Source organism: Calypte anna, chromosome 4 (genome assembly GCF_003957555.1).
Source record: "Calypte anna isolate BGI_N300 chromosome 4, bCalAnn1_v1.p, whole genome shotgun sequence".
Taxonomy (NCBI): Eukaryota; Metazoa; Chordata; class Aves; order Apodiformes; family Trochilidae; genus Calypte; species Calypte anna.
The window spans coordinates 15,056,336-15,183,330 of NC_044247.1; the positions used below are offsets into that span (position 1 = coordinate 15,056,336).

Consider the following 126,995-nt stretch of genomic DNA (forward strand, 5'->3'; position numbering starts at 1 on the left):
AGTAGCTCCACAAATATTTTTCTTGCTCTCAGTGGAAATACTTATGTAGGCAAATAGTGCAGGGTCCTGGCAAAAGTGGGAGAATCTGGGCTTCTATGATTCAAGGGTTTATTATTAACAAAACCTTCAGTTGCTCAAACCCCACAGAATAGTTTCAAGTGAGCAGTCAAACCACTACAGAAGGAGAAAAGCACACGTGATAAAGGAGAATGAATAAGCTTAATGACGTGTTGATACACAGCTGATAAGGAAACAAAAAACTACTTAGAAAAAAAACAAACAGTTGAGTTTTAGTCGAAGTCAGAAGCAGCACCTGCTCTCTTTTCTCTCCCAGCATCAAGATGAAGTTTGCAAGGATGCTGGAGATCTTCCCAGTTCTAGCCATCCTTACAGGTAAGAATAACAAACTACTCAAAATAGCACTGGAATAGAGGTACTTGTTGAAATAAGGGAGCAAGTGAACCTGACTGGCAAATTAGGAGAGCATTCAAGATTTATTACAGGATGAAATGAAAATCATGGCTATAATGCTGTAGCATTTTGTGGAAATCTGCAAGACCACTGACAGGTAGTCAAGAAAAGAATTTTAGCTTTGTTAAATTAATGCTTTACTCTAAGGCCAGGAAGAGACAAAGAGCTCTCACATCAAGATTTAAGGTTTTTCAAGCATTTCAAGGTTAGGTTTTCTCACATTCAGCTTTGCTCTCTTCTTAACAATAACCTTGGGAAATGCTGCTTTGGTCCTACCCCCATCCAAAACCTTTTTGGGAATGCTTAACTTTAAGCGTGCAAATAATACTTTGGATTTTCCTGAAGTTAAGTGAGGATGTAATTGTGGGATGAAAGATTAATGTTATTAATGTTTGAAGGACATTTAATTGTGCTGAGCTTTATTTTAATATACAGAGAGGCATTTTTTAAGTCTAATGGTCCATGGAGATGAGCAGCCTCTGTTCCCACTAAAGAAAATGGAAGTTAGTTTCCATGTTTTCTTTTCAAGATGGAATTATCTGGTTTGGATGCCAGGTGCTCTTGGTGTTTCAGTGTTATCTCTCTCACACACACATAAATGCCACAGATTTTTGGCTTAGAAATGAAAAGAAACTCACTGTTAGCACTAACACTTCTCAGAACAATGTCCTCTAATTTCAAAGCTATGAATTTAAGACTGATGTGTCCAAATGGATGGGTGCCACTGACAGGGGCAGAGGCAAGATCAGCAAACTTGGATTTTCTTCATCAGCATTAAATGGGATTTCCATGGAAGTGGAAGATTCCCATTTAACTGCAATGACTTCCTCTGTAGCAAGGCAGCTGTCTTACCATGATCTTGATGAGTAAAAGACATGGACTGCTTTGAACTGCTTTGAACAAGTTAAGGTGCTGTTCAGGGTAGTTTTTTCATGGAGTTACTTCTTGCTCATGCACTGTTTTTCACTGAAACCAGAAGAACTGTGTGGATCACATGGGATTAAGAGTTCGAAACCGTAAACACTGAATTAAATTCAGAGCAAAACTCCCTTTAACTTCCGAGGAGAGGAACAGGTTCTGCAGGTCCAGTTTGCCCCATCTGCAGTCAGAAGCTCCATCTTTGTTTTAGTGATGGCTTTAAATAGCCACCCTGACCAGTGGAAGTTTGGTAGGTCTGGGCTTTATATTTTCACTAGAGCAAAGTCTATTTCAGCTAAATGTGTTTCTTAAAATATACAGTGTCATGGAAACTAGAATGCTTTGTGGAGTTGTTTCTGCTAAAATTAATTTCTTCTGGAAAAACTTAAACCAGTCAGGCTCTGTGGCACTCCTGACTCCAAAACCAGAGGAGGGTAAAGGAAATATGCTGAGCAGATGACTGGAAAATGGATGTTTTCAGGAGAATGGAATTGTGTGGAAAGACTGCAGTTTTAATCCTGCAATGAGCAGAAATAAATACATGTAAACCTGGAAGTATTATTGTGGCAAGAAGCTGTCACCCTCTGGCCAACTCTAATTCTTACAGCTGAGAGCAGTGAGCTAAGACATCTAAAACAGTATTACACTGCTTTTACATTAGATCTCAGTAAGGTTTAAGGTCCTGTGAACTTAAAAGAGAAGCAGGACTTGCAGCCAGCTCTGGGATTTCCTCTTTGCCCAGGGCAAGTCTGACACATTTAGGTCAGTCTGTCTTCACATATCAGTTGATCTTGCTGTGGTTTAAAGCTACTGGTTCTCATCCTAGCCCACCACCAACACAAAAAGTTGATTATTTTTTTTCTCCCTTGCAGTGAGCTTCTACTACTGCTCTAAACTTACCTGAGGAAGTTTTACTAAAGTAAAACGCTTTTTTGCTATTTTGGTATTACTTGAGGTTCTGCTTAAAGTCTCAAAAGCAACACCCTAATGTGAGATGCACAGGTATTACACATCGGGGAGAATATTTTGTATGTTTTGCCTTCATACATGCAGTAAGCCTATGTGAAAATTGTTACTATAACATGCAGTTATCACCTTGCCAGTTTTGCAAAGAAAGCTCTGAAAGACTTGTTTTCCATCACATTCAAAAGAAATACATTCTCCTTCAGCATCTTTAAAGCAGCTTTAAAACTGGACTGAGGGATTTAACAAACCCCTCAAATTCAGATGTTTTTCTGACACCTCCAGTTTTGTTGCTGTGTCTCTCTCTCTATATATATTTACATTGCTAGTAACTTATACAGAGGAAAGAAATAGATGAATTCTGTAAGATGGTGTTTGATTCCATTCATCAACATGAAGCCAAGACTGATGGAAACATTATGGGCAAGGGTCACAAGTTTGGTTTGCTCCTATTCTGCTTTTCGAGACAAAGGGTTGGTCACAGAATTTGTCTGTGAATTAAGAAAGGTTATCACAGAATTTTTCACAACCCATGTAATAAAAAGCAGTCCCAAAATGCTCAGTTTGACATTTCCAGTGTAGAAGAAAAAGAACAGCTTCTGTATTTAAGTCATAAGAAATCTAAACAAAGCAAATCAGCAAAAGCAAAGTGGAGAAAGGCTGCTGGGGTCCAGGGTGGGAGAATCTGACAGTGCCACTGAGTCCAAGTCATAAGTAAGACTGAACGAAGAGACAGCACTGTGGGAGATGGTGATTCACAGTCATCTAAAAGAATAGCTGCAAGAAAAGAGGGCAAGAAGGGTGTGAAAGAGGACAAGACACACCTGCAAATGAAAGTGCAGGCTGCAGGAGAGCACTGCAAGTGCAGCAGTCAAGTCTCTGCAGGTGAGAGCAAGTATGTTTTGAGGAACCCTACTTCTTCAGAGTTTATTTGTTTTAAGGGCATGGATAATTCTGGGGGATTCCTTTTCTTGTTAGCTTTTACCCACTCCCAGCTTGCCATCACTTTGTCCACACAAAGCTCAAGGGAAACTGTGCTGATTAGCCATGTCCTGTGGGTTTCTTGGGTAAGGCAGGGAGCAAGGCACTTGTGCACAGCTCCTGGGGTTGGCCCTGCTGATCTCTCCTCCCCACACTTACTGTCCACAGGCCACATCAGCTGTGTTGTGGTGACCGTCCCTGAGAAGACAGTGAATGTCACCACGGGTGGAAACGCAACCCTGCTCTGTACATACACAAGTTCTGAACCACTGGAAAATTTCTTTATTCAGTGGAGCTTTTACAGTGCCAAAGAGAGCCAACTTCACACAGTAAGAGATTTCTTTATTATTAATATGAAGTTATATTTAAGATATCCGTAGGTCCCCTAAGAATCTTGTTATGTTTGATAGTGTTATCCTCACTCCAGACCAGGGAGGTAAGTAATGGCCTTCCCCCCCCAAAAGACAAACAACTGGGCTGCAATGAAATTTAGGGGTAGATGCACAAAGTTATCTAGGCTCCTAGCTCCTCCTGGCATGCCTAAACTCCTTTAGAAACTTATGAGGGGGTACAAAAAGGATTCAGCTGCTCAAACTTGCTCCAAGTCACGCAGGAGGCATGAGGCAGAGCAAAGACCAGGTGTCCAAAAATTACTTGAGTGCTCCAGCCCCTGGACCAGCTCCTTCCTCTCTTATCTGGCAGAGACTTCCTGCCATTGTGAAGGCAGCTTTCCTGGTGGGACACCCTTGCCTATGACAATGTGTCCCCACTGCAGGGGCAAACAATAGCACCGAGACTCACCCAGAGTCGCTGTCATGTGGGGACACACCCATGGGCTACTGGCACCAAAGGAGTGGCAGATATCTTGGCAGTTGTCACCTCAGGAAATCTGCCACAGCAAACTCGTGTTGGTGTTTGGTGGCATCTCACAGGTGGCAAGAGAACAATTACAGACCAAAAGCAAATGCTCCCTGCCCTTCCTGAGACCCCAAGAGGCAGCAGAGCCAAACACCAATCCTTTCCCCCTTGGGTGCTGGGTTGGGGTATCAGGAGAATAGGGAATGTGAAGGACACCAAGTACTAGAGATTTTGTGACCACTGCCAGAGCCATGGCTGTAAAGATGAGTCAGGGATGGGTAATGTCCTGTGCATCCTCTCACTACTGCCCCAGCTTCAAGAGCTACCCATGAATAGTAAGAATATCCATTTTCAGTGAGAAAATGAATCCCAGAATCTCACTCCCAGCACAACATGCAGGTATGAGTTCCCAGCAGCTCAGCCCTGACAGGTGCTAAGTCATCAACAACACCTTCCTTCATAAGAAGAAATGCTCAGAAATGCTCATTAGAAGTGTTACGCATCCCTGAAGGTGACTGATTTTTTTTCCCCATGCCCTGGTGTCAGGCTTGTCCTGTGAGACATCAGTCCCTTTTCTCTCCTATCATTTTTACCCTGGTGCTAACATATTTTTTCTAAAAGTTCAGTCTTTCTGCCTGGTGTTACACCTGGAAGTTGGTGTAAAGAGGTTTGACTTAGAAGAGTGTCACAGCTCACACTGATGATATTCCTGTCACGTTCACCAGGACGTACACATGTTCATCATGTTCCCAATAATATCATGTCAGGAGGTCTGCCATTGCTGGTAGAGTCATAACTTCTATTCAGTTTATCAATTATAGCAATATCAGACTGTAATTTTCAGAACATGCAATTTGTAAAGTCTTTGGCATTGAACAGCAACACCCAGTATGTAAGAAATAGCAATTTACCATCAGGCAGAAGTGCTGATGCACATCATAGCCACAGATAAAAGTACAAACACTGAGTCTGTCCCAAATTCTGCCTCTAGCTGAATGCCAGGCCAATACCTTGCCTGAAACTTTTAAACCAGTTGTTACTCACAATTTGCTTTTTTTCCAGTCAAAATTACTTTAATAAATGAAGAATTATTGATGGAAGGGTGGTAGCTGCAGGTTTCCTAAGTGAGTTGTATGAAGTTGTAAAATATATTATAATTTTGATCCAATATGTTACATCATCAATTCTAAGCTCAGGTGGGAAGCCCAGCACTGTGATAGGATCAAGCCCATCTTCTCCAGATTTGGTTGGTCTCTTCAATTCACATGTGCCAAAGTTTCCATATTGCAAGACAATAAATGCAACACATGTTCTGTCACAGCCAAGAGAAATAAACAGATTGTAGTTGCAAGTATTTTAGAGGGAGAATCAGACAGTTTCCAGAGATCCAGGAGAGGAAAACCATTTGTAAACCATGTCCAATGATGAGGTGGGGTTTGGTCTCTTTTGCCAGACGACTTTCAACAAGACAAGAGGGCATGGTCTTAAGTTGTGCCAGGGGAAGTTTAGGTTAGATATTAGAAAGAATTTCTTTACGGAGAGAGTGATCAGGCATTGGAATGGGCTGCCCAGGGAAGTAGTGGATTCTCCGACCCTGGAGATATTTAAAAGAGACTGGATGTGGCACTCAGTGCCATGGTCTAGCAACCGCAACGGTGGTTCAAGGGTTGAACTCGATGATCTCTGAGGTCCCTTCCAACCCAGCCAATTCTATGATTCTATGAAATACCCCCTGGGGATTATAATCAGAAAATACTATGGGTGGTTTAGGATATGCTCAACAAGAATTAACTGGTGTGAGACTAGCAAATGTCAGGGAAACATTATGGATCAATTCCTTGGGCACTCACCCCTGTCTTCTGCAGCTCCCACTGCAGGGTATGGGAAAGCCATGCCTGTGAGAACTGGAAGAAACACTACTGGGAAAAATTGCATTTGGTTTTCACCCTATCTGAAACTAATTTCACAGTAAAATCCCTTTCACACAGCAACACACATACATCTGTAATGGATGATTTGCATTTTCATTAAAGTCACTTCAATCTGGAAAAGGCCACAGGTTAGTGACTCACCCTGTTATCCCTTGAACACCAAGGTAAATTTCCCCCTCTGCTTATCCTTGGCTCCAGGATTCCCTTTGCTCCTCTGAGACTGCTGATGTTCCTGGAGGGTGCATGTGTGTGGAGAGCTGCAGGATCAGGGCACTACTCTCTTTAAAATGCTTTTAGCAACCTCTATTGCTTGACCCTGCATCCTTCTAGCACAACCTGGCAATTCCTTACCATTTGGGACCTATTCAGAATAAAATTAACTGGGTTAATGCAGACACCGAGAAGAAAAGATTGGGGCTGCTTGTGAAAAATAAGGTTTAAGAAATTACACAACACAGCTGAACATGAAATTGGATTTTTCAGCCTCCCTCTGAACCCTCAGCAGTATGTGGCTGCAATTTCTGTTTCAGGCTGGTGATTTTTCTGAGCTTCAGAAAGGGCTGAGGGTTTGAAAGTGTGGGTGGTTTTCTCCTACAACTTTAAACAAACAAAAGAAAATCTCTCTTTCTACACACCTGGCTCTGCCCTGCTTGTTTGGCACGTAGCTGAAGTTAAGCTTCATCTTTTGTTCCAAGCAGGAAACAAGTGCATGGCAGTGGAGGAGATTTCCAGGTTTGGCTTTCATTTTTTAGATTACAAAATATTAAAATGCAAGTCAGAAATTTATTTAATATGCTGGTACGGTGAGAAAAACAACTAAATTGACAAGGCTGGCACCATGCCTTCCTAAAATGAACACTAAACAGCAGCCTGCATTTTAAATGGCATAAAATTATTTCATTTTATGAGCTATTATTCTAAAATGTCAGTAATAAATAAACACTTCCTTATAAATAGCATATATTTTCCCTGAAAAAGTTTGTTGAAAACTCTGGGTCCATTCAAATTTTCCATTTTTTTCAGCAACTAAATTAATGCCATTTTCACATTCCATTTTTTAAAGTTCAAAATTTCTGCCAAATATTTGAAGACTGGAGACTTACAATAATAATAATTAAAAAAACCTGAAGAAAAAAAGTCTTCTTATCCCACCTGCTACAATTTTAAGTATTCTTGACCATCTTAGTAAGTGCTAGATCTCCTGATGCTCATTTTGTGATGACTCAGGTAGTATATTCACAATAAGATTAAGCAGATGGGACACATTTCATAACAATTTTTTGGGGGGAAAAAAAAATCTTGATTTTAGTAAATAATGTTCAGTGACATCATTGAAATTATGGCCCTTTCTCCAGGGGCAGCAAATTATAGAGCAAACTGTAGAATGTTAGAATGAATTAAGGCAAATTTTTGTCATTATGATGCCTTTGCCTGGAAGCATTTTAGATTACTAGATTTTAGGACATAATATATAGAGGTCACAGCCTTTTTAAAAAGGCCTTGGCTCCTGTCACACATTGCCCACTTTACAGGATGCTGGTGCAGGTGCTCACCAGGTAAAAGTCATGGCAGTTACAGGGGAGGGGGTGAAACACCACAGCCAGGAAGGTCACAGGGTGAGGAAAAGGGAGGCAGGTGGCCCTGGTGCTGTTTTGAAGTCAGAGTAGCTATAGATAGTGTGTGAATACAGATTTTGTTATTAATTTCCAGCCAAACTCTGCTCTGTTTCTGAGAGGATTCTCCAGTGGAAGTAATTCCCCTCATCTGAACTACATAATGCAAATACCAACCTATGGAAAATAGGATGCCATATGTATTTTTAGCTTTTTCTTCTTGCCATCTACCACTTAGCAACATGTCTTTTGAATGATAAATTTAATTTTTTAGAGAATAACTCCCAGCCAAGGATCTCGAGACCTTTCCAATACTGAACTATCTCTATTTTACCTGTAGAAAAACTGAGTAAACACTACTTATTCACCTCACCCAGGGTAACAGAGTACATCCCACCATGGTCTGGTTCAGAAGGTGAAATCTTGACTCCTTCTATGATCAACATCTGAGCTTCATTTCATGCTCTGAGTCACTTGGCTGGCCTCAGTGTACATAAAGCACCTCAGTAAATGTTTGAAAGATTGAAGCCTGCTGTTGACTCTGCACAGGCAAGGCTACAGCCTTGCAAAGCTCAGTACAACTCCTGAACCTCATCAGGGCCACACTTGGAGCCCCCAGCCCAGGCCACCCACAGGTTAAATAAGTGCAATTATCAGAGACACTGTGTGGCTACCCAGGAGAAGGCCAGGGAAGAACACTTGACTGAATTTTTCAGTTCACTAGGTGAATGAATGACTGTTAATTGTAAGAGAAACTGAAATATTGATAGATTTCTTGTGAAAATATTCTCTAAAAAAAACCCCAACAAACCAAGCTCAAAATATTTGCCAAACATAACATTGACACCTTGATAAAACTATTGATGGGCAAGTGAAGAGTGTCAGCAGCATATAGCAGCACAAATATATTCTATTTATTTTATATATTGGCTTTCACTCTGCCACAGCCTCTATTTTCCACTTAACTACGAAGAAAGAATAATTTTGTGAATAGGGGCAAGGAGGGTTTCACTTGCTGTAGACAATAAAGAGGAGATGGCATTGTCCCTTAGGAGAAGTCTTGTCCCCCAGCCTCAAAGCCTGATGAACCACTTTGCCCAGCAGTCCTAGGAGGGAGCAGGGACAGAGTGGCAGAGCCCAGGGAGGGAAAGAGATGCAAGAAGAGTGATTCAGGCACAACTATGTCTGTTCTTTTCCCCTCAAAAGCCCAGACTGAGATTACCAGCAGTGCCAGTGCCACAACTCTGTTTCCCAGCCCAAAGGAAGGCACAGTCATGGGCCCTGGGCCACCACTTGAAAGCCAGGGACCAGCCAGCCCTGTGAGGGTGGGGTTCCCATAAAAAACATTGAAAGAACCAGTTCCTCCCCATGTAGTAGCAGCATTTCCTGAGACCTCACCAGAAGCTTTCTGCCACAGGCAGCAGAGATGTGATGCAGAGGCTGTCAGGGCTGTGAGGGATGCTGGCTTGGGAGCAGAGCTGCCTGTTCCAGCCTACAAGCCAAGATGATCCTCTGCAAGGCACCTCCTGAAGCAATACAGGAAAACTTGCTGGAAAGGGCATCTCTGATACATGAGCATTTCTTTTTGCCTAGAGGTGATTAAAATGAAGCACTTGGATGATGGCACTGAGCAGGCATGGGAAAGGAACAGCTTCATGGAGAGCAGAGGCTACACCCCCAAGGCAGAGGAATGGAGATGGTGTTGTCATGTCATTACAGTCAGAGTGACTCCTGGGATGTCACCAGGCTTGCTATGGACTGTCTGTGGCTGGTTATCTCTGGCACTGGGGTGACAGTCTGCAGAGAGGAGATAAACTGATAACACTGAAGTAGACACTGCTGGGAACACAACTGAAAGTGGAGACAAGCAGAAAGTGAACAGGTTGTGTGTGTTTGGACAAGCTGGTGTGTTTGGAGCAAACATTAGCTTTCAATCTCAGGTTGCCTGACTTCAGTTAAAACTTAGAAATCTAAGATTTTGTCACATCCAATTGTTGAAAAGGCTTCAGACACTTTCTGCAAAAGCTACTGAGCACAAGGCACCCTGCCCTTGTGAGCAGCACTGATGGGACTGATGGGGAGCTGTGTGCAGTAGAGGCTCTTGGATATTGGGGGAACATTTAAAGTCTCATTTAACTCTTAGATCAGCACATTTTTGCTCAAATACAGCGTTCCCCGTGTCGTGGTATTCTGAGTATGGATGAAAAGTCAGTCAATGAGTGTCAAAAGATGGTGTATGTCACAGATGCACGGGGAAGATGTAGCTGGAGATACAAGGTAAGAAAAAAATCCCCACAGTCTTAAAAGTAAAAAAACCCAACTGAATAGCTTCTGCTATATTTATGCAACTGTAAGACCTCTGATCACATTCTGGATTAAAATCTTCAAACCAGCACAAGACTGATAAGCTGTATCAGATGCATCACTCAGGATTTTTAACTCAAATCTTTTATTGCATTTGTCTCTCTCAAAATGATTTTGGATGTAGTTGTTGGTTTCTTTGCCAGAGCTGTTATTCTAGGTGGCTGACTATCACCTTCAGAAATATTCTGCCTGAGCCTCTGGGCTGAATGTGAGCAAGTCTGGATAGCCCAGATTTGGGGTTACAAATTTACATAGCAAAAAAAAAACAACAAAAAAACCCTCCAACAAACACATCCTGGATCTCCTTTCTAGAATATAACAACATTTTGAGATGTGATGGGTAGAGAGGGACACTCAGCTGCCTGCTGAGCTGGTTTCCTCTCACCTGTCAGTTTAATGTCTCAGCCATCATCTAGTCCAAACTCTGCTGTGGGACTCCTGTCTCACCATGAAGGACAAGGTACCACCCAATGTAAACTGAGGTCTAGCAGTTGGTGAAGAGCAGCTACACCAAGAGAAAACATTGAGAAAGCAGGTTTGTGCTTGATGCACTGTAGAAATTATTCACCAATAGCTCAGCCACAAAAATGATGTGAGAACATGAAAGAACTGCTCCTCAAAAGCACTTTGTACCAGTTAAAGATGCTGCATGATTAATCCTCTAAAGGCTTCTGACTTCATCCCTTTCTTCTTCTACCAATGTGCAATTGTAAAAATGTTATTATTAACATCCTCAATTACCCACCCAAAAATCTCAGCAGGACATAAGGACCCCACCACAGTCTGGCAGATCAGAGTTTTGTCAGAAATGTGTAAGAAGAAGCTGTGGATAAAAAAAAAAAAGGTGTTTGGATCAAAGTAACCAGTGTATACATGAGATTTCTTATCTGGACAAGTTCAGAATCTGAGCCTTGGGCTTTAATTAACACTCTGACTGTGCAGAACATGCTCTCTAATTAGATGGTAAGATGCTTCAGGGAGTGATGAACACTTCTTTCCCTTGTTGTTATTTTATAAATTGCCTGTATTCCAAATTCAAAAAGAGATCATGATCTCAACCCAGCACAGTTGTTAATCTCCTCCTTTGCATTTATTGGTGAGAGTGAGACTTTAATGGTTCTTTTTCTAGTAGCTTCAGAAAACATCCCACAGAAAATGCTAAAACAACCCAATGATGGGACAACCTGAACACCTGAGCTTTACAGCTTCTCTGGGAAGGGCAGTGAATCAGATGCTGAACACATCAGCCTTGAGAAACATCATCAGGAGGGGTGGTGATAGCTTTGCATCTGCTTGGAGGGGGAAGTGAGAAGGGGCTGGAGGAGTGACAGGTACTGGTAAGGAAGTCATGTCCTGAAACTGCCCCCCAGTCGGGATGTTGAGACTGCTGTGGACATTTTGTCACACATCTTAAACTACATCTCATTTTACAGTTCTGAGAGCCTGATGTAGTAGGCATGGACAGCAATGTGATGCAATGAAACCAGGAGGTGGAGGGGGGGAGGAATTTTCACCTGGAAAATTTGAATGAGTTCATCCAAAGACATTTGAAAGACATGTATTTATGCAAATTCTAGTATGTATTTGTCCTGCCTCAAGAAGAAAGGAAGCAGATGGGTGCATGTTTCTTGTAATTTAACTGCTTGCTTTTTTACACACAGCCCCCACCTCCCATGGAAGATCTTTCTATAGAAGTTGCATAAAGAGAACCTGTGGGTGGGTTCCTCACTCTCTGCCTAACATGTCAGCCTTTAAAAATCTGCAGCTTGGCATCAACTTTGCTAACTCCTTCTTCTGCAGACAAACACTTTCCTCACCCTCACACTAGAAAAGGAGCAGCTTTCCCACAAGTGAGGCTAAAGGAAAAGAAAGGGCATGAAATTTCATGTATTGTATCCTTCAGGACAGGGGACACAATTCATCTCATCTCCAGGATCTGGAGTACACTGAAATTATCAAGATTTTTTTTGCAAACAAGTATGATCATTACCAATCCCCTGTTCTGTTTGTAACTCAGCTCCCACAAAGAGGCACATGAATAGTTGACTCAACTGCATCAGAAGTTCAGGAGCCCAAATCCTTCTCCTGGTTGCAGCAGAAACTGCCTTTGGAAATGCAGAGCAACTATGCCACTGTCTTAGAAAGCAGGGAAGGGTGGCTGCTGACATGAGTGGCTTTAGGATGAATAACCCAACTAACCTGTAAGGGCAGGGAGATGTTTTCTGGCCAACTTCACTGTTTTGCAGAAACTAGTTTTTCTGATTGTGGTGTCATCAGGGACAACATTTGTAGGAGTGAACATCTCTGCTCTTTTTTCCTGTCAGTTGTTTGATTAGTCATCCCAGGCAGCTGCTCCCTGTGGAACATGAAATGTGAAAAGGCACCATTCTATAAAAACTTGCATGAACAAACTAGCTGCTAATGAGAAGAAACGATCATTACTGCATCCTCAATTCTTTTCTTACTCTGGTAAATCATCAGGTTCACTAGAGCTGCTCATGATTTGCTTCAGGACATAAAAAGCTTTTTTTTTTTTTCAAGAGAAACACAGCAGATTTTGGGTTTTTGTTTGTTTTGTTTGGGTCTGTTTATGTTTATATATTCAACATGTTGTGCTTTAAATATATTTACCACCTCAAATTAAAAAGGCTTCCAGGCAAAGGCTACTATTGACTAAATTTATTTGACTAAATTTATTTTAGGGACACTCTAGGTAAACTGGAAAGAAATGTCAATGAGATGTATGTCTGTAGGAGGGAAGATTAGCTGTCAGTTGTCCTAAAATAGAAAGTCTTCTGTATCCTTAACAGAAAACAAGTTTTTTACTTTTGAAACAGAAGAGGGTAATTTTTGCAGATTTTCATTTCAGCTTTTTGAAAGGAAGCTTTTCAAAGACAGCATAAAAACACTTGCACCAAGTGTTTAAAATACCCATTTTGAGTGGATTGTTTAAAATGGGCTATGGCTTCACAGCCAGTTAACTGAAACATGTTCCTCTTAAATGAAATTTCCTGTGCACACAATCCAGTCACACCTCTGGGACAAGATTCACACTATTAATAACAACATCACTCAGCCTTTTTGGTATTTACCACCTTCCTTTGGGCAATAAACTCCCAAGCTAGTGAGGTACACATCATCCTCAGAAAGAGGATCAGAAGAGAGCAGGCAGGAGCCTGCAGAGGAATTGAATGCATTTCCCTAAGATGTTCACTGCATTTATGCTCACTGTTGGAAAAAAAACCCAAAACCCACAAAAATAAAAAATAAACAAAAAAACACAAACCCCACAAAAAACCAAACCAGAACAAGAAAAAAAAAAAACAAAACAAAAAATTGTGGAATACAAGGGCGTGCACCCAGACTCTAGTTTTGCAGTCCATCTCTAGACACAGGCAAAGCATACAATAATTTTTTAAACCTGAAGGCATTGCACACAACCAATGGGAACTGGGGGGGCTGCCCAGCTCTCCAGCAGACTCCCCAACCCTATCTGCTGCTGTTGAACCTCTCACTTCCTCCCATTCCCCACGTGCTGGCAGTTCCTGGGATTGGGAGCCCTGCATCAATTGTACCTGGTGTTTGTAATCCTGGGGCAGGGAAAGATAAAGCTTGGCTGGGAAGCAGGAAAAACTACTTGAGACAGGGCCCAAGCTGCAGTCCTGGGTGTGCAGGCTGGGTTCTGACCTTCACTTCAAAGCTTTATCACTGCACAAAGCAGCTGTGCTCTGGCAGTTCTGGGGTGTAGCTCGCCTTAAGCTAATAAAGGCTTTCTGATAATATTGCTTAAAGACCTCAGTCAACCCTGTATCAGGGTGGAGAAATAGAGTTAGAGAATAAATATTCTTAATTCAAAATGCAATCAGTTGATCTGCAAAGTAAAGCCAATTACACTTCTTGCCTAAGGACCTGCAGCATCCCTAAAGGCAGGGAACCTGGACTGAAAGGAAAATTTGAGACTAGCCAAGTGTGAATGGCATTTCACAGGAGTTTGTGGAGCTTTTTCCTACAAGCATTTTCCATCTATTTCCATTAAAAAACATGCTATCAGTCCAATTAATGGATTTACACTGCTGACTCTGGGACAATGTTAAATGTTGGGGTCTCAACCTGTAACTCTCCACTCTGTCACCCTTTACCAGCTGAAAAAAATGACTCAGTACACTGGAACTGTTCACTGTGCTTAGACAATAGAGTCTCTGCATGTAGACACTGGGGAACGTACTCCCTGTCCCAAGTACTAGCACTTTTACACAACACAATCATTAATGTGAGAAAAATAATTAAGATTCCATACTTTTCCACATTAGCTTTGTTCTTTCAGATCTTGGTTTCACAGCAGAGCTAGAATGTACAGAGAACTGTTCCTTGAGAACTATGACATTTACCCTGGAGCAGGTGAGATACAGCAGTTCCTAAGGACACTCAAGGCCCCAGGTCTCAGGCTGCCCACAGTGAACAATTCTACCTCTCATTTCAGGCAGCAGGCAACAGGTTTGAGCTTGTAAGGCCAATTCTACTCCTACAGTGCTGTTAAGTACTGTTGATGGTACTGAAGTCAGTGAGATCAATGTTAAGCAGCAAATTTTTCTTTGGGAGGAAATGTGACATTCCTCTGAAACATTTATTAAGTCTCTAATTCTGCTAAACCTTTTTTTTTACTGTTTTGTAAAAGGAGAACTTCTTGATCTCAAATAGGTGCCTCTCCAAACACTGAGGCCAACAAGTATTCTTGACTCCCATCTATGGTATTAATTCAAAAAATTAAGATGGTCCATGACACCAACTCTGACCCCAATCACACAAACAAGGAGAACAGCATGATTGCTCTGATTGCACATGTGATGATTCTGCTGGTGTTCTCATACTGCATTTTTATTGCTTCCAAATTTACTGCCAACAAACCATGTGGTTTGCTTAGACCTGTGTCTTCTGGATTAATCCAGTACTCTGTTTGCTAGCTTCTGTACCAGCAAAGCTCTGCAGCCACGACAGGTCCATTCTCATCACAATCTTCTACTGAGCTATTTACTATTTATTAACAGTACCACAAACTACTGGTGCTTCAAATAGCAGCACTGTTCTTTGTGCAGGACTTAACATCTTTTCACAGAATTGTCATATGATGGCCAATGGTCTCACCTTTGTTTTCACAAATGCATCAGTCTGCAACTGGAGTGCCCACAAAGAACTAGCTACTGCCCACTTGCAAAATTCAAACAATCCCATTTCTGAAAAACTTGTCTTTTAAGAACTATTGGAAATATATTTTCAAATGTAGCATGTTTTCATCTCTGCTTTCTTGGCATAGGGGATGGGAAGGGGTGACATCACTTGGCTTAACCAGAAATCATTCTGTGCACCAAACAAAGCAGCAGATCTCTTGTTATTAAACTAACAACTGATTCTTTATGACAGATATATTATTATTCAGAAGGCCAGTCTTACTCCTATGGAGAGTTTAAGAACAGGATAACAGCTGCAACGGGTCCAGGGAATGCCTCAATAACAATCTCCAACATGCAGCCCTCTGACACCGGGTCCTACACCTGTGAAGTTTTCAGCCCACAGGGTGATGCTGGACAGAGCCAAAAATCTGTGATTGTCAGTGTGCTGGGTAAGTTCCCTTCCCTCCTGCTGCTGGGTTATACTTTTCTTCCCTGATTATGAAACCCCAATTCACAGCTCAATATACACAGGAGCAGAGGGAATACCAGGATGGTGATAAACAAGGCCCATGATGCAGAGAAAGGGCTCACTGAGGCAGAGATGTTTGCCAAGGGCTCTGGAGCAGGCAGAGCCTGGGCTGCCCCCTGCCTTCCAGACAAAGCAGACCTGAGACCTACAGTAAAATCTTCTCCCTCTAGCAGCCTTCAGATGCACTCTCAAAAAGTTACCCAATGTAAGCAGGTAGCTGGAATTAACCAACTTCCTTCCATTTTTGATGTTGGAAAACAAAGTGATGCAAACTTTTATTAAAATAAAAAGCCCTTTCAGCTGGAAATGACAACTTCTCTCTGAAGACATTACATCCAGCCCCAGCAAAGACCAAAATGTTACTAATTTTACCTAATATTGGTCAGGGTGATTTGTGTAAATCCAGGAAGAGGCATAAGTACAGCCAAGGGTTCTGGTTCACCTCCATCCCCAGATACTCAATTTAGCATGTGTTGGATGGAAGTAGTATAAATTCTGTTATGGATGGAGGAAATCTATAGCTCAACCATGCAGGACAGAAAGGATGAAAAGCAGTGGAATGAGATCTTTTACTTTCTAACAAGATAAAAGTTTGTACCAACCCCACGTAATCACTGCTTTTCTACTGAGAACTTATACCTGGTCAGAGTGATAAGTGAAAGTCATATGAGGATGATTCCAACACCATCTGCCTGGTGTGGCAGGAATAAGAAAAAGACATATATAAACACAATCCCTGAAAAAACAAAGTACTGCTGTTAATTCTCATCTAAAATTTCCCAATCAAATAGTAAATCTTGGAGCATTTGTCTAAGAGCTTTTACTTTCCACATGAAAACCAGCAAAAGCTGTTCAGTTAAGCACAGGAAATTGAGCTGTGTTTGCTGCTGGTAGAGTTCCACTGACAGCACTGTAAAGAACCACAAAAGCATATCCACAGGTAGGAAATAAAAAAATAATAGGTGAAAGTGTGGACAGAATCTCCTCCTGTGTGCAAAGTGAGGAAATGGTATCACAACTGATATATTTTTTAACAGAACTGTAGTTCATTTATTTCTTCCACAACTACAATAGACTGAAGAATCAAGCCTTGACTTTTATGTGGAAAAACTCCTGCTGTGTCCCTAAAGAAAACAATGCTGCTGTGTGACAGAATGGTAGATTATAAAAATAGTGATTGGCCCCATTATAATTAAAGTAAGTGATGGTCTTCATCTAAACACCCTCGTAATAATATTTTGGGTGCAAATGCAAAAAAAAAAAAAAAGGTAATATAAATATTTCCTCAGCCACACACATATACTTAATATTACTCAGATCTTCATGGGAGAGCCTTTGATCAGATCCATAAACAAGAGTGTGCTCTCAGGTGGGAATCTGTAGCAGGGGTCCAATTTTCTACTCATAGCAGCACAGTACCAGAACTCAATTTGGATGCTTGCAGCCCCAGGAGTGTACTCACAGCGTATCTGTTCTCATTATTATTTTACAGTCAAACCCTCACAACCTTTCTGCAAAATAGAAGGCGTGCCTGAAAAAGGCCATCTGATCTACCTCTTATGCAGATGTGAAGAAGGACTGCCTCACCCTACCTACCACTGGTACAAAGTGGATGGGAACTCCCTCAAACCTGTGACTGAACAGCCAAGTACGTAAGCACAGGGCTACCATACCCTGCCCAGGATCTGGAATTCCATAGTGCCAGCCACCTCAAACACTATATCACACAGGGATGTTAAAACTTATCCTCCTCTTCTGACAGTCAGTGTCAAAAAAGTGTATTTTTAACTATTCAAATCTACTGGTAGCTGTCACAAACACACTTATTCCACTTATTCCACAATTTTAATAAAAATTGTGTGGCATGTTAAAATATTGCCTGTGCAATTACTATGAAATGTTCAAAAGGCAAAAATGTTTATACTGTTAGACCTCCCCCTCAGAATTTTGAGTGAACTTATACTCAGAATAAGTCAATTTCTAATTCAGGTGCTAAGACCTCCATCCCCAAAATCTTCAGTCCCCATTACATTTCTGTCTGTGAAGTCTGACTGACAACAGTACCAATGTGGGTTAATCACAGACTGATGTGCAGAGCAGGGGCCCACTGCTCGTGTTCAACTACATTCAGAACCCACTGTAGTAATTTTTAAGGAAGGTAAATGAGTTTTACTTAAATAATTAACCCCCCCCAAATGACTGAATAATCATAGAACCCCGTTTCTAATCTCAGTAGCTTCAGTATTACCAAGAAAACAAAACCAATTCCCTCTATGGGATGCAAAGGTAATGTGGACCTGCTCTGTTTGTCACAGATCCAGCCACGGGTGTTCTTTACCTTGGCAATCTCACCACCTTTGAAACTGGGTACTACAGGTGTGTAGCCAGCAACCTCCTGGGGAACAGCACCTGTGAGCTTGACCTGACTGCAAAACGTAAGTGTGATGCCTGAAATAATCACCTCTTTGATAGGCAGCTTGCACAGTTCAAGGGAAAATGCTGTAATAACTTTAAAACAGATTTTTTTTAAGTCAGAACAAGAGTAGGCTTTGGAGAGCTCCAGTTTGCATCCAGGAATGCCCAGAATTTAGCCTGACCTAGACAAGTCATTTAACACCTCCAGCTTCATTTCCCCCTAGGATCAGGAGCTGAAACTGGCTCTAACTGCAGATCCCTTAATGAGAACTGAAAAATGTGGAGTTTAGAGCAATTTCTTCCAGCTAACAGCCCCAGTGAGCCCCACAGAGGACAATCATGTGGTAGTACAAGGACTGGGGCACTGTAGATGTGACCACTAGCTAAAAATACAGCAATTACAGAAACATACCTTACCCTGACTGCCTCAAGCAGTGATCAACCTTATCCTGACTGTTCTCAGGCAGTGGTCAACCACAACTGCAGATCTGTCATGTAACCAGTAACATTTAGCAAGAGACAACACACACTGTACAGCCAGCCAGGAGAGATGTCCCTGACATGATCCCTTAGTTACTCAGTGATCTACACAATGAAAATCACAGTGCAGAGCCAGAGGCTGGACTGAAGTAGAATAGAAGGTTTGGGGGGCTCACAAATGATCAGAGCATGTATTTTACATCTGAAAGACAGAGATAAAGGCAATCTGAATTTCAGAGTTTGTTTACAAGGATAGAAGAGCAAAGGCTTTAGACTATTGCCAGTGTTGACAGCCTCATGTTTCCCTTAGCTGAGCACAAACAAGGGGTTTGTTGGGATGGGGAGCTAATTAACAAAAAGAGGCAGCAAAGGTAATAATAGCACAATTCTCTCTTTCCTAGAGAATCTTTGGTCTCCATCCTGGCATACAGCTGTCAGGAAGTTTTCCAGTTCTTTCAATCCAATGTCTTCTTTCTGCTGAAGGCTTCTCACCTAAATTTCTAAGGGATTTTGCTACAATACTTTTTAAAAAATTTCAAATAATCTTTTTTTCTTTCCAGATTCAGATGGTGGTATTATTGCTGCAGCATTAATTGGAGCAATTCTGGCAGCTGCTATAATTTGCATTATTGTCTGGGTCTTAACCAAGAAGGCAAAGAATAAGAAGTCATCGAGTAATGAGATGCAGTAAGAGTTTCTGTTTGCTTCATTTTAAGACAATTATTTATGCAAAGAACTGCTGATAATCCAGAACTAAAGCCAAATGTATTTAAGTGGTTCTGAAGAGTAAAAAATGCAGGTTTTGAGGAAGCTTCCAGAGTCAGAATATTTGCTTCTGTGTAACTTTTAAGTTGCTGCTCTTTGAACAGAAGTTGCCATGACCCTCCTCCTTATGTTTACAGGCAGCTGCCACTTAGCAGTACTGAAAATGGAATTTTTTTTAAACAACACAAAGTGGGAAGTCAGAAAAACAGTTTTTAATATTTAAAAGTTAATGATGACTGTTGATGGCATTTGGAGGAAGTGAAAAATAGGAAGAGCAGCTAAAGGTTGCCACAGCAGATTTACTGGGATTGTGTATCACTGGATTTAAAGTTGAAGGACACACACTTGGGATACTCTCAGGCATCTGAAATGGCAGAAGACAAAAAGTATGGGCAACAGAATGGAACCCAGAATGTCCATTTGGATCCCCCTCTGGAAATGTCTTTTCCTCTGTTGCTTGCTTTTTCCCTTAAATTGCCAAATCTTCAGAATAGGGATGACCTCAACTACTGCACAGCCTGTACTTAGTCCTATGGTGTTAAATACTAAATGAATACATGCAGCTGAGGCCAGCAAAAAACATTATGTCATCTGGGCACTTCCCTATAGCACAGGTACAGGGAATTCTGCTAATGCAGACTCATGCCCCTGATTTCTGCTTTCAACTGATGTAGCATTAAAATCTAATTTAGTGTTTGGATCCTAATAAACATCATTACATTGAAACAATCCACTAGCATCTGATATGTTTTACATATGAAAGTGCTTAAAAAAAATTGTTTACTATTGTTTTAATAAGATAAATGGACTCCATACTTGTTACTAAAAATATTTTTCAAGGTTTCATAGCTTTTTTGACTGCATTCTCTTTTTAATGCCCTTGAATGGGACACTGGACCTGCATGGAATTTCTCAGAAAGCTCACAGCAAGCTTAGTGTTGTGCTGCCCCTCCTGAAACACTGCTTGCCAGCACTCAGTTTCCACATCTGCTTTCCTAGCCTAGCATTTACAAACACTAAAATCTACCTTACTCTAGCAAGATCACTTAAAACAGCGATGCAGATCATTATCTAACACTCTGTGACTCTTCCTGGCTGAGCAGCAGTGATGCTGGAGCCTGTTCAGGTGCTCTTGGAACAGAGTGACTGTAATGAGGGGACTACTGTTCAGCTAACAAAACTACTGAGACATTCTTTTGAGTGTAGATGGGATTTGAAGATGTGAAATCACAATCCTCATCCTGTCTTCCTGCAGAGAAATGACTCAGAAACAGTCCAATGCAGAGTATGTTCAGGTACCTAATGAAGACAACATCCCTGTGACCACAGTTCCACCAAGCAATGCAACAGCTGAATACCCAAGTGGCGATGGAACTGCAGCCCCCGGGACACCTGACAGTGAGGAGAAGCAAGAATTGGGAAAAGAAGAAATAGCCTAGAGTTTTAATACAGTTTTCCTTGACAGCTTTGGACCCCTTTAAACAAAAATTGTTGTCATTGAACTAATATAGAAGCATGACTACATACATAGGCATTTGTATTGTGAACTACTGGGCTGGAGATGGAAACACATGAACTTTGTGAATAGCAGATTTGGCTTTTAAAGTTAAACACATTTCATTTATGTTCTAGTTATTATTATACATAAGTATAAAAAAGACTTTCATCCACATTTGTCCAACCTATTTTGCAAAGTTAGGAAGTGGGCTGAAACACTTAACAAAATAAGAGCTTTCCAGTCAATTATCTGTAAAGCTGTATGTGTCCATCCAGTTCTGAACCACAGCAGTCTTCTCCAGAAGCAGTTTTGGCCAACCTCATGTTCCCTGTGCACCCAGAACAACCATCGTGGCCAATACCCTGCAGTCTTTAAAGGAACTGATTTTGCATGTCAAAAGTAAAATGAAGTTTCATCAATGTTATTAGAATGGAGAATCAGATGTTAAGTAAGATGACATGCAGACACAGCTGCTTCCAAAACTTAGAATACTGCCTACCCTACAACAAGATTTCATTGATTCCTGTGCTGATTTAAATCTATTTCCAGGCAACTGTCCTATCCACTAAGCAACAACCTCATGCTATTTTTTTCTCCTGGTTTCTTTCACCCAGTGTAACTTGGACTATTTCTTGTATGTGAAAGTATCCAGGAAGGTAAGTGGTACCTGCATACTCATAGCCAGCAGCCAAGTAAATACACAAACACATCTTTAAATCCAGGTTTAGAAGGCTTGTGAATACTTGTGAAAACTCATCCAAAATTCATCCAAAGAAGCCCACAACTTGGCTGACAGTGGGATTCACTTCAAATACTTTCTTCTCTTACATTCCTAGGCATTATTTTACTCTTGCCCTTTGTGGGAAAATACAAGCAACTATCTTCAGAACATTGCTGTACTTGTGTTAGTTCTCTAAATTCCACAGCTTTCCAACTTCCACATCTCTGCAACTGTGATTGAAGAGGGGAATATATTATGTGGTCATCACTGTAATTTTTAAATCTTTCCTTAACCTCACCTCTACAAATTCCTCTGCATGTATTCCTTACCTAACTTGCTGCAGTAAGACAGGAGCTTGCAATTAACATCTAGAGCTAACACAGTCTTGCTAGAACACCACAGGTCTTACATGTGCTAAAAAAGGAGAAATTGCTCAAGTTACATTAACATCTTTATGTAACAAGAAAGAACAATTGAACACAAGTTCTAGATTGATGTCTTCTTAAACCTTTAACAACCAGTGTGTATTTAAAAAAAAAAATCAAACTAAAAAAAAAGCAAAATTAAGAAGCTAACTAGATTGCAGGGGGTGAGTAGAGAGGTAAGGAAAACATTTATTTGGAGCTTCTTAACATATTAAGGTATTATTATAAGCCTTTTGGCAGATGTTTGTACTTATTATGAAGATTCTCTTCTGTAAAAGTGTTTATTAAAAAAGATGGGCACTGTTCCTAGCTTTCCACTGATGCTCTGGGCAAAGCACAAGCCAAATGAGGTATTGATCCACGGTGTGTAGCTCAAAAACCCTGCAGGGCTATACAGGATGCAGCAGCATTTTTCAGAATTTGCTTCAGATGTTCTGCATGGCCCATTTATCTTCTGATGGAGCAGTGATCATTAACATGGAAACCAGACATTAAGCCAACATTCAAGCCACCATCTCCTAGGGAAGTGGGTTTACAAAGCTACAGAGCTGTGGTCAGGGGTTTGAGACAACCACAGAGGTTTTTTGCTATACAAACATCAAGGATGAATGCAGAATTCTAACTTCAGTTTTCCTCAGCTGAAGCTTTCAGCAGTGCCTGCACAACGTACAAGAAGCATTTACTCAGTCAGGTTCCTCCTTCAAGCAAGGTCTGCATGGGCAAGGAGTTATCCCCCTGCTCTCAATTGCTCCCCTCAGTGAAATTTAACCTGCTTTTTGCTTTCTAGGATAGACTTCAAGTGCTTGGTGAAGAGATCTGTTTGGCTCTAAGTTTCTTTCTTGCTTATCAAAATAAATTGCATTACCTTAATCCCTACAAGTCAAGCTGGAGAAACTGTCATCTTCCATTTCAACCTTCCCTTGCAGCTGAAGAACAAGAAGTTGTAATGGATGCTGGGTAATGGATGGCAGAGTTTCATCTGACTTCTTGTTCACACCCCAAGTGTAGAATGTTCATTGTGTTACATGCAAGTTTAATAAAGTTTTATAACACCAAAGAATGCTGTTTAGGAAAGTTCTTTACTTCACAGAATTTCATCAGCATTGTTTGTGCAGAAGGGTTTGTCAGAAGTGATCTTACCAACATCAGAACAGAAGGTCACTTTTCAGACTGATCAGTCTCATTAGCTCTGCCTTCTAATAACTTAATACCAGGACTTGCCATGGGTAAACAGAGATTAAGCCAGGCTTCTGTTACAAAATAAGATGGCAAACTGCAAGTTTAAGCTCCACATAATGGGAATCAAACAGAACAGAAGAAGAAATTCACAGGAAATAAAATCAGAGTCCAAGTACATCTCAGAGGAGGATCCAGAGACATCCACCAAATGATAGTGTGCTTGAAGAGGCAACCCTAAGCTGTGGCAGCATTCTGCAGGTACTTCAGTGCACTTACTCAAATACACATATTTAAAGATTCAAAGAAACAGGACAACAACAGAAGAGCTTTAAACACCCAGAGCTCACTTGAACAGACCAAGACTAAAACTGGATACAATTACCTAAGTAACTGAGCCAGCTCCACAAAGACAGAGGTGTAGTTCAGAATCTGAAGGGAAAGCATCAATACACACAAAAACCCCTAACATAAAAATCACACGCAAATCACAAAGGCTGTGGGGAAAAGCCCAAAAGACTCTAGAATCAGCTTCCAGAATAAAAGTGATTTTAAATTGCAAGAGCATTTTTGGTCCTGTTGTTTGCAAGAAATAATCCTTCTTTTAGGGTCTGAAATAGAAGGAATGACTGCATTTATACAGATCATACTGTAAACTGAAAGAAAACTGCAAGATACTTGAAAAATACCTTAAAAATCAGATAACTGTTTAATTAGCAGGAGGTAAAAATAGTTGTTTTGGCACTCCACTAGAAGGAAACCTAGAGATACAAACTTTATTACCATGCTGATGCCATACATGATATCCTAGTTGAACTACCACAACACAAACTTTTCAGTCTTAAACACAAGTGAAACAGTGAAGACAGTCAAGTCCAAGTCCCCACTAGCCTTCCACCATTCTTTTAAGTATGGCTCCCAAGCCACCTTTGGCCACTTTCAGTGGGGTCAGTTCTTCTTTATTCTCAATGTGAATACTTGCCCCGTGAGACACCAGCAGCTTTGCCTCCTCCACTCTCTCTTCATCGCAGGCTAAATGACTGAAATAAGAACAAGAAACCCAGGGCCACTATTAAACACTCCAAGCTTATCAAGAGCAGTAATTATGCCTTGTCAAAATGACAGGGGGAAGATATGCCCTAAAACCACAAAGTCACACACAACCAGCTACCTACACAGATTCCAAAGCTTGCTCTCCAGTCAATCTCTTGTCATTAAGCAACTCAAGAACGTTCCTCCTGTTACTGTCCTCACCACATTAAGACACTTCTTTAGATTAGGATTTGCCTCTACAGGCAGCAAAGATAAGGAGCACACAGTCCAGACTCAAACTGGCAAATGGTAACGTCTGTTTGAATGGAGAGAGAGAAACTAAATTGTATGATGCTTAAAAATAATCTCAAAAACTACTGCAAATGCAGCAAAAGATTTTCTTCCATTTGGCACACTACCTCGAGAACAAATCTTTGTGTTCCAGGGCAAGTATCATGTACAGTTAAAACATACTGCTTGATCATATTCACAGCAAAATCTGGATTCCACTGCAGAAAAGGTCGAGTTTTGCCATCAACTTCAAAGCAGTTAAGGTTTTACCTTTACAGATTCAAACTGATCTCTAAGGTAATATCAAACACTGAACCGACTGTACTTAAATTGCAACTTCTTTTCCTTAGAGAGATGAAGGACAGAGCAGACCAGCCTAGAGGTTTCCTCCGACTCTGATGTAATTAGCTCGCCTTCCACCCTCTAGTGGCAACCGAATGTATTGCAAATTATTACTAAAGGTATTTCACCCTTTTTAAGTAGATATAGTAGCAAAAAGTATGTGTGTACAGTGCAAAACACTAAGTGTGAGTTTCTGAAGTCCTTTTTAATTATATGTGTGAAGAAAGGGTGTATTTTGAGGCAATGATAAATTAAAAAAAATATAAAGACACTGAAGCACTGGTGTTTTATTTCATAGTGACTACACTATATTAAGCAAAATAAAAATTAAAAAAATTACTTACAGAGGGGTATTCCCTTCAGAGTCCTGTATGTCAACAGATGCCTTGTGCTGCAGAAGGATCTGAACCATTTTTAGGTTTCCTTTGGCTGCTGCTCTGTGTAAGGGGGAGGATTTGAAATTATCTGTGGCATCCGGATCAGCTCCGTTCTCCAAAAGCATGACTGCAATCTGAACATGGGGAAAGAGGAAGGTGGGGGTGGAAGATTAATATAACTAAACACTCCTTCCAGGAGCAACTGCACCTCCAGTCACACAGGCAGCCATACCTCCTGCTTATTTTTGGAGGCTGCATAATGCAGGGGTGTGCAGCCATTCTGATTGACAGCATTGACATGAGCCCCCTTGGCAATCAGGGCTTTCACAATCTCATCCCGGCCCGCTGAGGCAGCAATGTGTAAGGGAGTCCAACCAGCCTGCAGGGAAACAAACAAAAAAAAAACCCCAAAACATGTTAGGCAAACCAGGAGTTTCAGGCAAAAACCAGGTGTAACCCCAGTACCAACTGGGCTACTTGTTATTCAGACTGCACAGGTTCTTAATAGCTTAAAGGTAAATATTATTATCACCAGAGACAGATCTCACATCCTCTCCCATGGCTGTGTTCAGTACCTGACAAAAAGTTACTGTTAAAGGGCAGAAATCACTTCTGTTATGCACTTAGGGACCTTGCAGGGCACTTGGTGCCTGGAGAATCAACAGTAGCTCTTTTTTAAGACATGAGAAAAGTGGTAGAAAAGGGTGTCCAAAAGTTTATGCAGTCTTTTCCATAGCCTACTGCCACATTCCAAGGGATGGATATGTGAAGATTCTTGTTGGATCCCACCAGGACAAAATAAAGATAACACAGTATTGGGTACAACTACACAACTTTATTGAACAGAACTGGGAGGCATTAAAATGGTAACTATGAAGCCTAGTTCTGTAAAGAAAGAGAAGTCAGAGATAAAATTACTAGTTCTGGATCTAGTACTGGGCCAGCATACCAGGGGATGGCTGGTGTTGGTGGAAACCCCCCAAACCAAAGCCCACCATCACAGCTCCTTTTCTAGGACTGTTATAGGGAAGTCACCACCCAAAGTTTGCACCTGCAGACCAAGAATTGTTTCTTCTCAGCGAGTCAACAGACTCTGGCTTTGTGGCTTCCCCTCCTACCAAGGACCTGCCCCTTCTTAAGTCCTTCAGACTGCCTGAGGCAAATGCATACTGGATCCCCTCCATTATAATTACCCTCCAATTGAACTGAAGGGACAGAATTTCCTTCTTTAAGGACGCCCTCTAGGATGCTTCACAACAGATATAATTGTTTCTGCTGTTTCCTCTAGAACAGCAACAGCCCATCTTGCAACTGTGAAACCTTCAAGCCTTTCACCTGCCCTGTAATGCCTTCCCCAGTAATAAGAAATCTTCAGGGTAGTTCATGATTTGGCACAAGGTATTTAGGAGGCTCACACCGAGATAAAGATACCATGAACCCCACCGACCCCCCAGCAACCAAAACACCCCTGGTTTTGCTACCTCGATTGTAAGAACAGTGCTCCTGAAATTTCTTAACAATAATCAAGATTCAAGAGGTCTCACTGCCCCCTCTTCCACCTAAACACTGAAATACATCGGTTTGCCTCTCCTGTGCAGTTTTTAAAACCTCCCAGAAACCAGGCTGTATCCCCCAGCCGAGAGGAGGGAAGGCGGGAGGTGCTCAGGCGGGAGGTTGCTCAGCCCCCCCGCCGCCGGGCCCTGCCCTCAGGTGGCTCCTCACAGAGCGGGATAGTGGGGATGGGGATTGTCCCAGGAAAGCTGCGACACTCACATCGTCCTTGTCGCCCACAGGCACGCCGAGACCCAGGAGGAAGTCGGCGACGTCCGTGTGTCCCGCCGAGCAGGCCCAGTGCAGCGCGGTCCGGTTGTCCTGAGGGAAGGAGGGAGCGGGGCTGAGCGGGCGGCTGACAGGAACCGCCTCACCCGGGACCGGCCCCACAGGCCGCTCGCTCTCTCCCCGCCGCGCAGGGAAAGCCGCAGCCGGCTGACCTGATCTGCCTTGGTGGCCAAAGCCCTGTCACGCAGCAGCTGGTCCCGCAGCTCCTCCAGGCGCCCGGTGTAAGCCAGGTTGCAGACCCCCACGTTGGACACCGCATCCCCCATGCTGGCCGCCGCCTCACAGCCTCCCCTCAGAGGCAGGGGCGGTGCTTCGCCTGCTCGCCGGCCAATCAGAAGCACGCCAGGGCCAAGCCGGCCAATCGCGCTTACAGGCCTGCTCCTCTCCCTCCTCGGGACGCGGGGGTTGCTGGGATTTGTAGTCCAGCGGTGCGGAAGAGAGTGCGCCAAAGGGGGCCGGCGGGACTACACCTCCCAGGGTGCCCCGCGCGGCGGCCGTGTTGTGCCTCCGTGTCGGGGCGAGGAGGAGGATGGTGACAGCGGGAGGATGGAGTCCGGTGAGGGGCGGCGGCAGCGGCAGCGCGGGGGTTCGGGGCGAGCGGGAGGGCGGGACGGCATTTGGACCCTGTCGGTTAGAAGCCAGGCCGGCGGCCCGCCCGCCCCAGGGGCCGTCAGCGGGGCCAGAGCCTGCGGACTGAGGGGCCAGGCGGGAAAGGAGGTCGGGGGGGGGGATCGGTGGTTTCCGCGGCTCTGAGGGGTGCGGCGGGGAGAGGGTGCGGGGGAGAAGCGGGAGAGCCCGGGAGTCCTTCCCCGGGTGATGTGAGGTGTGACGGGGGAGCCATGGCCGCCAAGGGGGCCCGCGGCTCCGTGCGGTGCCTGGGGGGGGGCGAGGCCGCTCTGGAAGTGCTGGGGGAGAGGATTTCCTCTGTCAGTGAGGGGAGGACTCTGGTGGAGGTGCCGGAGCACAGAGTAGGAGGTTCTTTGGTCCTAAGGAATAACTTGATGGTGTTTTTTAACAAGTGCCGGGGCTGAGGTGCAGAGGCGGTGCCGGGGGGGGCCCTGGGGGCTCGAATTGGAGGGGGAGGGAAGGCTCAGCTTCACTTCTGATTGCTGCAATGTGTGTTTTTACATGAAACTGAGGGGTTTTGTATGTTTTCCTGATGATTATCCATTCCTTATACTCTACGTATGTGCACTCACTTGAAGAGTAAAATATAATTGTGTTTGCTTTCAACTTGTGAGTTTTTGGCAGTATATTCTTTAAGATTGTTACTTAACAGAAATTATTTTACATTCATTTTCACACTTGTTTTCTCCTTGAAACAAACCCTGCTTTAATTAGTTATCTAAAGATTGATCTTCTTTGAGTAGTATTAGTTATCACAGCCTGGTTTAGGGTTAGAAGGGACCTTTAGAGGTCAACTAGTCCAACCCCATGATCATTTGTTATTTCCAGCAGACAGGTCTGGCATTGAAAAGTTACATTAATACATCTTTTATTTTGCTGCGTTTCAAATCCCCAGTTAGGGAGGCAAAACCCAGCCTTGCTAACACTTTTCACATGCCTGCCATTAAGCAGGAGGCCATAATCTCCCTGAGTGGCAGTACCTGAACACTTGAGATGGAGCATGGGCATGGATGTTATGCTGTGATGCCTGGATTGCTTTTCCCTTCCCTCATCTCCTTGAATGAATTCTTGCTCTCCCTGCAGTCATCATGAACTTCAGCTGCTGGCTGCAGTCAGGCTGCTTATTACCAAGTGTCAGCCATGTTATTCTCTCAGCACTTGCTGAGGATCAAAATAAAAACCAGCCAAGACATTGGATATGTCAGCGTTGGGACAGCTTGTTAAAGGAAAAGAGTAAACACAGCTGGCAGCACTGTTCAGATGACCCAAAGGCCTTTAAGCTACAGCTAATTCAGTCTGAGAGCTTAAAAGCTGTGCAGAAAAGAACAAAGGGATGAAATGGGAGTTTTGAGTTTTTTGTGTTCCTCTTCAGTTTTATCTAGGTATGAAAACCAGATCACTATTTTGTCAGACTACTTAGAAGAATTTCCAGAAACTGATGAGCCTGTGTGGATTCTAGGAAGGCAACATCACCTCAACACAGGTATCTTTAGAATGAAAATTCATCTGAAACCCATGGAGCATTCACAGATTCACATGCAGCAGCAGCTCCTGCTTTCCTTATGCTCACTAAATATCTCATGAGAGAAGTTTATTTTTCTCTATCAGTAAGAAACCAGCTACAAGCAGCAGTATTCATGCTATAATGATGCTGGGTATTTACCACTGTGCTTTCCACCATAATTCATGCAAAAAAATTGTACTTGTAGCAAAGGCAGATGTGAGGCTGGTCACTTCCCAACATCAAAAGTCTCTGAAGTAGATAAATAAATAACTTTTGGGGAATGTCCAGTATTACTAATGTTGTTTTCTCTTGAGGGGTGGTATTTGCAGCCTGTTATTTGCAACTAAAATTATATTTCAAAATAATAATAATAAATTAATTTAGGGCACATACTGTATATGCATGAAAATAAATACATGACTTACAAGTCATAGCAGAGTGATTATATATCACATAAAAATAGGATTTCAGAAGTGAATTATGCTCCTTGAGGAGAAGACAAGGGCACCCTTCTCTGTGACATGTTACAGGCAGTGGCCATCAGCACTGGCAGGGTAATTAATTGGTACAGACTGTCCCATCAGGGACACAGCCTTGAGCACAGAAAGCTTCCTTGATCAGTCTGAGCCACAGCTCAGAGAATGCAGCAAATAAGACTCTTAAGAATTTTTCAGAGCCTTTGGGGTAATTCTGCAAGCACTAAAAACCCCAAATCTATATTTAATTAAATTTCATATTATTAACCTTTCTTAAAATGACTTTGTCCTGGGTTTGGAGGTGATGCATAATTCCATGTTTGTTGGCTTGTAGGAATTCCTCACCTTAACCTGCTTTACCAGTTCTTTCTTGAGGACATAGCTCTGCATAGTTGTTCCATCCAAGCTGGGCATAGTCATTCCAGACACCTGCTAAAACTTCATTGGCTAAGAAGTATTTTATCCTCAGTACTTTAGTTCACAATCTATAAAAACCTGTGCTCAAACAGCTAAAACGTGTTTTAAGTGTTAAGGGTCTTGTGTGTACAAGCTCAGACAAGTCCTTCATGGACTTTAGATACTGACTGCATGGGAAAAATGATAATTTTTGAGTTTTAAAAGTTTGTTTTAATAAATAATTTCTTCCCTCTTAATAATATTTCAGACAAATCTAAATTTTTGTTGGATATCAGTGCTCGTCTCTGGTTTACCTATAGAAGAAAGTTTTCCCCTATTGGTGAGTATGCAGCAGCCCAGCTGCCTTGTTATAAATGAGATGGCAGGATTAGTGATGTCATCATGGACTGAAGAATTATTTTTACAGTATTGGCACTCTTTGAGCATCATTGTAACTGTTTGTGCAAAGTATTAAAGCTGTTAAAGGTGGTGTTTACTTGTGCCTGCATGTAGTCATTGTGTTTGTAGAGCAAGCACTAAAGCTAGAGCAGCAATATGGGAAGAAAAGGTCTTGCTCAGTTCCTTTGATCCACGGGACAGTTGTTAGAGATTTTAACTGTAAATTTATTGGGTTTTTTTGGTGCTGCATTTAATTTAAAGCCCATAATGACTGCAAAGAACTTTTGTTAACAGGAGGCACTGGCCCTTCATCTGATGCTGGCTGGGGATGTATGCTGCGATGTGGGCAGATGATGCTGGCACAAGCACTGATCTGCAGACACTTAGGAAGAGGTGAGGGCTGTTGCTGAGGGAACTGCTCTGATGTTTAGAGACCATTTAGTTTTTGTTGTAGGTTTCCATAAAAAAGACAAAGCCTACATTTTTTAAGGAAACTTTCTTTGCTGCCCTGTTAGAAGTGACTAGTGAATGGTGCTTGTCTGAGGAGCTGAAACCAAGCCAGATTTCCCTGAAGCAGAGAAATAGAGAGAGGACCAATAGGGAATCCTATTTTATAAATCGTTTTGAGGAATACCCAAGGTGAGGCCAAGGGAAGACTGGTGGCCATGGGTCTGAGTTCTTACCCTTCTCTTCACTACTTACACAGCCACCAAATGCTCACACACAGTGAACAGTCACATAGTGACAGACAAAATACTTCACAGCCCACTCACCTGTCACCAGCCCAAGGTCCCCCCCCCAGCAGACCCCATTAGTGCAAGCTCTCAGGCCTGTATTGACACCTCATACCCTGGGACCAGAGGTTGGTACCAGAGGTCTGCTCTGTGTGTAGCTCCTGTATCAATTACATTATTACAATTGGGTCTGGGGTGCTTGTACTGTTGTGCTGTGGTTTCTATGGCAACCTGCTTTGTAGATTGATCTACTTTAATAACTGATAAACTATTTATCCACTTGAATAACTGAAGACAGAACAGAGGTGCAAAGGTGTAACTGAAGAAGTAGACAGACAAATCACCTTAAAAACCAGAGTATGAGCTCACAGTGTGTAGCTGCTTCACAGTGGCCCTGTGTGTGTGCTTCTCTGTCAGTAAATGGTAGGGAAACACCCAAAGCTGTGGTTTGGATTTTGTTGTGGGAGAGAGAGGGCCAGAGTTGTCTGGACTTGGCTTTAAGGATCTTATGTCATTATCTGACAAATGCTTGCAAATCTTGCAAAATCCAAACAGAGTGTTTAGTTTCAAACAATCTTGGAAGCTCACAGCAAGCAGTTGTGAGCAGTTCTCAGCAGTGATCACTCAGAATGTATTTGCAGCTGACATTTTGATTTTATTTTCCCAGTTGTCACAATCTAGCCTGTGATGGGAAAGGACAGCTTGATAATAAATGACAAGCTGAGACTCAGCACTCTAAACAAAATGCAAATATGATGAGATGAATTCTACTTTGAAATCTCAGTTTTTGGGTTTCTTCTATCTGGAAATTTGATCAGAATGATGAAAAAAAACATTGTCATTTTTTAACCTGTCTGACTTTTCCCCTGTAAGATTGGCAATGGGAAAAACACAAAAAACAACCAGAAGAATATCACAGAATCTTACGGTGCTTTCTAGATAGAAAGGATTGCTGTTACTCCATCCACCAAATGGGTAAGAACACACCTCAGCTTCTTGGTTTTCTACTGCAATTCCTGCTGTTTTGAAAGATTCTGATTTGAAATATGTGAATTCAGAGTTTTGAAAAGGTGATGATGAAGACAACATATATGCTTATATATAAATACAAACGCATATAATAATATATATGTTTATATATAAATTCAAATGCATGCAAACAGATGCAAAGTATAATAATGGAGAAATGTTATTCACCAAGACCCAAATAAATCTGTATCCTAGACAATAGCTCCTGATAAAGCATGTAAGCCTTGGGTACCAGAGTTATAAGATTAAAACAGTCACAAAGCTTATTGCTGTCATTTGTCAGAAAGGACACTAATATTTGTAATTCTTATTACAGCTCAGAACTTCCTGACTGCTTCAGGAATGAGCAGTCATTAATATTTTAGAAGATTGTAGATTGAGAAAGCAACTCTTGTTGCTAAAACAGTTTGCAGTTGCTTTAGAACGCCCATAAAAACATGAGCAGTCCATGCTGTTTAACATGCATTGTGATCAGATTCTCTGTGGCTTTTTTTTTTCCTTCTGTGTGTGCTTTACCTCATGAAAACAGCACAGATGGGTGTTGGAGAGGGGAAATCAATTGGAGAATGGTTTGGACCAAACACAGTTGCCCAAGTACTGAAGTAAGTGATGGCACCTGCTCATTTGGAGTGTCCTCCCCTGGGGCAGCTGAGCTCAGAGACCACAGCATGGCTCCAGACACAGCTTTTTAGCTTGAAAACTGGGGGTCTCAGGGTCTGGGATGTGTATCCTATGTGTTTGTCAGGGCAATGCATGATGTAGCCCAGTGGGTGGGTACCAAGTTTGAAATTTTAATTTACCAAGAGCATGGGGAAGACCTGAAAAAAGGTCCCTCCTGGTGCGTCATCTACGTGCCCTACCCAGTCAGCTCCAGAGCCACAGCTCCTTCCCCCAAAGCGGCACAGCTGTGACAGGACAGGAGTGCAGAGCAAAGGGGCCTCCAGCTCTTTTAATTTAAAAGTGTTTCATGGCTTAGTGTTCACATACAGGTTTTTCTGGCTTATTACAGGCAGCTGACTCTGCCTTTGAAGTGCAAGAGTGTAGCTCCCTTCCCCAGAGTTTTGGTTTTGACACGAGCAGACAAAAACCTGTGTGCTAGAAAGTCTCCCTCCTAACTTCTGAGTGCTGAAAACCTTCAGCTGACCTGGCTTTGAACACCCTGGGTCTGCTGCCCACATGTGCACAGAAATAGTTCCACTGAATTTAGTGGAACTTCTTGAGCAAAACGTGCTGTGCAGAACTGGCACAGGAGGTTTTTTCCTTCTCCATTGGTCAGGCTTAAAAAAAATTTAAAAAATCAACAAATACATTTTTCCAAAGAAACAATTTAAAATTTTTTACTCAAGAACCATCAGTTATCTGGAATGAAAAGCCACCCTTGTGGTCCTAATTAGTTTATATTAATTATTTCCTTAATTTTTTCTAGGAAGCTTGCTTTATTTGATGAATGGAACTCATTAGCAGTTTATGTATCAATGGACAATACAGTGGTCATTGAAGATATCAGTAAGTCAAAAATCAGTTCTCTGGTTTTTTATTTGACTTCACTTTCCTGAATGTATCTCAATAAATAAATATTTTGGGCCATCCTTACTTGTTCACAGGGTAAGAAAAGGAGTAAAGGAAACAGACTTGGGTTCTGGGTGTCCAAAACTAAAGTCAGCACAGAAAATGTAAGACTTTTGGTGGGCAGCTGTCAACCCATGCAGTCTGGGAGCAGATGGAGTTTGGTCTGTGCTGTCTGAACTCCTGCCCCAGAAGTGGCACGAAGCTGCAGTCTGTAGAAACACAGAGAATTGTTTTTAACACAGAGTTTGCCAAGGAAATGTGCTGCTGCCAGGCAAATGGGAAGCCAGGGGCAGATGCCAGAGAAAAACACATGGCCAGGCTCAGTGTCCAGTTGTAAGGAAGCTGGGTTACAAGTGGTATGCAGCCTATTGCTGATCTAGGCCCTACTTCTGCTTCTCTGTGCACATCACTGGAAGTGAAGAGCTCCCTGAAGGGTTTCTAACATGATCATCTCTGCTATTTCATTTCCCAGGCAAAGCTTGACAGCATTAATAATTCAAGTAACAAACACAACTTCAGTTTTAACTTTTCATTAATCTCACATCTCACTAATGTGCCAGCACAGCCCCTTCCTGCTAGAATTATGTCTACTAAATAGTTGCAATTTCCAGACCCTGCTCCTTTTGTCTATAAAGATGTCTGGCAAAGGGGCTTAACTGATGGCTGGGAGGCAGATCTGCTCTCTCCTCCTTGGTGTGCTCACTGATTGCTGGTTTTATTCCCCCAGAAAAGATGTGCTGGTGCCCTCCCCAGAGCAGCAGCGTGGCACACAGCAGTGCCCATTTCCACAGGAGTGCTCTGGGCCACAACAAGAACACAGCAGGATTCTGCACAGCCTGGAAGCCCCTCCTGCTCATCATACCTCTGAGGCTGGGGATAAATCACATCAATCCAGTCTATATCGATGCATTTAAGGTAAGGGTGGTTTGTTTGGTTTTGTTTTAGTGAGTTGCTTGTTACTGCAAACAAAGTTCAGGTGTTTTGGGTTAAGAAAGAAGTCAACCACAATTTCATTTTTCTCCCTTTGAACTCCTAGGAATGCTTTAAGATGCCACAGTCTTTGGGAGCATTAGGAGGGAAACCAAATAATGCCTATTATTTCATAGGATTTTTAGGTAAGGAGAAAAGAAATTTATTCCCAATTTTTATATATATGATAGGAAGTGAAAAGGTGTTGGGGTTTTTGGAAGGGAAAATAGTTTAAGCTTGAGAATAGAGTATAAGAAATGAAGAAACACACCTCAAACACTTCAGGGTCAGTGTGATATCATTCTTGCAGAATAAAAAAGTATCAGCAAAGCTTGACATACATTACTTAAATGTATATTACTTACATTACTTAAAAATAAGTAATGATATAAGCAAGAGCAACACACCAACAGTAATCGATGGCATTCAACAAGTGTCAGGTGTCACAACTGCTAAAATACTGTTTGTTTTTTTTCTTAATCACTGTTTTATTCTTTGACTTTGCAGTTTTCTTAAATTATTTTCTTGTATTTCATTTTTTTCCTGACAGTGGTATCTTTTTCACCTTCTTCCATATCTTCCTTTATTAATTAAAGCAATAGTTAATACTGGATTTAGTCTTCCAGATTGATAATTTAATGGATATTTTATTGGTCCTTCTGTAAAACCTGAATTGTTCTATCCAGGTGCCTTTGTTCCAATTTCTGAATTCATGCCTAGTGGGATTACAGATTGTGTTTATGGTTGTCCTGTACCTTTTGATGTGTGGAATGTCAGGGATTACAGCAGTTGAGATTTTTTTAAAAAGTGCTGGACCTCACATAGAACAGGAGAGTGTGTGATGAAGGTGGAACACACCAAGCAAAAACTTCCAGTAATAGGTCACAATAGAAAGTTATACTAAATATCCTGTGGGAAATGATCATGTCTAACCTTCTGATTTTCTTAAATATTCCCTCAGATAAAGTCTAGACATAGTTGACTGTGATGATAATCTAATTTCTGTTTTACTTAATAAAGTCTCTTGCTTATTATCAACATATGGATTTTACCCACACAGGCAATGAGCTGATCTATTTGGACCCTCACACCACTCAAAGTTTTGTAGATTCAGAAGAAAATGGCACAGTTGATGATGAGAGCTTCCACTGCCAACAAGCCCCACACAGAATGAAGATCATGAATTTGGACCCCTCAGTAGCTTTAGTAGGTGTTAGGAAAGCAGAGATGAGTGGACTTGATTTCTCAGCAGTATCTCTGTATATTCATACCTGCATGATTGCATTTCCCTGAGCAGAATCAGGATCCCAGGGCAGCTTTCTATGATCTGGAATTCAACACATGGTAGATGATAATAGTTTCTATATCAACTGTACAGGGTACATTCATTTTAGGTCAAGCTGGGAACTGGCTATTTGCATCTGAGGACACAAATTAATTTTCTGAGCAGACTTTATGTTTTGCACACAGTATTTTGAAGGTCAAAGCAAGGAGGGGAATCAGCTTTCCCTGTTTTGTTCCAGTGCTTCTGTATGTGCATGTTGCTTTGGACTTAAGATTATTTTATGTTATAATTTACAAATGGAGTTACTTGTAGGAATCATCCAGTATAGGTCACAAGGGTCCTGGGGCAGTTGAAGAAATTCTGTCTGACCCCAAGTCCATATCCTGTGGTTGGGTTGTGGGTGATTGTCACTTGGGATGAAAAGCTTGGAACTGTGTGAAGATAGCACAGCATCCTCCACTCCTGGACATGTTATTATTTATTACTACTCTTGTATGCTTTGTCCTCAGGGCTTCTTTTGCAAAGAAGAATGTGATTTTGATAACTGGTGTAGTCTTGTACAAAAGGTAACAGCACCATCTTTATTTGTACCTTTTTTTATAACAAAGGTAATTCCCATCTTTCTCTGCATGGAAATTAAATGAGCCCCAGAGGAGAATGCATTAATGAATCAGGGATAGCATTGCTGATCAGAGCTGGTTCAGCACTCTGACAGCCATAAACCCTGCCACTTGGAAAATGGGTGTAAAGAGATACCTTTTAAAAGCTTCTTTTTTTAGCAGTACTATGCTACAGGCTGAAATTTACTTTTAACATTTATTTCTCAGTTTTAACTGCTGTGTTGCAGCAATTGATTTGTTTTCTGATCCTTTTATATTGTTTAATGTAATATATGATTACAACTTCTAATCATGACTGTTAGTTCCTGGTACCACAAGAGATCTGATTCTGAGAGTGCTGAATCCCTCTGGCTCCTCCTGAACTGTGGGACACACAAAGGGCCCTCCCTGCCTCTGGAGAAGGACTTTGGGACATTCCTGCATGCCCTTGGTACACAAAGAGATAGGAATATGACTGTAAAGTAACATCAACCTCTAAAGGCATTTATTATAAAAAAATAAATCAGGCTAAAGCTGCTTGTAAGTAACTGAAATATGATGTAGCTTACCTGATAGGAGTGGAATTTGTCTTCAATAATAACTCCTGATCAAAATCTGTTGGGTTTTTTTTGAGCTGATATCTTGTCTTTTGTTGCCATTGATCAGCAGAAAAACGTGAACAGAGAGGTCCATCCACATAGTTTTCTTTTCAAAGGCAGGAAATACTGTACATTCTTGGTGTCTGTTTGCTACACACAAACAAAACTCTAGGTGTACAGATGTCACAGCTAAGTGTAACACACTGCTAACCTGTAGGACAGGCCAGGAGGTGGCTTTTAGGTGTGTCTTCAACTAGGAAAATATTAGAGATCTATGAAATAGTGATACCCCATGGCAGGTACTTGAAGTAACAGGTTTTCACTGTCTGTCTGCATAAAGCCTTTGGTTTTTTTTTAATAGACACATGTAATTAAAACCCTTTTTAATTAAGCAGGCATTTTTCATGTTTGAAGGTTCTCTTGAGGCATCTTTTAAAAGGAAACTATTCTGTCCTCAGGAGATTCTAAAGCAACAGAGTCTACGGATGTTTGAACTGGTCCAGAAGCATCCAGCACACTGGCCTCCTTTCATACCTCCATCAAAGCCAGAAGTGACCACCACAGGAGCAGGTGCAGTACCCACTGACACTCTGTTGTGCAGCAGAATGTTCCTTAGCAAACAGGAGAATAGTTACAGGTGGAATAATTCTGCTCTCCTAAGTGTCAAGCAGTCACCATGTGATGAAATGCTGGTTTCTTACAGAATTTCAGACAGTTATCCAAGCAGGTCACATAAAATTACAAGTAAATGTATATATAATATTTGAAGGGCATAATCCAGAAAAGTGGGACTTGTTTTTCTTTGGGGCATGTCTTTAGATTCTAACTTTTAAATTTGTTTTTTCAGAACTCATTGAATCTACAGACAAGCTATTTGAATTGGAAGAAGAATTTGAAATCCTGAGCGTATGAAGGAAACTGTGGTGACCCTTCTGAGTATTGAACACACTGCTAATATTATTGCATTGACTTAAATCAAACAGCCATGTTAGCCCCAAAGTGCCTGAAATTACAGACAGCAGAGCACAAAAACCTCACAGCATCCACAACTCCAGTGGTGGCAGTTCTGCTGTCAAAGAGCTTCCCCAGGTGGAAAGGAAGGAAAAGATCTTACAACAAGACCCTTATTAATGTGACAGTAAGACCTCTGTTTAATGGGTGTCTCTCCTGAAGACAAATGGACCTTTGAGATTAAGGCAAAAATAAGTGTATTGCTGGGCTGTATGTTTGGAGAAAGGGATAACCCCAAATGGATATTTCTTGCTCTCATATAATGCAATAGTTTAGTTCTTCAAGCAAAACAGTCTTCAGTTAAGGAGGATGTTTACTTCTCTTCCCTCCTGTGGGCTGCATCATAGAAAAAATACATTGTCTTGTTTTAAAAGATCGACTGGATCAGAAGAAAATTGTTTCCTTGTTAAATATTTTAACATGTATTTGAGCAACCACACTTTATTACAAAAATGTTTCTGTAAAAGGAACTATGCCTAATGTATACCTTTTTGCAATAGCCTTCCTGTTCCTGGGAAACCTCAAGAGGAACAGGAGACTCAAATAGTTGATACAGATCACAACCACTGTTATAGTTATGATATGTTTCACCTTGACCTTAAAATTCAGATCATTAAAACTTAGACTGACTTTTCTTTTGAAGCTAAAAATGAGTCAAAGGTGGTTTAACTGTACCTTATTTATTTAAAAAAAGATTTACACAAGTTTCTCTGTTACAGCACTTTATCTGTGCATCTAATAAATTTCTTAAGCTTTTCATAGGTTGTATGCTGCTATATTTTCTTAATTGGTTTGTGTGAACTGAATGTAAACCAGGTTATCTTAAAACTTAATCTACAGGTATATGCAAATTACTTAATTATTGTTTTTGGACTTGTTGCCTTTTGAGATTTGTTTTGGTGAAAGTGCCTTAATTCTACAGGTTTATGAGAACAGCCTGAGCAGCTTTGTTTCTAAGGCAGAGTATCTCTCCAGCAGCCACAAGAAAAACAGCTTAGAACAATTAAAGGCAAAGATCTTTTAATCCATTATCGAGTTCCTTATAACTATCAGACAGTCCCCACCATGGTCATTTTGTCATGGTAGTGTAATGGACATGAATCACACAGTTTCCTCTTCACCAATAAATGACAACATAGAGAAATCCTGAATGCTGTCTCTTCTCACTTGCAGTTCTGCATCAGGGCCACTGGGATTTATAAGAATCTAGTTAACCCAATTTTGTTTGCCTTCACTCTTTATTAACCACTGTTTGGAAACCAGTGCTTACAGAAACCAGCGTTTTCTTCCTTTCTCCATGGATTAGCTGCATTTTTTAAATCAAAGCTTTACTACTTAATACATGAAGTTACTATTTGTGTAACAGTAGCTGTAACCCCCTTCCCTGCACAGATGGAAATGAAGCCCTTGCTCTGAAATGTTTGGTCTCAAGTAGAAGTTGCTAGAAAAAGGGAAGCACCTAGGTTAAAAAAATAATAATAATTTAAAAATCAGTCAGTGGAGTACAACATACTTAGTCCCCACATGGCTCTTGGCTGGTATGTAAACATTGTTCTGAGAAGCAGTCCTGGCCCTGCAACTCAGGAGCATGCAAATGCCTTAAAGATATTTGCAAGTACATCCAAAGCAGATGTTGATCTTTCACAGTTGGGAATAAGGTAAATGAAAAGCTGAGTTGTCCTTGACAGACTCTCTGCTCATCTCCAGAACATGCAGAGCTCTCGGACCCTGACCTAGGAAGATAATATTATACTGTGCATGTAAATAATCAAAGGTAAAAATATCACCTGCTTAAAAGTGACCATCTTCCTAAGGATTTCACTGACTAGACCTAGAATTTAGTGAAGAACAAATGCTTCAAAATAATGTCTCAGTCTTGCATTAATAATAATTTTCTGAGCAATTTTTTCCTTTAAGATTTGTCAGCCAAGGTGACAGTGTATTTACAAGGCATTTCTTACAGATCTCCTGAAATGTCAATATTTAAGGATTTCATGTGCTTCACCCTAGAGGAACTGATAATAAGTTTAGCCCAACTAAATGCATTCATTATATATTAGCATACCTTTTTCTTGGCTTTCTCTCAAAATATACAAAGATAATACAATTAGTGGCACTTCTCTTTAATTATGCCCTGAAGGAAAGTGTGACTTGTTAACAGTGTATACACTCCAGAAACAGTTTTTTAAAAGTAACAGAAATAAAGCCCAGGGGAAGGAGTACACAACACTTTGTGGCTGTAGGAGTAAAAACTGTACATCCCATAATTGCTTAGTTCTGTGTTTGCATAAACCTGCCTGCTATCCAAAGAAAGCCTCTACTTTTCAGATACACACAGCTTGAATAATAGCAAAACAAGTGTGCCAAGGCTACCTCAGAAAGGAAATTCACCTTCATAGAAATGAAATGTTCTGGTGACTGCACATCATTTGACTGCAAGAAGAAAAGCACAGATCTCAGACTTTACCTGAAATATATTTCAATAGAAAGCTATGGCAAATGCTGGAGATGTTCTGGATTCATCTTCACATAAAAAATTGTGTTTGTTCACTGAGGTGGCTCTTTAAAGTGGATGGAAATCTGGATTAGAATGGATTACCTGTCTTTTCTGGAGGAAAGAATGTTCCATCTGTTTAATAAGCAAAGCAAATTAATCTTTGAGTTTCCCTAAGGAAGTCAGTTATCAATGCTTAGAAATACTAAGTCATCTACAATGCACTGATAAATTTTAGCTAACTCTGTATTTCATAGGAGAATGAATCTTCATCCCCTTACACTAAACCATATTCTGTCTGCAAAGACTCTAAAAAAGCAAAACTTCTGAGCAGGCTCTCCATGACTGGCACATGCCTTGGACAGATGAGTGGTGCCATCTGAGACACCAGTTACTCTTTGGTGTGAAGAGGAACTTGCAGAGACTTTTCTGAGGTAGCCATAAATGAGGGGGAAAGAACTCCATGGAAGTAAAAGCATAGCACCATGTTCTATTTAAAAAAAAAAAAAAAAAAAGGTTTCAAAGCACTGGGTTTTTTCCTCTGCGTGCAGTCGAACTGCTGGACACGACACTTGATTTTTGCAGAATTCGGACTCTGGATTCACCCACCAACCACACACAGAGCAAGTTTACAAACTGATCCTTCTTCACATCATTGATGCCTTGACTTCAGTGACCCAGACTTCAACAGCCACTGCATTTCTGTTGCTACAAGTTCTTCATGCACACCTGGCAGCGGCTGACCCTTGTCCGGAGCTGTCCTGCTTTCAGAGTTTCAGAAGGAGGAGCACTGACAAACTGCTGGGACTGTTCAACTGTTGTCAGCCAGAAGCTGTATTTGTTGGCAAAGTAGTGGCAGGTTCCCCTGGCACCGTTGCACTCGATGAACGGAGTGGCACGGAAATCCTCCAGGCAAGAGCCAGGTGAGACAAGGGACTGACCTCCACCCTCTGCACCAGCTGCAGTGTGCTGAAATAAAGAGGTGACTTATTTAATGAGTTCCCAGGAACAGAATGGGAGGTCACCAGGAGTCCTCCAGAGCAACTGGGAAAAGGAATAAAGCACCTTTGGCTATGACTGTCTGGTGGACTAGAGGTGAAGAAGCAAAGGCTGAATACATTGCCCTAGAAAACCAGCTTTTCACTTGCAGGCTGGGAAAATTTGGGAACAATAATGCTGATTTCATACTTTTCTAACAATTTTACACTAACGAGATCGTAGGGAAGTGCAATGGAAAACACTCTGCTTTTTTCCACTGAGAAAGGGGATTAAGACAATGCTGTAGCTTCATTAGCATTTCTGTTTGAAGAACAACAAGTACCTGTGGCAGTACAGATCCACTGCATCAATGTCACTGCTGAAGATGAGCAGGGCACGGGCAAAGGCCAGCTCAATGGGAACAAACTTGAGCAGCAGGCCAGCTGATAAAGATGGCCTTTGGGTGGATAAATGCACTAGGGCAAGAAGCTACCAGGGCTCTGGTTTCCTGTAAGTAACTCATATAGAGTCTCCATGATCTGATTAAAGAGGAGATCTAGAAATGGTTAAAGCTGCCTTTGCATTAGCCACAGTATCCTTACCATAAGGAAGGAGTATCCTATCCATAGGCTGCGCCAGCCAAGGGGACACTGTGGGATGGTGATGTCCTGGCTGTGCACAGCCACTGCCTGGGAAGGGGCCTCACAGACAGAGCAACGACTGATGTACTGTGGGATCTGGACACTGTCCACTGGCATCATGGGGATGGGAGCAGTGGTGGAGAGCCAGTAGGATTTGTCATTTCTGCTGGCGTAGTAGCACACTTCGTTGATGTTGCAGTAAATAAAAGGCATGGTGCTGAAACGAGGCAAACAGGAGCCAGCAAAACCTGGAAGAATTGGAGAAGGGGTCACACCAGGCAGCTGCCAAATGCTCCAAATCACAGACACCAGACACGAGTGGTGGAGGATGGCACAAGATCCTGGCCAAGCAGGTTTCCACCACCTCTGAGGTACCAGTGAAGACTTCTCCTTCAAAATATGATTTTGGCCAATGTTGCCTGAGAGAATTCTGTCAACTCACCAAGATCCTGGTTGTGTGACTTTTCCTGCCCCTCCACGTATAATAAGCTGTAGCCATCCCAGAGCTTATTCATTCCAATGGGACAAGGTGGGATTTGGTCTGACTGACTGTGCTTCACTAAAGTGTATCCAACCCCTACGCTCCGACCAGGCATTCCTGGCAAACCAAGTGAGCCTGGCTTCCCAGCAGCACCTGGAAGACAGAAAAGGAGTCACTAATCCACAGTGTGGACATCAGCTGGCTCTACACCAGGTTCAGGCATTGCTGTCATTGTGTTTATGTCAGTCTTGTACAGTAAGAAGCCCAACCTTGTTTTGATGGTTGTTGTATGAATAACTAGATTTACTGGTTCCAAAAGCAGTCATTTCACAGTAGCACCAATCTGTTACCTACCTCATTTCATTTTCTTTCTTTGCCCAACAACTCTGGTGCCAATGTGTTTGCATGTATCTCACAGAACAATAATTCTGAGGATCTCAAAGCATCAACCAAAATATAACAAATTCATTTTTGCTATAGTGCTCTTCATCATGATATTTCTTTGACACAGAAAGGCCTAAAGTCATACAACAGATCTGTTGCAGAGTCCAAATCTTCTGTCTCTCACCATGCCTTTCCTCAACCATCTAACCCTCACAGCTGTCTTCACTGTGATAACATTTCACTCTTTGAGATCTTCAAGATGACTCCCACATAACATTAAAACCAAGAGATCTTCAGAGTTCTTCCTAGGAAAAGCCAGCAGTGACAGACAACAATGACATGTGACAAAATCTTCCCCACTGAAGACTGAACTGAATTCATGGCAGACACAAGACACAAGATTCTGTACATCCCCTGGTCTTCCTGAGGCAATTTGGTATCTGGAGGATCCTTACAGAACCTGTAGAATTCTACTGATTGCTTCTTCCTCATTTGTGTTCCCCAGATCATAAAATTACCTTCATATCCTTGTGGTCCTGGGGCACCTGAGGGTCCTGGATCCCCAGCTACACCAGGTGATCCAGGTAAACCATCCCGTCCTTTCAAACCAAATCTTCCTGGCAGTCCTTTTGTACCTGAAATGAAATACAATTATTACTGTTATTTCTTCATACTAATGCCTTCAAGTCCTGCACTCATGTTCCAGAAGAGAAATACTTTGTCAGCAGCCATGCTGAGAGCTCACTAACAGCTGTGGTTACAAAGAACTAACCCCTTACAGGGATTCCACATGATCTGATTCACACATGGTCTGTTCAAGGATTAAGAAGCGCTGGTGAACATTACACAAGGCTGAAAACACAGCACTGAGATCTGGAGTAAGATACTTATTCTAGTCTGAAGCCACAAGAGCAACCTAAGGTTTTAACTTCATGGCTGTTGAAGTCTGTGAACTCATTCTCACCTCTGTCTTGCAAGATAACAGCCACTGTGAAAACCAGAATCCTCTGTTATAATGGTCCAGCTGTTATAATATATATATATATATGTTATATATATCCTCTGTTATAATGGTTGTAAGCTGAAGAAAGTTGAGCTACCTCACTGAAATTTTGTTTTAAGACTTAAAGTGATTTCTTTTGTTTGATTTCACTCTTTTTTATCAAACTAGAAAGTTGGCCTTAATGTTCAGGCCACTGAACATTATGTGTAAATATTATGTAAAACTAGAGCTACTGACCTGACCTAAACTCACCTTTCCAATCCTTCCTCCAATACCAGTTTGACAAGTCTTTAAAAAGTCTCAGGGTAGTGAGCATTTCAGTGATCTGAATGTACTTCTTACCTGGTTTTCCAGCTGGGCCCTGGAATCCAGGATCTCCATCAAAGCCAGGGACACCATCAATACCTGGCAGACCAGGTAACCCTGCAGGGGCTGTGATTTCTTCTGGCTGGGGGGTTATACCTGGAGCCCCTTGCTGGCCAGGGAGACCTACACACAATGCAAATGACAGGGTAAGCACTTCACAAAAAACCAACCAACCAACCAACCAAAAAACACCAGTTTTGATGCTAATACTGACATAAAGGAAAAGTATGCTAAATTAAGACTAGTACATCAGGATTCAGTGTCTTTGTAACAAGTGATGTGTCAAGCTCTTTTCTCATTTATTTCTCTAAGAAAATTAAAGAGTCCCCCAGATAAGACCATTAAGGGAGCTCTGAAATGTCTCCCAGCCCAAACCCAAGCACAGCTTTCCAAATCCTCCAGTACTCACCTCGACGACCCATTTCACCTTTCAGCCCAGGGTAACCAGGATCCCCTGGAGGTCCATCTTTTCCTGGCATCCCCATAAGGCCAGGCTCCCCTCTGATACCTGCAAAGATACCACAGCTAAAGCCCTGGTTCTGATCCACAGCTGAGAAACACACTGATGGCAGCAAAGACAAGAGCAGCATAGGGGACCACAAAAGACTTCTGTGTCCTTTTTGATGTCCAGACCATCTGTAGAGCCTCAAGATAAGAATTTCCACTGCTACATAATTACACTTTATTGGAAGCATTCTTCCTCCTCCTTGGGTAACCCAGGGGAAGTGTTTGGGGAGTACACATCTTTCCTGTGCACATCCATATCTATGCACAGCAGAGGGATGGGGATCTGCCAGCCTACAAAGTTAACATACAGATCTTCACCTGGAAATGGTTCTCCATCCTTTCCTGGCTTTTGAACTGTGTGGCTTTTTTGGAACCTTGCTACCTTGCAGCTGTCCTCTAGTCTCCTTTGGCAGAGACCAAAGAGAGAGCAGCCTGTTCCCTGCCTTAGCCCTGAACAAGACCTCTTAACTCCTACAATCCTCTTAGCCTCCTGTGGAGACCTAAATCCACCACACTTTGCCTCTGAGCACACATGACAGGTAGGATGAAACAGCATCCCCACTCTTTGCCTAGACAGCACATCCAAGTGGGTAAGTGTAGTCAACAAGCACAGCACCATTGCATCTACATCATCTAGTCAGAAAACCAAAAAAAAGAAAAAAAAAAAGAAAAAAATCATTAAGGACACACTGAAGAACACAGCACATGGAGCTGGCCTCACTTTGCTGCTTTTGGAGTCAGTAGGTAAAACCTGCATGGGCCAAAAGGGAAGGTTTAATCAATTCTGCTGTGGTTGCACCTGAATGAGGATGAGTTTCAAAGCAGTCACACTGACCACATGACAGCCATTCCTGCCAGCAAGGTGACAGCTGCCAAACCACACTCAGAGCCTTTCAAGGCAAGATTACCTTTGAATCCAGATGCTCCAGGGAGACCAATTGGACCAGTGGGTCCCACATCACCCTTAATGCCTCGCAAGCCAGGAACACCAGGGAAACCTGGATTGCCTGTGTCACCTTGGTCAGAAGCTGGGCCAGGGGGCCCTCGTGGCCCTGGAGGACCTGTAAGACCTAGAGAGAACAGGGGTAATGAGTACAGTCTGCTTCTCAGGCACAGTAAGCAATGGGACTATCCCCAGCATGTCTTTGTAGAAGACAGTCATTGTCTGGGTGTTTGTATTTCCAGGGTTGTCCTCCTCCTGAAGGAAAAGCAGCAGACTCCACCTGCTTTCATCCAGTTAGGTCACATAAGCTTTTAAATCCTTTTAAGCACAGTAATTTAGCTTCAAATTCTGGGCCCCAGCATAGCCCTTGCCTGCCCTGGTAGCTGGGCTGGTGACTCAGACATTCCCCAGGAGAAGCAGAGCAATGACTTCAAATCCTTGGCCAGGGAAAGGGCTGGAGATCCATCCCTCTCCAATAGGGCTGGGAAGTATTGAGTAGGTACCAGTGCCACCATGACACATCTCACACAGGAGAACTTCACACAGCTCACACAAGATACTTCTCAACTTTACCCAGAGCCTATGATTACAGCTCCAAAATGGAGTTGGTATCCAAATTTAAACATACTATGCTGTACCTACAACTTGGTGCCCAAGTCTGTCTTCAGTACCACAATAGATGGGATTAAGATGGACTAGAGAGCTTTGATATTAAATCAAATCAGGCTGCAACAGCAGGAACTGAAAACAGATCTTCTCATTCTCAATTCTTGATCTAAACCCCAGGTTATTCAAGTGATGGTACTTATCTAAGCCTTTTCCCCTGAGAGCTCTTCAAAGGACACACAAAAAGAAACAAATCCCTTTCGCTAGTCCCTAAGGGGCCTCTCATCATACCTGGACTCCCATCAGTTCCTGGGTGGCCAGCATCCCCAGGTCTCCCACGTATATCAGAAGGAAGAGAAGTTCCAGGTGTTCCTGGCAAGCCAGGCAGTCCCACAGGACCAGGGGGACCTAGAATAAGAAATACAAAGTGAGAGATTGTACCCAGAACTCTTCAGCCATCTTCTTGGACATGAACAGAAGTGGTGGCTGAGTAGTGTTTATACTGAGGAGAACAAAGAAACATCTCACTGTGTGAGGGGGAAAAAAATCACTATACTCTGCTGTTCAGGACAGGTATAGACACTATGAGAGCTATGTAACCAGCTGTTTCTCAAATACATAACCACACTGCAGGTTTAACTTCTGCCTGTCAAACTATTACACACCTCTGGGGCTTTAGGGGTTCTTTTTGGTTATTCTGCTCTCCATACAACCCATTAACAGGGGCCACATCACATCCTGATGGGCTTCCAGAACACTGATATTTACCCACGTCTCCTGATGAGCCTTTTGGTCCAGGGAATCCTAGAGCACCCCTACCCAAGCCTGGAGAACCTTCTTCACCCTTTGGACCTGGGAGACCTGCAGGGCCTTTCAGTCCAGCTTCACTCAGACCTAATTAAACATGGTAAACAAAGAAAAAAGAGCCTATTCCAATTGCCTAACAGCAGTTAAATTATTACACAAACCCATCTGTAATAAAAAAATTAGCCCATTACTACTGTCTCTGCTGTTTGCAGTAGGGCAACAGAAAGAGATTTGGTGGCTCATGTGCTACTCTGGTTGTGCACCTGTAAGATGCTGAGAGAGAAGTGTAAGACTGTTTTTTCTCTCTGATAGAGAATGTTTTAAAGAAAGAAAACCCAGGTGTTGTTTGAGTTGTCCACATCAGGACTGTTTGTCCATTTTCATGCATAAGATGTCTGCCATAAATCTTAAGTGCTGCTTGACAAGATGACTGCAACTAAACCAGTCTCTTTGGAAAGCTCTTTCTCCACCTCTTTACATTCTGTAAAACACTGCAAACAGAACCACAGTCTATATCATAAAGTTATAAATCTGAATAAATCTAGCAGAAGCTTCCCAAAACCAGAATCCAGAATCTAATCAAAGAAATTAGCTTCTGATTTTACTGATGTCTTTCCTGAGCTCCATCTAATGGAGGGCTATGGAAAGCAGTCAGGAAACATGGCATCACTAACACCAACTCAAAGCAAGCATTTGATGCAGCTCTGCTAAAATCAAGCAGCCATTAGAAATGGAAGAGTTTTATGATTTCATTCCATGAACTTTCCAGCAGTGACTCAGTCCTTCAGGAACTCAAGGACAACCATCACTAGAAAAAACTCTTTGCTCCACAAAGAGCTTCCACAGGCTTCATCCTGTTCATTCTGGAATCAAAGAAGAATTTGTTCATGCACATTCAGTATCCTGAACTTTAAGTTCAGGATATAATTAAATACAGAATTAGGTGACACAGGGCAATTTTGTGGGGAGCACTGCTCTTGTGATAGATCAGGATATTTATTTCCCCAGCTATGACACTTCTACTACCTGTTTCCTTTACCTGGTGTTCCAGGAGATCCTTTTGTGCCCGGCAAGCCATTCAAACCATTCAAACCTGGAAATCCATGAAACCCTGAAGAGACATTGAGAACACAAAAATAAGCAAATAAGCTGCTTGGGTAGAAATGCATTAGATGTTTCATGGAGACTACAATGTGTGAGAGAAACTTGACATGCAGAGGAACAGAGGATGTCAAGTTTCCCCTTCATGGAAACCCTTCCCACTGCTCTGACTGGCTTTATGCTCAATGTGCACCCATCAGTGATCCAAACCAAGTGAGAGCCTCTCCCTTTCCAGCCACTTCTCTGCTCATTTCTAGCAGCTGGTGCCTGCACCAACAGTGCCAAGAAATGAGCTGATTTCCCACGCACAGCTGGGAGTGCTGCCTGCCTGCTGTGAAACTTGGCTAAAACAATACTTTTCTGACTCAATTTCTGCCCCCATGTGCAGGCTCCAGATATACCTTTAGGTCCTGCTGCTCCACGAGCTCCAGGGAATCCGACAGCTCCTGGCTGTCCTGGAGGTCCTGGTGGCCCAGGGTTTCCTCTCAGCCCAGCATTTCCAGAGATTCCTAAAAACAAGCAGAAAAACATTCCTGTATTACACATCCAAAGCTCCATCTTACAGCTTCTGTTCCTACATTAACTCATAAGATGGGTGAATAAACTAGTATTTAGATAAAGCAAAACCAGATGCAAATCTCTGCTAAGACTCCTGGCACAACAGTATCAAGGGGTTTATTTGATTGCTTTTTTTGTTTTTTTTAAATCATAGCAGTGACATTCTTCATTATCAATAAGTGACACATTGGAACAGTTCATATACCAAATTACTCATTGTTTTTCAAATAAAATATTCCCACAAAAACTTTCACTTTTCTACCATCTTTAATCCCGATAGCAATTTGAGAATCTACCCAAAGGTACTTGTAGCCATCCTGGGTAGGTTTGTCTCAAGAGAGAAAATGGGCAGAAGTGCTGCAATGGAAGATTTTAGAGCAGTCTTGCCCAATAAGCAGCAGGAAAGAAGCTGATACTGCTTGTATCTAACTGAGCCCTTCTCTGTCTATCAAAGGAATTCCTTTAAGCTTAGGTGGTTGATCCACAGGATCAGTCACAACAGGACAAGGTGACAGCTTACACTGGTGTCAGAGAATTCCTACGTTCTTGTTGAAGCCTCTCAGGTGAGGACAGGCCATGACGATGAAGGAAACAACAAAGAGAGGTTGTTCCACAGTTACATCATGAACTGCAGAATTTAGATGTTTAGTCCAGTACCTGCTGGTCCTTCTTGGCCAAGATCTCCTGGGCTGCCTTTGAGTCCATTCATCCCAGTGCTTCCTGGGTAACCTGGTTCACCCTTAGGTCCTTCTCTCCCTCTCTCTCCTGAAAGGATAAAACCAGACACCATGCTACAGAACAAATCAAACTGGAGGAAGGGGTAAAGAGATTGAGAAACATGTTATGTTGAGGCTGCAGCACTTGTGTCTGCTTAGCAGTGCTCTGGGCCCTGGACTGGACTCCCTGGGTGCCAAATACAAGTGTAGATCCAAAAGTAAAGAGAGATCCATCATTGGAATTGGGCTCTTCTTGGATGCATTTATTATCATCTAGATTTGTGTCCTACCTGGAATTCCAGACTCCTCATATCTCACTTTCAGGAGAGGACTAAAGTATTAAAAATTTAGATATTACAAAAATACTCAAATTGGACAATGCTATCCTGTTTCATCTCTAGAATTCTGCATTCTTGAGGTGAATAATCAAAGGCTACTTTACCTGGGAACCCAGGATCCCCTCGCTCTCCCTTTGCTCCAGCAATGCCAGGAATTCCAACAGATTCTCCCGGGTCACCTGGAAAAGAAAGACATGGTGAAAAGGCCATTACCTGACTGCAGGGAGCAGTTTTGAGGCTTAACAGCCTTATTTATGAAAATAAACCTTGCCTACCCTCCAAGTCCATGGGGCAAACAAAGATAATCATAAGTGATGTACCTGATTTTGAAAATGCTTAAAACCAGCAATAGATGCAAACAGACTCATGCAAATGTGTGGTAAAACAAACATCCTGCCCTTGATACTTCTGACACAAGGAGGTGAGAAAGAAGGGGAGCTCTCCTACTGTCCAGCATGCTTCACACAGGGCAGTGGCCAAACTTTCAAAGGACCAGAACATTTGGGTTGGAACTGGTCTCATCTGAATGAAGCCCCTTACAAGGGGACATGTGCTTCAGAGCCAGTCACTGGAGAGCAACAGACACTTCTGGAACACTACTCTTTCGTTTTAGTTATAAATATTAGGACTGGTTGCACTGAAAGACCATGTGTACTATGAGAGATTTCTTACCCTTTGGACCAGGGAGGCCAGCAGGTCCTGGGAATCCAAGTATACCTGTGATACCATCTGAGCCCTAAAAAATAAAACAAAAAAAAACCCCAACCCCAAATTAGCCATTGCTTTTTATTCTTGCTGTTCCAAGTTTGGGGTCATGTGGGACAAGAGACCTCAGAGATATAGAAAGAAATACAATCAAAAGTGTCATTCAACAGAATGAACCAAACAAAAACAATCTAGAAGTTTTGTAAGGAAAAATTCCACCAACTTCTGCTGCTTTGCTACAGAAGTCCCCACTAGAACACAGGATTTTCTTAAGATCACTCAGAGAAGATGAAGAAACTTAGGAAGTTATTTACCCTCTCTCCTGGCATTCCTGGAAATCCTGTGATACCATGTGAACCCTTCTGTCCTGGAAGCCCAGGCTGTCCAGGTGGACCAGGGAAGCCTGGGTCACCTTGAAGACCTCTCTCTTTGTTTGCTGACCCAACTGGACCAGGGAGACCAGGCTGTCCACGGCTTCCTGGGATTCCTTTATCACCTAGGTTATATAATAAAGTGTAATTTCATTTCATAATACAGACATTCAGCTCATTTGGGTCAATTGACTTGTTACCAAAGCTCTCCCTAAGGAAGAGAAAGAGATGGCATTGTCTGTGTAGAACAGAGCTTCAAAAGATAATTGTTCTCTCAAAATTCTGTGACTTGCCACACAGAAATCTTACTAGAACATGAATGGTGGAACAGGAGGTAGTAATACTGCAGGTGCTGTCAAAAGGACAGAGCATACCTCACAGAGAATAAGTGCAGTGACTGAGCAGCAGATAATGGCAACTAACTACAGTGTTGTGTAATACCTCTAGGTCCAGGGAATCCTCCAAGTCCAGCTAACCCAGGATCTCCTTTGTCTCCTTTGAATTGCAGTGCCTGTTCTGGAAGCCCAAGGACAGGAGGACCAGGTGGACCTACATCACCTCTGTCACCTGAAGAAATAAGAAGACATGAAGTCTTGCAAACTAACTGAGAATGGGTATAACACTAGGAGCTGGCAGACAAAATCAGAGCTTCCATGTCTCCTGATGCAAATTCATCAGTAATTGCTCAGCACCTTTGGCAGCTGGGCCAAAGTACTCATGAGGAAGGAAAGAACACAATAGTTAGAAGAAAACAACAGAACTCTAAAGTTCCTCTGTTGCAGAGCCTTTCAGCTTTTTCTTACCTTTTTGACCTTGGAGTCCCACAGCTCCAGGGCTCCCTTTTCCTCCAGCTGTGCCAGGAGCTCCTTTAAAGCCATTCACCCCAGGGACACCAGGCAGGCCTGGCATGCCAGGGAAACCAAGCAGTCCAGGAGACCCTTTCTCACCTGTATAGAAAAATTGAGAAACAGAAATAGCAAAGGAGTCTCTTCTGACACACCACATAACCACCTTGCCAGTAGGTAGAGGCAGCTCCAAGACAGCAACATGCTACACAGCTCTACTGCTCTCCACCTAAACTAACACAGGACTTTCCAAGTAAGCAGATATTGTGTCAGTGCTTCATGACCACATAGGTTGTAAATTTTTACTTCCCATTTGGTTTGTGCTTCATTCTCTCCCTTCTATAAATTTAATGCACTATTCCCCATTTCTTCAATTTTCTTGTCTTTCTATGTTGATTTGCATGATACTTTTCCATAAGGGCTCAAGTCCTTCAAGATGGATCTTCTTATGGCTGTTATTTGATAATTAAATCCATCACTCATAATTTGTAACTCAGCAGCAAAATGGATTCTAACACCTCACTTGCTGGGAATTCATTCTCTTCTGACAAGTTGGGACTAAAATTAGTATTAGCAAGGTTATTGTTTTGTGGGCACAGTAATCTCAGACTGTTCCCCTGGTGGAACACATACCTTTTGTCCCTGAGAAACCTGGACGTCCATCTTGACCAAAAGGCCCAGGTGGCCCTAAGAATCCTCTTTCTCCAGGAGATCCTGGAGCACCATCAAGACCTGGGAAGCCTTTCATACCAGCAGGGCCTTGTGGACCTACATCCCCAGTCAAGCCTTTGACTCCAGGAAGTCCTGAATCAATATAAGAAGGAACTCAATATAATATGCCACACTAGGACAATTTGTGGACAGCTTCCCAAATTCTTTAAACACAGAATTGTTTTTAAGATGACAAATGGACCTTATGGCACATGCAGCCTACTAGAAGGCAAAAAGCTTAGAACTGCAAAAGCATTAGTCATCTACCAATAAAATACCTATGAAGAGGGTTACTGCCTACATCACTACACAGCTGGCAAGAGTGAAACCCCTTATGATGAATCCATGGTTGTATCCTTTAGCAGACACTAAGCTGTAGTGCACCAGTCTTACCTTTATCATCAAGATTCAGACATGCCAGCTTCTGCTACCTACCCCATCCTCTGGGGGAACCAGAGATCAATTGGAGAGGCTTTTTTTTACAAGTTTCTTTTTCACCTTGGTAGTTTAAAGTGTTACCTCTTGAGCAAATTGCTCACTAAGGGAACAAGCTTCTGATTGTGCTGTCACAACCCCAACATCATATGTCATGCCTCTAAATGTTTCAGGATGTTTCTAGCTGAAGTTTTGTAATGGTTTACAATTTTAAATAAAGGCTCAAACCATTGAAAACAGAATGCTCAGATCCAAGGAGGAAGAGAAGGAGAAAATCATGTGCCTTCTGAAAAATGGCATTTGCAGCAGTAGCACCCAACATATGAGCTTTGTTATACCCTGTTTAAACATTTTAAGTTACAATCCAATATTCTTTAAAAGAGAAGATTAATTGGCTGCTTGATTTAAGGATATAAAGAAAATAACCAGACTTAAAATCTGTACATACTAAGGATTTCCTTATAGACTTCAGGCTTTGTTACTATCTGAGCATTCTCACTGCAATGGTTCTTTGCCTTCTGGTTTGATTAGCAATAATAAGGGGTATCACCTACAGTCAATGCAATTCTTGTAGCATTAAAAGCTAGGCTGTTAGTCCATGAGCTTTTGTGCTACACTGCATTTTCTCACCTTGACAGCCTATGTGAAGAACCCATAACCAAACAGTGTGACATCAGAAATGGAGAGTTGATGATAAATGGAAAAGAAACATGGTGAAGGAAAAAACAGACAAAATATGTGAACAGAAAGAACAAGGGTACAAAAGAAATTAATGATTCAGAGAGACTACAGCTGCAAAAAACTTAATCATTTGGAGCTCATCCTCCTAGCAATGGGAGCTTTTTAAGAACAGTTGAAGGAAAGTCACCAATGGCATACAGTCCAAAAACATTAAAAAATGGAGAGGCAAAAGCAATGCTTATGTCAAAATCTTAAAAAAACAAAAACTGTATTAAAATGTGGTGATTTTTCATCTCCAATGATGCTATTGCTTTCACCCATTTGTTGTCACTGTACTCCAGGAATGTCATTCTGTGTGTCAGAACAGTTATATCACAGGCCAGCACCTGCTAATTCCCAGGTCACTGTCTGCTTGGTTCCCAAGTCTTGCATATTCTGTTATCATGAAACATTTTAGTGCAGCTTGAGAGATGCTGCTGTACTCAAGTGGTGTGGGTTTTTCTCCCCTACAGTGAGGGCAAATAAATTTCTCTTGCATCCCAGCAAACAGACAGAGAAGACTGAAGTGCTTGCTCTGAGAAAGCCAATGATTTTTCAGTCTATCAGTCATATTTCAAGCACCATTTTACACTGGGAATTAATTGTCATGAAAATGGGAAATGAAGATTAGTCAATTATACAGCCAGCATGTAAGAGCAGAGACATCAAGATGCTTTCTCCTGTATTTCTTACAGCCTTGTGATAAGAGAGTCCAGGATAGATGTCTTCTACCCAGACATCCAGCAGAGTCAGAGGCAAAAGGCTCAAATTCTGCACTCTTACCCCTAAGCAGAGGTAGAAGCTCACTTTGAGCAGATGCCAAATCACTCCCACACTTCCTCCACAGGAAGCATTCAGCTTAGCTACTTGTTTTCATTTGAAGACATTACATACCTGTGCTCCTGCAAGGCCAACAGGCCCCAAGGGTCCTGGTTTTCCCTTAATGCCAAAAAGACCTCCAGGACCAGGAGGTCCCCTCAATCCAGGGACACCTGAATATCCTGGATTACCCTGTTCTCCTTTAATGCCAAGGAGGCCTGGTCTTCCATCTAACCCTGGGAACAGAAGGGTGGGAGGTTACACAACTAATAAAATAAAAAAAATCACACCTTTCATTAAAAACGTAGTTCTAATAAAAGCCTTTGAGTTGCATGAGGCTGTAAGAGAAAACCATGAAATTGCCACCCGTGAGCAGCTCAGAGGACTGCTAAGACAGTACCTTAAAGAGACTGGAAAAGAGGAAAGATTCTTGAAAGAGAAACAGTTTGATACAAGCAGTATCAGTGCCTACCTTTCGGTCCTGGAAATCCAGGATCACCTGTAAGCCCTTTATCACCAGGGAGTCCAGGTCTGCCACGCTCTCCCAGGGCTCCACTCTCAGCACCAAAGACATCTCCAGGTGCTCCTTTTGTTCCAGCTAAGCCTGAAGCACCCATTTTTCCAGGCAAACCATCTGTTCCATCCAGTCCTGGAAGACCTGGTGAGCCTTGCTCTCCTCGAGGCCCAGGGAAGCCTCACAGAGAAAAACCAAACCAAACCAAACCAGTAAATGTCACTCAGCAGAAGTACAGAATATCTGCTTGCAATAAAATATACATTTTAAAAACTGCCGTGCAAGATGATGTTTGGAAAGTTGAAAACTGTTTAAATGTTTCACTACTGAATTAGAAACAATAACTGGAAACAGAAAGTAATGAAACTGCTGAAAGTGGTTAAAATATCCTTTCACTTTCTAAATTTTATGTTATATATTTTTAAAGAAAATAATACTTTAGGAGTATCTAGGAGCTGCAGCTAGTCAGAGCTTGGTTTCACTAGACTGAAGATTGGTCAAAAATGAGAAAAAAAGGAGAAAAGGAAAAAGATGGTCATTTCAGGCTACAGATGGGTAATACCTCACTGTCAACCACATAAGCTGCAGAGATGTGAGATGCATCACATCTTTCTTACTCTGTCCTCTATTTCAGATAACTTCTGGCACTGGGGAGCACTGCTTCATCTAGACTGAAACACAGCACATGATGATGGTGGATTCTTTTTTTCCAGCAGTGATACAATATTATATGCAGGTAATAAGTATCCTGAACATTCCTTTTTATCTTCCAAGCTGCAACCATTTGCTTTCAGAGGTTGCATTTGGAAGGAGCACAATGCAGCTCTCAATTGAGCATTATGAATGCACCAGGCAGAAAAGTAGCCTATAGGGTGGGATAATCTGTTGATAAAATATTGTACACATTAAGTAGACAATAAAAATATTTCCAGTAACTTCCTGCTTACCAGGTTCCCCTCGCAAGCCTATTATTCCTGCAGACCCTGGCTGTCCTTTTGATCCATGTAAACCAGGTTGGCCTGGAATGCCAGGAAAGCCTTTGCTGCCTTTGGGTCCTAAGGGTAGAAATATATTAATGAATAATATTAATGAACAAACAACAGAAGACAAAAGCACAGCATGAAAAAACAGGATCAGATCTTCTCTACAAAGCCAATGCTGAAAAGAGTTGTTGGATATGCAATGTAAAATAAAGAAAGACTCAAGGATATGTCTGCTTCATCAGCTACATAAACACAGGAGAGGGTCTGTGTCCAGAGGCTACTTGAAAGGAAAAAAACAGTACAGCCATGACCCTCCGTGGGATTTAAGCCTAGTCTCTGCTAAAAAACAAAAAAAACATTGTTCTGCTAGGTAAGTCTCTGGAATTATCACTCAGAGGAGATTAATTAGCAGGGACTATCTGCCTTGAGCAATAAGTGCTTCTTAGAAGTCAGGCAGTACATCACAACCAGCTTGTCTCCCTACCTGGCAATCCTGGAAAGCCAGGAGTCCCTGGGGGCCCATATGCTCCTGGAACTATGCAGGGCAAGGTGATACCTGAAACACAGAAACACTGAGGTTACACACAGCCCCCTTCATGGAGACAGCTTGAAGAGGTAGATTTAATATCCAGATATTTTTCAGGGAACACATCTTAAATGTCAGTGAGCAAACTTAATGCACATCAAATATCTCTTATGCTGACATCTTAATTACCTGATGGTAAAGAAAAGACATTAGGAGCTGGGTGATTGTCCAATCTTATCCCTACTATTAACTTAATGCATGACCAGTAAAAGGTACCAACTACTGCTGGGGACCACTTGCCAAATGCTTGCACTCAGCAACGGGTCCTCCAGTTAAGCAACAGGCACTGCCATAGCTAGAGGTACCACAGATGTTGCTGCCTGCACCTGGGTACACTCTGACAGGGCATTCTTCTGATAAAATAAAAGTTAAGTGGTAGTGACACAAAATAAAAACTCCAGTTCTGGTCTTCTGCAATCCAATGTGAGCCTGGTGCTGAGTGCTTTGCAAAATAAGAAGTGGGGGTCCATCCCTAAAACATTTCCTCCTCATGCACAGCACAATAAAGAATGACAGTTTTCAAAAAGCATTTGGGGCAGAACTGGCATGGAAAGGGAAGTTCAGTATTGTTGCATTCACATCACATGGCTCCAAGGGCTGGCTTATATGAGTTTTCCATAAACATACCTGTACAGTAGTAGTTTGTATTTTACATTACTAGCCAGTAGGAAAATATTTCAACAATGGATATTTCATGTGAGGGTAAATGAAATGCAAACAGGACTGTTTCCTTGGGTGTTTTGCAAAATGATTTGAGGCTTGTTGTAAAAATGATATAAGAAAACCCCAGGGTTCCCCAGCTACTGAATACCCTACATTATCATACAGACTAATAACCCAGTATCAAGGACCATCATGAAACCATCATGTCAGGCATAAAATTGAAATATGGGGAACTCCAACATTTTTGAGTAATCTCATAATAGCAGGTAAAATCAGTCTAGTTTTTTTGTAAAATACTGTTAGACTTTTCAAAAGCAAGACTGCTTCATCTGTTTCACTGCATGTGGTTTGACCTCCAGCAAAATTCCTCAGTGGTGTCTTTGACATAACTTCAATAGGTCACAGCCTCTCTTTCAATGTCTTTCCTCATTTTCATGATAAGGGCTTTCAGCTGAGGCAGTGTAAGACATGATTATTTCCTTCACCCACCCACATTTCTTTATATTAGATGAAATTTACTACATCAAAAGGGTCTTTTAATGTATGCAAATTATTTCCTAGTATGGAGGGAAGGATGCATTCACAAGTTTTCTTACACATCTCTATGGAGGTGCAAACTGAACTGGTTAATGACTTATTCACACTTTCCCACATATTTTGACTGTAGATACTCCTCTACACAGGAGCACTCATTGTTAGCAAAGCTTTGATGTAGCATTCATAATAAGCTGGCTTCTGGTGTGCTCTACAGAATATCTGGAGTTCACATCATCCATAGAGCACTTTACTTTTTACTTATCTTACCATGCAATTTTAATTTAGTGGATTTTGTGGGAGGCAATTTACCAAACAAAGATGTAAGCATTCATAGCCATGAATTAGTAAACCTATTAGCATTTAGCATGTGACTTGAATTGGAAAAAAAGCTTATGCAGCCTGTTCCAGGGGGACATTAATGCTAGCTGCCTCCTCACCCTGAAACAACAGCCCAGCATGACCCTGATGGGAGGTAACATGCCATCCAGCATGTCTGTGCAACCTTCCCAGTGTTATGCTGGCCTAGCTCTCACCTCCCCCTGGGTTTAAGATTGCTCTGCCCATTCCTCATCCTGCAGTGGCTTTACTGCCAAGGCTTTGGAACTCAGAACATCAGGCTATCAGGACAGAAAAAACATGCAACAATAATATGCCTGCAAACTGATTCTGCATGATGGGTGCTAACTGAGTTGTAAGCCTAGAAGCCTAATTATAGAAAGAATGAAAAATGCATTGAAAGGCAGCAGTGGCAAAACAAAAAAAAGCTTATCTTAAATTACACTGAAATGGCTGACAAGGAATCAAGACATTGGGACAAGCTCTTTGCAGGCATTTTCTCATGAAAACACAAAACAGAGGACTTTCCATCCAACTCACTATAAACTCTGAAAATGAACATAAAACAGAATATGTGACACTTCATCACACCCATATTTACTGGCTTTATCATTTGTCAATATAGTATGCTTTAGGTGCACACAATGACAGGTCAACTGAGCCAAACTTCAGTACCTCAGGGAAGCAAACAGTCCAATCTATCTGAGGATCTGTTGCCTATTATGTGTGTCCTCCTGAGCATGACAACTTGAGAAAGCTGTGATTGCTGTGTGAATGTCATGCATCTTACAGAAGCTTTGCACTTTTCCAAAATTAGAGCAGACTCAGCAACACCTACCTGGAGGGCCTGGAAGTCCTGCTTGCCCTGGAAATCCATCCATTCCTGGGTCACCTGGTGGCCCACGAAGTCCACTAGGACCTGGAAACCCAATGCCAGGAGAACCAGTCTCTCCACGATGGCCTTTAGGACCAGGTAATCCTGGTAATCCTTTTTCACCTGGGAAGCCTAGGCCACCATCACCCTGTGCACAGCAAAGACAATTAGAGCTGCAAATCAAAGAGATGAACATAGAGCAACCATCATTTGAACAAGTGTGTAGGAATTTGGTCAGCCCTGTGCAAGGTTTAGAACATGGAAACCACTGCAAATTATCCACCATTATTTCAAAATGCAGGAAAACTCAGTGGCTATTTAGATATAATATTTTAAGTTGGCTTTGCCAAAATGTAAATATTACATATGCTGAAAGACATGAAATTCCTTTTTAATTAAAAAGATTCTGGTGTGATTTTTCTATTCCAAGATTTGGCTCCTAATTATGCCTACAATGCCTTTTATCTTTCAGGACCCAACACAAAACAACATCAGGGTCTACCCCACTACTGCAAGTTTATCTTTTGCCCAGGTAGCCAGGAGCATAATGAGTGACATTTTGTAAACTCTGACCAAAACCAATTTGTGTTTAGGGACTGTGAGCTTTTTATGTGTCTGGAGACTTACCACAGGGCTAACCAGGATTTGTAAGCCAGACATTTCCACTGTTTCTGCTCCTTATTCCAAATCCCAAGAACTGCTGCTAAATTAGTCTGAACTTACTGGGGGGCCTGGTGGTCCTGGCAAGCCTGGGAGTCCATCCCTGCCAGGGCTTCCTGGGATGCCTGGGGGTCCTCTGGGTGCTGTGGTACCACGGTCCCCACGAGCACCTTTCCCTGTTGCAAAGGACGAATCCCCTTTTTCTCCCTTAAGACCTGGAGGACCTTGCTGACCAGCTGAAGCCTACAGACCAAAAGATAACAAAACCAGGAATATCAACATGCAGATAAAAGGCTTTGCTTCTTAAATATATCATGTGAAGCCAGGTCACAATGACTGGAGCTGGAAAGAATCTCTAAAGGGTTTTCTACTCTATAAATTACACTTCAAAAGTTTGATTATTCCCAAATGTTTTAATTGAGCCACTACAGCTTTACAGTGGCAATCCAAACCCTCATTTATAGCACTACAGTGACAGCAACCTTGGATAGTATTTGGGAACATTACATCACTTATGATATAACAGAGACTATTTAATCTTCTTCCCTACTACTTGGCGTGCTGCATTTACTGACACTGATAAAGACACTCTGGAGACAAAATACTGGTATTTTAATGACTGATTTTCAGAAGTAAATACTGCCAACAAGCAATGCTTATTATGATTGCTATTAAACAAAATACACAGCTCAAGTCTCACATATGTATTTAGCATGCAGCAGTTGAGAAAGAGACTGGATCTATGGCACACAGTTTTCATAGCTCTGAGCAATGATGTGGAAAGATCTCACCATTTATCTTTTCAAGTCTTCCCTCCATGCAGATGTATATCTGCTTTCCCAGCCAGCCCTCATTTAGGAAGAACCCTGGATCTAATCCAGGGTCTAATCCATGAATAATTATTACTGGTTTTTATCTTGACTGCTAAATGTGCAGATTACTTGATGATTTCTGTACTTTCAGCTTCTTTTCACAGATCAGTTTTTATGTTGCTTTTTTTTTTTTTAAATCTAAACAAGTAGAAGAAATTATACAAAAAACACATTCTGCTTTTACTACAATCAACACCAGCAATTGCACAGGGGCCCTTTTTCTCCCTTAATTCATGACACTCAATAAAAACTCCTGCCTTACCGGAGGGCCTTGCAGTCCTGGGGCACCCACAGTGCCTGGGTCTCCACCAATGCCCTTGATCCCAGGCAGACCAGGGCTTCCTGATGGACCTGGTGGGCCTGAGATGCCTTTTAGTCCAGTTCTTGTAACTCCTCCATCACAAGCACAATCACCTGCCTCTCCTGGAAAATAGTCAACACTTCTAACTCAGTTTCATTTGGATGAAGACCTTTTCCAGTTGCAAGAGCTGTGAAAGCAGTATTTGACTCAGTTAGGATGAAACCATTCTCATGTGGTTTGATTTTGTGCCTCCTCTGCTCTGGTGTCAATTATCAAGCAACTGGAGCTCAGTTTTTATCCAGGTCAATCTCTATGCAAGGCATCTCACCAAATCACCATGTGCAGAGTGAACCTTAGCACTTCTTGACCTCTTCCCAAAGGTTTAGACTCCTAAGCAGATGGTTTTAGGACAGAGGTCTGGTGGTTTTTAAAACAGATTGTATGTCAGAGAAAACAAATCCACACTCCCACTCACAGTAGGTTACAATGACCTTCAGCAGGATATCTTTCTATTTCCCTGCATTGGAACTGGCCATGAACCCAAATAGTCACAAAGCACAGCCATGTCTCTGTCATCCTGGCTTTTGCCACATTAGGACCCAAATTCTCATCATACTTAGCACAGAGGAGAATAAAATTTTCTCTGTAATTTTCAGCCTATATAGCAAAAAGCACTGAACAAGATTTTATTTCTAAGTCTCACTATGTCTTATGTCTTTAATGTATAACTAACTTAGCTAATTTTCTGGGTATGAGATGTTTATCTGCCTATCAGCCTCAGCAGAGCAGGAAAAAGGAATTTGCTGGCAGTGCTGGGCATAACTCTCTAAATTGTAAAAGCTGTTGGCTCCTTATTTCCATTTCAACTGCCTGCAATTTGTCATAAAGACACTTTACCTCATAACTTAGGATATTGACCATGTGTCAATATCTTCCTGAGGCCCAATGACCACTAAAAGACTCTCCCAAAACAAGAGTCAGTTACCTTTATACCCCTTTGGACCCAAAGCTCCTGGCAGCCCTCTCTGTCCAGGCTCCCCTGGGGCTCCAGTCCTTCCATCCAGGATTGTGTCTGGGCGGAATGAAGGGCCTATAAATGGAGAGAAGGGAAGCAAAAGCCATGGGAAGGTGGATTTCCAGCTCATTAACTACTCACAATGTCAGTCATGCAACTGATAGAGATAGGACCAGAGCAAACTGAAAGTGTGGAACTTCCCCAGGTAGATGGAACTTGGTTGAAATCACAGGCTCCAATCCTCTGCCATACATTTGCTTCTGGCTTCTCATACAGAAAAGGAGAAGCTCTCACAATGTGGATGCAACAGTTTTATTCCTCTGCTCTGCTACCACTGCACTTTTTCAAAGAGTTAACAGTTGGCCAAAGTACTAACCAAGTTCAGATGGATAGAAGAAGGGATGGGTAGAAGTTGAAGGGATAAATCAGAAGATATAGTATATACTATATACTATATTTAAGGTTGTGAGCTACAATCACAATGAGTCAACCAAACATTTAAGATTAACAGATGAATAATCCTCTCTGGCAAAGAAATAAAGATATAAATTATTTGCCTTGTTTCTCTCAGAGTCATATATAAAATTAAATATTAAAAATATACCTACGTGGTGAACCAGGCAATCCTGGTGCTCCTGGCAGGCCTGGCAAACCTTCTCTGCCTTGAGACCCTGGTAATCCAATTGTTGCTCTCCCTGGTTCTCCCAGTTCACCCTTCACACCTGGAATACCTGGAGACCCTCCAGGGCCCATTCCATCTAGACAACAACAATACAAGGAATACAGCAACAAACACATTTTGGTATTTTTAAGGTGAAAATTACTGTTGTTGCCTGAACTGCAAACATTTCAGCACAGAGCAATTTATAATTGTACACAAAGGAAAACTTAATAATCAGAGGCACTAAATGGCTTTCATTTACACAATTCTTCAGTCATCCAAAGAACCTCCCAGGGCAGTAAAGTCCTACTGATCACTTAGACAATTAACTATGTAAGACTGCAGTCTTTTTATTTTCTATAAGAATCATATAATAGAAATAGACAGAATTTGATTGAATAGAATATGATTTCCTTTGAGTCAGATAATTGCTCTAGTAGTTCCTTGTTTCTGGATCTTTGAAGACTTTACAGATCATATTCAAGTGAAACATAAATTTTCAAGTGACATCTCTGATGGGACAAACAGTGGGTTTATCAAGCCAGTCTGCTAGCTCTCTATTGCAAATATGAAAGGAAATATTTTTTCAAAACATTTGATATTTGAAATGTAGAAAAGGTTCTGCCCATCAGCTCATTTGAAATGAAAATCAAACAAGCAGCCTTCTGTGTACAGGGCTGCAGCAAATTTCCACACCTGAAGACTTACCTGGCTGCAATCACTGTGGGACTAATTCTGCTTCCCTGGAAGCCAATATATTGGTTTCCCTGTGTCTCATGCAGCAGCCTGGAAAGCAGCCAACTGGAGGAGCAAGCCACTACCCAGAGTGGCTCCAAGCCACTACCCAGAGTCTTCTCAGCATCAAACACAGAAACCATCCTGCTAAGGGCACTGGTACCAACTGCTTTACCTCTTTCCAGGCCTGGAAACCCTGGAGCTCCTGGTAGGCCTGGTAAACCACTGATCCCTTCATCTCCTGGAGGACCAGGTATTCCCGGGCTTCCAGGGTCACCCTGGGCACCTATTAGGCAAATACAGAAAAAGGAGGAAAATCTCATGAGAATTTTTGCTGAAAGCCTGTGTTCACTCAACAACCCTGGTGGCCACTGATCTCATGGACAGAAAAGGCTGCCAAGCCATTAGCAGTAAGTCTGTTGGTCAAAGTCAACAATAATGGGGAAAGAATCCCTCTGACCTTCTAGAGGCTTTTTCAAACCTGACTGCATGTGAAGGAGGAAGAACAGGAGAGATCATTCAGCTTGTCCCCTTCAGAGACTGCTCCCATTCAGTCATGGCATTAGTTAAGCTCTTTTTCTCAGCAATATTCTTACCACATCAAACAACAAATAATAGCAGAATATCCTTCAGAGTACCCATTTCCAAGCAACACAGGGATGTCATTTTTCCTTGGTAATTGAAGACAGACACACAGGTAGACACACAACACTCCCCTGTGCTCACACACAGAATTTCATTCTGACTTGAAACATATCACCCTGCAATGTGAGGATGAAAAGTTAATTGTAAACTCTGAGGCTATAAACAGGGGACTAAGCATATCTGTATGCCAAAAATACAGAAATTAAAGGAAACAATACCAAGGGAAGGGTTAGGCCCAACACAGACTGTGGAAAAGTGTTGAAACAGTAAGAGGAAAGAGAAAAAGCGTTTTAGATGAGTTCCAAAATAAAATGGAAATGTGTACCTGAAATGACAAGACCTTCCCTGTCAATAATAATAGGAGGGCCTGGGGAACCAATGTCACCTAATTCACCCTGTTGAAGAATAGAGATTCACATTACATTCAGATGGGTGAACATTGCAAAGGTATTAAAATACCTGAGTGTTCATAGTTCAGCAACCATTTGTTTTTATCCTTAACAATAAAGTAAATGAGGAAGTGAAACATACTTAAAATTAGAGTGATACAGATGCAAAGAGGAGATTTGGTTGGGGAAATTACACTTACTTATTCATAGAACTATCTTTTAAACAGCAATGAATTATTTTCATATGAGAAGTTACCTTCATGCCTTCAACTCCATCCAGTCCTGGGTAGCCTGGAACACCTGGATGACCCTGCGAAGAGGTCACACAAGGGGAACATCATTACACAGTGACACAGTGGGACAGTGCCAATATTTGTTAGCTAAGACTGTAACTGTAAGTACAGTAAAAAAAGAGATATTTCACCTTTCTCCCTGGAATCCCATCAGATCCATCCAGTCCCAAAAGACCCTAGAACAGCAAAAAGAAATATTAACCTCAGAGGCTTCACCTCTGTCTGGTCTTACTATATCAGGTTCCAAATATCTCAGCACCAAAGAATGAAAAGGTAAAACTTGCAATGAAACCAAATAGAATCATGACTTCCTACCTTCACAGTTTATTCTGCACATGCAAAATAAAATGCTGTGGAATTCCTGTTGTGTATAAGCACATCTCTGCAGGGACACAGTGGTTTGAAGAATCTGTGGCTGGTGTGTGACTGAGCATGCTGTTAACTCCCACATTCATTGCCCAGTTAGACAAACATCTATTGCCAGCTTGCTCATTTCTTCCCCAGATATCTGTGTTCTCTCATGGCTGGTTCTGGCACTGGTTAAGAGCTTTTACTGAGGAAGAATTATATATTGGCTCTGTTATTGTATGGAGTTGGCTACTATGGGACCCTATATGCTTCTGTTGATGAAAGATCCTTCATATGTTTGAGAACAGGCATTTAAGGTCTTTGTAAAGTTACCTACCCTACCACCAGGTAAGCCAGGCACACCTTTTTCTCCTTTTTCTCCAACACCTTCAAAACCCTGAGGAAAAATGACAACATTAAATCTGTGTTCTGGCTGGAACTGAATAGCACAGCCCTAAGGAAAAAATCAGCACAAATTCATCTATTAATATAAATATTAAAATTGAGAGACAAGGGGAACTGTGTCTGCCAGGACTCTGCTGCCTCAGAAAGAAAACCTGCATCACCCTGACTTATCTTTGTACATTATCTTTGTCATTTCCCATGACTTCTACCAATTTATATCACAGCACCTCTCAGGACCATGCTGAAGTAACACCATGCTATGAACACCAAAGTCCTGCCACTCCTACTCTGTATTGTGTTCTACATTTAGAAAATACTTCAGATCTCCTTTTTTCTTTAACAGCAGTAGCTCGAGGGAGTTCTCAGAGCACCTTTTATCATTTCTAAAGCCTAAGAATGACACAAAACAGGCATTTTCATGGTCAACATTTGGAAATATTTGGTGGTTTTCCCAGTCAGCAAGAAGTATCAAATCCAGAGATAGAACACCAGGATTTGATTTCAGCAAGAGTTACAGTAGTTAAGCAATTTTCAAGCTTCAGTCTTGAAATATCTTATGGCTGTGGTTAAGTTCACACAAATGTTCAACCCACCAGCTTCAATGGGCCTCCTGTGATGTATAAAGCCAACCATGCACATAATGGAACACATCCAGAAAGGCTAATAACAAACTGTGTGTTCCATGCACAGGTTTTTCTTGCACATCTTTTTAGCAACATCTCTCTGTAGAAGAAAGTGGCAAACAATTTATCTGCTTAGTCAGTAGGTCTACAAAATATTTATTCCCTAAATTTATCAAAATAACCTGTGTTTACAAGAGGTTATAAGCTGGGACATAGCTCTCTGGAATCCAGGGATATTGTTGTTGATTCACACAGAGAAGATGCAACCCATTCCTGAGTTTATGAGCACTTATGTTAAACAGCCCATTTTAAAACAGGATCTGTATAGACAGGCAGAAAGATACACATATGCTTTACAGCTTTAAAGTAAAGTAACAAAAAAATATGTCTAGATGGAACTAAAGGGGGGAAAAAGGGGTACTTTAAAATTAGGGCTGGCATTCTGTGAGTGCTCACGAAACACTGCCACCAAGTGGCCACGGGGAGGGAATGTCCACTTGGGGGTCTGCTGCAAACTGCAGATTCCAGGTACTGAAATGAAGGCTGCTTTGTAACGTCTGAAGCAGAACAGCATCAGCATCATCTTCGTACTCCCAGGACAAAAAACTCTATCAGATTACAGCTACACCCTTCAAAAAGTCTTGTGGGCATTTTAAACAGATTTTCAAAGAACTTGGGTGCCTAGAAACTCCTGTAGAGACCTTGTGAGCTATTTAGAGGGTGTTGAACCATCTATGCCATGTTAGGCATCTATTAAATCTCTTCTCTGTCCTCACCGGCAGCCCAGGCAATCCTTCCTCTCCAGGGAATCCTTGAGGGCCTGGCTCCCCCTGACAAGGGAAAGAGATGAACACAATAAATAATGCTTTTATTCTATTCTGGCAGATTAAACTAATATAGAAAACTATTTCGACTTGGAAATGTAAAAGCCCTCACTGTCCAGTAGTTTTATTCAGCCTTGAATGAAGGGGCATGGGGTAGGGGAGGGTTTGTAAACTGAATTTACAAACCTTTTCTCCTTGCTTTCCTTTTGGAAATCCCATGAATTCCAGTATTCCAGTGGATGGTGGGGGACCCGGAGGGCCAGGCAGCCCTACATCACCCTGTTGTCAAAAGAAGAAGCTATTAAGATAGATTGAGCATGTTTGATTTCCTATGGAAGAGGCTTCTGAATCAGAAAAAGCCACTCCTAATCATATTCCATGCAAATAATACCAATGTGCCTGAATGCTGGCACAGGGGTTGGGTCATGCAAGTCAAAAGATCAGACTAAAAACTAAGACTTCACCAACCTTTTCTCCTTTCTCTCCTTGAAATCCTAATCCCATGTTACCCTGGGAAAGAAAAAACAATAGCACCCTTTTCATCTAAGCTCATAGCACTGCTGAAAAAATCCAGCATGCAGGTGTAGAAAGAAGATAAAAAAGGTAGGTACTTACTTTTGGACCTGGTGGCCCAGGGGGACCCACTGGACCCTAAATGTGAACAAGATCAATATTTTATTGCTTTGTACTTAATTAGGATGCATACAATGGGAGCAATGCTGGCATCTACAGTGGTGCCTGAACTTTCACCTCTTGCCCCCACAACAAAGTAACTGATACACACAATCTTCAAGTCTTTACATCTGTAACAGACAGCATAGCCCTTTGGTACTGTGGGTGATTAAGAGCTCATTTCAATTTAAAAGCAACAAATATGTAGTTTGTTTTTAGCTCTGTCTAAAGTAAACTCTCTTCTAGTATTCTGAAAAAGCAACTTTTTAGCCTATTTCATGATGACAAAGGCTCCAAGCATACAGAGGTCAGTGTATTCCCTCTAGTCCCAAGAGGAGGAAGTGTTCAGAGCAGCAAAATGTCATTTTTGTAGAGAGCACTCTAGGACTTTGTTGAAGCCCTCATTTATGGTTGATGGTCAGAACACTGCTCCAGACAGGAGCCTTCCTTCTTGTGGTTACACTAAGTTCAGGTATTCCAGCTTTGAAGTCAGCTATGCTCAGTCCTTTTAGATGCAGACACACTTTTGCACATTGTTGTGACACAGACACAGCCAAGGAGAGAAAACTGCAAACATATTCAACTGTTCTATCAAAAAGTGCAGCAATCAAGGTCTGTTACCTGTAGACCTGGTAATCCTATAGGGCCTGCAGCACCTAATGGACCTGGAAAACCTTTTGGGCCCTGTAAGAACAACATCAGACAAACACAGTGTTAAACATATCCCATCAAACCCCAACCAAAGACAAAATGAGTCCTAGGCAACATTAAGCATGCCAATTCAAATGCTTTTAGAATGGATTTTAATGGATTGCTAGACCATCAATTTCATACTGTCAGATGTCTTTTGAAAATCAAAGTTAGAGAGTTCAATTGTAGAAGGGAGTTCTATTTGAAAAAAGAAAAATAGAACAGATGATAACAAAAATCTGACTTATTCTACTGTAATGCAGAGCCACTCGTGCCAGTACAAAGCTAGAATTGCTCAGGCTACTGGTATCACACATGTAAATACATAGCCCACTGATCTGAAGTGCCCTTGAGAATCAATAAAAGAAAAAATATCCCCTTAATATTTTTTAAACCATTATTCTCCAAATCAGATAACTTACAGAAATTCCATCCAATCCAGGAAGACCATTTTCGCCCTAAAAGTTATAAATGCATGAGTAAAATTACACTGTGTTATTGCAACAAACTGTAAGAAACATGAAGATTTGTATAAATAGAAATATTTGTTGCTAGCTAATATTAGATCAAGTGTAAATGGGAAAATATTTTGACATCTCTGTTTCCATATTTAAATTGAGTAATGGAGAGATTCCAAAATGGGGAAGAAATTGCAACCATTTCGTTTATGGATAGCAAGAGGAACTAAAGTGGCATGGAAAAAAAATGTACTAATTATAAAAACATTGGGAAACATAAAAATTTTCATTACAAAATCACTATAAAATATGTAAAAGGATAACATTTTTGTATCAAATTATCTGTATTGGCCATAAACAGTGAAGTAAATAAAAATCTATTTAACTTCTAGTAACTTAAAAGTGTATACAATGTGCATAGACGTTTAGAAGAGGTTTGAATTTTGACCAGCCAAGTCAGTGTGAGGGGCCTTACGTGGCAGAATAAATTTCCTTTTCCATATTTGTTGAAGCATGAGGATGCCAAAAATTGCTAAATTCAATATCACAAGAGTTACTGGTATAGTCAAGAACCTAATTACTGTTCTGAACAATAACCTGGAAGTACTATTTACAGTTTGTGTTTGCTGTACAGGAACTAAAATTACAGACATGTATGATAAAGACATTTCAGGGTGAGGTCCTAATTACACAGAGAGAGTAGGACCTGGAGCAGGTCCAAAGGAGGGCAACTAAGCTGGTGAACGAACTCCTAATTTTTGTACAACTGTTATTCATTAAGTTGAACTACAACATTAAGCCCTCACTGTGCTTTGGAAATCCTGCCACTTGTTCTGCATTTTGGAAAACCCCAATGAACAGTATCAGCGTGGCCAGCAGGTCCAGGGAAGGGATTCTGCCCCTGTACTCAGTGCTGGTGAGGCCACACCTCGAGTCCTGTGTCCGGTTCTGGGCCCCTCAGCTCAGGAAGGAGATTGAGGTGCTGGAGCAGGTCCAAAGGAGGGCAACCAGGCTGGTGAAGGGACTCGAGCACAGATCCTATGAGGAGAGGCTGAGGGAGCTGGGGGTGTTCAGCCTGGAGAAGAGGAGGCTCAGGGGAGACCTCATCACTCTCTACAACTCCCTGAAAGGAGGTTGGAGCCAGGGGGGGGTTGGGCTCTTTTCCCAGGCAACTCTCAGCAAGACAAGAGGGCAGGGTCTCAAGTTGTGCCAGGGGAGGTTTAGGTTGGATATTAGAAAGAATTTCTTTACTGAGAGGGTGATCAGGCATTGGAATGGGCTGCCCAGGGAAGTAGTGGATTCTCCGTGTCTGGAGATATTTCAAAAGAGCCTGGATGTGGCACTCAGTGCCATGGGTTGGGAACTGCAGCGGGAGTGGATCAAGGGTTGGACTTGATCTCTGAGGTCCCTTCCAACCCAGTCGATTCTATGATTCTATGAAAATCCTGACTTCACAGCAGTGAAGGATGGGATACTGTGAGTGTATCCATAGCTCTGCATTCAGCCATATCCAGGACATCCACCTCTAACACCATGAGCAATATAACCTGCAGCATCAGCCCTGAAAGCCATGGGACATCAAAGTGTTTCTCATACTACATTTACCCCTGTGTGATGATGAGTCTTACCTTCATTCCTTTGAGACTGCCCTGAGCAAAAACAGGTTCTCCTTTAAGGCCTTTTGGGCCAGGACGACCCTGATTAAGAAAAAAAAAATATTAAAAATCAAATACCCCATCCTTATACTCTGGCAAGTAAATTCTAACTCAGAGAGACTGAGCCTTCTGGCTGTCTTAAGACCTAAAGGAAGGCATCCAATATTTGATGGATGGACTTCGCACATGATAACATCCTCTCCTCAATCAGCATCTAACTTGAGACATACCAGGTGGGAGATATTTGATACTTCAGGGTTCTTAAAAACTTCATAATGTTTTTTTCTGAGTTAGCTTGAATACTTCCAGTTATAATGGTATCACTTAGTGTGGGAACACACTGGATTCACCGAGGTTTTATCCTCAGAGTAGGATTTCAATAAGAAAATGATACTGAGCTCTAACAATGCTAATAAACTTTGGGTTTTTAGGGTTCTTCCTAAGTCCTTGGGAGTTACTTTTCCAACAATGGCATGAAAAGCAAATCCTGCCTTAGTGACTACAAAACACCATACTGAAGTTGGGACCTACAGGCAGCCCAGGTAGGCCAGGAAACCCATCTGGTCCAGAAAGGCCAGGACTCCCTGTGGTACCATTGCAGCCATCGAGGCCAGGCAGACCTCTAGGTCCAGATTGTCCAGGATGACCCTGTGTAAAGGGAAATAAGATGTCAGGATGCATTATTTGCTTAGTAATACTGTCCCAGGAAAACAGATACCTTCAACAAAAGAAACACACAACTCCTACTCAAGTTCTGTGCACAGCAGACTGCAGCACAGACAGCTTTTCCAGCCAGAACACTGGCTGCATTAATTTAATTATCTTTTTCTCCAAGGGGTAATTTTCTAAGTACATAACTTGTGCATGAGTAGGTCCCAAAAGAGCAATGCTCATCCCATGGCAGTCTGAAATACACAGCTTATAACACATGCTGGTGGCACCCAAGGGTGCACCTGACACCAGGAATGGGAGTCACTCATGTAAAAACAAGGGCAGAGGCAGATTCTACAAGACTGAACATTTGTAATTCCAAACTGCTTAAAATTTCAGTGACTTCTCTTGCTCTCCAGTGTGGATTCTTTCTTTCAATAGTTTAACAGATGTTACAACTCCAGCATTAGGCCACTCAAGCAAAACAGCTTTTCTTGTTCTGTGAAACCTAAAACCTTAGGGAAAGCAACTGGGAGAAAGACCTAATTAAACAGAATTTAAAAGAAAGTATTTGTAATGGTCAATTATTAATCAAGCAGAATAGAATACAATTGTACCTAATTCTGATTTCACACCTCTTTTACCCTACTATAGCTCTATTAAATTCAGTGGGGTTTATTCAGCATGATGCTGGTGCAAAGGGGATCAAAGCTTGAGACTTCAATTACTTTTTCCTCAGTGTGACCTGGGTATATGTAGGCAAAACACAGAAATGCAGAACTGCCAGCCACACCACCTGGGTATTAAGCAGCTACCTTATTCTATGCTCCTTTTCACAGAAATGAATCCTGTGGCTCTCATAAGCAGTGTTTTATGGCAGGAAAAATTAAAGATAGCAGCAGTGATTGATAGTTCTCTCCCTCTCCTTTGTACAGCCTGATCTTGACTCATCCCAAGAGTACTTTTGTTTGATTCCAAAGATTCATCCTTAAGATATTAAGCAAGTTATGACTCACACTAGGAAAGCAAAAAAATAAACATGGATAAAATGGAGATAAAGCAGAACATTAACAATCCTTCATGCCTGACACTTGAAACAAAACACATTTGTGCTGCTAAAGGTCTTCCCAGTCCAAGCCAATAGCATATGCTCTGACAAGACTCAATGAGAACTATGCCATAATGTAAAGCCTTCTCTTTCTGGATCTTAAAAAGCCTTTCAAAAATGTGGGAATGCTATAATCTGCCTTCAATGGATGAGAAGCTACAGGCATAATGACTTTTTCTAAGGATGCAGAGCAATCTAGGCCATAATTAAGTAAATCCTTGAGCTGATCACCTGCCTCAGCTGCTACCAGGAGGGCACTTGGACACTCCTGCTCACTCACCCCAATCTCTTCCCTGTGCTGGATAAGCACAAGTGGAATAGGTGAGAAATAACTGTTCTGCTTTTTAACAGGGTTAATCTCCAGCCAGAGATTCTCAGTCCCTTGGCAACTGTATTGTGATTTGTGCCAACAAAATGGTGAGAAGCCCAGATCTGCTCCCTGACAGGCAATAAGGTTCAAACCGAATGAATATAAAGGGTGTTTCTGCTACAGGATTGAGGCAACTCAATCTGACAAGTACAAATTTGAGATTAATCAAGGCCTCAGGATGTGGAATGAAGTCACCCCAAAGCATCAGGCACCACTGTATACACAGCACCAGCACCCTGATGTCTGTTTGTCAAAGCACCCACAAGTGATGCACAAGCAGAGACTTGCCAGGCCTTGGTAAAGGGACAGGAGAAGGCTGAAGCACCAATTTTTTTCCACTTAGAAATTAATTTGGTTCCCAAAGCTGGCCCAAATTAATGGCAACCCACCTCTCTCCATCCACACAAGATGTCATAGCGAAGAGCAGCAAGTCTCTGAAGGGACAAGCTGTGACTACAGAGGGAGGCCAATGTCTATCAGGTCTTTCACTTTGTTTACAACTTCAACAAATCCAGAAGCTACATGGGACAAGTGCACATGTATCTGGTTACAACATAAGGTGACCAGCTGCTGGGTTTAGTGAAGTTGAACAGCCAACATCTGCCCCTCAGAGCTGGACAACAGGGAGCCAAGCTGCTGAGCCTTTAGTGCTGGCCAAGAGCCAGCCCATGGCAGCAGCTGACTGGTGGCCTCATGCCTTGGGAAACACTTTGGGTGAGATCTAACTCTTGTCCCAAAACAGCTTGTATTAGGCCCAAAAGATTTCAGTATTCTAATACATGAGAAGGGCTCCCACAAAGAGGATGTAAAGCATGCTGACCACAGTGATTTCTCAGGTCTGTTAAATAAAACTGTGGCCCTGTCACTTGATCCCATGCCATCCATGTCTGTGGTTCTCAGCCAAGACTGACACATCATACATATGCCTCCTCTTGTGCTCTAGGAATAATATCCATAGGAGTTCCTAATTTCCATTTCATCTGCTATCAGAGTTCCCAATGCTCTGTTTTAAGAACTGTATCTGAGAAGACACTGAGCACCCACAACTGACTTCCTTGAGAGCTGTAGAATTCTGGCTTAGAGGAACCTTTTCCCCCAGAGTTTTAAAATACTGTTTAAAAAAAGCTGTTTTAACCTGAAAAACTGATAGTTTCACTGCTCTCCCTGCTTCTGATCCCTGGTTTCTGCAGATGTGCCAGTTCAGCACAGACACCTCAACTAAGGCAGAAGACTTTTCCTGGCTTTACTTATACATGGCAGGGTAGTTCACAGACCTGAGTTGAAACACAGGCTGGAGAGATCACTTATGCCCTCTGTTCTCACAAAAGGAGACATTCTCTGTGAGACAGATAAGGAAATCTGAACTGTTCTTTATCTGACTCTTGCTCTCACACCAACACTGTGATCCCAAGCTGCCTCTTTACTAAATCAAACAGTGCAAAGGCGACCCCAGCAGGAGAGCTCAACAAATATTTAACAACAGGGAAACAAATGCAATTAAAGGGGAACACAAAACTAATTGAATGAGCAGTTTCATGGGTTGCTAGAGCAAAGTGGCCTTTTTACAGCCATCATGAACTGCTTTCATTTCCTCTAGGAAGGACACAAAACAGAACTTTGTGTGTGGCTCTATCTTTTGTGGTACAAGGGCTCATTTCTCATAGATGCATTTTCTTGGAAAGTCCATGAAAAGCTATCTACATCTGCCAGCTCCAGTTCCAGCCTTTGCCAGAGGTGTCCTTGAATCTTGTCTTATGGGAAAAAATAAACTTCCCGAGTAGGGCTAAGGAGTTGAGGGTTTCATCTGCAGTGTGACACAGAAAGGCTTGCAACAAACACATGGAAGCTGCTGTATTTACTAGGTTAAAGGGATTAGTCAGGCCAGCTGCAACAACATGATTTACTTGCCACCAGCATTCCTCAAGGGAACTCTGTGCAACACCACTTCCCTTGAGGTCAATAGTGGGATTCCCCTCTGGATCACTGCCTTGCAGCCCTTTGGCCATAACCCACCCACGCTAAGGTACCTGCACACTACAAAGAATCTCTCTTCTTCTTAGGATGTTAATCCTTGTGCAGAGATAGCAATGTAATTTTTGCTTCTCTCTTACATCTGTCAGCACACATAGGTCTCTCTCCTTTGCTCTGCATTTCTCCCATCCATACAGTGTGCATATGTTCATGTCCATTTCATAACAAACCAAATCTAATCCCTATCCTGAAATGCAACTGGCAAAAGCATAAGTATTTTCTCAAGCTGTGCTGGTTGCTATTTTCACCCTAGAATTATAGCCATTGATCTCAATGTAAACAGTGTGAATTAATTTTCCTTCCCTCTTTTTCTGTCCTGCAGTTGTGACACAGAAGAGCCACAGAGCTGAGCACTTTTCTGCTCATGAGCAGCAGAATCTCCCACCTGTACAATATTATAAAGCAGACAGAGCAGTTCTGCATAAGCTGGAGGCTTTGCATTCTCTCATCTACCTCCCCTACTCTCTCCTTGGAATGCTTGTTGCTGCCAACTACCTGGCAATGGCTGTTGCTGTATCTCTGCCTCCCCCCATTGCTGGGAATCCCCTTTCTCTGGAGCCTCATATGAAAAAATACCCTGAGAACAGCATGTTCCCACAGTGTGTTCAATTAAATTAAGTATTATGGGAACAGCTTGTTCTCTTCAGAACTAGAGAATTGGCTGATGGGAAAAGACAAAAAGAAAAGAAAAGAAAGAAAAGAAAAGAAAAGAAAAGAAAAGAAAAGAAAAGAAAAGAAAAGAAAAGAAAAGAAAAGAAAAGAAAGAAAGAAGGAAAAGAAGGAAAAGAAGGAAAAGAAGGAAAGAAGGAAAGAAGGAAAAGAAGGAAAAGAAGGAAAAGAAGGAAAAGAAGGAAAAGAAGGAAAAGAAGGAAAAGAAGGAAAAGAAGGAAAAGAAGGAAAAGAAGGAAAAGAAGGAAAAGAAGGAAAAGAAGGAAAAGAAGGAAAAGAAGGAAAAGAAGGAAAAGAAGGAAAAGAAGGAAAAGAAGGAAAAGAAGGAAAAGAAGGAAAAGAAGGAAAAGAAGGAAAAGAAGGAAAAGAAGGAAAGAAGGAAAGAAGGAAAGAAGGAAAGAAGGAAAGAAGGAAAGAGGAAAGAAGGAAAGAAGGAAAGAAAGAAAGAAAGAAAGAAAGAAAGAAAGAAAGAAAGAAAGAAAGAAAGAAAGAAAGAAAGAAAGAAAGAAAGAAAGAAAGAAAGAAAGAAAGAAAGAAAGAAAGAAAGAAAGAAAGAAAGAAAGAAAGAAAGAAAGAAAGAAAGAAAGAAAGAAAAGAAAGAAAGAAAGAAAGAAAGAAGAAAGAAAGAAAGAAAGAAAGAAAGAAGAAAGCAGCAAGGGAGTAGAGCAGGAGAGAAAACAGGCAAGGATGAGTGATGGGGGAGAGAAGGACCAGGGCCAGGAAGGAACTGGAATCAGCAAGGCCATTTGCACAGCCAACTGTGCATTTTCAGCCAATCTATCAAAACAATTCAGTTTTGATAGGAAGTAAGAAAACAAAGCTCAACTCTTGGAGCTCTGTTGACCAGCTGAGGAAGAAGGGAAGATGAGACAGCCTGAAGGTGCAAGGATAACGAAGACAGAAAAATGTGATCAAGAAAAGAATTCTGGTAGCAGAAAGGAAAAGCAGGATGAGCTGAATAATGCAGAGAGAGCAAGGAAGTTTGGGGCAACTTCTAAAGCAGGTCCAGAAAAAACTCCCCTGAGGTAGTGTTTGTAATACATATTTGAAAAAATCACTGGGGGAAACAAAAGCAAAAAAAAAAAATACTCCAAGCACATAGTTTTTTTGTACAGTAAAGGAAACAACAGTCACTAGAATGTTAAAGTTCTAAAGAATGGAAGAAACAAACAAGAAAATTCCTGATAGTCAGGGAAAGTGGTTATCTACCCTTATCACCAGAACATGCTGGAATATCTCTTTCCTGTCTTAGATTTCTGAAAGGCTCAAATCTAAATGAGAAACTAGCACCAAACAGAGAATCAAGGATTCTCTGGTTAGCCTCAGCTCTAATCACTGTTTTCATTCACATCATAGGAAAATAAGATTAAGGCAGATTTGATAATAGTTATCACATAGAAAAAGGCTACTAGTAAGTAAAAGGGAACAATTTGTTCTCTGTGATGAGAAAGATGAGAAGTAAGAGGTTTAAACTGCAGAAAGAAAGACTGAAGTTAGGCATTAGCAAAGCTTTTCTAACAGAGAAGTTCAAGTCTCCATCATTACTTGGTTTTAGGAATCTGTTAGTAAACACATACTAAAAATGGCCTGGGGCACAACTGATCATGCCTGTTTCACTAAGTTCCCTTTTCAGTTCAGTTTTATGATATGGTGTTTTCTAGACATGGTGCTGAGAGAAAAGCTTATCAATGATGCAGTGAATCCCCATGTAACTCAGGTTCACATCCTGATACATATCAACTTCCTATCATCCCATAATAGGATCCAAACCTCTTACAGACCAGCATGGCACCACCAGGATGACCAAAAACCACACCATTTCCCTTCAGAGAGAGGCAAGCACCTGGAAGATACACTATGGCTGTGCTGGGACAGCTTTATTGTGCTTACATGCTTTTGGTTCTGACTAAACATTCTGGTGATTCCTATTTACATGTGTAAACTTACTGGGATCCCGTTGATGCCTTGAAATCCTGGAACTCCCATTGGGCCCTGAAGAAGAAGAGTACACGTTATATTTCATGTCATCAATCCATATATTTCAGTTATCTGTGAAATACTTTTCACTCCATTATTTTCAGTCTTGGATTTCAGCTTGCAAAACCAAAAGCAGCAAACTACCTCATACAGATTCTCTCTGACCACAGAGGTCAATGAAGATAGGAAGTGAGCATCTGAGCTTGACTGGCTGCCAGAGGAGTGTTTCAGGAACGTTTTAATCAGGCAATTTAAAGTAAAAATATCATCTCCTACTGCACATCTGGGGGAAGCAAGATGCCAAGAAAATAAACAATCCAGTAAAAGCTTAACTCTCTGTGTCACTCTTGACCTCCCAGGAGTTTCAATAGGACTTGTGAGCTTTTCTATCTATGCTTGGATAGCAATACCCAGAGATATGCAGACAACTGTATTAACTTCAGACCACCCTGGCTGAGTTGCCAGTAATTATCACTCTGTTGGTTCTACTGCTCTGCTCTGGATAGGAGCAAAATAGACTGAATATTCAGCTGAAACTGCTCTTGTTTTGGGAAGGTAAAGCATATTGTTTCCATGAGAGTTAAGGAGAGAGAATGTTACTGTGTGTTGGTATTGCCTATGTATCCGTTTCAATGGACAGAATCAGTTTTCTGGAGCAAATAAGGGATTTTTTCAGAAATTGCTTCGAATCATTGCAATTCAGCTCCTATCCTGGGTTTCTGTGTGGGAAATTTGGGTTTAATGATTTCAGTGTTATCTACTAGAACAATGAAAATGCTCTCACTCATATCAGCAGTGAGTCCTTGTTTTGAATCCTCCATTGCCTTTCAGATGAATGCAACACTCATGCAATGACTTCCATTGCCATCATTTTCAGCAGACTTGGTTCTTTGTTTTATGAGAAAGGGTGGGAAGAACTCCAATGCATTGACCAATACTAAATGATTAAAATAATCTTCCTAGCTCAGTAGCTGTGAAAACATGGAAGAAAAACTCTGCTCTGCAGGTCCTGGTACCTAAACTATTTGTCTTTTTCTTTTCTGCACACATGACTTGAGCACCTTGCACCAAGTACACTGATAGGATGCTCTGGGATAGTCCCAGAATTTAAACCCTTGACCTGATGTCCCAGACCTCCTTCAGATTTTAGAAACTAGGCAAGCATGCAGGACTTCCTCTGCCTTTTAAGCTTTCAAGCTGTTGTCCTTGAAACATTCCTTTCCTGCAAACCCATAGGCAGGAGAGCAGGAATCTCACCCCAGTCCTCAGACAGTACCAGACCTCCCCATGTTAGGATCCATCAGTTGGCCTCTGTCAGGCTGTGTGGTGGGAGCATACATACTGTAAACTTTCTTTAAGGTGAACTATACCTGTGTGGATACAAGTGTATCCACTCATTAATGGAAGTATTTCTTCATACTTCCCTTCATTGTTCTGCCTAGCTCCAGAATCCCCTTTTGATACTCCCTCCCTAAAAAGAGATAGCAGAGCAAATCATCAGGCATTAAAACATTCCTGTTTGCTGTTCTACCCATTCTTCTACACTGCATTCATTGACACCCACACCTTATGAGTTATTCCATTTAATATGACATAGTTTATTACATTCCTTCTGTTATAAATAACTGCAAAACTGAATTGCAGGGTTTATTTAGAACCCATTCCTTTTGCTTTTCTAGACACCAAGTCAGGATCTACTACAGAGGAGCTAGCTCCAGGTCTGTCTGAATGTAGTGTGAGTAACACCCACCTATCCTTCAGCATGAGAAGTGAAAGACTACTTAAAACAGCAATCCTCACTTGGCTGTGGTTCATCTGCCAGGATAGCTACAGTGTTCAGCAGCTTTAGAAACTGTATTCTCATTCAAAAATAAAAGCAGGGGATTCTCTAAAGATACTGATGAAATGCTGTTGTCTTCTTACCTCATGACAGACAGTCCAAGATTATGTTTATTAATTCAAAAACATGTACAAAGCCATAGATGTACTGCAGGGGGGGAAAGAAAAGTCAGAGTTGAGCATACCTTGTCACCTTTCTGTCCAGCTGGTCCAGGAGGTCCTACTGCTCCTCTCCCACCTTTTGCTCCTGGCAAACCTTCTGGGCCCATAAATCCAGGTGCACCTATTGGTCCTTGAAGCCCAATTGGTCCTGGTCGACCCTAATATACAACAAAAATTAAGTCAATGCACCATGTTCACAAGCAATTACTCTATCCAGCTCAGTCTTCAATAGAATTTGATACCTCTCAAGGTAGTTAGGCCACCCTGAAGTTTTCTCTGTACATTCTCAGATAAAAGAGTGTTTAGAGGTTGTTTCACACGAGTCATGAGTAACAGTAAGTAATTCCCTCTGTTTCTTGGAAGGCTTATTACTACTCATATTGCTGTAGGAAGGATCAGGGGAAGACATGGGTGGTTTGAGATCAAACTGTCCGCTTCTTGAGTTTGCACCTCTAGTTCCAAGTGGCAAAGTACAAAAATGCTTTTGCTTTAGATGAAGCCCAACAAAAAGAAAACACAGGATGCAAGAAAGAGGATGGGCTACATCCAGTCAGAAAGCACACTGTGGAGTATTTGACACGTGTACACTGATGCAGCTGTGCTCTCCTGCTCACCTTGCATTCAGGGTGTGGAGTTTGACTTCTCGAGCAGAAAACGAAGGGTGCAATGACTGAGCATTGCCCGAAGATGGCACCCATTCCTACAGCTGCAGAGATCCATGCGGGACTGATGGGCTTGTATTGTCCCATCACTACATGGATACACAGAGCACTTGTTTCTGCAACAAGGGAATGCTTAAAAATTTTGCTAGAGCTGCTCTGATTTTTTCATTACCATATTTTATTACTTTATTCATATTCATTTACCATATACATATGATTTTATTCATAGCAGCTGAACACTTAACACAGAGTTTTGTATTAAGTTTTGTATTAACATTGTTGTGATTTCCATTTGGTTCACTTTGAGAGAATCTGAAAGAGAACAACAGAGTCTAAAGGCCCACAGCATCAGTAGAAAATAGCACTTTAGGGATGTGTTTTCTGTGGGCAAGACAGTCAGTGAGCTACATGAAATTACCCATGCAAAGAATCAGGCCTTACATTTAAAGGTAAAGAATGGAGGAGGAAGTTTAAAAAACAAAAATCCTCCCCAGCTCTCCTCTACACCCATGTCCATGGTGGTGTTTCTCATCTATTCCCTTACTCCTTCAAACAGCAGAACTGCAGTGCCCTGCTGCAAGTGTTTTAGTAATCCCAGCTGGAAGCATAGAAAGTCCTGACTCCATGCCTTGGTAGGTAAAAGACTTTACAGTCTTTTTTAATTTAATTTTAAAAAAGCATTTTTTACAGGTTAATAATCAAACAAGAGGAAACAAATTGTAATTGATTTTTTAAAATTCTTTTTCCAGGATAATTTTTAGTACCTGTTTAGTCAAAACCATTTCATCCCATATTCCATTTTTCTTTACTACTGGAGCAGCTTTCTTTTTAAGCACAGCAGTTCCCCTGTGTCACTCTTTCTGTTGTGATTGTTTCATCTTGGCCTTTTAACTGAGGTCAAGTGATGTTTTGTATTTCATACCTTTTCTGTCTAGACACTATCCATGCTTCTGCACTTCCAAGATCACAGACTGCCACCTAAAAAGTCTTTTCTGTTGATTATTTTTAGCTTTCTTCTGTGCTAATTACCATGGAATCTTTTATATTGGGAACCATATGATCCAAAATTAATGCCCAAATCTTCAGCAGTCCTGAGCTACCACATGCTGCAAGGAACATGTTCTATAAATCACATGCTTGCTTCTCACTTTCAATCTCAGCTTTAACTTTTTAATTCCCCATGCTCATGAGCTAATCAGAGTCTTCCAGGCAGCATCACTCCTGCAAGACATGGGTTATGGATTGTTGACCTTAACCCAGCAGAGCACTGGAGAGATGAACCCACAAAACAGGCATTTTACTATCACAGCCAACCACCACCCATAACAGCAACAGCATCCAAGTGTCCACCAAGGTGGACAAGAAAAACCCACCTGGTTAGTGTCAGTGTTTCCCAACGACTGGAACTGATAGGAGCTGAAATTTTAGGAGGCTTTTGTTTTACTTTGCTGCAGGGTACTTTGAGAAATAAATCTAGATGAGACAATAAAGATCAGTAACTGCATGTTCTGCTTGTGTTTGGTTCTGGACCCCAACAGAATTAAACATGTACTCTGTGTTTTCAGGGTCCACAGGTAAAAAGCTCTCTCTTGTCTTAGTGCCCCACAAATAAGATTTTAACAGCACTTGAAGATTTTGTCCAGTGCCTTAAAGTGTCACTAAACCATAAAGACACAGTAAAGTGCTTCTAATCTCTCTGATAATGTGATTATGCCATGATAATCAGGCTCTCAAGAATTCCTACTGCTTCTTTTGAAGTCTGTGCGGATGGAAATCATGTTTTCTATGCTGACACAAAGGGCTTGCCCCCAGTGCTAAAAAAGAAGCATTTTTCATCACTCCGTAGCACTCCCATGAACTGCCCCAAGATAAAAGCAAATATAAAGAGCAGGCACTCTGGTGTGCAGGAGCATTTCCAGGAGAAAAGCATAATGAAGACTGAGGTTTTAGCACAAGGTAAACTTCCAGCCTTTAACACCAGGTGGAAGTGCTGTTTGACCTCAGTAAGTTTACCTTGTGGTCAAAAGTTAAGTGACTCATTCTTACTGTGCTTTGGCATCAGGATTGCCCCTACTTACCCAAAGGATAAGAAAAATACAACAGCTCTTAGCAGTGAGGGCAAGCTTAAACATCAAATGTGGGTGACATCAAACAGAAACTACAGTGAATCAACAGAACTCTTTATTATTAATCTTTTTTGTTCAATCTATATAGCCCAGGAGCCTATAGAAAAGACGTAAGTAATTAACACAAAACAGTATAATTTTGGTTTCCTGGCTGAAGGACAACCATTTTTAAAAAGAGGAATATTATGGAATATATAAGGACAAAGTCTATGAAATTCCTGTGACTTGTGAATGCTCTCTCAAATGCCCACTACAATTCCATGTATTTGAAAACCATGACCTGCATTCTCAAACACATTTGCTGCACCAGGCTTTCACTACACAAGCACCAGTAAATGAGATGCCTGTCTCTGTAACAAATATGATTCTGGTAAAAAAAATGACACAATTTCTTAATATACCATGGTGTTTCCATAGATAATTGCAAGATTTTGACTAAGTTTGTTCTGCAATTTCAGTATAGATCATGTGTCTCTGTTACACACTTAGCCATTGCAAACTGTTAAAAATACAGAGATGTCTCAGACATTCAGGTTGCCATTCTCAATGTGTGGTAAGCAAGAGGAAAAAAGGGCTGGGATAGGAACCTCCCATTGCTTCTGAATCACCACACTGTAGAATGCAGTAAAACAAATTGGCCTGAAAATGTAATTTGATGGCAGCATCTTTCAACATGGAAAAAGATTCTGCAACATGTTCCTTCTTTGCTTCACCCTTTAAATTCATCTGCATCCCAGGACGTCCTGAGGAAAGACCAGGATGGTGGGAAATGATGGGGCCTCTCTCAGGAATTCTGCTACATGATCAAATCCATCACAGTTTCTCTATTGTCCCTGCCCCTTTTGCCAGCTCTAATACCCCACATGAATTTTCGCCCACTGAAGCAGAGCTGCTACACATAGCACTGCAAATTCCAAACGTTTGGGTTTTTTGTTTGGTTGTTGTTTTGGTTTTTTTTTCTCCATTGCCTCTGTAAGCTTGGAGAATAAAGTGTAAATCTCTTTGATTTGTTGCTGTGCAAAGGAACACACGTGGCAGTGATATGGAGTCACTGGACATGCCCCTTACTTCAGGGACAAAGATAATGCAAGTGCTTGCTTACCTGGGGGACAGTTCTGCTAACCTCACTTGCTATCAAGTAGTGGGTCATTGATTCATCACAAAAAAGCATCCTGGAACTCACAAAGTGAGACAAGTTTAGCAGGAGTGGTAACTCAGAATACTACTGATAAGCTAGGGCAGGACTGATCCCTACTTCAGTTGGTATTTTTGTAGACTGTTGTATTTCAAGCAGCAAAATTAAGATTCAGAGCATGAAAAGAGCAACAGAACTTAAAGGTGCTCATATTTTCTCAAACTAATGCATAGTTCCTCCTCTATGAGAACTTAGTGAACACTTTTAAAAGGGTTTATTCATGCTATTTCGTCGTCCATTATTTTCCCTGACACAAAAAAATTGCTAGTGACAAAGATTTACTTCATGAGCTAATGCTTTGTACTCTAAAGCATTTTATACTCAGTTGATTGCATTTAGGCAAAGCAAAGAGCCAACCATTATATCATTATGGCCCTAAACCTGTATGTTCTCATATACTGCACACAGTAAGAACAGTCTAGCCCAAATCTTTCAAGGAAGATCTTTGTACTCAACTCACAGAATCCCAGACTGATTTGGGCTGGAAGGGACCTTGAAGACCATCCAGTCCCAACCCCCTTGCCATGGGCAGGGACACCTCCCACCAGACTAGGTTGCTCCAAGCCCCATCCAACCTGGCCTTGAACACTTCCAGGGATGGGGAAGTCACAACATCCCAAGAAACCTGGACCAGTGTCTCCCTACCCTCAAACTAAAGAATTTTTTCCTAATGTCTCAGACTCCTGAGTTGCACATCCTGCACAAGGGACTGATCCTTCAAGATGCTCCTTCACACAAGCAAATGGCATTTTCCTTTTCAATCTCAGACATTCTCTTGGATCAGGGATGCCACATTACAAAAAAATGTAAGGAAAAAAGACTGGCACCTAACTCAGATGAATATCCATGAGTGACTTATTGGTGCAGAAGTGTTCACTGGTGACCCTGGCCTAACCACTTATTTCTACCTCCATTTCCTCCCTTCTCTTTGCTCAGCCCTTCCTTTGCTGTAAGATTCCTGTGGCAGGGGTTATCTCTTGCTAGCCAGATAGTGCCAAGCATGAGAGAGTCCTGGTCTCAACTGGGGCCCCACGGTTCTACTGTAATAATAATAATTACTGATGAAAAACCCTTCACTATTTTCCCAAATTACAGGTCAGGTATCCAGTGCCCTGCTCACATTCCAGACTAAGTAATTATTTTCCCCACTGAAAAATGCTTTGTACTTGTAAAGAAAATTATTCAAGTACTTCTTCCAAAAATCTTAGGGAAAGTCTTATTCAAAATGGCTTCTTTATTTCTGTTCCTCTACAGCTTCTTACCCACACAGCACGAGGTGAATGCCCCAAACTACATATACACACAGAAATATGGACCAGAAAAAAATCCCACAACCCAAGGAACAAGCCTACTTCATTCAGCACCTTCCCCTACTTCATTCAGCACCTTTTTTTTTTTTTTTAGTGTATTCTTTTTATTATTTTTTTTAATTCTTTTACAGGAAGGATACCAGGGTAACCATTTTTATTTATTAATTTGTAAGAGAAGAAACAAATTATTCCTATACCATGTGAAATTCCTTAATACTGTTGTTCTCAGTACATGTTGTTTCCTGAATCCTGTATTTAAGTAACATAAGCACATAAATAAATAAATTTGCAATGGGAGGTTTACTACATTATAAATATAGAACTGTGTATAAACCCTGGATATATATATTTTTTTTTTAAATTATTTTTAAATATAGTTCTCTTTGAATTGGATATTTAAATCTCTAAAAAGACTGTTCTTTAAAATGCTCTGTTGTCAGTTATAAACTTTCATGGAACAGCCTGATCTAATCAATTCCACATATTTGCTATTTCTATTTATACCACACAAAGAGAAAACATACTGTTGTCTTTTTCCCCACAACAGACAATGCCAGGAGTGACTCAGTGTAACATCTAAGTAATTATTCCATTTTACACTTCATAACCTTTAAAGAAACTCCTTTTCTTAAAGACATGTAAGAGACTGAAAAAGGATGACTAATTTGGGTTGCTTTTTTATTTGATGTACTGAAGTGTCCAAGTGAGATAAGAAATGGAGAGCATGTGGGAAGGCTCCAGGCCACAGAGAACACAGATAATGTGAAAATAAGTGAAAGCCTCTTGTGGGTTGTAACATCTGGATGAGAGGTGGCAGCGAGGTGACAGCCTTCCTGTGCTGCACTGCAGAGAGAGGGGGACCCATGAGGCAAACTGAGTACCATACAGAGTGTTGGCCACTACAGAATTAGGATCATAGAATGGGCTGGGTTGGAAGGGACCTCAGAGATCATCAAGTCCAACCCTTGATCCACTCCCACTGCAGTTCCCAGCCCATGGCACTGAGTGCCACATCCAGGCTCTTTTTAAATATCTCCAGACACGGAGAATCCACTACTTCCCTGGGCAGCCCATTCCAATGTCTGATCACCCTCTCCCTAAAGAAATTCTTTCTAATCTCCAACCTAAACCTCCCCTGGCACAACTTGAGACCCTGCCCTCTTGTCTTGCTGAGAGTTGCCTGGGAAAAGAGACCAACCCCCCCCGGGCTCCAACCTCCTTTCAGGTAGTTGTAGACAGCAATGAGGTCTCCCCTGAGCCTCCTCTTCTCCAGCCTCAACACCCCCAGCTCCCTCAGCCTCTCCTCATAGGATCTGTGCTCGAGTCCTTTCACCAGCCTGGCTGCCCTCCTTTGGACCTGCTCCAGCACCTCAATCTCCTTCCTAAACTGAGGGGCCCAGAACTGGACACAGGACTCGAGGTGTGGCCTCACCAGCGCTGAGTACAGGGGCAGAATCCCTTCCCTGGACCTGCTGGCCACACTGATACTGTTCATTGGGGTTTTTCAAAATGCAGAACAAGTGGCAGAATTTCCAAAGCACAGTGAGGGCTTAATGTTGTAGTTCAACTTAATGAATAACAGTTGTACAAAAATTAGGAGTTCATTCAAGCTGAATTTTAAGGAGCTACACTATATATGAATTACATTTACTTGTGCTTTTCACAATCATCACTCAGAACTATACTTCTATTTAGCAGAAACAGCACAAAACTGTGGTCTGCAGAGGCTGGAGACTGATGAATTGTATTCCAGAGCATCACCACAGCAGAGGTGATGACCCCAGAATCCCCAGCTTACCCACAGCTTGTTCATCAGCCAGGAGGCTCAGGTGATAGTCATCTGAGATGAACTTTTCACTACTTGCCAGGGCAAAAGGCTTTTTGCTAGCTTGGCTGCTATCTTTAGGGCCTTTGTTTTAAACTGGTAGGGCAGTACTAAGTTCAAACACTAATGGAAAGCAATTCCTCCAGACAGCACAGGAGACCAACCTGGCACCACTCTGAAATCACGCAGGTGTTTCAGCCTTAGAGGCAGTTGAGGAAATGAGGCAAGAAGGAGAAGAGCAGCAGTGGGCAGGAACTGCTCCCACACCTCCTGGGACTCTGGCATTACATCAACATTCAAAAAAAAAAAAAAAAAAAATAGGGCTTACACTGAAAGGATGGATTACACACTTATGAAATCTTAGCAGAAACATTGAAGCAAGTGAGGTCTAACTGCCTTCAATTCACTTATGAACTGACTATTTTTTTTATTTAACAAAAGAGCATAGTACAGCCAAAGGTTTGAATGGTTTATGGGATTTCGTGGTCTTTTGCAATCTCAGTTCATCTTCTCTCCCTCAGGTCTTTGGTGCCTAATCTCGAAAAAATGTTCTAGAAAGCCTTTACAGTTCCCTGACCTGTTCACATAGGACAGCAGCTGTCACAACATTTTCCTACCCTTTACTGAGGGAAGGGCACTTCTTAATATTGTGTACATCTCTTGATGGCAGTGCAAGTTCTGAGCAGAATTTTAGTACAAAAGAATTAGTTATTGCAGAAGAAAACACAGGGTTTCCCTAGGACTTCTTTTACAGGAAAGCAGACAAGGCAGCACATGAAAGCATCTTTCCTCAGAAGGCACACAAATTATGGTGCAGTACAAAATGACCCAGAGACAACTCCTCAGCAGTCAGCCCCCAAAACAGGGGATGGGTCAAATGAAAAGCAAGGATCAGAGCCCCTAATCCTACTGGTTGTTCTCTAACTAGACTGATCTGCAGATACCACTGGTCCTATTGCCAACTATTTTTCTATTTTTTGGCCCTTAGAGGCCAGGAAAGTCACAAAATCAAGCACGCTATTTTTCACAAGCCATTTTAAAGGGTTTAACTTATTACTGAGGAAGATACCACACTAATTGCAGATAGTAGACAAGCCCTCTGGGTAAAACTGATATCAAATCACAGTGATCTCACGGGATCTCCCATCAGGACTGCAGCCCAGGAAACCACAGCTCCTGACTCTCCTCAAGATCCACCCTAAAACACACAACATTTTTAGGGGTCTGTTGGGGGCTCCTGAGGAAAGAACAAGAAGTGTTGCATTATTTTCTCTTCCACTTATCCCTACCACCCTAAAGAACAAACCAGAAAAGCCCCAGAATGGTCTAAAAGTGAAGAGCTACAATGAACTTTCTGCTACCTCCCCCTCTGGCTGGCATTTCCAAGCTGCCTTCTTCATGGTCTCAAGCGACAGAAGATTCATTGTTGCAAAAAAATGTTGTCAGTAGAAAATTAGCTGTATTAAGTAGTGTACTGAACAAGTGAAATCTTGCCAGTATCAGGCCTGTTAAGACTATTAAAGGGACATTGTGTCTAGAAAGGCAGGGAGGGCTCAGCCACATGCTGAAGCAGAACAGACTCCAAACCTCCTCAGGGTCTGCTGTGTCCAGATCTGTTAATTTGCTTTGGGCCCCTCTCCAGTTCTTTCTTTTACAACCAATTCAATTTTTTATTTCTAATTCCTCTTGCAAGCAATGGCTGTGAAAAGTTAGTGTTTCCTTAGTGACAGGGCAGGGATGTGGGCAAGGAACAGATCTAGGAGGAAGAGAATGGCCTCTTCCAGAATGACCTGAATTTTCCCAGTACAATCATTCCTTAGAAGATAGGATGGTTTGGTCTTCCCTGTTGCACCAAGGCACAGAGGTACTGAAGGCACTGGCTGGGAGATTCCAGGCTGAGTGTTGTGACAGATCAACCCTCTAAGAAGCAGATATGAAAGGAACTCTATATCCCAATACATCTTGCTAGAGACAAGAATACAGTTCATGTGGCTTTTAGAGTAACTTCACTCACCAGAGATGTTTTTTGCAGTTTCAGCTACAGATAAGCTATTTATAACTTCAGTTTCCATCAGCAGATAAGTTCCCCCTCTATTTAAATCCTGGCAATTATCCTGGGGAACTCATTGTAGCAAGATGCATCTAATATCACCAGTTTAGGAGTATTTTTACAGTAACAGCCATACAGAAATATATGGAGATGTACAAGGGCAGCTGCAAAAATTTCAGTCAAAGACTTCTAGCAAAAATTTAATATCTCATGAACTTCTAGAGAGAAAATACCCACTAGTCAACAAGAGCTAGGAAGAAGTTAAATGATAACAGTCTTTAGAAGAATTATTTCATGCTCACCAGCTGGGTTCCCTGCTAAGCACTGGCAGTGTTTAGACAAGACCCTGCTCTAATTTTGGGGGGGTCTATCAAGAGAAATGTTCCCCTTTTAGGGGTAATTTAGACCCAGATCTAGAGTGTGCAGCCTGGACTAGGCTCATCCATTCCCAGGTTGCTGCTCTGTCAAATCAACCCATTTTTCAATTATATTAAAGAAATGGAGAGCGTTGGTTCAAAGAATATTCACTCAGTAAAGTACCTGATAACTTTGTATAGACTCAAAAACCTCCAAAATGTTTTCTGCCAGGCAAAGAACGGGATATTTGCATAGCTCAGAAATACTCAGCTCATCACAACTACAGAAAACAGTCTTGTCTTTGATGCCAAAGACTTTGTGAGTTTCCACTCAGTTTGCTCCTTCTCCTTTGAAGGTGGTTATCAATGGATCACATCAGTGAACTGATTACTGGAAATGTCATCAGACTGCAGTTTATCTGAACAGATTACAGTAAAAAAATGGCTAGACATAATCTGAGCAAAAATCAATAATGGAGGGTATGACAAACCTCAAGGGAGACTGATCACTTCTTTTCCATGGAAATTACTCTAGAGCAACAACTTCTCTCAAAAGATCATAACTGATGATCTGCATTTTAATGCAGATATCATAAAATCATATTAGTTTTTTAATTAGTAACTCTATAGCTTATAGATACTGAGGTTATTACTCCCTTGGCTGTCACACTTCTTATGGAGGTTTTCTATGTTGCTGTCAAGCTTTTCACTGTATTCCAGCTAAAGCAGAAAAACCTATCTTGGTTTAAATGCTGCAAAACAGCATTTGCTGTTTAACAGCTTGCTTTGAATCTTCAGAAATGTTGCTCTATCTTTTCTTATTACTCTTTGTCCCTCAGCAGATACTCTAGCTAGTAAAGTGGCTCTTTGTATTAGGGTGATAGTAGTTTGTCTTAATGCATTTTGTAATAATTTTTAGATTGAGGTATTTGCAGAAACACCTTAGTGCTAATTAATATAGCACAGATTTATTTTAATATTTTAAATAAAACATAACTGTGTTTTTTCAGGTGGCAACTAGTATAATAATTAAACAAAATGTTTCATTTTTTAATTTTTGTCATTGTGTGTTCTCTGTTCCTGCAGAATGTAGAGAGAATCATAGGAATATGAACAATGCAGACTTGCATCACAAGTGGAACACTGGAATTCCAAAAGCAGATTTAAATGCCTGTACACAGTTTTACTTTAGGAGTTTCTCTCAATTTGTCTCAAGTTGCTGAGAGAACAAGCTTGTAAGATGCCAAGACAGCTGGATTTAAATCTGAACCTTCCCTCCAACTTAGCTTGCAATTCAAGTCATAGCCTAACCTATTCTGGACCAGGATCTTAACACTGCTTTTTTTGGCTCACTTTTTATTATATCAGAGCATCTAATTATTCTATTAAATTTCACTGTTACACAGAAAATGTGTATCTGTAAATTGCCAAAAGTAAAGCAGTGCTTCAGAAAACCAATCTGTTCTTTTTTCCTTTGTTCTTAATACTGCATTACTTTTGTCCCTTCCCCTGTCCAATATCCACTCTTTGTGCTATGACAACCAAAATTTAGTGCTGATCCAATGTAATTCTGAAACCAAGTCTGAATCTATGCACCATGGAGCTACCTCTAAGCCTTATTACCATAGCATCTATTAGCATTATTCTTGTGGTGAATTAAGTAGCCTTTTTTGGAAAATAAAGAAAAAAAACACATACATTTTTTTAAAATATCAATTTTAGTCACCAGACCATGTTCCACATGCTAAACACTCTGTTTACAAGAGAGAAACATAGCAAAAATTCTCATTATCCACTAAGGTCATTCAGCCCCAAAGGATGCTTCTAGTTAGAAGGCAGGCTGTGAAAGTAGGGCATTCACAGATCTGTCCAGGAAGGGGTCACTGCAGAACAATAGCTTCTCTGCAAGCAGTTTCCCCTACATTTTGCCTCCCATAGCCTTCCCAGCATGTTCCTGGCACTTCAGAAAGGTCTGAGCAGCTTTCCTTGCACAGGGTTCTGCTCAAAACAAAACTATCTGTTGGAATAGATAATATTAGTCAAGATTCAAAACTCAGATGGGAACCATTTGCTTATTCAAGATAGCAAATTTAGAATAAAAACCCTTCCCAGAGACCTGTTACACAGCAGAGCCAAGGGGAGTTTTGCAAACATGTAAACAATTCACTTGAAAGGGGGAAAATGGAGTCTGGGAATTCTCATCTACACATTGCTTGGAAATGCACAGACCAAGGCAAAAGGAGTGGAGGGTAGTAGAAGCCTGCAAATCTACAAACATAACATTTGGCAAGATTCCAGTTATCTCCAGAGGCGTAAGCAGAGCAGGTCCAGGAGCTATTTTACTGCAGTGCCTGATAATAAGAAGCACCAGTCAGACAGTGGCTGATTTACTGGGTAGTGTCAGAGAATAAACCACAATTAGTAAAAATAACTTTAAACCGAAGTCAGGGAGGGAAAAAAATAGAGGATTTTACAGTTCTCCTAATAAGTGCTGCATATTGATCAAGATAAGGACGGAAATAAACTCTTCACCTACTTGAATTCCCACTGGCTAAGGTATATAGAATAAATGATTAATTCCAGTGTTGCTTGTCATCACATAAATTGTATGTTTAAGTCCTTGAACATTTACTACGTGGCTGTATTAACACTCCAAAAAGCTTCATTCATTTGTTGGTATAAACTACACTTCCAGTCTGCTTAATCTTTGACAGACAGGTCTCATTGTCCCCAAAATCCCTTGCTACACAATACAACAAAGACTTAAATGACTGTGTATGCCTGCCCTGCTACCCACACTGCCCTGCGCTTCCTGCCTCTGTATCCCTGGAATTCATGACCATGCAGATTACTAAATTACACACTAGGCCAGGGATTAAGTGTGGCTCTTTGTATGGGAGCATATGAGGTCTGGAAGAAGATTTTACCTGTCATGGTCTGTGCTCATTGGGCCTTGATGAGAGACAGAAGGAAGCAGTGCTGCAGAAGATCACAAACGCTGGTGTGTGATACCCATCGAGCTGTGGCTGATGCCAGGATAACCTGACTGCTGCTGTCCTGCACACAGCTCTGGGGAACTTGAGGCAGACAATAACCAGCCCACTGCTCCCAAAGCAGCTCAGCAGCTTCTTCCCTCTTAAAATAAAAGAAGAAAATGCTCCCTGTTCTGACAGACCACAAGGAAGATGATGGGCTTCACTGTAGCCAAGCGGAACCGAAATGTCTTCAGGGGATGGAACGCATCCTGCAGTTGGGCAAACACACCAGCAAGCCAAAGGGAGGGGAATGGTAGCTCATCAGTTGTTTTAAATTAGCTGCTCATCAAAGCTGGAATTGCTTTTGATTGCTTTCAGAGTGTTTAAGAGTTACATATCCAAAAGAAAGAAGAAAACCAAGAAAACTTGGCATAAATTTCATAAAACTTGGCAGCATAAATTCCAACAACCCAAAATGTCTTTTACCCATATGTAATAGAAAAGTCATATTGTTTCTCACTTGAAAAATCAGAATTCTTTAGTAAGCCTTAATCTTGATGTTTAGCTAGGACAGAGTAGACTTTTCATCTGTACCTTACAGATGGCAGGCAACTCCAAGTTCTCACTAAATCTGTTTAGAAGTTCAGCAGCTAAGAATTACTGCAGGCTTTACAGTATAGAGACAGAAATCAGGATAGGTCTGTAGACACAGCACATTTTACAAAACAAGTTTGGCTTTTTTTTTTTTTTTTATAGGGGAAAAAAAATAATAATTGTAGATATTACCATCTTTTTTGGCTCCTTTCCACTCAAACTCTACATTCCTAACACCAAATACTGACATCTTCCAGTGTTTACTAGTTATGTTGAAGTAGCCATACTGGTCTGAAAGGCAATATTGGATGTCTCTTTGTATTTTGCATACAGTGAATAACAGGAATTATCTAAGGCCTGACACATACAAAGTTCTCAGCACAGTCAGATTCAGGGGTTTGTTTCAGATGGCAAACTCTGCTAGCAAAACCAAAACAAAATGGGTACCAGGACACCACAAGGTACGATGCTCTGGTTCAGCATCATCAAAGAGCATTGTTAGTACATGCCAACATGATGACACATCATTTCAGAGGAACCAAAACTGCCTCAGATCTGTGAATAGCCTCCAAAGCAGCTCATAAAAAAAAACTGCAAACCCCCAGAAACCCTGGGAGGACAAGCACTGGAAGCAGATCTGGTCTGCACAGACTCAGCAGGACTCTTTGGAAGTTGCTGCCAGTGCTCCTTTTGCAGCCAGAACAGCAACTGTTGAGCTACACAAATTACTTTAAGCCCTTTCCCTAGAGCCATCAGCTCTCAGGGAACAATCATTAGACTGCTGTTTGAGAAAAATAAGCAAAGCATACTTTAAACGAATGGAGGAAAAAGAATCATCCATTGATCACTGCTATGAACTGGCTTTGTATTCCCCTTGCTCATGAAGTGACTTCAATTTCAGTTAAACCCCAGATTTCTGCAGCAATGTTTTTCCATAAGATCTTTCTTTAAAGCCTCACACCACCCTGTATTTGAACAGTGTGCAATAAACTGTGCCCCCAGCCACACACATACATACCAGCCCCCTTCAGACACAAGATTAAGTTGTTCATAATCCCTGGAGGTATTTATAATAGTCTAACTTCTAGACAGCCAGAACAGCAAAACAGTGAATATGTGTTAATGCATCCTCTTTATCTGGATCTCTGAATAAACATCCACTTCTCTGGACTTTTAGATCACAGGAAGACTCCAGTGTCTTCTCACCAACACCACCACAGACAAATAATGACTTCAGTGAAGTACAACCCTAATGTCAGAGACAGAAGAACCAGGACCAGTATTCTTTGCTCCTTCACCACCAGTGCTCTTGCCAACACAGCTGATCTTTGCTTGGCTGAATCAGCATCAGCAGAAATGTTGTCTTACATCTGCCACACTGCCTGGAAATGCCAGCTCTGCAAGTGCCTGCCAGCCAAAGCCTAAGAGGAAGCATGTCACTGAGAGAGGCTGAAGGGTCAAAGATTAAAAGCAGAGTAAAGGAAAAGGAACCTGAGAAATAAAAGAAAGGCACAGTTATACTGTTCATCTTCCATTTGCAGCACAGACTGAAGAGCACACACAAGGGAAGCTCCTAGAAGTCAATCAACCATGCAGAGTAAAAAGGCTCTCAACTTGTGGTAACAGAATGGGCCCTGCTCCCACTGTGAAATGAAGCACGGAGGATGCCCACAGGAGACTCTTGCTAGGTGGTTTTCATGTGACTCTGGTGGTCACCTCCCTACTTTTAATATTGCTCCAAATTATAAAGCCAAGAAACAGGCACAGGAATGCTGAACATGTTTCACAGGTGGTCCTGGGAAAGGCAGGCTGCAGAGCCTGGGATTCATTTTCCCAGTCCTCACAGAGGACTTAAATCCTAAACATAGGGATTTTACTTAAATCTAAAAAGCTCCATCATCTTTTTCCTTTACAGAAACAAGATTTTTCAAAAGCTCTAAACTCCCAACTGGCACAACAGTTATTTTCTCCCGGGGAAGTGAAATTTAACTATCCAGAAACTTTGTCTTTGCTAAACAAATAAAAGTATATTTCCCTTGTCATCGTATTACTGGATGCAACAGCAAGTGGGGACAACTTCTGTTCTTCAGTTTGTGACTTACTGCTATTAAATCAGCATTACTTAGTTTGATAGCAGGTTTTTTTTTTCTATCACTACACCACTCTACTGTTAACAGCTCATACTGTTAAAGAAACAGCTAACCATTACCACCAACTATTTTCTTTTCCTCTCTACTGAAGCAATGTGAAGTGCATAACCTTTGCAAAGTATCAGCAGCTTCAAGGCCATTTTTTCTGTATCTCCAAGTCCAGCAACCTTCTACAAAAACAAGAGAGATCAGATCCACACCTGTATTTAGCACTTAGCAGGCCAGCATTTACCTTGAAGATACCTTGCACCCCTGACTGCAACTATCTAAATAATGTGATCTGCACATATTCAGCCATCCAAAAAGGCTCAAATTAGTGATGTCCCTTTCTTTAAATTAAATTTAAAAATGCTATAACTTGATCCACGCTCTAATGATTAGATACAGGACATTCCACTGCTTTTTGTGGTATTTTTATGGCTCCTTAACTCTGCTGAGAGCCTGCATGCTCTGCAAGGACCTTCACCTGGCCACGTATGGACAGCTTCGTGCTGCCCCACTTCACTCCAAGTCAGCTCCAGGGCAGGAGCCATTTGAACTTCCACGCTTTCCTCAACCAGACTGCACCAACATACTCTGAGATTCCTTCACTGGCATTTGTTCCTTGAGTGTCTTATCCTTCAGGATTACTTGTGTGTATACTAGGCACATAGCACGTTATTTTCATGACATTGTGGATCCATTAAATGCATCTTTAAACATCCCCATTACGTTGGCAGTGAGCACTAATTCCAAATGTTCCACAGTTGGGAACAGATGGATGAAAATCCAGATCTGTCCTTGTGCTCAGCTACAGTCTGAGACAGTCCCATGGTTTTATCCCAGCTGTGTGGTGTTCTCCAATAATCAGTAAATTTCATGCTTTGAAGAGGGGTTCTTTGGTGCAGGGCTTTTTTTTTGTTGCTTATACAAAGCACAACTGATCCTGATGTGCAGCCCCAGGCCCTGCTGTACTATAAGTACTGAAAACAATCATCAGACCAAAGTAACTACAGACTTTGCAAAAACACTTCTTCTAAAATAAAAACTGTTTTGGATGGAGTCTTTGAATTCAGCTGGAAATCATGTTTTCCCTACATTATGAGAGCTGTTATAGGACATCTATTTCTGACTTATTGGAATAATCTGATTCTTCTACAGAGATGGTGCAAGAAATCTTGGTACTACTTGTAGAACTGTGCAAGTTCAATGAAAGGAAGAAGTAATCAAGTGATAATTAAATAAAAAATTACTGAGTTAAACAAAATATTCTCCACAATTCAATTTTCTAGTTAGGTTTAAACACAAAAGAATTGGGAAATTCTGATATTTTTACACTGCCATATTGAGAGAATAGTATCTCAGTGCATTGCGTGGCAAGAAAGTAAACTAAGCAGACAATTTGTAAATATACTTTTTGTTTAGACTGGAATTCAAATTTTATACAGCACATGCAGCTATTAAATCCTATCCAAACAAATATAGGGACAAATCAGATTTTAAGAGTACATACCTAGAACTGTAAGTTTTGTTTACTTCCAAAACTTTTGCAAAATATTTGGAAATTAATTTAAACATAGGAAGCATTAGCTCAGAAAGACTCACCAGAATAAAGCACAGCACATTATTAGTCATAACTGCCTTTAATCAGTTCTTCATCTCGCAGGCTCCTTCACTCTAGGAATACAGTGGTTAAAACATTTACTCTGTAAGGCTAAAATCAGATCAAATGCTGTATGTTAAGCAAAAAAGAGTAAACCCTACTAGTTCTGACAAGCAAGTGGTGCTTGCTATGGTTTTGGAAACCTTCCAAAGTTTGTAACTTGAATAGCCAGTTGTGCTTAGAAAGAATTAGGGGAGGGAGTTTCTGATATGCAGTGGCATTTAGGAGCAAGTAAAGGGCACTAGATCTTAGAAACACATGTAAATTTGTTCAGAGGCCATTTATACTCAAAGCTGCCTCAGACCCCAGGCCACTGCACTCAAGTGAACCAGTTCATGTTCCTTTATCTTCACATCTCATGAAGTGAGCAGATATTTGCTGGAGGTAGAGTGCTGGTCAGACAAGCTCTTGCTAGATTTGCAAAATAACTGCACAGCAACACTTCAAGTGTTGGATGGACTGAGCAAGGTTAGAAAGCACATTAACACTACTGGTGATGGTTTATAACTACTGCTCCCCAGTACAGTTCTAGCTAGGATAATATACAACCTAGCAAGATTACACATAAATAACTACCTTTCCCTTTAAACAGCTACAGCTTTTGTTTTATTGATCAGCAAGGCTTATCATTCACACTTGGGAGTTTAAAGAACATTAATTAAGGTTTTCACATGTTTCTTCAAGTGATCCAACTGTTAAACACAAAGGCACTCAGTGCTTCAACACCAAGGAACTATTATCTTCTGCAAAGTAAGTTCAGGCTTTTTTCTTCTTTTTGCCTGGTCAGAGAAACTGGTCTCACACTTATCTCTACTTCTGGATAGCAGATTACACAACATGTACAGTTACACCTAAAGATGGAAAGGAAGGCTAGAGCTACAGTCTCTCTTAAGAAAGAAGAATGATGCTTTACACAGCCAGCACATGAGTATATTCTGTAGTCCAGAACCTCCACTCATTTACCTTTTCTACATAAATCCAGAGCAGCATCACTGAGTCAGCCAAGGGATTTCTTAAAGCTAGCAACTGGTTTTCAGTACTGTAAAGAACAGACCTCCAACAAAGCTAAACCTGGGGAAACTCTGGTATTGCTCTGATATTATCTTCTCTCTCTGAGAACTGCAGGAATCTGGCAGAGTCAGACTGAAATCAAGATCTGGTACTCATCATTATTTTTGGCTAATCACAATATTAGAAATGTACTTCTAGAACTGATGCTTCTCCATTTAAAACTCTCCTGTGATGCACTCAGTAATTTAGTGAGCTCTTAATCTTTAATTGGGAAGACTGAAGCAAACTTTCCTTAAGACCTCACTAAAACCCAGGTGTTCTGGATCTTCCCAATACAACTATACTATGAGGTACACAGTAAACACAGTCTAGCCTGTGTGTAAATATTTAAAATAAGATTATTGCATCTGGAAGAAAATGGAGCTAACTTAGTGTTCCCTATTTATAACATAAACAGATTAGTCCCATGACACAGTGTTAGTACAAACTTTCTTTGACTATAAACATTTGCTGATGTATTTCACCAATAATGTAATGTATAGGCACAGAGGAAGGGTTTACTCCAAAGAGCACAAGTGGATAAGGTCCAATTGTCAACCTCCTGCCACCTAACAGTGCCTTTTCCTGAAAGCTCCTGAGACAAGTTTCTTGTGCAACATGCTCCTTTCTGCTGGCAAAGAGGAAAATTACCCCAGTTAAAAAACAGTAACAGACACCACGAGAAGATGCTGCTGTGCCTCATGTATCCCCACACAAACCACGCTCTCCCACACTCCTGGTCCTCTGCTTGCTAAAGGACTGCTCAGCACCCACTTCAAACTAAGACCTGCAAGTCAAATTTCTTAAAATTAAACAACTTCAAGCATGTTCCCTAGCTGCCTGGAAAAAAAAAAAGTTTGTTCTGAAGACCTAATCCTGCAATCTTCTGAGTGTCCTCAGTTTTTGTTCATGTTTCTCCATCCTCAGCGAGGCTGCCAGTGGTGTTACTGGTCTGACAGTGCCAACAAGCAATGGCAGGAACAGGAGGGTATTTTAGCTCCCTTCTTTTACAGTCTCCCTTTCTTTGTACTTACATTGGGAGCTTGAATGTCTCCCTGCAGATCTTCTGTTTACAACACTGAGAACTTGGATACCTGGAGGGTCACATTTCAGGACCTGAGTCAGAGCACAAGAGAACCCAGTAGCAGCAGTGCTGGAAAGCTTCTCCTCTGCAACCTGGCTGTGCTCAAGCTCTGCATGGACTCAGTGCTTTCTAGGTGAATCAATTCCACTCTTCAGAAGAGGTGGTTGACCACAGAGTGTGCTGTCCTCAGTGCTCCTGGTAACACAGAGAGTGCAAGCAGAAGCACACCTTGAATTGTCAGGGACATTCAACCATCAGAATGCAAGAAGTGATGAAGATCACCAACACAAGGGACACTCCTTGTTCACTGGTCCATCAAAAACCAAAAGAAATAGCTATGCTTCTCACAATAGTTCACCAGAAGACCAAGGATATTAAGAGATCCAAATCCTAGAGCTATGGGGAACAAGGAACTTAATTTTCTTCAACTTCATAACTCTTTATAGAGGGTTCTGAAAAATCTCAGCCTGAAGTCACATTTGCTAAAGACAATTCAGATGGGACTGAGAGCAGCCAAAATGTTTTGAGGTATTAAAAATGTTCTTTCCAGAAGGAACTTCTTGCTCTTTTTACTCTCCTTCAGGAGGAAAACACTAAAAGGTGGGTGGCCATACATTTCTTCTATAAAATCAGACCATTTTTGTGTGGCCTTGTCATTTGAGAAAGGATGAAAAGACAATAATTCCTTCAGAGCTTTTTGCATGCAAATTTTCATATGCCAGAAACAGTAACATCATAAAATCCCACTGGCCACAGTGCTCCTCAACTGAGCAAACACTAAAGAGAGGCAGCTTCTTTACAGCAGATATTTTTATTGCTAATCTGTTGAAGGGATGGAAAAGCAGGTAGGAGTCCTATGGAAACTCACAGTTTGCTTTACATCTCTCCTCAGATCAACATCTCCAGGTGTAAAATAAGTATGTGAGAAATGATTTAAACTCCTAGTTGAAGTGAATCAACTTACACTTAATATTTCAGATGATTATTTTAAGAAATAAGAAGTAGGAAACACAGAAAGTAAATTATTTACACTGCCACGTACCTTGGACAGAGCTAGCCAGCCTCCAGGGGATGGGAATTTGCCATTCAAAAAGCCAGTTTTTCACTTTATGTGCCCGTGATTCAACTTTGTTTCTTAAGTCAGGCCACAAACATAAATTACAGACTAATGAGGAACTCCAGCTCCCTTTTTATTAGCAGAATTACAGTCTTCAAACAGGACGAGCTCTCCTCTGAGCTAAACTCCATCCATGTTCTCTGCCATTTCAAGTGGCAAATCCATAAGACAGATCAACACCACATTTTGAGTAAAAACTCCAAGTTAAAGCCTGCACTTAGCTGGCACCCAGGCAGGAAGATGCATGTGTCTGCCTAGCTGAAGGCTTCAGGTAAGGTTGGGTAAACATCAAAAGAAAATACCATGCAGCTCAGAAGGCAGAGGTCCAAGTCCTGAGGTCCTGAACCACAGAACTCAAGATGCACTGACACGAGGAAGCAGTACCTGGTACAGGCCAGCTCTAAAAGATGACTTGCATGAAATGAGCACTGGTAGGACTTGTGAGCCACCTGTATTCTCCATGACCTTATCATAGGTGTTCCAGGTCACACAATGTTGCTTTAGGTAGTCCCTGGCCTATGCTTCTGAAGCTAATCCAGGCAGCCTGAGGATAAGCAGCTGAGAGGAGCAGTAAACAGAAATGGAAAGAATCAGAGAAACATGAAACAACTTCTCCAATGTAACTTTTGCCAAGTCCTCTAAGAATTTTATGGCCACAGTCTGAAACACTGGAAAAAACCTCTATTAAACACTGGAAGAAACCTCTATTAACATAGCTGGCTACCAAGATAAAAACTGCAGCTGTACTATTAACCATGTGAAAAATGGTAACTGAGGGTTTTTTTCAGTACCTTCACAATTATCAGAGAACTCTGATACTTGTTTGTGCTCACGTACTTACTAGGCAGAAACCAGTTGTACCATATGTTTCCCAACACACAACAGGAGTGTGATTTAAAAAAAAATAATCCTACAAACTTTAGGCTTAAAGTCAAATATTTTTAATCTATTAGGCTTTACCCATAAGTAACCCCAAAGAACAAAGAAGAAATGTGAACCAAATGCTGAGGTGGTTAGTAAAGCATAAGTGAAAAAAAATTAATTATGTATATGCCAGACGGTTCTTATCAGAGGTAAGTCAGTATTCCTCAAGAATCTTTATTTTTGTTTGTCACAGTTATTTGCTTCTATGTACAGTTAAAACAGAGGAAATTTAATTAAGTGCAGGATTATTTAACAAGGATGTTATTTTTTTAAATGAAATACACTCCCACTTCAATTTCCCTTGTGCCAGGAGGTGCATTTACTGAAAAGTCTAAGATGGAAGAAAAGAAAAAAAAAAAGACTCTGTGTAAACTGCATTTTCCTCTGCAGGTCTTTAAACACTGAAACATCATTAGAACAGATCCAACACAACTGCTCAGAGGTCATTAAGATATTTTACAAAATAACAATAAAAATCCCAAACCCATTTGCAAGGGGATGCAAATAAATGCTTTTAAATGCTTTTCCTGATGTGGCAGTGCAAGTCACAGCCTGGGAACATGGCAGAATTGTGCTGCTCATAGTGGAGGTCTGGAAAAAATCATATATTTGAAGGTTTCATAGAAACATATTGCACAAGATGGAAGGATCATCCAAGCTTCACCACCCTTGATGGATACACAGTTTACTTTTTTTCTCCTGGGCAAACTACTCTGTGATCCAGTAAGACAGGAAAAAAACATTGCTGCTTCCTTCTCCCTGCCTATTTCTGTTTGTCCATCTCCTGAAGGGAAAAATCTTCACTTCTTTGAAGGACCAAAAGTTCAACATTAGGAACTTGTGGATATTTCTAGTAGCAAGCTCACAGAGCTGTTCTTGAAACCTCCTTCAGGGTGAGGCCCTGCACTGGAACTCAGGGAGTATGGTGGATGCTGTTCCTAAGTGCCACATCTACTCAGCATGGTGACAAGTAGCTATCCTTTACAAAATAAATGAAGCCTTTCTTTTGAAAAGGAGATCAGGTTTACAAATGTGATTCCTTCAGATACAACATCCTGCCAACACTCTATGTAGCATTCACACAGTTTCTTTTAAACAAGCGTGAAGAAAAATGCATCAAGAGGTATTTTGTCTTGAAAACACTTCCCCCCTGCAAAATTCACATAAATGGCCTACATAAAATGGCAGTTTCAGGAGTCATTCTTAGAAGCAATCTGCCTTAAAGGTTTGAAAATTAAAATCCTGGCTTCATTACAGCTGAAGGGAAACTCCTCAATAACCCAGTTTTCCTCTACAGTATAGACTGAAGAGTTCATAATAGTGGTAACAACAAAAGCAGAGCCAAGGCACTGCTTACAGCAGATATTGTCTTATCAAATGAGACAAAATCAGAGATACCTAAATATGGCCCAGGTACACCATATTTCTCTTGCAAGAAAAAACATGGCAGCTACATGAACACTGAAGGAAACCCTGACTGCTTTCTCTTACCCAGAGCACAAAATAAAGCCACTGGAAGCAGAACTATTATTCATCCAGATGTTCTCAGGAGTTAACACACATTCCGGCTGATAAAAAAGAAAGGAATGGTTAGAATAGATTAGTTCAGGTTTTAGTGCTGATGCTAGAAAAACAAGTGAAGTTTGGTTACTTCATCACTCTGGAAAAAGTCTGGAGATAACACTTATGTCATTTATTGTTTCAAGACAAAACATTAAATCTTAGGAAAATTTCCTTTAATGTCCCAGGAACACTGATCCAAGCCTAGAAGGAAGGACTGAGTGTCCTGTTGCTAGTTCTGTAATGCTTTTGGATTTACAGCTCAAGTGCAGCTGGAGTTACACAGGGAATGACCACCTGCTGCCTTGATTTTGCATGCAGACTTTATTTATTTATTTTGACTTTACTATGAGACAAGCTGGACTATATTTCCACTGCTAAGGATATTCCAAAGGTTAATATCCTCCCAAAACATTTTGTACTGTTAGGAAGACATTTCCTAATTAAAATGAGACAAGAACAACCTCTTCTGCTGTATCTCCTCTTTGACATGTCACTAAGTTTGGAGAGAAAATATATTCCAGAATAATTTATCAACTATTTTCAGAGGTCTCCTATTAAGGAATAGAGTGTTAGCTTTTGAGTGGTTTATTTCAGAAGATTTTCTATTGTCACCTACTCTCCTGAAAATATCCTGGAGTAATAGATTTCTTAACTAAAACTTGAGAGAATGTATAACTAAAGTAATTCCCCCATAGTGAAAGCACTCTGGAGCACCAGCTGTCCCCTGTGGTATGTTTGTAGCTGCCCTGCACTGCATCTCAGCTGGGATCCTCAGTCATCAGTCATCAGAATAAAAGAAATGCCACAGCAGCACCATGTAGGTACTCATAATGGCCAACCCAGTCACTAAGTACCAAGGGGAATCAGGTTCTCACAAAGAAGGAACAAAACCTGTTAAAAAAATCTGCTAGAAAATACCAACTGCCTGTATTTCTGATGTAAGAATATCCTGACTGACAGCCCAGCTGTTCCCAACGTGTGATTCATGATGACAGGGTAAGCAGCCCTCAATATATTTGTAGAACTATGTTAAACAGTGTTTGCAATTAAAAGATCACTGAGGGTCAGCATCACTGCCCTGCTCCCAACCACTGGGAGCTCGTGTGCTGCACATGTCCTAGGAGGGATCTGTAAAGTATCTGAGCTGTGACTTCTGCACTTTGGAGGGGGATGTCATGGTGCATCAATCCAAATCAGCCCTCACTGCAGTTAAGGGTTCAAGTTACAAATAATAAGTTCATTATAAACAAACTTTCCTGAACAGGAATATTTACAAATCATGCCATTAGAGAGGGGCAGGATGCCCAGACTCCAGACTTTTCTTTGGGTCTATGACTTGCATTCACTGTGCCTAACACACAGCCTGAAAATGTGCTATATAAAGTGACTTTGCCTTCCACAGCTCAGACTCTACGTGTGTAAGTGCAGAGCTTACAGTTCTTTTCCACCAAAATGTATTCCCTAAGTGCAGCAGTTTGCAGCAAACATAGCTGTGGCAAGAATACACTGGCTGATGCATTTGTTCTTTGTTTTTTCCACATTCAGAAATTTTGATTGTGTTTTTGGAACCTGATGGGAAACAGAACTACCCAGACACACAATCAGGCAGATGTTTCTGCTCTGGCAACAGAGATGTGAGCAGAACAAATTTAGTGTTGAAGTGGATTTGGCACTGTGGTAACACATAGCCCAGGAGCAGGTGAGCAGGACACAGCTCAACTGTTCTGATCCAGAATATTGTGGATGTGAACACAAATCTGAGAGATCTCCCTTTTAAAAAAGAACAGCTTTACAGAGCTTTGAAAGACAAAATTAAGCACAGAACTGCATCACCCTTAGCACTAGGTACTAAAACTTTTCATTTACTGTACACTGAGAATTCAGCACACACTGAGTCATTTTATTACTTGCCTTTGATCTTTTTTTTTTTTAAGTACAAGAAGCTTTAAGAGACAATCAGATATTTCTTGTTAATAGTCCTTCAAAGTTGTGCATCGTTTGTAATGTATTTATTATGGATTAAAACCAGACAGTTTAAATAACTTTGACTTTTTGTTTGTTAGTTTTGGCAACACTGATGTTTTTTAAAAAAAGACTCCCCCAAAATTATTTTTTTTCCCCCCAAAAATTCACTCCTTATTAATAAGGACATTTGTATCCAGGTCACTTTCCAGACATAGACAAAAATGTTCTTTTTTCCAAAAAAACTAATTGAAGGACACCTGGTACAACTCCAGTATCCCTTTCATGTTGCTGTTCACACCATCCATCCAAGTATTCTATGTTGCAATTCCACAGGCAAAGAGTATGAAATATATCACCCATAAAATCAGCTTAACCTCAGACAGTTGTGAAAATATGCTTGTTCTACCTAAGGGATTTATTACTTATTGGAGAGCAACAACTAGAATGTCCCTGTTCAACAGCTGAAAAGGAGGAAGCCAGCAAACACCTGAGTTATTCCTTCTATTTTGGCAGAATTAGATGGAGGAAAAAGCTTTCATTTATTCTAATAACCCTTTCTAATGCTGGTGAAGCTTAGGCATGGGCTAAGATTTGCAGTAATTCTTTTTTATTTCCCAAAATCACTGACTTTTTTTCCACTTCTCAGATGATCAGCAAACCATTCCCTCTGGTTTTTCCATGACCCCAGAGTAACTTCCCACCTACTCACAGAAAAAAATAACCCATTGAAGAGCTGACCTTTAGTTCTACACTTACCAGACTCTCCTACAGAGGGATCAGGAAATAAATTCATAATCCACCAGATTACTCTAAGGAATAAAAATTAATTTTGGAATAAAATTTTCTGCACTGGTGATGCAAATACAGCATTTTGATTTAGATTCCCTCATTTATTTTTTAATTCTTTTTATTTCTTGCATTACCTTTTCCAAACTCAGAGAACACCTGGTTATTCCCATTACAGGCACAGGAGGTGTTATACACCAGACTCAAAAAGAAGCATTAATCTACAGTTACTACACAGGTCCTGCTCTTTTTTGCATGTCCTTTTCTCTTCTGAAGCAGGGAAACTATCTCCAAACAACTTTCCAGCCTCACTCAACACAAGAAACTGAGAAACCTCAGGATGTTCTCCTCCTACCTTCTGAAATCTATGATTTCCTATCAGGAAAAGCTGCAATTCACACACAAAACACTGCACAGCTTCCCCAGGGCACTGACAGCTATCCTGGGGGACCCATGCATTTGGCTTTACTTCCAACCAACTGGCACTACAGGCTCTTACCACTCCAAACAGAGTTTTGCCTGGTTAACCATCTTCATTGTGTGCTCCATCTGGCTGCAGGCTCCATGACTGGCATACTTCCTGCCTATCTGTTGCCTAATTAAGTTTGCTTTGTAATAATCCCTGCTGTCGGCTGTTTTCCTGGCTCAGGAATTGGTTCCTAACCTGACTGGCAGGCAAATTTCTTAGAACTGGGGCTTGATCACAGATTGGTTCTGTGATCCTTCTTTTTCCAAGAGGTTGACTTACTCAACAGATCCCACTGAAAATCCTTGTCACACCTTTCACTGAGTGCCAACAGAAACTCTCTTAAAAAGACTCTTGCTTCTGCAAAGGACACTTCTCATTTCAAGAAGCTTAAAGAAATATTTAGCAGCAGGAATATTCTGAAACAATCACACCTAATTAGAAGATGGGCAAGTTTGGGGAGGGAGTGAAAGGAGAGAGGTCCAAAGAAAAATGAGGCATTAAAAAGAACTTAATCTAGGGGGAAAATACTACTAAAACACAGTCTAGGTAGCAACAAATGTTACAGAATGCAATGGCAGAATTACCAACTGGGTAATTTCAAGGTAGGGTATAAATTATCACCTCTTGTCTGTTAACTGCTTGGAGAGGAAAGGCAAAGTCTTGTGCCTCTTCTCAGTTGTAAAAGGGCATTAGTAATCTCTCTTGAACTGGGACATCACTTCAGGAATCAGCAGATAAAATCCTACAGCTTTTGCTAAGCAGAAGCCCAATTAGACATTCACGTGCTCCAAGGACTCACATTAACATTCACTTTTCCTGTCCTGAGAAGGACACTGGAGAGTTTCTCTTCCTACAGGGGTTCTTAGTTGTCTTTCTAACTGTGAGGTGAAGGGGCTGCCAGAAAACATTTTAAAGAACATTTACAACTCTTCACCTACTATTAAAAAAGGAGAAACGGGATGATTTCATTCCTGCTCTAAGGAGTTGTATGGAAAGTAAAATGCAGATTCAAACACTCTTCTATAGTCAAGAAAGACTTCACAATTTTTATAAAGAAAAAAATCTGGGTATGGGGATGTTTTTACTCTCCAGTATTTAGGAAACAGGAGGGGTTACTAGGAAACTGCTGTTGAACTCTCTGGTTTGTCCATACGGATCAAATCCGCAGCAAGACTACAAAATTCTCATTTTGTAGTCTTGGAGAAAGTGCCACAGATCCAAAGCTAAAGTAAAAGGCCAGTCATGGCAAGGCTCCAAAGAGGGAGGGAGAAGGCAGGTCTGGATCTGCCTTCCCATCTGTCTACATACGTAAAATGAAATCAGTGGGAGTGATGGCATTGGCTTCAAGGGGAACAGCACTTCACCCACCCAGATTACCAATGGTACCTTGGCAGCTTGTATAAACATGAAATTATAAAGTATCTATTCCCAAGGCAACATGCCTGCACTCTCAGCTCCCAAAGCCAGCATGAGAACAGGGAGAGAGTCACAGTTTGCTATGTCTTCAAATGAGAAGGACATTTTCCAGCACATGGCAGAGCAATCTGACTCTGCCACCACCTGACTTTCAGTCACCACCTCAGCTAAAATCCACACCAGTGCCACCTCCCTTTTGAGAAGATCAATTTGAGACTCAAAAGGAGAAATAGAGGATATTCACTTGATATAATGAGGCTACACAACTTCTCAAGCTAAATCAACTCAAAGCATTGTACAAATTGCAGCAAAGAGCTTTTTAAATGCCCCATTTGCTCCAAAAACACTGGAAAGACTTAAAAATCCTGGGCTACAACTCACATGGAGCACAATTACGTGAACAGTGACAGAAACTTCTTTGCTGGGCTTTTCTAAGCCATCTGGAAGTGCTCTATGGAGAGCAGTCAGACCCCTGTTCTGGTTGATTTCAAAAGTAAACACAGGTCCCCACTGCAATTACAAAATCTGCTGCCCTTGCAGGCAGATTTAGAAACAGTTTCAGGTCAGAGAGTCCCCTCAGCCCCCCTGGTGATACAGCAGTGCTACAGATTCTGATTAGTTTTGAAAGCTGTGGATAATTTCTTTATGTGATACTTTTCCTAGAATATACTTAACCTCATGTAGTGCACTCAGCCTTTTGGCCAAACTGCAAACCAAATCACAGAAACATGATTTGCTACCTGAGACTCCTTGGTGAGCCTGCTTAAATAGAGTTGTTGTTCATTACTGAATTCTGTGCCCTGTCAGATGGGTGCCTGTCCCCCCAAGAAGTCTTCACAAATGAGAGAAGATGAGAGATGATGTAAGACTGTACATATGAACAGGTTTGGTCTTGATATCCCTTGCATAAAGGATATTTTTTTTAATGCAATGAGCTCTGTTTTATTTATGTTGTTGTAGTCAGTATATGGTGTGGTTCTCATTAAAGGGTTAGGCTCAGTGTATTTAGGTTGGGTCAGGAGGACATGTACAGTAATTGCTTAATGCTGCATTTGGCAATGTTTGTTTTATTATTAAAAAAAACAACTATCTTGGCAGTTGTTAAAAAAAGCAGCTGGCATGTAAGTTGTTTGACTTAACTATTACCTCATTTTCTCTCAAAATATAGCCAAAGCTTTTTAATGACAGAGAACAGATGGTCAAGATTTTTCAACATTATAGATAATCCTCTTCCCAAATCAAATTATGGCATCTTATTAGTTTAAACAGAGTAGGATTTGAACAAGAATTAGCCATTTACATATATGCCATGACTAGTATTTGCTAAGAGTAAAAGTACTCCAATACTGTCAAAACTGTAACACATAAAAATCATTGAAATAGAAGCACAGCATCTTGCATTCCCATTTGGAGGAGAAGGCTGTGACTGGTAGTGCTCAGAAGCTTGGCACACCCAGTAACACTGCAGTCCATCCACCCCAGAGTTCAGCCTGAGAGACTGCACAATCAACTGGAACAGAAAGAATGAGGGAAGGAAGGAAGCTGGACAGGCTGGTGAAGTGTCTTACGTGAGGCAGACGTGTGAAAGTCCAGGATTTTTCATCTTCAAATACAACCAAAAATAAAATAGAGACAAAATGAGATGAGACATAGAAAAGCAAGTCAGGACAGTAGTTTATAAGCAGGATTTCTAGACACCAATCAGAAAAGAGACTGTAGCTGCTTCTGCTGTAGCCAGGAGTGACATGAATTGTTGATATGCAGACAGGGAGGAAATGGAGTTAGAGACATTGTAGAGAATGTCAGAAATTGTTCATGACCTGGTGGAAAGTGACAAGTCAAGGGTGGTATCTAAGAGAGCTAAGTGACTGAAAAGATGCTGGTAACAGGAGGGAAAGGGGGACTTAGTTAAAAACAAGAGATTGTCTTCGGACACTGTTGCATCTAAGGTGACAGTGAGACATTTGTAAGGTCATGTGTACAGGTCCAGGGTGACACAGAGCTGATGGCAGAGAGGAAAGGCAAACAACTCACTATTGTTGAGCCAGTGAATGAATAAAAAGAAAAACAGAAGAGAGGAACTGTGAAAGACAAAGGAGGGAAAGTACTGAGCTCTCGTGTCTACCAGATTCAAGTCCCTGAGGTTCAGATACATGACATTAAAAAAGTATTTTCAGGCACCACAGGACAGTGGTTGGACTGGAGGTCATTGACAATGCAAGTGGAAAGAAAAAACTGTGGAAATAATAGGAGGTGGAATAAAAAAAATATGGCAAGACAGACATGTAGTCTAGCCCAAAACTTGGGTTCTTTTACAACAGGAAAAAATAATGAGCTGTACTTATTCAAAGAGGAAAGGTCCTGGAGAAAAACCTTTGGGTGTAGGTAACAAGGAGAGAGAGCCAGGAAGCATGGCTTCACAGGCTGTTTTGAACTGGAAGATGAAGAACTCATCCTAGAATTAAGCAACATTTCCTTCCCACATGAATTATTTAACCTCCTTCTCTAAGCTCACACAAACCAGAGAACTGATTCCATGTCCCTCTATGTGAATTTAGGGTATTTGGTGCTGTGTACTCTCTTGTTTGACCCAGATGAAGTAGTCTGAACCAACAGCTTAACAGAATTTTGTCTCCAGCAAGTATCTTTGTGTAAAACATTTCTGCAAAAAAAATTAATTTTGCTAGGTTGACACTTCCATAGAAATTGTGTTTCATCAGGTAATCTCTAAACTGCTCCAGTTAGTGCTTAACCTGCCAAAGCAGAATTCAGCATTGTTTTAAAAATACAAATAATTATGACAGTTTCAGAGCAGAGAAATGTCATCTTCAACTAATTATCACAAGAGAGGCACTTTGTACACCCAGTATTAAGTTGAGGGGTTTAGTTCCAGACAAAAGTTAACTAAGATCTCTTGCCAAGGCAGCATTAGTTTATGCTAGGTAACAATTAGATTAAATTACCCAAAGTTCTGAGCTCAGGTTGTGCTGCTCAGGATGTGGATGCTGGGGATCTGTCTATCTTTCTTAGCTTCTCTAATCTGCAGTAATTCTATCAAAAAATCTTTGATTGTCCACTGATAATTTACATTACACTTCCTATCATCACTGGCCGGGCCAGGAGATGGGCTCCACAGCAATACCTGATGCACATCAGTAGTCCTCTCTGTGTAGATTTCTTTTTGAGACAGGAAAGAGATTCTATAATATCATTAATACTTTTCTTACTGATCATATTGTAATTATTTAAAGAAGACATGATGTGTAAGAAATATGTATATTATTTGACATAATCACATACCACAGGAGAAAATGAACTGGCAGCACCAAGTTCTCCCAATTTACAGCAGTTCTAAGCTGTCAAAGCCACCTGGGACACAGTCTCTGCTGAGTAGTTTGTGGAGTCTTGGAAACAATTTCTACATTTCTTTTCTCCTTCCAATTATTTTTTTGGCTGGAGGAGGTGAGGACAGGACTTAGCATGAAAAAATGAAAGATTAGTATCAGCTGGAGAGCTCCAGCACATGTTGAGCAAAGTTTAAAACAAACCCTAATAGTGTTATAAATTCCAAGATAAGTAAGGAGGCATCAGGAGAAGGTACATATGCAACAAGGACTGTGTCTGCTAGTTTATCTTTGTGAGTGTTTGAAAGCAAGATGACAGCCTATAAAAACAAAAAAGCCAACACTATCATAAACAAATGCAAAACGAGCTGCAGAGATGAAATGGTGCAGGCCATGTACTATTCAGTGCTTCTTAAATCTCTGTAAATAGGGAAAATGCCCTCCTGGTTACTGCTGGCTTTATCTGCCACACAGTTCTTAGCAAGACAGCCATCAGTACAGCAGGCAATTTCCAAAGGTTGGTATCCGTGCTCAGACTGTGGATCAAACAGGGAGAAAGGGAAGTGAAAAACAATTGTTTAAACACAATTTCCTCTGACTGTCCCCAAAATGTTGTAGCTGTTGATCACTCCCCTTTACTGGAACCATACCTATTGGAAATCCACCCTTTCACTAGATAGAGATTAGCATCAGAATTTACATTCACTGCCTGACATTGTAATTCACTGCCATTGGTTTTTTCCACCTTCCCTCTTGTGTTTCATAGTTTAATTACAAAGTGGGATTTCTACCCATCAGTTGTAGTTCTGAGAAAGACTTGTGTGCAGAAGTGGATTCAATAAGTGTAAATTTGTGGTCAGACTGCATCCCTTCCCAAAAAGATCCCCCACACCAGGGTCCCTCCACATGCACAGCAGAAAATATCCCTGTTCTGGTGACAGCTGGCTTCTCAGCTGCCCAGATGAACAGGAGCAGAGACACAGTTTCAGAATTCCCACACATGACCTAGAAAATCCAGCTGTAGGCAGGGACTCTCATGTTCTCTGTGATGCTACCTGCTATTTTCTTTGCACAGCATTATGTTTGATTTCATGTTAATTTCAGTGTAAGTTCTAACAATGTTTAGGGGAACTGAAATATGCAAAATTCCTGGATTAATAACTGGCCAAAATGAGTTTGGTGGGCTTCTGCTATCACATTTGTTCTTAGATTGTCATAGGCAAGATTAACTAAGTATCTTCTGGGGCATCTAAGTATTAAGAGCATCAGATTTTTCACAGAGATCTAACTCACTTTATAGAGATTACATGTTTTTTAATAAATTTTTTAAATCCTACATGTCTACAAGAACATGGGGCTATGGGGGTTCTACATTCCCACATCCTAAGAAGTACCTTTCACAAATCAGCAGGCAGTGGGTCTCAGACACTTTTGACATTTTTATTGGCCAAAAAAATTTTTTAATAGAATCTGTTCAGAAACAACTTCATCACAGCTTGATCTGTTCAGAAGTGCACCCAGGGAGGAGGACATTTAAGGACACTGCCTGTATTAGTTTCATTGAGCTGTCAGCTTATTATAATTTTCCTTGTGCTTTTTAGTTCTCTCTTTCTTTTAAAAAGAAAGCTTAACTTTATTCTGATCTGGTTAATTGTGCAAAATTGATGGATGAAACATTTTTAAAACAAAATATAGGTTCAGGGCACTGGCATCTCTCATTTGCCTGTTCTGAACTTCAAGGTTTTTCAGCCATGGAGGAAAAGCTAGGCAGGAAGCCAAGGAATTTGCCTCAGGCTGTACAGTCTTCTCCAAGAAACAAGCTGTGCTGTAGGATATGTAATCACACCATCCCCTTTCCCAGTTCAGGCAGTCACCTCCTTATCCTCTGGCATGGCAGGACTCCAGACTGCAGATGTCCAAGAAGGTGTCAGTAGGGCTCAGCATGGCTTGATGGAAGCAGTGGTGTAAAAGGGAAAGATTACCACTTCCAGCAGCCAGGTTACTCCACAGACAGGTCTCAATAGGATGGAACACGTGTTTTTAAGGACTGCAAATGCCTACTGATACAGGTCACATAAGAAACAGGCTAAAAGCCAAATGAGTTCTCAGGTCAGTAATGAAAACAGCCTAAAATCTTTGTGACATCTTAACAAAAGAGATGCCAAGAGCTCAAACTGCAAGGTCAACAGAGTTGTGGCCAGTTCAAACAATCAAGTTGAACCCAGGGAATGTAAAGAGACAGAAGAATGATGCTCATTGCTATCTAAAGGTCAAAGCATTTACAGCATATTGTATTCCAGAACCAAACTAGGTCTGTCCCTTACCTAATCACAAAAGGTGTGGAGGAATTGGCTTTACTTCATACTCTAGGTAATGTTGAGAACTTCCTAAGTTCTTCTACTTCCTTGTTTAGACATGTTTTCACCCTGCCACATGAGGATCTGAAAGAATTTTTATGCTTCCAGAGCAAACACATCATCAGTTATCAATTAAGAGTTCATGCTTAAGTCTGTCTGCACTTAGGGTAACACTAAACCCATGCTGATGATTATTTCTAAATAGCAACATTTTCCTAATTCAGTCCTAGAAAGTGATGCTTTAAATTTACCCACACTGTGTCACTGAAATACACAGGGGAAAGAATCAGAACTGCTAGTGTTTAAATAAGGCTTCATTTCTTTTGTTTTCCCTCAGAGGATGACTTTACAATATGATCTCAGCAAGAATAATTGCTTTATTAAAAAATACAACTGGTGTTTTCCCCCATCTTGCTATGCCCATCTAAATCAATCCTTCAAGTACCTCCCATGCAGCTCTTTCCTCTTTTCCTCTCCATAAGCAAAATCTGTGATTCATTTTGATATGAGAAAAATACTTTACAGACCTTATAAGACAATATTAAGTAGATGGTGTCTAAACAAAAATTAACATTGTAATTGAAGCCAGAATTAAGTCAACAGCTCTACATTCATTACCCTAAGAGAGGAAGTGGCCAGCTGCATTAAGAAAATTCATGTGATCAGAAGAAATTTAAGATTTTTACAGAAAACTTGCTTAAACAATTGGTTACTTCAAATACAGACTTCAGACAGAGAGGCTTTAGCTAAACAAAAGACTTTCTCAAAGGGAAATGCTTAAATTCATTCAGAGTCATTGTTCCTTTACAAATACCAAAGTCAAAAACACTTCCACAAACAAACAGAAGCTATTACAGTAAGAACTGGGCAAAATCTGTACTAGAAGCCCACACTACTTTGATTTTCCTTTTTAATTGTTGTAATCTACTTAAAAGCCATCTGACTTTGAACTAGTGCTCAGATCATATAAAGAAATGAGATTCTATTGAAGACTCCTTGCAAAGCTGGCAATTTGTAAACCTTTAGAACAGCTTTTGAAATCTTGGCCAAGGACATTTGAAATGCAGCTGGTCTTCATCATTTCTTTTGTTTCATGAAGTCATTAGCTTGGGAATGAAACATATTAACTTGGAGGTTTTATTATTTATTTTACACAAGATTGATAAGAGACACAAGGACTAGTTGTACTAGTGAAAAACAAACAACTTACCCTGGCACCCTTCTCTGGAAAACATTTGCATCCAGCACTGCAGTCACGGCCCCCACAGGGCCCACTGTAAGACTTCTTTCCACCCTATTAAAAAAGAAAAGAAGAAATTTAGTATTATCACTATTTATCAGCTGAAGAGCATCTTTAATTAAAATACTTTGTTTCAGAACTTCTCACCTCTGTTACATTTGGCTTGTGAATTTGTAGTAAATTGGCAAAATATAGATTTTTATGTGTTATTTTCAGGATCACCAAATAGACAGAAAAAAAGTTGGTTTAGAAATCCTTTGAGGACAAGTGAATATACAAAAGCTGGTGCTACACTGCATGGTGATGAGAGCTTTCTAGGGCTACCAAACTCCATCAGACTAGATGGTGATGCTTTGAGATTCTCAGTATGAAACTACAATGAAACTACTATGAAACTACAATCACAATCAATAGTTAGAATTTGTGCCTCAGTCTGCATCCAAAAGCTGCAATGAGAACTACCAAGACCAATTTAACCCTGTGATCCTTAAATATTTTTAAGAGTAAGGAGCTGGATTCTCTGAGCCACAAGAACTCAGAAACTCCTGGATGAGAGAAAATGGCATTTTTAATGAAGAACAGGCATTCAAGGAAGACAGCAGGAAGCCACTGTGGATTTGGATTCATTCTGAAAACATATTCAGAATTTGCTGCACTACCATTAGCTATTTCAAGGATAATGACAATATTTATGGAAATCTGATGTCCTTACACCACCAATTTAATTCCCAGCTAATACAGACTGAAAGTACATGAAAGTCAGCTCTGTGAGTGTAGTGTAGAGTTTGCCCCACTCCTCCCACACTCAGTGGGCTTGAAACACTGGGCTGCCAAAAGCCCTGCAACAATCCTGACAACACTGTACAGTCCTGGAAAAAGTTCAATTTACTACTGGAATTCAGTCACTCACTAAGAACACCCCATTCTTTGACAGTCTGTCCTTGTCAAGTGTGCTCAGGTACAGTCCCTAGGTTTTGGAATCCTGAATGGAATAAATTTCTCATATCAAGGTGACCAATCTAAGTACCAAAACAAGTTCAGACTGGAACTGAACATTTCCTTACTAGAAGCATTCACAGAAAATATTTTTAAATCCTTTAAAATTTCCTGACATCTGTCAGTGAGGAACGTGAAAAATGAAAGGCAGTTCATGCAAATCTCTCCTGTACTTTTGAACTTCTTTGAATCAGCTTTCTCTGACATCACTAAGTTTTCTGCTAAAGGTAAATACAAAGCCCTCTATACACCCTGACATTCACACTGTTTTCCTAAATTAAACACCTCTGGTTTTAAGGCAGTGTAGTATGAACAGATACTAATAATAAACCTTAAATCAAACCTCCCATACTTCCCAAGCCTGAAGGGAGCATTATCTCTCACTGCAAAATAGTCATAACAACCTTCAAGCAATTCTAAGAGCCATCAAGAACCAAGACAACAGTACCAGCCTTTTTGATAGTTCTGGTCAGATGAAACCCCAGTAAATAAAGAGTTGTCCAAAAGCTTGGTAAGACCCTCCAGTAGGTTCTAACACACTAGTTGAGCAGAACAGAGAAGGAGTGATACATCACAAGAGAGGCACTGAAACTGGAGATACACACAGGCAATGCTGACCCCAGGCAGCAGGAAATAAAAGTAAGTTTAATGCAGTAAACAAAAAAAAAAATCAAATAAGAGAAGAAAATTGTACCAGACTGTAGGAGCACCTCTAAACTGTCTGCTCAGGGAGGAGTGATCAGCTGGAACCTGAGTCTGCAATGTAAAGAGAACCTGGTCCCTTTCTTAACTGACCCAGTGCAGAGAGCCCATTTCTGACCACAAGAGCTTAGGGTTTGGTTCTAAGAAGAGTTAAGAGTGAAGCACATGAAGATACACCCTTTGCCATGATTATATGCATATTTTGCAGTAGATATTTGGACTCATGGCTAGGCAATGTATACCTCTATTTCTGACAACTTTACATTTGTACTCATAGCAGATAGCTCTGTGCCTCCAGGGAATCAGATGATGCCTTCCCAGACATTTATTCAACCTTAAATTATTCAAAGATTTCAACTTCCAATTAAGTTTTTATCCAGATCATTATTTGTTCCAACAGCCACTTGCATGAGAGCTTGGGTCCTATGGTTCAGTCAATCCTGCTTGCCTCCCACCAGTGAATAACGGCAAAGAAACTTTATATGGCAGGTCTGGAATCCTTTTAGTCACTGCCTTGGAAGAGTTGCTTTCTCAAAGCACTGAAGTTCACCTGGCTGAACATCCCCAGCTCTGGTCCTTCCCAGTGGCAGAAGACTGCACAAAAAGCAATGATCCTTTCCATCCCTGCTGCTCCCCACAGTGCTGTGATTCACAAATATGGTCCCAGTCAAAATCCCACTGAAGTCAAAAGAAATTTTCCCATTGAATTTATTGGGAGCTGGATAAAAATCTGAGGTTTATTAAAAAGTGAAAATATGTTCCTATTTTGTGCAAAATGGCATTCATAATGGATTTCCAGGCTCCTTTTCACAGGACTCATTTTGCTGACTTGTGAATGAAAGCACTTGGAAAGGAAGCAAACCAAAGCCAGTTGTCTCTAAGCCAGGTGTTACATGTCCTAAGTATTTTATTCAGGGGAAGTAGCTGACATCAGACACTCCAAGGCTACTTAAAGAGCAAACAACCCTGTGCATAATAGTTCTGAAGACAAGCCTAAGGGCTGCATGTTAGATTCTAGTCCACAGTGCTCTCTTCTGAAAAGGTTTGACACATTTTTCCATTCAAATGTACAAATGCATAGGTCATGTGGATATTTGTAGATTGCAACCTGAACATGTAAGCATGGGCCCTTCATCCTTGTTCTGTGTGTGTATTCAGGATCCTTCCAACTCCTCTGAGAGATTTCACATTGACAAGGGTGGCTCCTCAGACACAGTAAGGATTAAAGCAATTCTTTATAACCCTCATCATAACAGAAAGGAATTGAACGATTCTCATTTCACTGCCTAGAACTACTCCAAGGTTTTCAAAACAGAAAACATGAAATAGTAGCACTGTTAAAACATTCAACTCTGAGATTTAAACAACCATAACATAAACTAAATAAACCACACAGAGATATTAAGTTATTCCAGGCTTACATACCAATCACTAGCAATTCAATGTAGTGAAAAAACCCCCACTTTATTCAAGAAGGATTTACATCAGTAAAAAAATATTTTTAGAAGATATATAAAAACTAGAGTCAGTGTAAGAACAATTTTCCTCTCCTGCTTCTGCTGTGCTCCCAATCAACCATTTATGCACAGGTAATTAATTCAGATCTTTCCATTGGCTTCAGCTTGTTCTGGTAAAGAACTGTTAGGTAAAGAAACCTAACAGCTGTGATGTTGTAAGAGGTGTCCCAGACATGTTCATTCGAAGTCCTCCAGAGCAACACACAGAACCACAGAATAGCTGCAAATGATCTTGAAATGATCTTTCTACAAAGAAAATTGTACCTGCAGCACAGCCAAGAGCAAGCAAACTAACACAGGACTTCAGGGGGAGACCTCCAGGAAGCACAGCTCAGAGAGATGAACTGGAACCCAATTCTGCCTCAAAATTTCTGCTCTGTATCAAAGGGTTGACTGCAGATGACCTGAAATTCACTGGCTGAAGACAGTGATTTCTATCAGCCAGGAGGGTTAAGCCTACAAGCCAGCAGAGGAATGAAATGAGGGCACATTTTGGGAAAGGACAGCAGAAAGGTTAAGGAAATCTTTAATGTGAGGAAGTGAAAGCAGTAGCAGCAGTAATGGGAAAATAAAGCTGAGACTTCTGGAAAAGAACGGATTCTAAGGAATGCCAGCATGCAAAACTGGAGGATGTAAAAGCACAGCAAAAAAGAAGCATGTCTATGATAAAAGAGGAAAAATATGGCAAAAACAATGGTGATGTTAAAACAGAGAGAGAAAGAATCACAGACTTGCATAAAGAAATATGGCAGGAGTGAAATTTTTTTTAAGACTTATTTCCCGTAACTTCCCAGCTCCAATTAAGGACTGCTCCAGTCCAGAGCAAACTCCTAACAAGAAATTTCATAATCAAGAGCTGGAAATGGAGCATAATGAACATTTTTCAAATAGTTCAGGATCCTATTACCTCCTGATGACTAACTGGCACATTACATTTACAGTACCAGATATCCAGACACCATTGTAATATTTCACAGTGAAAAAACTAGTAATACATAATAGTTCTGTTTACTTTATGACATATGTAATGCTGCTGTGTTAACCTTAATCTTGTTAAGCCTTCATTACTTTTAGGAACTAAATTCACTATAATATTTTCTTTGTCTATTATTTAGTTGCTGTATTACAGAATTTAGAGCTCAATTGTGAAGATAATTGTTCATGTTCAGCTCTTCCCTCTGAAATCAGCAGATTCTACTTTGCTATGCATGTGTTAATAGTAGCTGACTTCCTGACATAAAAAAACTTCAAGGTTAAAAATCCTTAAAAAAAAAAAAAAAAAAAAAAAAAAAAAAAAGAGAGAGAGAGAGAGAAAGCAGGAAGCAGAGTAATTTATTCAGAAATGGCAGTGTGACCCAAAGATAACAGCTCCATCTCCTGATAGATTTCACTTTTGTTGATAGGATTACACAAAGCTGTGGATAATTTTTCTCTGAATAGTCTGCCAGTTGATGAGCATGTAGTTAACACCAGACAGTTTATTTACAGATAATATGGGCAAGGACACAACACAAAGCCACAAGCTTAGCTTTTACTGCACAAAAGGTCTTTCAAATGGAGCTATTAAATGTGAATTTGTAGCTAGGATACTCATTCATTTTTGGGTTCATTGACTTCTGTGGTTAACCAATGTCCTCAAATATTTTCATTCATTTCACAGAGCTGGCAAACATCTTGACTGGGCACTGAGACCAAGTGATGGTTACTGATAGAGACCAACTCTCCTCCAGCTCAACTGACAAGGGAGGTTCAAAAGCTTGGAGGAAATCCTGTCCAGGAGAAACTAGTGACAAATTCCCAATGAAGCAAATGCCATCCTATACCCGCTCCCTGATTGCACCCCTGCCAGGAGTGCATTGAAAAAGAAATTACAGAAAAAACAAAATAAATGTTACATGCCAATTCTTCCACTTTATACTCATGGCAAAAATTAACTGACATCATTCAAACTTCAGAAGGGTTACCTGACTCATTTTTTGAGGAAGCATTTCTTATCTGCTGGGTGGAATTTGGAGATAGAGTTTGCAGACCTTTCATCCACTTAAGTGATTTTCAGTCATATTAATAACTTCATCAATTTCTGTGAAGGGAAATTTTCTCAGCGAAGGATTTCCAGAGGACAAACTTGACTGTGACAACTGTGAAGGATACTACTTATTATATTTGGGGCATGCAAATGGCCACAGACCTCTTACACACATGACTAAGCTAGAAAAGCAGAGAATGGGTGATTACCTGGTCTGAAAATATGTGTAATAAAATTCCAAATAGCTCCATGTGGTTTAGAAAATCAAGCGCTTTATTATCTCAGGAGCTGCACAGAAGGAACAGTTCCCCCCTCACATCTGCCTGGCAGTGCTCAGACTTCAGGTATCCTACAGTTATTCCAGCAGCCTCCCAAGTGGTCAGTGCACAGGACCAGCCACTTGAATACATAAAGATACAAATTTAAGAGCTTTTGTTATTTTTGTTTCTTGTGCTTGCTGAAATGCACAACGTATTTCTTTACAGATTAAATTTATCAGGGCATGTTCTCCTCTACTAGAAGCCATGCTCTGGATGAGAGTGCTGAAGTGCCCAAGAAAAGAGATTTTCATTCCCTGCACCCTGTGGAGTGGGAGGAAGCTCTTTGCACTAACTTAATCTCCCAGACAGAGGGATAGCCATGAGAGCCATTATCCTGCAAATGTGGCAGTGCTAACCCCAGGGAAAAGCAGAATTATTGCACCCAGCTGGAGGGAAAAGTGCTTGCAGGGAATGAACAGTGTGACCTCAGAGGGAAAAGAAATTCATGGTCAGTTTGGGGTTTTAACGTAAAAAAAAATGATAGCATTTATGCATCCCAAAATAGGTTTGTGTGTGTGGACACAGACAAAATGAAACCTAAAAAGAAGTGAATTTTAAGACTCCATTCTCATATTGTTGCAGCATGTAACATGAAAAAGCACTAAGGATATTGGCAAAGAACCTTCCTTCTTTACAGTACTTTCAATCAAAGCTGGATATAAGCCCAAGGGAGAAAAAAAGAACATTGCCCTGGTTCTGCAGCCCCACAGAGCTATAAAGCTGTAGAACTAAAAGCAGTTATTCCAAAATCAGAGATAACTGTGTTATATACACCTTTTAGCACAACTACTTACCAAGTTTGTACCTGCCCAACAGCTTTACAAGCCTCACACAACTCTACCACAACCCACTGGCTAAATCCAGCACACACTGCCAGTTAGTGCAGACATTCAGTGTGCTGAAGTTGCTGAACAGAGTAACATTTAACACGCTGAAAGCTATGCTACCAGAGAGTTGGCTATTAGAAAACTTATCAGTGATGTGGTTGTAGGTGAGTTTTATGAGCAACACTTGTGCATTGTACCTATATGACATGTAACACCATGAACCAACCAAAGCCTTTATGAGCACCACAGACAAATCAACTAAAAATTGGTCTTAAAACACCAAAATCGTTCACAACGGAAAATGTGCACTTTTTCACAAATAAAATTGCTTTTAGACAGCTTCTGACTTTATCCTTTTGTGTCCCTGCCATACAAGGAAGATTTCACATAACCCTAAAGGCATATGAAGCCAGTTTTCATCAACTGCTGCACAGATTCATTAATGGACTGAAGGGACAACATAATTCAACCAACCCTTCTACTCCTGACACTGCCTTGCAAAAAGCTGTGCAGTAGAGGAAGCTTCTCTATATTTTTTCTTCAAACAGCTGAGGTTTCCAGTGTTGTAGCCTGTTTTCAAATCCAGTAATAGACATCACCCTGTTATATTAATATAGAGCTTCCAGAGCCACCTTTAAAATTGTCTCATCTTTCCAAACCCATTGCCAAACTGGGAGCACAAACTTCAACCACTATAAAGCATTTGTAAGAAATATAACACTTCACTTTCAAAAAAAAGAAATCCCAGACAATTATAAGCCTGTAGAAGACTCTTTGACAAATTCACAATGAAACTAACCATTGCCCTGTGACACAATCTGGATGTTTTCTTTCTTGAAGGGAGAGCGAGAGAGGAATCTTGTATTCAGTATATTTTGTAAGAGCACTGCTTTCCAACACCAGCTGAGATCTTCAAGCCTCTGGTGGTCTATACTCAACATCTACAGAGTTCTCTTGCATGAGAAGTCACTCACTAAAGATTCTTTTTCTAAATACTATGAAGTAAGGTTTTGAGTTTGAATATAAAAGCTTTTCATTCAGCTGCAACAGAAAGCAGGAAAATAACTTTGGTAACTTCATCCATTTCAACTAAAATGCTTGCCCAGAGGCTTAAACAACTGAGGCAAACACAAGTCGTAAAGATTTTTATAACCTTTCTACAGCTTTGCACTCATTTCAGACAAAGCTGAGCCACTGGACATTCATCAGGCCTGAAAGTGACTTAGCTCCTTTACCTTGTGAAGAGTTCTAACACTTAAAAATACTAAAGAAGAAAAATCTTCACCAAAAGTAAAGCAGATGTTCATAGTACTTATCAGCAAAACACATCCCAGAAGGTAAACTGGAATGTGTCCATTGTGATTTATCCTCCAATTTTACATGCAAGACAGACCACCAACCTTGAAAATATGGTAGCAATTTAATATTTGCATCTTATTCTCAAATGCATAATTCCTCAAAGCCATCTGTTAAAAAATGTTTTTTAAAATGAAAGTTCCAGAGCTGACAATCAAACAGCAAAACCCAAGGAAACACTGTTAGAAACTGACTGTGCTTTTAGTGATGCTCTTGGCTCTTGGTTGATGGATTAAACAGCAAGGGAGGGAGCAGCATCTGACCTTATACTCCAAAGCAAACTTTTTTTCAGAGGAAAAAAAAATAAATTCTGATGTAACTGCTTACTCTGATGGAGTTACACTAGAGGTCAATATAGCCTTGTATGTGGGAGAACAATGGTACAAGGATGCTTGATCTGTCTCCTGGGGACGGAGTGAGGAGTGTGATGAGCAGAAGTAATGGCATAGCTAGGAACACAAGAGACTGTTAAATACACTGTTAAAACACCTCTTCAGAGACAAAGAAAACACTGAAAGACTCAACTCCACAATGCATGAAGATCCATGTTTAATTTAATGACTTCAATGAGACCAAAGAACATAGCTGAATGTCCCAAACAGAAAGCAGCCTAGGGACATCCTGGCTTTGCTCAGTGAAGATCTCAGAAGTGGCCCTTAGCATAGCCACCTGACCACAGAGCAATCCTGAAAAAAGAAAAAGAAAAAGAAGAGTAGGTGTCAGCCTTCCTCTTGCACTAAAGACACAATCCTCCTGGATTTGGCTCAGCTCCCATAAAGCCTGTGCTGACCACAAGAGTACAACTGCCTGCTCTTCCCTCTTAAGGACGACTCAAAAAGAAAAAGCATGACAGAGAGAGGAAAAAAAAATATTGTATTATTCCCACTATGGGAATAATCAACTTGAGAAAGATGAGAATATCTTTACTGGCATCACAGAAGTGTTACTCCAAAACACAGGGAGAGAATGTGTGAAACTCACTCTTTCCTCTGACAATTTTATTTTAAATAAATATGCCATGTGGCTTTTAGCTGGAATGTGGCACATGGGTTTTTGTCATTAGCCCAAAGGACAAAATAAACTGTTCGGAATATTCCAGATTCCTTTCTTGTCAGGATTAGGACAAGGTTGCCCTCAGCACTGAATACCCAAGTATGCACATTTCCATAGCCACTGAAAACACCTAAGCTTTTCTCCACAACAAAGTGACAAAAGCAGTCCTGAGTTAGCCACAGCCATTCTTATGTCACTAGTAGGTCCCAAATATGTACACAGAAAACCTCCTCTATCCCTCCTCACCCATGCTACATGATAAAAAATGCCTAAGACTACTGAGCAACTCCATTATTTTGACAAATCTTACACAAAAATCCACATTTTGGGGAAGGAATGCAAGCTTTCCTGTTAGTAACTGTAGTAGGGATCCCAAATCTGCACTAAATAGTCTTACACAATGCCTTGCACTCAAAATTCCTTGTCACGTTATCAATAGGCACTAAGAAACTGCAATGTGGAAAATTCAAATGAGTGATTAAGAGCTGAGTTAACTTGAAAAAATTGTTCTGCAGCAAGAAATCATTGCTGCTGGGAGTCTGTCAGAGATAATGGAAATTACACTCAGGTAGACAGGGTATTTCCATTTTTTACATAAACAATTAGCTATGCCTGTATCCCAAATTAATGGTTAGGACTGTGGCATTTGTCTGTTCAGGTTGCTAACATACCTACCCCAGATTAAATTTCTAAAATAGGAGGGCACACGTCAGCTGCAGACAGGGTGGAACCAACTAAGAACCACTCCCATGTGCACTGCTTTTCCTTAGCAAAGCATGATGGCCCAGAGGCATAAAGTTTACCCAGCTTTTCCAGTTCACTTCCAATACCTAAATCAAGGTCAGTCATTCTTCTTTTGGAGTGGGATTGATAAACAACTTGGCCATCTCATTTCTCTCACTTAACCTTTCATCCTCTTTTTTAAACAGGAGATTTATCATAAGTTACAAAAGGACCAAGTGCCCAAATAGCTGACAGTCTGTATAATTACACTCTATTGTGATAAAAACATGTGCAGCCACCTCCTGGAACTCTCAGAAGGCTGACTACCTGCTACAGTGCCAACATGATTAACTCTTTAACCTCCATCTCTATAGCTTCACCAGTTTGATTTCTTTGTCCATTTAGTCATTTAACATCCCTCATACTCTGGTGATGCTGCAAATGTCATAGAATCACACCTGGACACCTCCCCACAAATATCCCTGGAGGTTTTTTCCTTGACTGCAGCAAGAACAGACTAAGCTCATTGCAAACAGCACAGTGAGGCATCCCACTGTGTCCTGTTCCTCAAGTGTTCTAATAAGAACTTCCAACATCAGCTCTGGAAAGTACCAAGCACATTGCATGTTCTTGGTTAATAAAATTACAAAAGAAATGGGAAGCACTTCGTGCCCCACCCACAAAGCACTTCAAAGGGTACTATCACTGTGAAAATTGCTCTCCTTTGGGGGAAAAAAAAAGATGTCTGCTACTCTCATGTCTATTTTGGATAATGCACAACAGGTCCTTGCTGTTAATAAACCTTTGGGCACCATAGTAGTAAGCATAATTAAGAAAAATGGCTTTTTAAAAGTAAAGCTCTTTGAAGCTGTTTCTCCAGCCTCTCTATGCTATTTCTAGAATACTATTTCTGTTTTCAGGGAGTGGACTCACCAAGTCAGAACATGTTTTTCTCCCAGGAACACACAACTGTTGACCCTTGGCTGGTAACTACATTGCAATCTTGATTGGTCATTTACCCTTTATCAGAAACATAAAATACCCTCAGGCCATCTGTACCATCTACAAACACATTGCACCAGTGTAAATGTCAGTGAACAATCAGTTCCTTTATGTTAAAATTAAAAATAATGAATGATGTATATCTTAAAATTGTATGTACTACTGCATACAGCTTAAGGGAAGCAAATTAAAAATACAAGAGTAAAACTGGGCACTTGTTCTTCTGTAGTCCTACAACATTGCAAAAGAAAAGTTTCATAAAAGGCCCATCCAAGCAGCAAATGCAGGCTAACTCCCCTTTGAAGTCCAAAGGCTTCCTATTTAGTCCCTAACAGAGAATAAATCAGTTTGCAATTAAGAATTTTCCAGTACTATGAAAGTACTGAAATACAAAGAGTAAGCAACAGGTGGAAAATCAGAAAACATTAATTATGTTAAAAAAAAACTCGAGGATGCATTTGAGATATTATAACACCATGCAAGCAGGTTTACAGAACTGAACACGGATTTCTTAAAGTAATTCCTTTTTTCGAGCCACAGCTGTAGACAGTAAAGTGACTTTGATGAGTCTCCTATCACACTGGTGATAGCAACCATCTGCTTTTAAGCACAGCTTATCTGTAAGCACATTTATCTCAAAGTCTTCTACAAACACAGTGATGGTCCTGCAAAGCATTTTTCAAACAAGCCATCTCTGGGAGGAGACAGGGAGGGCAAAATTTTTATCTACTGGAAACACTACATTTCAGACATTGTTTTCATTCCATATGGAACACAGGTTTGGAAAAAGAATTCCTTAAAAAAGGGTATTTTCAAGATAAAAGAAAATGGGTGCTTTTAATAATGGAAGAATAATTCTGTGAACAATTTTCATGATCTGCAGCAAGCCCCAAGAGTTTGTGTTTCAGCACCATGTGAAAGAAAAGCCCCAAGGGCAAGGCTGCTGAGCAGCTAGAAAGGCAAAAAAGCAGCCAGAGACAGGACAGGTATTCTACAGAGAAAACTTGCTACCCAGCTTACATCTATATCAACAGTTTCCTTGTGGCCTTTGAAGTTTCACCTGAGCAGCACTTCCAGTGAAAAGGAGTTTTTTCAGACCCATGGAGGCAAATAAACCAACCATCCATCAGCTGGAGGTGAGCAAAAGTTACATCCCAACACACAGGTACAACTGGCAAGGCTGGAGAGGTGCAAGAAGAAGAGAACCAGAAGAGGAAGAGAAGAGTAACAAGGGGTTAGAGGACACAAGGCTGGGAATTCAAGACTTTTAAATAAGAGAAACACCACCCTTTTCAAATTGTTCCTTCCCAGTGGAAACAGAGCTATGGGCAAGTCTATTTCCTCCCTATACCTCAGCAGAGTATTTCTGGGTTGCTTTGAGAGAGTCAATTCCTGCCTTCTCCTCAGTTTCCCTATTCCAGCTTTCCAGTCACACATCTCTGTGGGGACCTGATCCTGGACCCTGCAAAGTCAAAGAAGAGAGCGAGCCAAATTTGGAAAGGAAGAACTAAATTCAACTGTGTTTTAGTGTGGGTTTTCTGCACTTCTTTCTGCTCTGTAGAACAGCAATGGCAAAGGTTCCTGGGCCCTACATTTGAGCCTGGTTGGACAGGTGTGCAGACCAAACACAGCAACACAGATCACAATTTAAGATGATTACTCAAAGATTTGATAAATCTAATGAATCCAAGATGTCAAATCAATCTTCTTACTACAGAATCACTCTCCACTTTCACCACACTTGCATACAGCCCACAATGTGCACAACAGGATGATCCATTTCTTATCACAGCTTTTAGGTCAGACTGGTTTTCTGGGCTGCCCTGTTCATTTCACTGAAGTTTTGGCTTCTCAAGAGAGGGCAAGCAAACTTTCCTTTCATGGTAAAACAACACTCCCCAGCCATTCAGCCAGCTAAGCCCTTCCCTGCAGGGCAGAACTGATTTGCTCCAGGATCCCTCTCCTGTCTACCTAGTGAGTACATGGTGACATGGTTAAGCCAGATGTAAATTATACAGCAACTTGGGAAAACCAAAAAAGGATGTGTTCCACATGCTGGAGAATACCTGGCTATCATGCTACCTCCTCTTCCTAGTGACACTGGTACAGAAGAAGTGAGGAAAGGAGAAAAATCTTAACTGAGGAAAAAAACCCTATAAAATGTCAAAGGAAATTTAAGAAGGTCCATTCTGTACTCAGATACTTAATTTAATTCTTGGCCTATTTAATTTCAAGTAACATTTTTAAGCAAAGTGAATGTTTATTCATCAGCTGTGGATGTTGCAGAGTTCTGACAAGACAAAATGTACAATTTCTGTTAGGGATAATCTTACCTGGCTGGAAAAGGAAAAGACAAAATGCCTTTCTACCATTTATCTAGATTAAACAGATCACAGGAGGTATAGCTCGATGCAGTATTTTGACAGGATGAGAGTATGTTTGCAGAGGAATAGGTACTGATTAAATCTGAGACAATGTGTGCCACAGACATTTCTACTAAGGAAACCAAAAAAGGACAAGATCCAGAACTGGCAATATAAATGTATCATTTTATTTACAAATACCCTATTTTTTAGTGTGTATCTAGGTTACTAAGCAGCTTCAGAAAGATATATTACCAAACACAAATGTCATGGTTAATTAATGCTGGATAAGGGAAGGAAAAACTGAGACAAAAGGAAACTATTTTTAGCAACAGCTAGGAAAAGTATGAAAGTGTCTTTTGAGACATTATCAAAACTCCACACACTGAAAGCAAAGAACTAAATTAATATTTTTCTTCTCTATATGCATTACACATTTTTTGGAATTTTTGTTTCCTCTATTATTTCATATGTCAGGGGG

The 126,995-nt window shown here is 41.0% G+C and overlaps 4 protein-coding genes across 4 annotated transcripts; 2 read left to right on the forward strand and 2 right to left on the reverse strand.

The window, feature by feature from the left end:
- The first annotated feature begins 316 nt into the window (after positions 1 to 316).
- VSIG1 (V-set and immunoglobulin domain containing 1) lies at positions 317 to 21,514 on the forward strand. Its single transcript, XM_030449194.1, has 8 exons — positions 317 to 393; positions 3,502 to 3,662; positions 9,905 to 10,012; positions 15,518 to 15,716; positions 17,289 to 17,444; positions 18,112 to 18,231; positions 19,252 to 19,378; positions 20,712 to 21,514. Exons 1-8 carry the CDS (start codon positions 342 to 344, stop codon positions 20,893 to 20,895), a joined length of 1,107 nt encoding a protein of 368 aa, XP_030305054.1. The 5' UTR covers positions 317 to 341; the 3' UTR covers positions 20,896 to 21,514.
- Positions 21,515 to 23,962: 2,448 nt separating this feature from the next.
- PSMD10 (proteasome 26S subunit, non-ATPase 10) lies at positions 23,963 to 27,458 on the reverse strand. Its single transcript, XM_030448980.1, has 5 exons — positions 27,310 to 27,458; positions 27,092 to 27,190; positions 25,551 to 25,697; positions 25,286 to 25,452; positions 23,963 to 24,316 (listed from the first exon to the last, which is right to left on the reverse strand). The coding sequence occupies exons 1-5, from the start codon at positions 27,421 to 27,423 to the stop codon at positions 24,163 to 24,165; spliced, it is 681 nt and encodes a 226-aa protein (XP_030304840.1). The 5' UTR covers positions 27,424 to 27,458; the 3' UTR covers positions 23,963 to 24,162.
- Positions 27,459 to 27,619: 161 nt separating this feature from the next.
- ATG4A (autophagy related 4A cysteine peptidase) lies at positions 27,620 to 39,505 on the forward strand. Its single transcript, XM_030449239.1, has 13 exons — positions 27,620 to 27,713; positions 29,157 to 29,267; positions 30,429 to 30,500; positions 30,854 to 30,952; positions 32,167 to 32,268; positions 32,852 to 32,924; positions 33,749 to 33,828; positions 34,619 to 34,806; positions 34,928 to 35,006; positions 35,921 to 36,066; positions 36,655 to 36,711; positions 37,802 to 37,913; positions 38,191 to 39,505. Exons 1-13 carry the CDS (start codon positions 27,704 to 27,706, stop codon positions 38,253 to 38,255), a joined length of 1,194 nt encoding a protein of 397 aa, XP_030305099.1. The 5' UTR covers positions 27,620 to 27,703; the 3' UTR covers positions 38,256 to 39,505.
- Positions 39,506 to 41,556: 2,051 nt separating this feature from the next.
- Positions 41,557 to 80,127, reverse strand: COL4A6 (collagen type IV alpha 6 chain). Its single transcript, XM_030449406.1, has 34 exons — positions 80,044 to 80,127; positions 79,453 to 79,587; positions 77,385 to 77,443; positions 71,216 to 71,270; positions 70,596 to 70,664; positions 68,441 to 68,503; positions 67,334 to 67,426; positions 65,633 to 65,749; positions 64,911 to 64,964; positions 64,591 to 64,660; positions 63,796 to 63,906; positions 62,833 to 62,982; positions 61,171 to 61,331; positions 60,100 to 60,279; positions 59,341 to 59,524; positions 56,865 to 56,936; positions 55,356 to 55,577; positions 52,832 to 53,002; positions 52,157 to 52,300; positions 51,795 to 51,920; positions 51,297 to 51,478; positions 50,382 to 50,456; positions 49,881 to 50,031; positions 49,067 to 49,174; positions 48,604 to 48,675; positions 47,577 to 47,651; positions 47,049 to 47,165; positions 46,117 to 46,278; positions 45,111 to 45,209; positions 44,678 to 44,824; positions 43,851 to 43,967; positions 42,910 to 43,101; positions 42,429 to 42,715; positions 41,557 to 41,817 (listed from the first exon to the last, which is right to left on the reverse strand). The coding sequence occupies exons 1-34, from the start codon at positions 80,125 to 80,127 to the stop codon at positions 41,557 to 41,559; spliced, it is 4,365 nt and encodes a 1,454-aa protein (XP_030305266.1).
- Between the last annotated feature and the right edge of the window lie 46,868 nt (positions 80,128 to 126,995).

Excerpts from the sequence above, each read along its gene's own strand:
- VSIG1 (XM_030449194.1), top strand. The coding sequence starts at position 342 with ATGAAGTTTGCAAGGATGCTGGAGATCTTCCCAGTTCTAGCCATCCTT. Across the intron at positions 3,663-9,904 it reads AAGAGAGCCAACTTCACACA|CGTTCCCCGTGTCGTGGTAT; the intron begins GTAAGAGATTTC and ends GCTCAAATACAG. Across the intron at positions 19,379-20,711 it reads TCATCGAGTAATGAGATGCA|AGAAATGACTCAGAAACAGT; the intron begins GTAAGAGTTTCT and ends GTCTTCCTGCAG.
- COL4A6 (XM_030449406.1), bottom strand. The coding sequence starts at position 80,127 with ATGGGTGCCATCTTCGGGCAATGCTCAGTCATTGCACCCTTCGTTTTC. Across the intron at positions 79,588-80,043 it reads CTCCACACCCTGAATGCAAG|GGTCGACCAGGACCAATTGG; the intron begins GTGAGCAGGAGA and ends GTTGTATATTAG. Across the intron at positions 43,968-44,677 it reads GGGCCCAGCTGGAAAACCAG|GTACAAAAGGACTGCCAGGA; the intron begins GTAAGAAGTACA and ends ATTTCATTTCAG.
- ATG4A (XM_030449239.1), top strand. Across the intron at positions 34,807-34,927 it reads TCTATATCGATGCATTTAAG|GAATGCTTTAAGATGCCACA; the intron begins GTAAGGGTGGTT and ends TTGAACTCCTAG. Across the intron at positions 37,914-38,190 it reads AGTGACCACCACAGGAGCAG|AACTCATTGAATCTACAGAC; the intron begins GTGCAGTACCCA and ends TTGTTTTTTCAG.
- PSMD10 (XM_030448980.1), bottom strand. The coding sequence starts at position 27,423 with ATGGGGGATGCGGTGTCCAACGTGGGGGTCTGCAACCTGGCTTACACC. Across the intron at positions 25,453-25,550 it reads CCTCCAAAAATAAGCAGGAG|ATTGCAGTCATGCTTTTGGA; the intron begins GTATGGCTGCCT and ends CCCCATGTTCAG. Across the intron at positions 24,317-25,285 it reads TCTGAAGGGAATACCCCTCT|TCATTTAGCCTGCGATGAAG; the intron begins GTAAGTAATTTT and ends TTCTTATTTCAG.